Here is a 121,896-nt window from a genome sequence, read left to right as displayed (position 1 = left end):
TGTTCATGCTGTGCATTGGCCAAGATGACATTGTGCCCAAAGCCACTGCAAAAGAAGGTTCTATAGTGACCAACGCTTTGAGTTTCATGGACTCCAGGACACTGGGCTGTCTGAACTTGATGAGACGTGTCATTCAGCTAGTGTGTAGCATATGGAGATGCAATCAATGAGGCCCTGAAAGTCATGCCAAGGAGCCTGAACTTGATCTTGATCTTGAACTCCTTCTAGGGTTCAAAAGGGGAGTCAAAGAGTTTTTTTGTTTTATTTGTTATTTATTTGTTTTTGTCTTTTTGAGACAGAGTCTCACCAGGCAGCCTAGGCTGTCCTTGAGCTCAATCCTCGGGCCTCAGCCTCCCACTGAAATTATAGTTGCGAGCCACCTCAATGGGCTTATCAGAGGTTCTAAATCGGAAGAGAGACCAGCTCAGGTTTCTCAAGGTTAATTTGGCAGTACCTGTGAGGGAGGAAACTGAGCAAAAGAAGAGCTGTGTCATGATAAGTAGTTCTGGGAAGGGGTCAGGGGTGTGGCTCAAATGGTAGGGCACTGGCCTGGCAAGCTATAGGCCCTTAATTCAAACCTCAGTATCATCAAAAAAAAAAAGGTCTGGTGAAAACTGATAGAAGTTGGAACAAAAGGAATGTAAGTGAGAGACAGATCGTTCAGAGGACTCGAGAATTGGAGGACCCAAGAACTGACAGTCTGAGTTATGAAAGCAGCACACGCCACCGACTGAGGAAGAGCCCATCTGTGCGCACGCGTGCACGTGCATGACTCATCTGGCCTCAGGACTTCCCCATGTGTTCTCAGCCTAAGATTTATGCACCCCAGTTCTTCAGGGGAATCACCTCTCTTCCATTGGAGCCCCTCACTTCCTATAATCCTTGTGGCTTCCTTGAACCTTGTAGTTTCCTCAGACTTACAGTTCTCAAACCGGAAAAAAAAAAAAGTATTTGCTATGATTTGAATTTGAATGTGTGTGAGTCCCTCCAAAATGTGTATGTTGGAACTTAAACCCCAAGGAGATGGCAGTGAGAGATGAGGCCTGAGCTGGAGCTGTAACTTGGTGGTAGAGGGCAGCTTAGTAACGAGCAAGGTCCTGGGTTCTATCCCCAGCACAAAAAAAAAAGTGAAGCCTTTGGAAGGTAAGCCATAAGGGCTCTACCCCATGAATGGGATTAGTGCTCCATAAAAGGGCTTCCTGGATCTAGTCTGTGTCCCTTTTGCCCTTCTGCCATGAGAATGCAGTGAGAAGATGCATTCTTGTAAGGAGAGAGGTACCACGTATGCTTTGATCTTGGACTTCCCAATCCCCAGAACTATAAGAAATTAATTTCTATTGTATATAAAAAGGGCTGGCAGATTGGCTCAAGTGGTAGAGCACCTGCCTAGCAAGTGTGAGGCCCTGAGTTCAAATCCCATATCATAAAAAAAAAAATGAGGACTCTACTGTATATAAATTACCCGGCTAAGATTTTTTTCATAGTACTGGGATTTGAACTCAGGAATTACACCTGGGGCCACCTCAAGGATCTGCTCCATGCACTCTGATGCAGCAGTCCTTAGCCTGCTCCAGCTGTAGCTCAGGTGGGTCCAGGTGCAGCTCAGTCTGCCACTCCAGAGAGCACAGGTGGTTAGCCTTGGTGGCATCCACACAGTGTGAGCTCCGTGTGTGCAGAATGTGTGAGTTGTGGGGGCATAGCTACGCACCCCTGCCTAGACTTCAAAGGATACCCTGGAGAGCCCTGGGGCCCAGGCAGAGAACTGCAGGGGCTGGCCACTGCAGAGTTGCAACTAGGGCAATGCCCAGTGCAGGTGTAGGTGTGGGGCTATCAAGGAAAACCCCTACAAAGGCAATGCCCAGTGGAGCTATGGGGGTAGGATGGACCTTGAGACTTCAGCCTGGGAGAGCTGCTGGCATGTGACTCCAACATCAAGACCTGTTTGTTACGTGGGCCTTGCCCAGCAAGGCCATTGGGCCCAACCTCCACCCCAGTGTGTCTGGAAAATGGGACATAGAAAATCAAAGATTATTCTGGAGCCTTAGAATTTGATGTTTGCTCTGTTGGATTTTGCATTTGGTTGGCATCTGTCCACCCCACCCCCCCACCCCACCCCGTGCTGTGCATTGAATCCATAGCCTTGTGTATACTAGGACAGAGCTCTAATACTCAAGCCATACCCTCAAACATGATTTGTTTGTTTTTTGGGACTTTTGTTATTGTTGTTTTGTTTTTAATAAATTTCTATTTTTTTGTTTTATTTTCTTTTGGGTTTTTGGCAGCACTGGAGTTTGAACTCAGGGCCTCATGCTTGTTAGGCAAGTGCTCTATCACTTGAGCCATGCCCCCAGCCCTGTTTTTCGGGTCTTGCTATGGAATCCAGGCTGGCCTCGGTCTCCTGAGTGCTGGGATGACATGCATGAACTATCACACCTGACTTTATTCTTTTTCTTTTACTCATTTTTTTTTTTTTTTGGTGCTGGGATTAAACACAGGGTGTTGTTCATGCTAAGCAAGTACTCTACCACTGAGTTTCTCCACCCCTTTATTCTTTTTATTTACACATTTCTGTAGTGTTTGAATTTTTTAAAATTTGTAATTTCAGAACAAAACAAAAGAGTGTGGAGAGGTGTAAATACAAGCTTCTCTATAGCGCACCAATGAAATCAGTCTGAACTATCTTTTTTTTTTTTGTGGTACAAAGATATGAACTCTGCTTTACCCTTGCCTAGACTACACTTGAGCCACACCCCCACTCTAAATTATCTGATCCTAACTGAAAATTTTAAAAAGACTAAGATCTTTTAATTGTCATAGTCACCTTGTCATGGTGCCGCTGTCTGGCAGTAGAGATTGTAGATAATCTGTTTGCAAAAGCCTTCCCCAGGGCAGTGGCTCTAGAAGTGACCTTGCAGGTTGAGCAGGGTTTCCTGGCACAAGAAGATTCTGAAAGGTTTTCCCATAAGCAAATACAGTTCCTCTATTCTGTTATGTTGCTAATATTTTTAAGTTTTGTTTGTTTGTTTCTTTTTTCTTTGTGGTACTGTGGTTTGAACTCAGAGCCTACACCTTGAGCCACTCCACCAGCCTTTTTGTGATGAGCTTTTTTTGACATAGTGTCTTGCAAACTATTTGCCCCAGGCTGGTTTCGAACCACACTCTTCCTGATCTCTGCCTCCTGAGTAGTTAGAATTACAGGTGTGAGCCACCAGCACCTGGCTGTTTGTTTCTTACTTCAGACAGGATCTTGCCAAATAGTCTAGGCTAGACTTGAACTTGCTATTTAGCCCAGACTGGCCTGGAGCTTCCCTTCCTCCTGCCTTGGCTTCCTGAGTGCTGGATTTTTTTTTTTTCTTTTTTTGGCAGGCCTGGGGTTTTGAACTCAGAGCCGCACTCTTGCTAGGCAGGCACTCTACCATTTGACCCACTCCCCCTGCCCTCTGAGTGCTGGGATGAGAGGCGTGCACCTTTACACCTGGCTTTATTTTTTGTTGTTTATTTATTCATTTATTCATATGTGCATACATTGTTTGGGCCATTTCTCCCCCCGCCCCCCCATCCCCTCCCTCTCCCCTCCACTCCCCTCCACCTGGCTTTAAGTGGTTATTTTTTAAATAGTAAAGTTACAATACTCATTGTAAGAAAAAAATTCAGGTCAGATGATAAAGAAATGTATAAACCTCAGTCTGTAGAAATAACTGTTTGTAGAGTTTGCATCTTATTTCAGACCTTTAAAATACTCACACATACAATTTCATTTAATTTTTGAGATTTAATTCACATATCATAGGTCCCCATTTTGAAATATACAATTCAGTGGTTTTTAATATATTCATAAAATTCTACAATAATCACCATTATCTAAATTCAGAATATTTTATCATCCCCAAAAGAAACCCTCTACCCATTAGCAATCATTCCGCATTCACCCATCCTTGGTAACCACTAATCTTCCTTCTGTCTGTATAGATTTACCTATTCTGGACATTTCACTTAAATGAAGTGATACAATATGTGATTTTTTGTGCTTGACTTCTTTCACTTAGTCTGTTTTCAAGGTTTATCCATATTGTAGTGTACACCGGTACTTCTATTTTATCAGCAAATTTGTAGAGATTCACCATTTCTCCAATATTTGTCTGGTACGAATAAGGCTGCTATGAGGGTTCCTGTACAACTTCCTGTACTAATATACACTTTCAACTCTTTGTGATACATACCTAGGAGAGGAATTGCTGGGTCAAGTGGCAACTATGTTTTTTTTTTTTTGGTGGTACTTGGATTTGAACTCAGAGCCTTGCACTTGCTAGGCAGGTGCTCTACTACTTGAACCACCCCTCCAGCTCTGTTTAACTTTTTTTTGAAGCACGACCAAAATGTTTCCGATAGCAGTTGTGCTATTTTACATTCTCAGAGGCATTGTACCAGGGCTCCAATTTCTCAACAACCTCATGCTTCTCTCTCCCTCTTGCTTTTTTTAAATTCTAGCCATCCTGGCAGGTGTGAAGTGGTGTCTCATTGTGGCTCTAATTTGCATTTTTTTTTAGTGACTAATGATATTGAGCATCTTTTCGTGTGTTTGCTGGCCTTTTACATATCATCTTTAAAGAAATGTCTCCCCAAACCCTTTGCTCATTTGAAAAACAGGTTATTTAAACAATAAATAATAAGGGCGGGGGAGTGTGTAGTTCAGTGGCAGAGCACTTGCCTACCAAATACGAGGTCTCGGTTTAATCCCCAGCACTGCAAGGTAAAAATAAATACATAAATAAATAAAAAAAAATTAAAAACAAAAAGAAAATAAATAAAATCAAATAGAATTTAAAATAGGCTGTCTTTTTATTGTCAAGTTAAAGGTTCTTCTATATTCTGGACGCAAGTGCCTTACCATATATGTGACTTGCAAATATTTTCTCCCATTCTATGGATTCTATAGGTTTTTAGAACCAAAGTTAATTATGAAATTCACTGTCCTGTAACTAGCAGTGTATCATGGGCATCATCGGATGTCAAGAGAAGGCTAGGTCGTTTTTCCCTGTCTTCTTTTTTCCACCCTCATTCTTTTTTGTGGCTACATAACATCTTATCACGGTTGTACCAGTTTCTTTGACCAGCCTTCTACTGGGCTTTGAAGAGTCATCCTTTGGCGAATTGGTGAGAGACCATACTGCAGCTGCTCTGGGGCCAAAGCAGTCATCTAACTACCATGCTGTCTGCTCTTAGATGTAAAAATGCAAGTAGGCAGAGGAAATGTCTCTGACCTACTTACTTCCTTTCTGAACTAGTGGTTTCACAACCCCTACAGACACCTCCCACCCCCACCCAGTGTCACCAGCCTGGTGCCTCTGTGAGACAGTCCCATTGCAAGAGGCCCCTGGGCATTGCCATTTTCCTCTTTCCCCTGTCTAGGTTGCCAGCAAATCTCAAAAGCCCTCTGAGAGACTGAGCCGTGGTTCCCAGGTCCCTCCAGCTCCGGAAAGATGAATTCCTATGTCACCATGATGAAGCTGCTGCTGTCTGGGCCCTTGCTGTTCGGTAGGAAATCAGGGGAGGAAGGGGAAGGGACATGTGTCTGGGCTTTGTAGAGAAAACTTGGACTGCTCTAAAGATGCAGCTGGCATAGCAGGACCCAGGAATCCTGAGGGGAGGAGGAAGAAAACAGAGAGAAAGAAGCCAGCTCCCAAAGCATTGGTAGTGTGGACACAAAGACAGAGAGGGGACACAAAGGCAGACATGAAGCCAGATATGGTGATGCAAGTCCTTTCCCCTTTTCGGGTCTCCCTCCCTTCAAATGAGCAAATAAAGGTGCTCACATCCCTGACAGCCCAGGATGCCAAGAGTCAGAGGCCTGGAAAGACAGCAGGACCAGGAAGGGCAGTTTGACATTTTCAGATGATGCCCAGGCTGCCTGAGATAGGGGATGGAATGGGGGGATCTGAGATCTAAAGGTTCAGGGAGCGTTGCGTCCTTGGTGGCGAGGGGTGATGGAGCTCGAGATGAGTGGGGCGCAACCTCATGGGGAGAGAAAGGGAAACTTGAGCCCCTGGGGCTGATCATTTGCCTTCCCAGGGGCCTGGGCCCCCTGACCACGGGAGAAGTGGGTGTGTGAGATGGTGCAACCTACCTTGGGGCGTCCCCATCTGGGCTCATGCCTGAGAACCTGGTCACCCGGGATCTCAGGGCCCCTTCCGTCAGCTCCTCTCTCACGGCCTCCACCTTCTCATCCTGCCTTCTTTGCCGATAGCAAAAGAAAAGTACGTCCTCTTCTTTGGGAAGACCCGCCAGTGCCTGGGGTGGCAGGGAGAGCCACTTCCTAACCCCCAAGGTCAAGGCCCTCGAGGGGAAGTCCAGCCCCTGTCCAGGGCGCAGGGTGTGGGCGGCCTGCTGGGCGTCTGCGGGTTCTGGGAATCAGGCACGCGGGCAGGGGCCAATCAGAGCCCGCACTCTCGGTGCGAGGGGGACATAGGGGTCACGTGCTGCGGGGTCCTGACCGGAAGCAGCTGACCTCCCTCGCCTCTCTCAGCGCTCGCCTGTGGCTACAACCTGGATGTGCGGCACGTGCAGAGTTTCTCCTTCCCACACGCCGGGAGGCACTTTGGGTACCGTGTCCTACAGGTCGGAAACGGGTGAGCTGTCACCTCCTCAAGTCCTCACTGCCCTTCAGAGCGCGGGATGAAGGCCCCATGGTCCCCCAGGTGCATCCAGAGGCACATCAACCATCCCCTGCAGTCCAGTGAGCAACACATGGCAAACATTCTCTAGACACAGGAGCAAAATTGTCAAATAATAAGTGTCCAACTGGAGAAGCAATCCAGCCCCTGAAACACTCCACATCACGTTCTCAGTTTGTTTTTTTCTTTTTCAGATAGGGTCTTCCTATGTAGACCAGGCTGTTCTCAAACTTGCAGTCCTCCTGCCTCATCCTCCCTAGTGCTGTTATTACAGTTCTGCATCACCACACCCACCTTTGTCCTAGGGTCTTGACTCTACATGAGTTCTGTGAAGCAGGGATTTTTGCCTCTTCCCTCTTCCTAGTCCCACCCCAGCCACAAATAGCTTTTGAATTAATGACCGAATGAATGACTCATTCTGGCAGATCATTCTCTGGGCCTCAAGTTTTCTAGGCTGCAAATGGAAAGAACTTTCTAGAATTCTATCATACAGGTATTTCTGTGGGATTCAGTAGGGAAGAGCTCCCCCGAAGAGCAGTGGTTGTATTGCTTTGAGATATTTGATGGGGGCCTGAGACCCTTAATAGGCAGGAGTAGGCTGGAAAAGACCCGTGCGGCTCCATCTCACAGGTGAGGTTTCTTATTAGGGTTATTGTAGGAGCTCCAGGTGAAGGGAACAGTACTGGAAACCTCTATCAGTGCCAGCCAGGCCTGGGACACTGCCTACCCGTCAGCCTGAGTGGTGAGTATATAGTGAGGGAGCTGGGAGGAGACCAGCATACATACCTGGATTGCCAGAATTCTTCAAACCAATCTTCTGGTGCCTACAGGTTCCAACTATACCTCAAAGTACTTGGGAATGACCTTGGTGACAGACCCCACAGGTGGAAACCTTCTGGTAAGGATTTTGTGTCGTGGTGATGCCAGGTACCTGTGAAACTCAATACTAAGAAGAGAGATTGAAAAAAGGTAGGGGGAAGGGCTGGGGATGTAGCTCAAGTGACAGGCACTTGCCTAGCACGTGTAATGCCCCAGGTTTGATCCCCAGCACCACAAGAAAGAAAACTTCTTGTCTGAAAAGACAGAAAAAGAAATAGATAAAAGATTTCATAGATGCAAGGCACCAGTGGCACATATCTGTAAACGCAGTTGCTTGGGAGGCTGAGATTGGGAGGATCATGGTTGAGGCCAGCCTGGGCAAATAGTTCACAAAATCCTTATCTCCAAAATAATGAGCAAAATGGACTGGAGACGTGGTTCAAGTGGTAGAGTGCCTGCTTTGCAAGCCAGAAGCCCTGAGTTCAAACCCTAGATCCTTCAACCGCCCCACCCCCCACAAAGATCCCATAGAAGGTTAAAGGCATCAGAGATTCAGATTCAATCAGTGTTTAATGAGAACCAACTATGAACCAGGTATTTTCAAGACACTACTTACTTCAGGGTTGTTTTTTGTTTTTTGTTTTTTTTCTTTTCCAAATATAAAATACAGCCAGGCACCAGTGGCTCACACCTGTAATCCTAGCTATTCAGGAGGCAGAGATCAAGAGCATCACGGTTCAAAGCCAGTGCAGGCAAATAGTTCACAAGACCCTGTCTCAAAAGAAATCACAAAAAATGGCTAGTGGAGTGACTCAAGGCATAGGCCCTGAGTTCAAGCCCCAGTATGGCAAAAAAAAGAAAAAGAAAAAAAAAATACCTATCATCATTAAAAAACAATATGATTTTTGGTGATATACTTACTTTTAATGTTCTGATAGTTATCTATTTATATTTAGGTTTTGTTTTGTTTTGAGATAGGGTCTCAATACATAACCCAGACTGGCCAGGAACTCACCATGGATTTAGACCATGCTGGACTTGAACTGTGATCATCCTGACTCTGCCTCCTGAGTGCTGGAATTACAGAAGTGACCCACCATGCCTGGGCTTATCCAGTGTTTAATTGCAGCTTAACTTTTTTTTTTTTTTTTTGCTATATGGGGCTTGAACTCAGGTCTACACCTTGTGCCACTCCACCAGCCCTATTTTTGTGAAGGTTTTTTTTTGAGATAGGGTCTCATGAACTATTTGCCTGGGCTGGCTTTGAACTGCGATCCTTCTGATTTCTGCCTCCTGAGTAGCTGGGATTACAGGCATGAACCACCAGACCTGGCATTAACTTATATACCAGGCCTTGTGCTAGATACTGATGGAGGGAGAGATTCAAGATTAAAAAAAAATGACCTGTCTAGAAACTGCAGGCTGGAGGCATGACTCAAGTGGTAGAGGACTCGCCTAGCAGGAGGTCCTGAGTACCACCAAACCCTGGTACCACCACAAAAAAAAAAAAAAAAAAAGAAAGGCAAGGGGCTGGAGGCATGACTCAATGGTAAAGAACCTGCCTATAAATTGTAGCCTGGCAGCAAAGATAGCTATAAATGAAAGATTATGCTTCTCATAATCTAGGAAGTGTGAGTTTTGAATTTGGTTTATACAGAATGTGTGATCAGGAATGAAGAAGATGGACCTGGAAACGTAGGCCAGTGCCCAATTGTAAACTGTACAAATGAGGAATGAAGGCATTGAGATTTTATTCCATAGATAGGAAGCGTTCATGGCATAGCACATTGGTGGTAGGGATGAGAAGATGGATATGGGAGATCCAGTAGGGGCAGAATTGCCTTGCTTTGGTAAACATCTAGATGTAGGGAGTAAGGGAGGGGACAGGATTCTGAAGGGTCCTTTTGCTTTGCTAATGATGCCCAAAAGATACATAACAAGGGGAAACCCCAACCCTTTTTCCTTTGCTTTCTTCAGGCCTGTGACCCTGGGCTGTCTCGGACGTGTGACCAGAATACCTATCTGAGTGGCCTGTGTTACCTCTTCCCCCAGAACCTGGGGGAACCTGTGCTGCAGGGACGTCCTGGCTATCAGGGTATGGAACTGGGGGACCAGTGGTAACAGTATCTCTAAGTAGCTTCCCCTCTATGAGAACCAGCGGGTGGGCCAAACACTGCAGACATGTCACCAGGTCCCTTTGCATCTGGCCTCTGCAGAATGTATAAAGGGCAATGTGGACCTGGTGTTTCTGTTTGATGGCTCACTAAGCTTGCAGCAAAAGGAATTTGAGAAAATCCTGGACTTCATGAAGGATGTGATGAGGAAACTCAGCAACTCCTCCTATCAGGTGACTATGCTAGTTAATGTCCCTGGTAACAGATGGTCGGTGATTACCTGAACTGGCTTAAGCCATTAAAGGAAAACCTAGCACAGCATATGTCTTTAAAACTTATGGGCAGCTATAACTAGACCTCAGACCCGGACAAAACTTGGACCAGACGAAGGGTTCTAGAGTTTTCTCTAATTTTCATTTCTGCTTTTTTCTTGTGCTTTTGCTTTCCTCTTCCCTTTCTCACTCCTTTTGTAGGCTGCTCCCTTAGCTCCTTTGGATCACATAGGCCTGTGAGAAGCTCCTAAGTTCAAGTGTCAAAGTTCCACAGGAGAGCTTAGCCTCCTCTCAACCAACTCCTCCCTCTGCTCACTCCAGATTTTCAGAGCAGAGACCATTCCTGGCCCAACCAACTGTGTCCAGTTTAACAAGGTCACTGGGAGCCATCCCTACTGGTAAAGGAGGCAGGCCCAGAGACCAGGAGCTTAGCACACAGCACTGAATCAGGAAGCAGAGGTTTCTTTAATTTTTGTTTCATTTCCCAAAGAATGGTTTGAGGCAAGGATGTGGAGTTGGCTTGCTGAGGTCCTGCATAAGACGTGGAGATTAGGAGGGGACGAGCAGGAAGGGACATGTGACTACATAGCTTTTCTTTCTTCCTCTCCTAGTTTGCAGCTGTGCAGTTTTCCTCCTACTACAAGACGGAATTTACTTTCTTGGATTACATTAGACTAAAGGACCCTAATGTTCTGCTAGCCAACATAACCCACATGCGCCTGTTAACCAACACCTTCGGTGCCATCAACTATGTTGCGTGAGTTCCCTTGTAGGGAGAGATCATGCCCATTCACTTGGTCTGAATGAGCTAGTTTCTTCCAGTTGCATGGTGTAGGAACTCAGTAGATTGGTATTGTGAGGGGTGGTTTATTGCATAAATTCAACTGGAGATCAGGGTGTGATGATACATGCCTATAATCCCAGCACTCAGGAGGCTGAAGCAGGAGGATCGAGAGTTCAAAACCAGCTTGGGCAATATAGTGAGACCCTGTTAAAAACAAAAACAAAAATCCCTGAAAACCTACCTTGAACCAGGCACAGTGATACATGCTTGTCGTTCCAGCTACTCTGGAGAGTGAAGCAGGAGGATCACTTGAGCCCATGAGTTTGAGATCAGCCAGGGCAGCAGAGCAAGATCTCATCTCAAAAGCAAAAGAAAAATAAAAACCTCCCTTGAAACATTAGAATGGTCAGGGAACTGAGACTGATTTGGGGAACAAGGGAATTTATGTCTCCCATCTCATCTCCTGTCCCCCTGGGACATGTATTCAATTTGTGTGACATAGCAAGAAGAACTTCCTGCATTATTTGACTTGTCTTTCTCAGTTTCTCTTCTTTGCCAAGCATGTGTGGTTGAATTTAAGGTAAGCAGCACACAGTGTTTCTCTCAAAATTCTCCACATGTGTTTTTCCTGCTATTTCTTCTGGCGCTCACTTGATCTGCCGTATCTACTTCATTCTCTCTGTAGACATCTGTGATGGGTCAAGCCACATCTGTTTGACAACTGGCAATTTTAGTTCCTCAACTCAGATGAACAACCTAAGTTCCACTTTCTAGGAGAGAAAATCTGATTGGATAAACTTGGGTTGGATGTCCAAGGTCCAACCCAGCTATGACCTGGATCTATTTTATGGTGCAGTTCCATGGCATCGGTGTGGATGAGGGCCTCTCACCTCTGTGGGAAGGGGTTTTAGAAAAAGCTCTTTTCAGCTGGGCACAGTGCTTATGCCTGTAATCCCAGCTACTCGGAAATTGGAGATAGGAGAAGAGCCAACCTGGGGAAAAAGTTAGGGAAATCCTGTCTCAAACAAGCCAGGCATGATGGTTCATGTCTATAATCCCAGCTTCATGGGAGGCAGAGGTAGGTAGGAGGATTAGGGTCCAAGGCTGACCCCAGACAAAGCTTGAAGCCCTGTCTGAAAAATAATTAAAGCAAAGGGATTGAGACCATGGTTCAAGTTGTAGAGCACCTGCCTAGCAGTGGGAGATCCTGAGTTTAAACCCCAGTACTGCTAAAAAGAAAAAAGAAAAGAAAAAAGAATGAAAAAGCTCTAAGTTCTTAGAGGAAGATGTCACCACAGGGTGAGAAGACACTCTGAAAGGTGTCAGTTGTGGAAGCAAAAAGAAGCATTCACAGAAACACTTCTGACCACCTGACTTTGTACGGGACATGTTCTAAATCAGGAATCAAGTCACCTTCTTTCTTTTTTTTTTTTTTTTTGGCAGTCCTGGGGTTTGAATTCAGGGCCTCACGCATGCTAGGCAGATGCTCTACCACTTGAGCCACTCTACCAGCCCTACCTTTTTTCTGTACAAGGCCAGATAGTAAATGTTTTCAGCATTTCCAGCCAAGTATGGCTTCTGTATTTGATTTTATAATCCTTAAAAAATATAAAAACCATTCTTAGGAGCTACCAGGGTGGCTCAAGTGGTAGAGTGCCTGGCTAGCAAGTGCAAGGCCATGAGTTCAAACCCCAGGACTGCCAAAACCATTTTCAGCTCATAAATCTTACAAAAATAAACTGCAGGCTGGGTTTAGCTGGTGAATTGTTGTTTACTGTGTTCTAGGCACTGGGGAAGATAGCAGTGGATGAAACAAAGATCTCTGTCCTCTTGGGGGAGAAATGTAATAACAGAATAAATAAGTTAGATAATAGAGTAGAAGACACAAGTTTTTTGGTATTACTGGGGTTTGAACTCATAGCCTAGTGCTTATTAGAGGTGTTTTACCACTTGAGCCACTCAGCCAGCCCTTTTTTGTGAAGGTTGTTTTTTGTTTTGTTTTGTTTTGTTTCGAGATAGGGTCTCATGAACTATTTGCCTGGGCTGGCTTTGAACCATTATCCTTTGCCTCTTGAGTAGCTAGGATTACAGGCATGAGCCACCAGTGCCCAGCTAAATGTGCTTTGTGTTAGTCAGCTTTCTGTTACTGACAAATACCTGAGATAATCAACTTACAAAGAAAAAAGGTTTATTTGAGCTCACAGTTTTGGTGACTTTTTTTGGTGGCACTGGGCATTAAACCCAAGGTCTTCACACATGCTAGCCAAGCACTGTACCACTGAGCTACACTCCCCACCCTGATCTCACCACGGTTTTAGAGGGTTCAGTCCGTGATTGTGCACACTGTTGCTTTTGGCCTGTGGTGGCTCACCATGGCAGGAGTGCATGCAGAGCAAAACTACTGACCTCCTGGCAGCTGGGAAGCAAAGGGAGAGGAAGGTGCCAGGGTCCCACTGTTCCCTTCAAGGGCATGTCCCAATGACCTAAAGACATCCCTCTAGGCCTCACCTGTTAAAGTTTCTCCCACCACCCAATAATGCCACACTGAGCTGGAGGTAGAGAGCCTGCCTAGCAAATGTGAAGCCCTGAGTTCAAATCCCAATATAGCCCAAAAGTTTTCAAAAGATCAAAATAAAGTATGTCCCAATAACACTACACTGGATACTAAGCCTTTGACACAGGAACCTTTTGAAGACACTTTGAGAACCAGTCTGTGGCATGCTTGAAATGTTCAGGAAGAACCAGGATCCTTCCAGGAGCGGGGAACTAGGTGAGGTTGGAGACGTGATGGAAGCTGAGCTGAGCAAGGGGCTTGGAGACTATAGCAGGGACTTGACTTTGCCTTTCATTCTCTCATTCTTAATGGGAAGTCATTGGATGTTAAGCAGAATGGTGATGCTCTGATTTATGTTTTCCAAAAAAAAAAAAAAATCCCTCTGGCTATTATAAAAAGAAATTTAAATTTAAAATAACATCCCTCAGGCTGCAGGGCTGATAGTAGACCATGAAAAGGGTAAGAGTAGATTCCAAGTGGCCAGCTAGGAGGCTATTGCCAACTCCAGATGAGGGATGATGGTGGTTTAAGCCAAGTAGAAATCGATGACAGGTCCATATCCTTGTGGATGGAGTTAGAGAAACCTTTTATGTCCACGCTAGAACCATAGGTTATGACAGCAGGCATCATGAGCCAATGGTTCAGACAGCTGCCATTCCAGCGAGCACTGTGGGTTACGGTGGGTAACCTGACTTGCTCAGAAGGTGGGGTGGACAGGGTAGGAACATTGAGCCTTGGTCTCTCCAGTATTCATCTCTTGCTTCTTTCTTTTCTCTCATGTGTGCTGAGTTCCTGCCCTGTGTTGAGAGCCAAAGATAGCAGTGAATGAAACACGGGTTTTTTGTTTTGTTTTGTTTTGCAGTACTGGGGTTTGAACTCAGGGCCTTCACTTTGAGTCTCTCCACCAGCCCTATTTTGTGATAGGGTTTTTCAAGATAGGGTCTTGAGGAACTGTTTGCACAGGCTGGCTTCGAACCACGGTCCTCCTGATCTCTGCCTCCTCGTAGCTAGGATTACAGGCGTGAGCCAGCAAAACATGGTCTTTTCCTTGAACTCAATCGACACCAATACAGGCCACTTAGATTCACCAGGTTAATTGCTGCAGCTGAACTCTATAAGCAGTGGGGGCAGAGTGGGGGGGGGTCTTTCTACTGAAAACACTTGCTCTGGAAGAGTGACTCCCGGTTTTCCTTGGTTGTGGAGCCCTTCTTTCCCACTGAAACCTCACCTAGACACACATTTCTAGCGAGTTAAAGGGTGGTTGCTGTGTGGGTAGATGGAGCCCGCAGTCACCCTTCACTAAACCTCACTTCACTGCCCATGAGCTAGAGTCCCCTCTGGGCTGCCCAGGACACAGTGTGAAGACCAGTGGTCCAGAGGGAGGGGACAAGAGCCTCAGGATGGAGACAGGCGGTCAGAGGAGCATGCCAAAGGCTTGGAATTCCTGCCTGGGGGTTGTCAGAAGAACTTTTGCATAATCAGCAGGGTGGTGTTTTAATGAGCAAGCAGGGTGTAGGGGACCTCAGGCCCTGGTTTGGGGTGTGTCTTTTACATCCCTCCTTTCCTGGACATAGGACTCAGGTGTTCCGGAAAGAGCTGGGAGCCCGGCCAGATGCCACCAAAGTGCTCATTATCATCACCGACGGGGAGGCCACTGACACTGGCAACATTGACGCAGCTCAAGACATCATCCGTTACATCATTGGGGTATGACCGCCGGCCCCTGCTGCTGCTTATGTCTCAGCTTTCCTATTTCCAAGCCCCAGTCCCCTTTTGCCTTGGGTTGAGGTCTTGTGACAAACTGATGTGAGACTGGGAGAGGCCAGCTCTGCACTCTTTTCTTCCTCACAGATCGGAAAGTTTTTAAGTACCACACAAAGTCAGGAGACACTCCATAAATTTGCCTCAAAACCCACAGAGGAGTTTGTAAAGATTCTGGACACATTTGAGAAGCTCAAAGATCTATTCACAGAACTGCAAAAGAAGATCTATGTCATTGAGGGTGAGTGCCAGACCCTGGGAGAGAGTTTCAGAGTTTGTATTAAAAAACTCCCCAGGGACCTGGGGGCGTAGCACCATGGTAGAGTGCGGGCCTAGCATGCGTGAGGCCCTGGGTTTCATCCCAGCACTGAAAGAAAACAAAACAAATCTCACCAGCTAGAGGTACACTGAATTATACCAAGCACAGGGTATCTGACACTGTGCTAAGTACTCACCTAAGACAAAAAAATCACCTCAAGGAGGAATTTAGGAGCAGGAGATGCAGGTGCGGATTGTAATGTTGCGTTTCTGTCTGAAATTCCAGTTTCCTCTTGATGCTCAGCTTGATCCAGGATGGGGCCCAAACTGTCCTGTGTGTTGTGGGTGTCTTCTGAGCCCTGGAGGATAACTGTGAATTTCTTTCTTCTTCTTAGTCCTCATTTTCACCTGTCTTAGGCCTCACATTACTTCAGACGGGCAAGCTGGCAGTAGCTGTGTGGAGCCCACATGAGCTCTTCCTCAGCCTAGAAGAAAAGGTTTTTTGTTTGTTTGTTTATTTGTTTTGGTAATACTCAAGTTTGACTCAGGGCTTTGCATTTGCACTCTACCACTTGAGCCACGCCTCCAGTCCTTTTTGCCCTGGTTATTTTGGAGATGGGGGTCTCGCTTTTTGCCCAAGCTGGCTTCAGCTTTGATCCTCCTATTTTACTCTTCCTGTTGTCACTAGGATGACAGGCACAAGCCACTATGCTCAGATTTTCTACATTGACATGAGGTCTTACAAATTTTTTTTTTTCCTGGACTGGAACTCCGATCCTTCTAATCTTGTTCTCCCACATAGTTAGAATTACAGATATGAGCCACTGGTGCCTGGACAATAGGTTTTTATTGCACTCACCAGATGGAGGACTGGTGATGGGGGCATTTTTCCAGGCAACCTTGTCTGCTGCAAGATACATGATTCCAGAGAAGTCCCTTCTGCCAGGTGCAGCCTTGGCATTCAGCTCAGCTGAAGATGCAGTGTGATACGTGGGATGGAACCCAGCAGACCTGTTCAGGAATCCACTCCATCTCTTGCTTATTGTGTGACCTCAGCCAGATCACTCCCTTCTTTGAGGCTCATGGTTCTTTTCTATTCATACCAGCTTCTCAGGGATGTGAGCTTTAGCTGCTATGTTAGTTCCCAAGGGCTGCTGTAACCAAGTACCAAAGATTGTATGGCTTAAAGCAACAGACATTCGTCACCTTGATGTTCTGGTGGCTAGAAGTCCAAAATCAAGGGGTTTGTAGGGTCGTGATCTTTGTAATGGTTCTAGAAGAGAGCCCTTCCGTGTCTTTTTTGCCTCTGGTGTTTTTGGTTTTGTTTTGTTTTGTTTTTTCAGCAGTACTGGGGTTCGAACTCCTGCTTCTGGTGTTTACTGGCCCTCCTTGGCATTCCTCCTCTTGGAGGTGCATCATGCCAGTCACTTGGCCATCTCCCTGTGTCTCTTCATGTGCCCTTTCCTCTGTGTGTATCTGTCTCTGTTTCCCCTTTTACAAAAACACCAGTTGTACTGATCAGGGCTCGGCCTAATGACCTCATTTGAACTTGATTATATTACCACTGTAAAGACTATTTCTAAATCTGTCCCAAGCTGAAGTGTGAGGTCTGTCATGGCAGGTCTGGTTATTCACCATTTGTATCTCTGATATCAGATACTCCACTATTCTAAATATTTATTCAATGAGTAGACAAATGACCATATTTGCTATGTTTCTTGAAAACTTATGTGAAAGAAGCACGTTATCTTTATTATTTAAACCATTTATCTTGGCATCTTTGAAAGGTTGGTGGTATTAGTTCCATTTTTTTGAAATTTTCTTTTTTGGTGGTACTGGAATTTGAACTCAGGACTTCCCCCTTGCTAGGCATGCACTCTACCACTTGAGCCATGCCTGCAGTCTTTATTGTCATTTTTTTATTCATGCTTTCAACAACCACGTCCCAGTCTCTGTGAAGAAAATACTCAGGGATATTGAGAGTACAGCTCATACTCACATTGGATAAAGAAAGGTGGTAAACAAGAAAACAAACATGATCATTAAAGATTGTGACAGCCAGGCACTGGTGCCTATAATCCTAGCTACTCAGGAGGCAGCGATCAAGAGGATCGCAGTTTGAAGCCAGCCTTGGGCAAATTGCTGGGGAGACCCTGTCTCGAAAAAAAACAGCACAAAAAAGGACTGGCAGAGTGTCTCAAGTGGTAGAACACCTGCCTAGCAAGCGTGAGGCCCTGAGTTCAAACCCCAGTGCCGAAAAAAAAAAAAAAGATTGTCACAAATGCTATGAAGAGAATGAATGAAACAATGAGATTGGGGTAAATAGAGGAAGCAGAGCGCTGCTTGCCACTTTGGATAGGCTTTTGGAGGCAGACATTCCTGACTTTTTGTTGAGGGTAGGGTGCAGGGGATCAAACCTAAGGCCTCACATTTGCTGGGCAGGCCAATAAGATAAAATACACCCTGAAATGACTTTTGAGCTGAGACATGAAACATGAGAATCAAGCAACAGGTGAGGAATGTTGACAAAGAACATTCCATTCAAGGGGCTGGCAGAGTGGCTGAAGGTCTAGATGCCCTGAGCTCAAACCCCAGTCCCACCAAAAAAAAAAGGGGTAAGTGCAAAGGCAAGGAGATTGACAAGGGTATGTTAGAACAGAAAAAAGTGGATGCACTGTGTATAGTAGCTCACATCTGTAATCCCAGCTACACAGGAAGCAGAGATTGGGAAGATTGAGGTTCAAGGCCAGTTGAGGCAAAAAAAAGTTAGTGAGACCCCATCTTAATCAATAAACCGAGTGTGGTGGCACGTCTGTGATCCTACCTACAAATGAGGCCTTAGGTAGGAGCATCAAGGAGGCTGGCCCCAGGCAGAAATGCAAGACCCTACCTGAAAAATTGTTAAAAGAAAATGGACTGTGGGTGTGGCTTAAGTGGTAGAGTGCCTGCCTAGCAAGCATAAGGCCTTGTGTTCAAACCTCAGTATCCTCTGCCCCCCCACAAAAAGTGGATGTGAGAGGAGAGAAATGAGGAGATTGGGACCTTCCAGACTCTCCAAAGAATTTGTATTTTAGTATTAGAAGCAGTGGGAAGTAATGACAAGACTTTTATTATTTTATTTTATTATTTTTTGTTTGTTTTTTCTTTTTTGTGACAAGTCCTTTAAGAGAAGGAAAGGTATGGCCTGATAAACGTCTTTTAAAAAATAGGTACTCTGACTTGCTCTATGGAAAGAAAGCATGGTAAGAATAGAGTAAGAGATCAAATTAGTAAGCTATTGCTTAATCAGGCAAGAGATGAGGATGGTCTGGCCCCAAGTGAGGCAGCACAGATTATTCAGAGAAGGGGACAGATGTCTTGAAGATGAACCATCACAATTTGGTGGCATGCTGGAGATATGACAGGGTTCTTTCCCAGATTCTTAGCAGCTTCCTTACGTGGGAATGCCATCCATGGAAGTGGGGAGCCTGAGTCAAAGCGGCAATTGAGGGCTATATCTCAGGACTGCTAAGGTGGAGGTACAAGGACTCCTGTAGTTGGACAAGGGACAGCCCACTCAGCATTAGGCCACACCTCTCATCTTTCCAACTGTAATGCCCACCTTCCTGCTTTTACTGTGTTCCAATCAAATGCTGTGTTTCCTTCCCAGAGCCCCACGAGGGTCACCGTTCTGTTGCTCTGTGGATCTCAGCCTGTTCTCCCCTCCTTTGTCCTCCAGGCACCAGCAAACAGGACCTGACGTCCTTCAACATGGAGCTTTCGTCTAGTGGGATCAGTGCAGACCTCAGCAAGGTGCGTGGTGGCCTGAAGTGATGAGCTGAGGTATGTTGTGGGGATGTAGCTGGCTCAGAAGGGTTCCAACCCTTATCTCCTTCCCTGGGCAGGGCCATGTGGTCATAGGCGCAGTTGGAGCCAAGGACTGGGCCGGGGGCTTTCTGGACCTGAAGGCAGACCTGCAGGATGAGATCTTTGTTGGCAATGAACCCCTGACAGCAGAGGCAAGAGCAGGCTATTTGGGTGAGTACTTTTCTTTTTTTTGCTGGGTTCTTTTGGTTGAAGGGGCCAGGAAGTAGCCTGGCTCTCAAAATAAAAAAGCAATTAATCAACCAACATAAACAAACTCAGGGTTTAAATATGGTTCAAACATTCTTAATTTTTCCTTAATAACTGCTCATCTGTGTATTTTTCATTTCTCTATTTTCTGATGCTATGGCATCTTGGGGCCCTGCTAATCCTGGAGAGATGGCCCCTCCCAGAACAAGCTAATTCCCCAGAGATAGTGCAAAGCTTACCTGGGCTAGAAGGAAAGAAGGAAAGAAGGGAAGAAAGGAAGGAGAAAAGAAAGATTCATAGAGGAAATGAAGAGTCTGGTCAACCTACAATTGCTATTGCATATATCTGCCACACGGTGGCACTGTTGAACACTATTTCTGCACAGTTTTGTGGAGCTGGTCCACCCAAGGTGATGCATTGTCAGGCAGTGGTGGGGCCTCACGCTGTGCTCTGAGGTTACAGCTCTCAGTTCAGTTCATACGGTCAGTGTGCCCCAAGGCATGAGCTGCTCCAAGAGCCCTGGGCTAGAGCTGCTTTCAGTTATGAGCTTCTCAGGGAACCACCTTCTTCTTCCACCCCCCTCCATAACTACTGCGTAGGAGTGGCCACTCCTCTGTTAAATTCTCAGAATACAAAGGTCTTATTGACCTTTTCCTCAGAAAAATTGGTGCTACTTCTCTTGTATCTGTACTTCTAAAGGACCTAAAACATAGTGATTTTCTTTTCTGCTTTGGACATTTTTTTATTGAGCAAGTACTGTGCTATACATACACCTGGTATACAATAATCCCAGCACTAGAGAAGGAGAGGCAGGAGGATTGAGAGTTCAAATCCAGCCTGAGCCACACAGCAAGATCCTGTCTCAAAAAACAAAAAGAGGCTGGGCATAGTGGCTCATGCCTATAATCCCAGCAACTCAGAAGGCTGAAATTGGGAGGATTTGAGGAAACCTGGGCAAAAAGTTAGCAAGACCCCCCCCTCAACAAAAAAGCTGGGTGTGGTGACACATATGTGTCATCCCAGCTAAGTAGGATGATTGAGTCCAGGCCATCTTAGACACTATCTGAAAAATAACTAATGCAAAAAGGGCTAGGGAGTGGCTCAAATGATAGAGAGCCTGCCTAGCAAGCATAAGGCCCTGAGTTCAAACCCCAGTATACAAAAAAAAAAAAAAAAAAGGGAGAGGGAGAAAAAGGAAAAAAGAATAAAGGCTTTACATGTATTAACATATACCTCATTTTATCCTTACAACGATCCAGTGAGAATGTATTTTTGATATCTCCATTTTGCAGAGATAGTGAAACGAAGACAATGAATGCATTCGAGCTTAAATAACTTGCCCACGGTTACAGAATTACTAGGGGAGCCCAGGTAGTCTGTTCCATAATCCACTGTGTTTACACTGTACCTTCAGGGTGATTTTTTTCTGTTCTTAAGCATAATGTACAGTGCCTAGCAGCTTTGCTCACTGAAGAGGTAGCACCCCCGAACACACGCATGCACACACACGTACAGATATGTATGTGCGAATACAACCTGAGCATCTGCTACGCTACAGGCCCTCAGCTCTCAGTTCAGCTGTTATTCACGTGCTGCTGAGCGTTTTACGTCCACGGTTTTATTCACTCTTCAGAACCACCCGATGAGGTTGGTACATTCCCGTTTTTTTAGATTAGACAACTGAGGCTCAGGAGCATGGCATATTTTACTGTAGAGCATGCAGATAGGGAATCATAGCACTTGGATTTAATTAGCTTTGATTTCCAAGAGCAAGTTCTTTATCTTTGTGCTTCAAGATGTACTGTAAGTCTTTGGTATTGGCAGATATATGATTCCAAGGAGACTTCTGTTGAGGAAAAACTGCGAATGTCAGGATGCAGAGTCCGTACTTTTCTGCAGATGCTTGACTCGTTTTTCCCACAACACTGCCCAACATCCACTAAAGATGTGCGCCTTTCAACAAACCTAACGTTTTCACTTTATCACTCAAATTGAGCACATTAACTTTTACCTTGTTTTTTTTCCATACCGTTTGCTTTTGGGGACTCAGATTTTAAAGGCAGGAATATTAAGAGCAGGGAAACACTTAACAGATCACACAATGATTTAAACACAACTGAGATAACAAGGAACTAAAAGTTTCTCCACGTCAACTGAACTGTGTAATATGCATACAAAAATTTTAAACTTCTGTTTCTGAAATTTTTATTTATTTATTTTTTTACCACACTGGGCCAAAACCATGTGTAATAAGCCCATGAGCAAGGCAGGCTACTGTACTGAACAGGGCTGTGGCTCTGTCTCTTTGCTCCTCCTCTCATGGACTATAGAGCCTCACACAGCTCTGCTTTCCTTACTTTCGGTTGGTCTATGCAGAGAGCAGAGGAGGGTCATCAGTTGTGTTTGGAGTCAGAGGTTTTCCTTTTGAATGGCTCCTAGCTGCAGCCCAGTCTTGGGGTTGTTTCCTGCAACCTGAAGATAGCCTAAAAGTGACATCTCTAAGCATGGAAGTTTTTCAAGTTTCCTGTCCTTTTTGGGGGATGGGGTGGGACTGGGGTTTGAACTCTCAGGGCTTCACACTTGCAAAGCAGACTCTCTATGCTGGAGCCACACCTCTAGTCTATTTGTTCTGGTTATTTTGGAGATAGGAGCCTCTCGAACTCTTTGCCTGGGCTGCCCTTGAACCACAGTCCTCCTGATCTCTGCCTCCCAAGTAGCTAGAATGACAGGTGTGAGCCACTGGCACTTAGGGTCTCGATGTGTACCCCAGGCTGGCCTCAAACTTGAGGTTCTCCTGTCTCAGCCTCCTGAGTGCTGGAATTGCAGGTGTGCTGCTCCCACTCCCAGCTTCTGATTTATTTTTAATATTCATATCAATTTTATGTTCTTATTAACAGATCCAATTTTATGTTATTACAGAAAAAGAGAGGGGTGACCCAAACAATGTATACACATGTGAGTAAATGTAAAAATGATAAAAAAAAAAAAAAGGAATGCCATCTCTGTTACCAGTCCTCAGGTGAATTAAGCCTCAGAAGTGTGCCATGTTCAACCTGTGGCAGTTGGCTGCTTCTCCCTGGGTGTGCGTGCGTGTTGTCCACAGTTTGAGAAGGGCAGCCTTGGGCTAGGATGGCAGGACTCGGGCTGCTCGGAGCACATGGTAGCTTTCTCAAGAAATCTCTAACTGTTCCTATGCCTCTTTGCAACGAGCTTGATTTCCCAGAGCCTTTCCCTTTAGGTCTTTCCTTCTCCCAGCATCCTTTCTGTTTCTAGCTCCAAGCCCTTCACTCTCTCTCCTCAGGCTACACGGTGATCTGGCTGTCCTCGCAGGGGCCCACGTCCTTGTTGGCAGCTGGAGCCCCCCGATACCAGCATGTAGGGCAAGTACTGCTGTTCCAAGAGCCAAAGGACAGAGGTCACTGGAGCCAGGTCCAGAAAATAGATGGAACCCAGGTGAGCGTGGCCCAAGGGGCACCTGTAGGTCAGGGGCAAGTGAGACAGTATTCCCCATTTCCTTTGAACACTTGTTCCCTTGTTGTGTGGCACACTTGTTACTCACCAAACCCTCTGAGATAGGCCTGAATTTCCAAGAGTCCATCCTGTTCTCAACTCACATAGGTTCCAAGGGTGGTCCAGGACCTGAACCTGTTTTTGAGGGACTACAAGATGGACATGGTGCAGTTGAGGGATAGGAGGTAACCTGTCACTTCCTGTTGCCCTCTGGGCTCTTCTCCAAACATCTTCCTCTCCCTACAGATTGGCTCTTATTTTGGTGGAGAGCTGTGTGGCATTGATGTGGACCAAGATGGGGAGACAGAGTTGCTACTGATTGGAGCCCCCCTGTTCTATGGGGAGCAGAGAGGAGGCCGGGCATTCATCTACCAGAGGAAAACGGTGGGAGCAGAGCCCTGAGTGAGGTGGAAAGGGAGAAGCAGAGATGCACAGGCCTGCTCAGGCCTCATTTCTTCTGAAGAGCTTTTCCTGTCTGAGCACATGAAAATCAAACCTTTCAAACAACAGACAGACAATAACTAACACTTCTTGGGGCAGATGTGTGCAAGGCCTAGTGGCAGACATGTATGACCTCATTTTAGCCTTTGATCACTTTCTGAAATCCAACAAGCAGTATTTTTCAAATGGGATCACCCAGCTATCAAGGTTGTGTGACATGCCAGGTGCCAGTGACCCACACCTGTAATCCTAGCTACTCAGGAGGCAGAAATCAGGAGGATCACAGTTCAAAGCCAGCCTGGGCTGGGTTTGTGAGACCCTATCTCGAAAAAAAAGAAAAAAGAAAAGAAGTGGGGTGGAGTGGCTCAAAGTGTAGACCCTGAGTTCAAACTTCAGTACTGCAAAGAAAACTTTCTAGAGCCACAAGGTCAGACAGACAGTACAAAATGTGACTGCACTTGGACCCGTGTTGGTCTGATAGCACCATTGTCACTCTGTAAGGGACAGCATCCTACATTTCTTTAGCACTGTCACTGAAGTACCTTCATAATGCTGAGTCTGGTGAAGACTGCTGTGATGGAGATTCAACCTGTCTCCTTGCTTCTTCCCAGCTGGGGTTTGAGATGGTCTCAGAACTACAGGGAGATCCTGGCCACCCCCTTGGACAGTTTGGAGCGGCCATTACTGCCCTGGCAGACATCAATGGGGATGGACTGATGGACGTGGCAGTGGGAGCCCCTCTGGAGGCTCAGGGGGCGGTATACATCTTCAGTGGACAGAGTGGTGGGCTCAGCCCCCGGCCAAGTCAGGTGAGGTGTCACACCTGCCCATTAAACTCCATTCCAGGCACCTGGAATTCTCCAAGCCCAACCCCCAGCCCCTGGCCTGACTTCCACCCTCCACCTGCCCTCTCCCCAGCTTAGCGTGAATTTCTCTCTTGCTCCCAGAGGATAGAAGGGTCCCAGGTGTTCTCAGGGATTCGGTGGTTCGGACGCTCAATCCATGGGGTGAAGGACCTTGGAGGGGACGGCCTGGCAGATGTGGCTGTGGGGGCTGAGGGCCAGGTGCTTGTGCTGAGGTAAGATGGGATTTCTGAGTCCCTCTGATAATCTTGGCTCTGCCTTTGAGTAGTGAACCGCGCACTGTGCTAAATGCTTCACAGCTCTGCCTGTGTGGTGTCCACCCGGCCCTGGGAGACACATTCTCTATCATGGAGGCTTCATGTCTTAGTCCTGGTTCAATGAAGGCCACTGGTGTAGCTGACGCTAAAACCTCCTAAACAAGCAGCAACATGTGATATTACACCTGGTGACTCAGGTTCTCCGGACCTAAGTTCCTCATGTTTGAAGTACTGGTGACATTTCCTGCCTTACCCCCTATCTTAGAGTTGTTGGAAGCATCGAGTGGAACATAGTACAGGGAATAGATTTTGGTTTTTGTTTTCTGGTTATGCTGGGGTTTGAACTCAGGACCTTGCACTTGCAGGGTAAGTGCAGCAATAGCTATTTATTGATGACCTGTTGTGCCTTTTAAATTTTTGGTAGTGCCAAGGGTGGAACCCGGGACCCTATGCATGCACTGAACCACTGAGCTACATCCCCAGCCCTTAAACGTGAATTAAGAAATATCAAGGTCGTTGTTTCTGCTTATTCTCTTACTTTTTTTATTCTCCTGTGGAATGTAGATGGAACCCAGGGCCTCATACATACGAGGCAACTGCTCTGCCACTGAGCTATGCCCTGGTTCCTGATCACCTCTACCTTGAATATACAACCAGGCATTGGGTCTAGAGTATGTGAAGATACAAATAAAAATATTTAAACAGCCAGGTGCCAGTGGCCCACGCCTGTAATGTTAGCTACTCAGGAGGCAGAGATCAGGAGGATTGCAGTTCAAAGCCAACCTGGGCAAATAGTTCATGAGACCCAATTTTTAAAAAACCCATCATGAAAAAGGGCTGGTGGAGTGGCTCAAGTTGTAGGCCCTGAGTTCAAGCCCCAGTACTGAAAAATAAAATTAAACAAATAAATAGGTCATTACGAATTGTAATATGTGCTCTGAAGGAGCAGGAAATGAGTATGGTCTCATTTCCTGTCTCTCTCAACCACAGAGGAGATAGAGACACAGGGAAAACAGAGAGACATGTGCAGGGGTGGCCTACTGAAGATTTGGTGGCCAAGAAAGTCCTCTCTGAGTTGGTGATATTTGAACTGGGAAGTGAATGATGAGAAAGAGCTAGGCTTGCAGAAATCTATTTTAAGAACATTTTTTTTTTTCTGGTTTTGGGGCTTGAACTCAGGGCTTACACCTTGAGCCACTCTACCAGCCCTATTTTTGTGAAGGGTTTTTTGAGATAGGGTCTCACAAACTTTTTGCCCAGGTTGGCTTTGAACCCTGGTCCTCCTGATCTCTGCCTCCTGAGTAGCTGGGATTACAGGTGTGAGCCACTGGTGCCAGGCCTAAGAGCTTTCTTTGTAGAAAGCCCAGGATATGCCAACACCATACATTTGACATGAGAGAAGGCTGAAATACCCAAGATGCATTTGCTTATAGCAGTCCTGTGCAGAAATGGTATTGATAGCCTGGTTGGGGGTGGGGCTTAGGAAATAGAACTAGAGAGACAGGATGTATGGCATGAATAATGAAAAGGCTGAATTTTATTTATTTGTGGTACTGGGGTTTGAATTCAGGGCTTTACATTTACTAGGCAGGGGCTCTACCACTTGAGCAATTCTGCCAACCCATTTTTGTGTCGGGTATTTTCAAAATGGGGTCTTTGAACTATTTGCCTGGGCTGGCTTGAACCAAAATCCTCCTGATCTCTGCCTCCCGAGTAGCTGGGATTGCAGGTGTGAGCCACGGCACTGGCTCTGAACTTTACCCTAGCTATCGTATGGTATCATTGGATGGCTATAAGCATGGAAGTCTCTCAACATGATTCCTTTCATTTTATTTTTATTTTTTATTTTTGCGGTGCTGGGGATCAAGCACAGGGCTTCACGCATGCTGGGGAACACTCTACCACTGAGCTACAGTCCCATTCCATTTTCCTTTTTTAAAACTCACTTTTTGCGGCAGTACTTGGGTTTGAACTCAGGGCCTTGTGCTTGCTAAGCAAGTGCTGTACCACTGGAGCCATGCTGAAAAATTGCTTTAGCTATTTTTCAGATAGGGTCTCATGTTTTTATGCCAGGCTGGATCTTGATCACCCCCTTCTCTGTCTCCCAAATAGCCGGGATTAGAGGTGTGAACTACCTTGTCCACCAAGCTCACTCTTCTTTATGGAAAGTGAGTCAAAAGGCTGCCAGTAGTGAACTAGGGAGCCCTAATCAGTTGTCATCATTGTTGAGAGGAGACAGTGATGGGAGGTCAGCTTTTAGGAAGGAGAGTCCTGTGGACTGTGCTGCATGGAGCCTCTGGGGTATGCAGTTGAAATCCAGGAAGAGACTTGGTGGTTTTCTGCCCTACAGCTCCCGTCCTGTGGTAGATGTTGTCACTGAGATGTCCTTCTCCCCAGCTGAGATCCCAGTGCATGAGGTGGAGTGCTCCTACTCAGCCAGTCACAAGACAAAGGAAGGCGTTAACCTTACTGTCTGTTTTCAGATCAAGCCTCTCATCCCTCATTTCCAAGGTCAGTGCTGTCCACCTGTTCTCCAGAGCCACTGCCCGCTCCAAACTCCAGGATCCCCCACCATTCAACTCTGCCTTTCACCCCACCCAGGTCGCCTGCTGGCCAACCTTACCTACACTCTGCAGCTGGATGGCCATCGGACCAGGAGCCGGGGACTGTTCCCAGGAGGAAGACACGAGCTCAGTGGGATCACACCTGTCACCCCAGTCAAGACCTGCATGAAGTTCTGGTTTAACTTTCCGGTAAGGGAGCAAGTGCTGGGGTTCCTGGAAGGGGTGAGTGAACAGACCTCAATGAGAGGCAGCTCAGGGTGCAGGCTCAGCTCTGTCACCATCCATCTGGGTGACGACTACATTGATCTCTCTATACTGTACTGCCATTTCTTCTGCTGTACAATAGTGGGGATAGCACCCTTTTTCTTACTTTCTTCTAATCCTTTCTATAGTCACACAGACATTTTTAACATAATTGTGGGGCTAGCGGCATGGCTCAAGTGGTAGAGCACTTGCCTAGCAAGTGTGAGACCCTGAGTTCAAGCCCAGTACAACCAAAAAAGAAAAAAAAGAAAAACCATGCTGATGATTATAACATACTTACCATTTCCCCTACTCCCTCCTCACATCATATATTAACGCGTGACGCATCTACTCCGATTTTGTAGTTGTTGTTTTTGTTTTTTGGTTGAACTGGGGTTTGAACTCAGGGCTTTGTACTTGAAAGCAGGCACTCTATCTCTTGAGCCACAACTCCAGTCCATTTTGCTCTTAATTATTTTGGAGATGGGGTCTTGAGAACTCTTTGGCCAAGCTGACCTTGAACCATGATCCTCTGATCTCAGCCTCCCAAGTAGCTAGAATTACTGGCATGTGCTCACCTTCATAGCTTTGTTTTTTGGGTTTTTTGTTTGTTTGTTTGTTTTCAGTACTGGAGTTTAAACTCAGGGCCTACACCTTGAGCCACTCTTTTTTTGTGTGTGTGTTGGGTTTTTTTGAGATAGGGTCTTGTGAACTATTTGCCTGGGCTGGCTTTGAACCATGATCCTCCTGATCTCTGCCTCCTAAGTAACTAGGATCTCAGGCATGAGTCACCGGTACCTGGCTTCATAGTTGTTTTTAATGGTTGCAGGAGATTCAGTCATCATGACATAGCATTATTTACCAGTTGCACATGGTAATTTATAATTAACATCCATTCCAGATCATTTTTAGTATTAGTTTGAGCAACTACTAATTCTTTTTCTTTTTCTTTTCTTTTTTTTGGCAGCACTGGGGTTTGAACTCATGGCCTCACCCTTGCTAGGCAGGGGCTCTACCACTTGAGCCACTCCTCCAGCCCTTGAACAACTACTTGAAAGATGCACTTTGCTTATAGCAGTCCTATGCAGAAAAGGGATTGATACAAATTATTATGGCTTCTTAAATATTTCATAAAAGGGTGAAGACAACCAAGCACTGGTGGGTCATGTCTGTAATCCTAGCTACTCAGGAGGCAGAGATCGGGAGGATCATGGTTCGAAGCCAGCCCAGGGAAATAGTTCATGAAACCCTATCTCCAAAAAACCCATCACAAAAAAGGTTGAGATGGGTCAAGTGGGTCAAGGATGGAGTGGGTCAAGACATAGGCCTTGAGTTCAAGCCCCAGTACCACACAAAAAAAAAATTGAATGTGGAAATGGTAATAACCACTTCTGAGTTAGGATCAGTATAAAGTTTAGGTGAAATACGATTCAAGTGCCTATAGTGTGCCAGTCAGGCACTGGTGATAAGGAAAGACGAAAGACTAAACCCATCCCTATTCTCAAGGATGAAGTCTTCTAGAACGAGGATAGTCTAGTTATTCTGGAATATTCTTGTGCAAACTTTAATAATGGCTGCCTAGTGTGGTATATTTCATTAGGACTCTGGTAAACAGTGCTAGGATTGAGTAGTAATGTCTGCATGGAATTGGGGCTTATGCTGCGAAGCACCTCAAAGTACATTATAAACTCCTGATATGTAGTAAATGTATTTTCACTACTGACAAGTAGCGAAAAAATGTTCACTTCTAGTAAGGTCTTAGCTAACTACTGTTATTTCATCATCAGTAAGTAAGATACAGATAAGGGAAGAGAGACATTGGCTAGAAGGTGGGGTCATGGAGCTACCCCTCGTGTCGCTGGGAGCCAAGCTGTGCTCTTGGCTCGCAAGAGGAGTGAGGGCTGCCCAGCAGATATCATGTGGCCTGTGCTTTGGACCGTGGTGCATACCTATGCGCTCTGTGTCACATTTCCTGTAGCCTTCGTGGTCAGGGCTGTGGTTACCACTTGGAATGGTTCACCAGGGAGAAGGATCCCCAGCCTGTGCAGGAGGAAAAGAGCATCTCAGAGCATCAGGAGAATAGTGAACTGGATGAGATGCTAGGCAGAGAACACACCCAGGTGGTGAACCCTAAGGACACCGGGACAAGCTGAAATTTGCCCCTGAAGCCGTCCTGAACAGAAACCGGTGGGAGAAGAATTAATGGAGGACACAGGCCCTATGGTCCACAGGACTGTGACTGCCCCTGCACCATGGCATCCCAGCCCCAGAACATATATCTGATTTGCTTTGCTGCTTATTCTGGCCCCTTCTGCACCACACAACCACAGAGGTACTGGCTGCTCCTTTATGGTCAGGCGGACAGCAGCAACTGAGGGCCATCAGAAGAAGGTTGCTTCTGTCATGTGAGGGCCACAGTTGCTCAGACTTCCAGCTTGTGTGGGTGCACTGCCAGGAGGAGTGTTATGAAATGAACGCTGGCCCTCAGTCTCCCTTGGGGAAGCAGTGCAGCCTCCAGTGGGAATGGCTGGATCTGGGTGTTTCCTTTAGGAAGGAATTTATGTGTCTAGATGCAGTGTGCACTGGGAAAAATTCAAACATCACCCTGGCTGCCCTTTCCTTCATCCTCATTCTTCCTGAAATTCTGTTGTCAGCCCAGGGATGGGATTCCCTGTTGTCAGAAGCTCAAGCTGTTTACCTTGGGGCAGGGAGGAATTTACTTGAAAACAGTCACCATCTTCTATCCTTATCATACAGTGAAAACTATGATTAAAGTGACTCTGAGAATCACAAAAAAAAGTGCAGACAAGGCATGTCCTGAGTCAGGATTGTGATACAGGTTAGACATGACATAGGTTGTGTTCTTCTCACCCTCAGGTCTGCATTCAAGACCTCATCTCCCCCATCAATGTCTCCCTGAATTTCTCTCTTTTGGAGGAAGAAGGGACACCGAGGGACACAAGAGTGGTAAGAAGAGATTGGCTGAGAAATTGGGCAATAGGAATGACTGTGTTATACAGGAGGCTGAATGTAAGCAACAGAAACTGAATATGACTGACTTAAGCAGGAAGTTTGTATTTAAAATTAATTTGGAAGGACATTGGGAAGAAGGGGAGCCAGGAGGTGGCTCTGGTGGCTCTCAGGAAGAGGTGATAATGGGTGGACTCTCCAGGTCCCTTCAGCAAACCTGCTCCAGTTCCCTGCCAGGCATCACCTCCAAACCATACCAGGTTCTAACACTGCTCAGTACACAAATTCCAGAGAGAGAACTTCAGAAATGCAAGGCCTGTCCTTTATTGAGGGAAGGAGAGGGGACCTTCATTAGCCTTCTTGCCCATGGATATTCAGCTGGGGGCAGGTGGTACCCTTAAAGCCACATTGGGGTGCTGTAGAAGTAGGGAGACATGCCCTCATGCACTGCCAAAAGCCTGATGTCCTTTTCTGAAATCCTGGACAAAGCCCTTTTCTGGGCACTGGCTCTGCTGAGGTCCTGTCCTGGCATGGCTCACAGTTCCTGTTGGAGAAGTCATGGTTACAGTGTGCTACAGTGATGCTGTGGTACTTAGACACAGGGTAGCAGCGACTTATGCCAGAAATCTGAGAGGATAAGGAAACCATTCATAGACTTAAATCTCCAGGTGGAGAAGGGAAAGTATCCATTTGGAAAGATGGCAAAATGTGAGCCCAGACATAAAGATGCCAGAGATCATGGTACGGGGCGACGGGAGCTCGAAGTGAGGGGAAGATGGGACCAGGGTGGACTAAGGAGTTTGGCCTCTTTCCTGAGGGAAATGAGGAGCCAGGAGCTGGTGGCTCATGCCTGTAATCCTAGATACTCAGGAGGCAGAGATCAGGAGGATCACAGTTCAAAGCCAAATAGTTCGAGAGACCCTATCTTGAAAAACCCATCACAAAAAAGGTCTGGTGAAGTGGCTCAAGGTGGAGGCTCTGATTTCAAACACCAGTACCACAAAAAAAAAAAAAAGATTTTAATGTGAAGGAAGGAATATTACCAAACTCATTGTGCTTTTTTGATTGCAAGTCTTAGACTCTTAGCTTAGACCTCACTTAAGCAAAAAGGGAATTGACTGATTCTAAGATTGAGGGAGGGTCCTGGCTTCCCATGTATCTGTAACCAAGAGCCTAGACAAGGATATCAGGAATCTGTCTTTCTTCATATCATAACTTATTATCCTTGTGTTACTGTTATTGTCAGACTTTACCTTCACTCCTAGGCAATTCCAAGTAGAAAAGAAAGACCTTCTTGTTGTGGCCTGCGCCATATTCACACCCCTAAACCAATGCTTGGATCACATATGAACCCAGAATATGGATATATGGCCAAAACTAAGGCCCTGGTGGGGGGCGTAGGGGAGCAGCATACCAGGAGAGTTAGGAGAGGGGAGGAGACATTTCTGTTGTCACACAGATGTGTTAGGAAGCTAACCCAGCAGCATGTGGAGGCTGGATTGCAAGAATCTGAGCCTGGATGCAAGGAGGCCACTGGGGTGGTCTTTCCTACTAGGGAACAAAAAGACCTGAACCAAGGCAGTGTCTGTGGAGAGGAGATACAGTAAAGAGAGGCTGAAGAGACAGAATCATCAGGAGGTTGAGGTGTAGGGAGAAAGGCAGAAGATGGCACCCTTTTCTGACTTGGATATGGGTGGATTTGGAGTCTCCCTTTCCCCATCTCCACACACAACAGGGACAGTAGAGGGGTCATAGGTCTGTTGGAAGGGTAGCTAAGGAGCTCAACCTTGGACTTGGTTGGATTTGAAGCATTGGCGCCCAAATCATCCAAGAAGTAACATTATGTCTAGGCAAGGCAAAGTACTAGTTAGGTTAACTAAGCAGCAAACAACAGAGACTGACATTTTTTTTTCTTTTTTGGCAATGCTGGAGTTTGAACTCAGGGCCTTGTGCTTAGTAGGCAAGCACGCTACCACTTGAGCCACACCACCACCCCAGAGAGTCATATTTAAATTGGCTTTTGAAAAGTCTCTTCCTCCTATAAAAGGTTAGTGGAAGCTGATATGGTAGTTCTGTGCCTCAAAGTTGGCTGTTGGCAGATATGTTAGCGTGAAAAAAGGCATGGAAGGATAGGCGAGAGAAGCCCCAGTACGTTGGCACAGGCTTTACTGGGGAGAAGAAGCCTGCAAAGAGGGTCTCCAGCAAGAGAACTGGGGTAGATACAGGAGGTTTGTGGAGAAGCCCCGAGAAGGTCACTGAATAGGAAAAATCCTCATTTGGCCTTCTGACCCTTCTGAGATAATGGTTGAGGGGGTGAGGAGTTTCTAGTAACTGGCTAAAGGTGGATGTTTGTTAGGACCTGATGAATAAGCTGCCAGTGAGGGGTAGGGAGTCTGGTTCTAACATGGCTGCCCTGTGTTCACCCTGACACAAAAGGCTTTTGACTTTACAGGCCACATGTTTTCTATTGCCGTTTCTCAACTTTGCCTCTCCAGCATTAAAGCAGCCATAACTGTAGGTGGACAGGAGGCTGTGCCTGTATCGCAGTAGCACTGTGTTTACTAAACAGGTGGGGCTGGCCTTCCTGCCAGTTGCCTATCCTGCTCTAAATCTGCAATTGTGGCTTCCTTCTGTGTTACTTCTTCACCTCTGTGTGCCTTCTGGTGCTTAAATTAAAGATGGTTGCTCAGGCTCTAGCCATCATGTGTGCACCTTGTCAAGGAGGACAGAAGAAGCACACACATCTTCCTTTGAAGATTATTTCTTAAAAATCCATATAACAGTTTCACTTGCATTTTATTGGTCAAAACCTAGTCACGTGATCACACCCAGCTGCTAGAGACTGAGCGAAGTCATTTTCTGTCCATATGGCTCTACCACTGAACAAAAAGTTTTAAAGACAAGAGGGGAATCAGGATTCTGTGTGGTCAACCAGCAGTCTTTGCCATAGGCACTAATTATATGCCAAACCATACTGTGTGGAAATTCAGGGGAAAAGAGATCCAATGTCACAAAGTCAAAAAGACTTCCTGGTGTTAGACTCAATGAGGCACAAAATAGATAGACTGGAAGACAGCTCAACACCAGCACAGGGTTTACTTGGAAAGAAGCCCTGTGGAGTGGGTCCCCAACAAGAGAGCTGGAGCTCATAGCTGCTTACAGACTGGGGGTAGATATAGGAGGTGGGTGGAGAAGTCCCAGGTAGGTCACTTGGCAGGAGAATCCTCAATGGCCCTCTGACCCTCCTGAGATAATAGCTTAAGGGTGGGTCATTTCTTCTAGGCCAGGTAGGGAGTTTCTAGTAAATGGCTAAAGGTGGATGTTTATTTTTCTTTAGGGCCAAGTGGAGAGTTTCCAGTGAGCCACCTTCAAGGGGGAGGGGGTGGGGCTCCAGATCTAACATGGCTTCCCTTTTGTTCACCCTAACACCTGGAAGGTATCATTGGTTTTGTCTTACAAAAGGGGAGGAAGGGTACGCTAGTAAGGTCAAGGGAAATGGGGAGGTAGACCTTGCTTCTGGCAGGAAGATGGCCAAGCAAGATCAAGGCCTTGCTCAATGGTCCATGGTCTGATGGGTGATAAGAGAGCTGAGCTGAGGGTGGGGAGTTGCAGTCAACAGAGACCCCCAGGACTCTAGCCCTTCAAGGAAGAGTCTATGGACAGGTTGGCATGTGGCCTAAAGGATGTACAGCTGATATTCCATAAAAACCTTCCATGGCCCCAGTACCCTTAGAACAAAGTCCTCAATCCCTAACATGACCTACAAGGCTCAGTAAAATCCAGACTCTGCTGTCTCCCTCACCTTCTAAAGCATTGCGTTCCAGCCAGTCCGAGTGGCTTCTGACTCCTTTCAGGAGGCACAGTCTGTCTTTCCTCAGGGGCTTGGAATATGCTGTTCTTTCTTCCTCTCCATTCTCTTCACTTGGCTCCTTCCTATACATCCTTTAGTGTATTAGTCAATGTCCATCACTGTAACAAACAACTGAGGAAATCAGCTTATAAAGAGAAAAGGGGCTGGGTGCCAGGGACTCACACTTGTAATCCTAGCTACTCAAGAGGCAGAGATCAGGAGGATCACAGTTCAAAGCCAGTCTGGGCACAGTTCTGTGAGATCCTGTCTCAAAAAAACCCATCACAAAAAAAGGGCTGGTGAAGTGTTTCAAGGTGTAGGCCCTGAGTTCAAATCCCAGTACTGTAAAAAAAAAAAAAAAGGAAGGAAGGAAGGAAGGAAAGTGTTATCTTGGCTCACAGTTGCAGAGGTTCCAGTCCATGATCAGTTGGCCCTGTTGCTTTGGGCCTGTGGTGAGACCCATCATGGTGGGTAATGCATGGTAGAGCAACCTGCTCACTTCATGGCAGTTAGGAAGCAAAAAAAGAAGAAGGGGTTGGGGTCACATTATCTTCTTCAAGGCCACACCCCCAGTGACCTAACTTCCTCCCACTAGGCCCCACCTCTAAAAGGTTCCACCACCTCCCAGTTGAACCATAGGTAGGGGGACCAAGCCTTTAATACACAGGTCTTTGGGGAACATTTCAGATCCAAACTATAGCAGTTAGATTTCAGTTGGGATGTCATTCCTTCAGGAAGCTTCCTTAACCCCCTCCCCCAAGTCTAATATAGGAGTCCGTTCTCCATGATCTAAAGATACCCTATATTTGTCTAGTCATAACACTTAATGCACTGTTGGAAATGCCTGGTGGTTGCTCCTTCCAGATCAGGAGGGGACGAAGGTTTGTTTTGTTCTCTGGTGTGTCACCCGGTGCCTAGCACGAGGGGCCTGACTAAACATGGGAGCATGGGAATTGCTGGAAAAAAGTTTTACTTGAACTTCTAAGAACTCTGGAAGTGGGCCTAGCCAGGTGCCAGTGGCTCATGCCTGTAATCCTAGCTACTTGGGAGACAGAGGTCAGGAGGATCAGGCTTCAAATCCAGCCCAGGAAAATAGTTCACAAGACCCAATCTCGAAAATACCAACACAACAAAGGACTGGCAGAGTGGCTCCAGGGATACAGCACCTTCCTAGCAAGCATGAGGCTCTGAGTTCAAAACCCCAGTCCCACCCAAAAATAAAACAAAACAGAAGTAGGCCTAGAAGGACAAGGGGTCAACAAAGGAGAAGCACAGAAAGGGTTGTTGGGAAGCAGGTGAGTCTAGAGGCTGTACAGCCAGAAACTTCTGCTGGAGGAATGTAGGAGGCCCAAGTCTTGGTCAGTGGAAGGGAGTGGGGCACCCTGAGCCTCTGCCTCCCATTGGGAAGCTGCCGCTAGACAGCTGTGCACATGGCCCTGGGCACAGGCAGGAGAGCAGGGTCAACCCTGTGAAGGCACTTGGCTCCTGGGGGTAAGACCACAGTCATTCCAAGTGAGTCCTGATGTCCACCTGCCCCCTCCCCCTTCCTGGGATCTGCTGCTTCAGCTGAGCTCTCCTGTCTCTGTTCTTCCATGCTCAGCAGGTCAAGGACATGCCACCCATTCTGAGACCCTCACTACACTCAGAGACCAAGGAGGTAAGGGGGAGGAGGGGCAGACACAGGACTGGAGCCCAGCCCCTGCTAGGTCTGGAGCCTGAACCTCTCAGTCCTTTCTTCTTGCTCTTCTAGATTCCCTTTGAGAAGAACTGTGGAGAGGACAAGAAGTGTGAGGCAAACCTGGGGCTGTCTACCCCTACCAGGTCTGTAAAGCTTCAACCCCCAGGTCCTCTCTTAATGCCACTGTTTTCCTGAGGCAGCTGGAAAGAATGCTGGACTAGAGTCAAAAGACCCCCTTGCCAGGCTCTGGTGATTCACACCTGTAATCCTAGCAACTCAGGAGCCAGAGATCAGGAGGATCGTGGTTCGAAGCCAGCCCGGGGAAATAGTGCGAGAGACCCTATCTCAAAAAACCCTTTACAAAAATAAAGCTGGTGGAGTGGCTCAAGGTGAAGGCCCTGAGTTCAAGCCCCAGTACCACAAAAAAAAAAAACAACAACCCTCTACCCACTGGATGTGTCAGCTGGGGATACCGTCTCCCTTTCTGGGCCTTCTCTGAGAAATCTGAGTCCTTCGTGGAACTCCTGTATACAGGACTGACCGCCTACCTATAGGACCTTGTTTTTGTAGCCTGCAAGATCCCACAGTTCTGAGGTCCCCACTTCGATTCTTCTTCCTTCATCTTGGCCACCATAACACTTCCCTGTCCCCCCACCATCACCTCCAGATCCACAGTCCTGCCTCTGAAGCCCTCTGCCAGCCTTGATGTGGAGTGGACACTGAGTAACTCAGGAGAGGATGCTTACTGGGTCCAGCTGAACCTACAGTTCTCACAGGGACTGTCCTTCCGAAAGGTGGAGATGCTCAAGGTGAGACCCAGACAGCTCTTGAGGGCAGAGGTCCGAGGGCCTCATCTGATCAGATGAGCTAAGGTGCACAGTTTATCTTCTTTGAGCCTCGGATTCCACAACCAAAAAGTGAAGCCAGGGACACCCACGGTTATTGAGAGCTTTGTATGAAAAGGGATGGGGATGTGTACACTTGGTGACATGGACTTACCTCCTTTAGAGAGGTGAACAAAGTCTGTGAACAATATCTTGGAATGCTTTTTAAAAATTTTTTGTGAGTAAAGTGAAAGAGTTTATTGAGATAGAAAAGCAGCAAAGAGTACAGCTCACAGAGCTGGCAGGGGTCCCAAGAGACAGTGCTTCCTGGAATGATTTAAATATCAGTTTTATTTATTTATTTAATTTTTTTGAGAGAGAAAGAGAGAGTCTTGATATATAGCCCAAAGTGGGCTTGAACTCAAGATCTTCCTGCCTCATCCTCCTGAGTGCTGGGATTACAAATGTGTGCCACTATACCTGGTCTCCTTTTCATCTTTGGTGTTTCTCTGTTATACTTCCCTGTCTGTGGTTTCATATTTGTATAATATGCTTATCTATACACGTACATATATTACATCATGTATTTATTTGAATTAATTGGTATTTTGCTCTCCGTATAGTTATTTTCCTCCGTATTTTTTATTGTGATAAAATACATGTAATATAAACTTCACCATTTTAGCTATTCCCAGGCACACACTTCATTGGCATTGAGTATTTCTAGTATTGTGTAAGTAACACACTGTCTGTTTCCAGAGTTCTTCATCATCTCCAACCTGTTAACATTACTCCTCACCCCACTTCTCTGCTCCCACATAACCTGTCATCTGCTTGCTGCTTCTGTGAATTTACATGTTCTAGAGAGTTCATATAAATGAGAGAATGATACAGTATTTGCCCTTTTGTGTCTGGCTTATTTCACATAGCACAGTGCTTTTTCATTTGGTTTTTTTGGTGGGAATGGGGTTTGAACTCAGAGCTTCACTCTTGCAAACCAGGCCCTGTACTGCTTGAGCCACACCTCCAGTCCATTTTGCTCTGATTATTTTGGAGATGGGGTTTTATAAGCTGTTTGCCTTGTCTGGCCTCAAACCAAGATCCTCCCAATCTCTGCCTCCCAAGTAGCTAGGATTACAGGCAGAAACCACTGGCACCTGGCTAGCATAATATTTTTGGCTTTTTGTTTGTTCAGTTTGGGTTTTTTTTTTTTTTTGAGACAGGGTCTCCTTACGTTGCTTAGACTGCCCTGAGCTCAAGTGATCCCTTGGCTTCAGCCTCCCAAGTAGCTAGGACTGCTACCATGTGTCAATGCACCCAGCTGTGCCTCTGATTCTCTGGTCCTGCCTCTGAGAATGTGCCATAACAGGGATAGAGGCCTGCAGGGGCACACCCCGAGGTTCATGGCTGCTGGGAAACTCTGAGCCTTGTCCACCAACAAGCCCCTGTTCTCTCTCCTCACTACCAGCCACACAGCCAGATGCCTGTGAGCTGTGAGGAACTTCCTGAGGACAAGGGACTCCCCACCAGGACTCTCTTGTGCAATGTGAGCTCTCCCATCTTCAAAGCAGGCAGCTCGGTGAGTGTTGTCCATCCCTCTGGACCAAGCAGGGACCACAGCTGGTAAGGGGAGGGAGCTGTCAGCTCTGGGGAAGGAGCAGGTAATTGGCCAGGAAGGGCCCACCCCACCCCAGGAGATGCGTGCAGAGCTGCTCTGTGTCATGGCTGAAAGCCTAGACTTTGGAATTGGGTTATTCATTCTGTGCTCTTGCACAGACCACATGATTTAACCATTTAAAGACTCAATTCTCATCTGTACGATGAGGGTGAAGCACCAGCCCCCGTGCTTGATCTGTATTGAGCACTTGCTGCATAGTCACTGCAGTTCTGGTGACTCGGCTGGGGCTGTGAGGCCCTCAGACTGTGCCAAAGGCCCTGTGTCTTCCTTCCCTTTTCCTGCCCTGCCAGGTTGGTGTTCACGTGATGTTTAATACCCTGCTGAACAGTTCCTGGGAGGACTTTGTCGATCTGAACGCCTCTGTACACTGGTGAGCAGGCCCTGGGAAGACCCTGCTGCACCCCTGTGCTTGGTCTTGACTGCCATGCAACCTGGCCGTGTCCTTCTCCTAACACTGCCCTCCCCGCCACGCAGTGAGAACGAGGACTCAAGCCTGCTGGAAGACAACTCGGCCACTGCCCGCATCGCCGTGCAGTACCCCATCAACATCCTCCTTGAGGAGTGAGTCCTGAGCTACAGCCACCCTCCTCTCACCCAGCCTTCCCACCCAGGGCTTGGCCTTATTGCTCAGAGCTCCCCCGCACCTGTCGCCTTCCTTTTCTAGAGCTTCCTGGGGACAGTTAGAACTGATCCCGGCCACAACTCCAGAGGTCTTCAATGCTCCAAAGAAGGAGGCCGTTTAAGAGCTCTGAGTCAGCTCAGCATTTACCTTGTCAGCCTGTGCCAGCACACCGCGTGCTTGCTGGCTCTCCCTGCAGCTTTCCATTCCTCTGAGGCAGCTGTGCCTCTCCTTGTCTTATTAATGACCACACACAGGCTCAGAGGAGGCAGGTGCTTGCCCAAGGTCGTACAGCTTGGAAGGACTAAAGCCAGGGTCTGAATTGAAGTCTGTCTGACTCCAAAGCTGCCACTAAGCTCTCAACTGTTTTCAGTTGTGCTAGATTCAGCCCCTTTCTGGGGCTGGCAGTGCTGGGAGTCAGGAGAAAGGTAACACCCCCCACACTACTCCCTCATCCCCCTTACCAGTCCCTGGGAGCTTACATTATGGTCAGAAAGAGCACACACAGAGCCAGTGAATGCTCTGGTGTGAAGGACTTCCGGGGATCTCTAGTTGGATGTTTTAGTTTATTGCAAAGGAAACTAGAAAAGTAGACTGACTTTCTCAAGTTGGCTCAGTGAGATAAGGCCAGAGACAGTATCCGAACTCAAGTCTCCGGTGCTTCTGAACTTAAATGCCAACCAAGCAAAATGATATTGACATGAAATTAGAGCCCAGAAAGATCAGAGTAGGTTTGGAGAGATTATGAAAGGGTTCATGGAGAAGGTGGGCTTGGACTGAGGTCTGGAGGATGGAGTACTACGTAAAGGCCAGGAAGGAGGCAGCCAGTAGGGCATAGGTGGGGCAAAGAGGCAGGAAGCAGGGAGCAGGTGTGAGGACAGGGAATGTACAGGCTACACTGAGGGCAGGGGTGTGTGGGGGAGCAGGGGAAGGCAGCCTAAACATGGAACTTGGATCTGACTCATTCGGGCAGCAGGGAGCCAGGTATGGCTGTGAGCAAGTGATCGGCAGGATGAGAATTGTGTCAGTAAGGTCAGCGGGCGTGTATACTTCAAGGACAGGGTGAGGAAGCTGACACGGTTATCTAGGGAATGAGCAGGGCCCAGAGGATGGTGTAGACACTGGTGAGGTGAGGGGAGGGGGGCAGAGCCCCTCCCCCAGGCTCCATTCTGCCCTTCCACTACCCTTAGTTTCTAAAGGACAAAGTGAAGGGGGGAGGGGGGAAAGTGGCCCAAATAATGTATACACATGTGAGTAAATGTAAAAACGATTTAAAAAAAAAAAAAAAAAGGACTAAGTGAAATGGTGCCTATGCACTCCTCTCTCTCCACAGCCAGGAAAATTCCACACTCTACATCAGCTTCAACCCCAGAGGTCCCAAGATCCACCAAGTCCAGCACATGTACCAGGTATGTGGGGAAGAGTCTTTTTTTTTTTTGTCCTCACTCAGGGCCTCTAGCTTACGAGGTAGTCACTCGACCACTTGAGCCACACCTTCAGCGCTTTTGGCTTGAGTTCTTTTTTAGATAGGATCTCAAGCTTTTTGCCCAGGGCCAGCCTCAGGCCATGACCCTCCTGCCCATATCTCTCAAGTGTCTGGGATTATAGAAATGAGCCTCTATATCCAGCCAGGAAGAGTCCTGATTTAAGGCCACATTTTTACTCAGGCCTACCTGGGATGGAGGATGCATGAGCCCATTAGATAAATAATTATGCACATAATTTTTGCATCTGCCCATGGTAAATATTATTCATTCCCTCATTCAAAAACCTTTGTTGGCTTGGGGGTGTAGCTCAGTGGTTAGAGCACATACTTAGCATGTATAAAGCACTGCGTTCAATCGCTAACACCAAACAAAACAAAACAAAGCAAAAAACAAAAACACAGGTGTCACTCAAGTGGTAGAGCACCTGCCTAGCAATCACAAGAACCCGAGTCCAAACCCCAGTACTGGGGAGTCGCAGATGACATAAGGCCTTATTCCTTGCCTCAGGAGGCTCCCACTCTAGTAGTTGCACACAGCAGCCCCTTTGCCATCCTGCCAGGGATGGACACTGCTGTGGGACCCAGGCAGAGAGCCGTGCTGTCTATGGGGAGTCATCCAGACCTTCAGAGGTGATGTTGAGGCAGAACTTTGCACAATGCGTGAGGGTTGTCCTGTGGAACACACACCAGAAGGTCATGAAGATAGGGCCCAGTGTGGTCAGTCACTACCTATCAGTCCCTTGGAACTCGGCCAGTGAGGATTGCAGGGCACAAAGGGTGGGTGGCCGTCTGGATGGCTGCCATTCAGGCTCTGCAGTCTCTGACCTCTGCACCAGGTGAGGATCCAGCCTTCTGTCCATGACCACAACGTGCCTACCCTGGAGGCCTTGATTGGGGTGCCACAGCCACTCAGCCATGGGCCTATCACGCACACATGGAGGGTGCAGTTGGTGAGTGCCACCCAGAGCAGGGAGAGAAGGCCTGGGAATGGAGAGTTGGTCCAGGATGCAGCTCTTCGAGTTGAAAGTGGGAAGGGAGTGAGGATGGACAGACCTGAATTCCACAGATTCAGTGAAATATGAAAGTATGAATTGACCAAGGGCCAACAAGGGAGGAAAACTGGGACACCCTGGTCTTATCCAGGGTGGGAAGAAGCCCTGTGGTCACCTGGAGAATGTCTCTATCACCCGCTCATTCCTAGGAGCCTCCTGTCACCTGCCAACATGAGGACCTGAAGAGGTCACCCAGTGCAGCTGAGGTATGGACATACAAGCTGAGAACTGCCCTGGGGGCAGGCAGCATGTGGGGCGGGGAGGCAGGGAGAAAAGAAGAAATGAGGTAGGGTAGACAGGCCTCTGACTGCTATGCTTCTCACCCTGTCAGCCTTGTCTCCCTGGATCCCAGTTCCGCTGCCCAGTTGCCTTCAGGCAGGAGATCATCGTCCAGGTGTTTGGGACCGTGGAGCTGGTGGGGGAGATTGAGGTAACGTCTGCTGTATCTGACGATGGGAAGTGGTTGGGAGGCCCAGGTTCCTCTGGTGGAGTGGGTGGATCCCCCCCCCATGGGCTCTCTCCAGTTTTCTTTTCTATCTTGATGAAATCTCCCAGGTTTACACTATTGTAGAACCATGGTTTGATTGAAATGTGAAGGGTTGTTTTTGTGGGCCAGATAGATTTTGGGTTGGTTGTTTTTGAGACATAGTCTTATTATGTAATCCGGGCTGGCCTCAAACTTGAATTCGTGATCCACCAGCCTCCGCCTCCTGAGTGCTGGGATTACAGGCATGTACCACCATGACCAACTCCTATGGATAGTTCTTATATGTTCCTTATAGGAAAACCTCCCTACCAACAATAACGAGTGCCATAATAGAGAGCTGAGTTAAGGCAGGTCACCCCCCGGACTCAGGCCCCCGCACACATTCTACTTGGGGTGGGGCAGAATTCTGAGGGTCTTCATCCTGTCCTCCTGGTTCTGATGCCACCCTTCCCTGCCCACAGGCTTCCTCCATGTTCAGCCTCTGCAGCTCGCTGTCTATCTCCTTCAACAGCAGCAAGCATTTCCACCTGTATGGTAGCAACGCCTCCCTGGCCCAGGTAGCCATCTTCCCCAGGGACAGAGGGGAAGAGCTGCGTGGAAGCCTGGAGACAAGAACCAGGTGCACAGGGACATTTGGGGTAGGAGGGCTCTTCCCTGGACTCACCTGGCCCTGCTCCCTCAGGTCCTCATGAAAGTGGATGTGGTGTACGAGAAGGAGATGCTGTATCTCTATGTGCTGAGTGGCATCGGGGGACTGCTGCTGCTGCTGGTGATTTTCCTCGCACTGTACAAGGTGGGAGCTTCCAGGAGTCCCGGCACTGCCAAGACAACCCACATAGGGCAGGACCAGGGAGGAAAAAACTGAGGCCAGGAAGCAATGAGAGCCAGAATGGGCCTTGGCCTACCCTCCTTCTACAGATAAGGTCAATAAGACCCAAAGGCCAGTGAGTGTCTACCATTACTCAGTCCAGCTATGGCAGAGCCAGGATTAGGTACTGAGAGAGGAAGGGGTGGGAATTGTCCATTCCTCCTGGTGCAGGCACAGTACCTGCCAGCCCTGGAATACAAAGGTAGTGCATAGCACAAGCGTGCCCCCTTCCTGGGTAGAGTCCATAGTCTAAAGGGGAAGACAGACAGGAACAAGTATGATGAGGGCTGTACTGAGGGCCTGTGTGCTCTGGAGCCTGTAACAGAAGGACCTAACTCAGGCCTAACTCTGAGGCCTAGGAGGCCTCACAGAAGAGGTGGCATTTGAGCTAGGATTTGAAGGATGAGTAGAAATTAGAGATGAAGAGTAGTAGAGAGCAGATGTTCCATGTAAAAAAAACCTCAAATATTAATGAGATATTGGTGGCTGTAATCCCAGCTACTTGGGAGGCTGAGATCAGGAGGGTCATGTTTAAGGATAACCCTGGCAAATAGTTCGTGAGACCCCCACCTCTCAAATAACCAACCAGAGCAAAATGGACTGGAGGTGTGGCTCAAGCAATAGAGCGTCTGCTCTGCAAGTGTGAAGCCTTGAGTTCAAACTCTAGTCCCACACACAAAAAAAACCTCAGAAATTACAGAAAAGAGAAATCACAGTTTCTATTGCACCTTCAGGGTTGTCATTAACACCCCTTTTGTTCTTATTCCTCCAAGTTCTAATTTTGTTAACGTGTGTATATGTGAGAGAGAGAAAAAGAGAGTTTGTGTGTGTGTTTGTGTGACATAAATGACAGCCAGATGTGGTGGGGTACACAGCAAGATCCTGTCTCAACGGAAAAAGGAAGAGGAGGTGGGGGAAGAGGAGGAGGAGGAGGAGGAGGAGGTGGGGAAGGGAGAGGAGGGGACAAATGGGATAATACTCTGTAGACCACTTGGGAGTTTATGCTTTCCACTTGATGTTGTATCTCAGTGTCTTTCTGCGTGGCCATCATCAGTGCTGCCTCCTGTGGGGGGTTTTGGTTTTTTGTTTATTTGGGGTTTTTTTTGTTTTGTTTTGTTTTAGAGGTTTTTCTTGGTGGTTCTGGGGTTTGAACTCAGGGCCTCACAATTGCTAGGCAGGCAGTCTACCACTTGAGCCACTCCACCAGCCCTTTTTTGTGTTGAGTAGTTTTGAAATAGGGACTCTCAAACTATTTGCCCAGGCAGGCTGGCCTTGAACCGTGATCTTCCTGAGAAGCTAGGATTACAGGCATGAGCCACCGGTACCTGGCTGCCTCCTGTTTTTGAACTTAGCTAGTTTTCTGCTGTCTGGAAGTCCCATCTTTTATTTAACAAGTTGATAAACATGTAGATTGTTTCCCCTTCACATCTATTTTAAATAATGTGACAAAAAAAAGGCTGTTTGTTTGACATAGGTTCTCACTAAGTAACCCAGATTAGCTTTGAACTCAGGATCCTCCTGCCTCAGCCTCCTGAGTGCTGGGGTTACAGGCGTGCACCACCAAGTTTGACTGGTATGTGATATGTTGATGGACCTAAAGAATGAACTACTAACCAGGCACCAGTGGCTCTTGCCTGTCATCCTAGCTACCTAGGAGGCAGAGATCCAGGAGGATTGCAGTTCAGAGCCAGTTAGACACATAGTTTGAGAGACCCTATTTCGAAAACCCCAACACAAAAAGGGGCTGGTGGAGGGCTCAAGGTGTAGGTCCTAAGTTTAAACCCCAATAGTGGGTGGGGAGGGGGAGGACACAAAAAAGGGCTGGTGAAGTGGCTCAAGTGGTAGAGTGCCTGCCTAGCAATTGTGAGGCCCTGAATTCAAATCTCAGTACTACCCAAGAATGAACTACTAAACTTAGAGCTTTTTAAAATAGTCCCAAGATTAAAATATACATGTATATGTACGTGTGTGTGTGTGTGTATATATATATATATATATATATATATATTTCCAAGAATCAAATGTGCACATCCTCCCCTGTTTCCCCATTCCCAGAGCAGACACCATGTGACTGTAACACCCATGACTTTTTAACACCGAGTGTCTTGACATTTTGCTGGCTGACTACTTTGCAGCAAGCGCTCTGTGGACTTGTACTCACTCAGTGTTTGTCTTCCTGCAGGTGGGCTTTTTCAAGCGAAACCTGAAGGAGAAGATGGAGGCTGATGAAGGTGTGCCGAATGGAATCCCTGGAGAAGACTGTGGGCCTCTGGCAACATTTGGGAAGGAGGCCATGGATCTGGACTGTCTAGAGCCCCTCCATGGGAATGAGGCCCAGGATGGATGCAACAAGGACTGAGGCCCAGGCCTGAGGCACAGAGGCTGCAGAATTGGACTTGAGACCTCTGGGGCCAGTCAGCCTCAGCCTGCATTTTTTACTGTGTGTCCTCAGGCAAGTGGTCAGTCTCTCTCAGCCTCAGTTTCCCTGTCTTGAGCATTGAGCTCATTCCTGCCAACCTCCCCTGCAGGTGTATATGAAAATCTGCTGAGGGATGAGCCAAAAGGTTACAGAGGTGAGGCCTTGTAATTACCAAATGGCCCTGGCTTCCACAGCCTGCCTTGGTTTTCTGCCCAACAGAGAACATCTGATCTACGTTTGGAGAAGCCATGATCTCAAGACCCAGTGACTCTCTGGCCCTCACATCTGCCCTTGGAGGTACAAATGCCTCAGACTCCCAGGTCTGTCCCCACACCATCTCCTGCCTGGAATCCACCCCCCATTCTTCCAGAGAGAGAGCAAATCCAACATGCCACTGCATGGCTACTACAAATGCCTTCCTCTTTGGTCAAAGACCAAATTCCTTAATAAGTTTTCCAAGGCTCTGCAAAATTGGGTCACCGTAGCTTTCCCCAGCCTCTCCTGGAGATATGCTACCTGTCCTATGGGGGTCCAGTTACTCCAGCCCCTCTCTGGAGCCGTGCTCTTTCCTGTCTCTCTGCATTTGCCTAGCCATCTCCTCTGCCCAGAACATTCCTGTCCCCTCACTCTCTTTTTATTTTTATTTTTTATTATTCATATGTGCATACAAGGCTTGGGTCATTTTTCCCCCCTGCCCCCATCCTGCCTCACTCTCATTCAGCCTTCAGATCTCAGTGCACACATCATTTCCTCAGGGCAGTCAGATTCCTACATTGTCCACACTTACACCAGCCTGCATTCATCCCTCATCCCCCACCCCCAGGCTGCATATGTTCACTGTTTAATGATTGACTTCATCTCTGCCTTGCCAACACTGGACTCCAGGAGGGTAGGTTGTATATACTTGTCCTGTTCACCCTGGGATCCCTGGTGACATCACATAGTGGTGCACAATTTAATTGAATTGAGGACGGAGCCCGTGGGAGGATGCAGAAAAGGTTTGGATGGGCCCCTGGCACCCCGATCCTCCAAGGCTCAGCCTTCCCAGCCTCTCTTGAGACCTTCACACCTTGTTAAGTATCCCTGGGAGACTGAGCTCAAGGTGGGGACAAGTCTGTTCATGTGGAACCCCAACACCACGCATAGGGCCTGTACATATTTATCCAGTAAGTGCGAAATTCTGTCCAATTTTGTGAAGTTTTTGTGCTGGTGCAACACCCAGCCTAGTTCGATGAAATAAAATTTCCCTCCCTACCTTTTCACTAAGCGGGACCAAAATAATCCCCTTTATTTCTTCCTCTTTTTTTTAATTGCCATGATGACCCTCATATCCTCACACTACAGGCTCATTCAAAACAGAAACAGAGAAAGACACCAAATAGGAGAACAGGTTAGGGACATTTAACAGTTCATCAGTATGGGAGTGTAATGTACAGCATGCCTGTAATCCCAGCATTTGGGAGGTTGAGACAGGAGGATCATGAGTTCAGACCAGTTTGGGGTGCATAAGGGGATCCTGTCTCAAAAAAGATGGGAGTCTAAGGAGCTGAGGATATGACTTAGTAGTACAGCGCTTTCCTATCATGCACAAAGCCCTGGATTTGATCCCTGGCACTGGGGGAAAAAAAAAAAGATGGCAGTATGGACCCTTCTCAATCTTTTATTTAAAGCATGGATGGAAGGGGCGTGGCCTTCAGCCCCCCCCCCATAGAAAAAAAGAGGGGGGACCAGACACGGATGTCTACTAGGACCGCCCCCCAGGTAATATTTAGTGATTAAGTTCAGCCCCAAGCCCGGGACTGGAAAGAGAAACTACTGAAGCCGACTCCATAAGACAGGAGGTGAGAGGCAACCTGTTAGTCCCTCAGGCCCCCTCTGCCTAGAGGGGAGTATGTGAACATTCCTGAGCCTGCCATGCATGACCCAAGACAGTCATTCAAAGCCCGCCAGCCTCCCTGGTGCACCAGCCATTCTGGTTCAGCACCAAGGAACCCTGGGGCTGACTTGTAAGCAAGACAGGAAGGCTGGGCACTGGTGGCTCACGCTTGTAATCCTAGCTACTTGAGAGGTTGAGATCGGGAGGATCACAGCTCCAGGCGAGCCCAGGCAAATAGTTTGTCCATCTCTAAAATAACCAGAGGAAAATAAAGGGTATTGCTTAAGTAGTGAAGCAACTGCTTTGCAAGTGTGAAGCCCTGAGTTCAAACCCCAGTCCCACCAAAAAAAAAGAGGAGGGAAGAAGTGAGTCCATTTTCCCAGAGGAGAGGCAACATTTAACTGTCAGGAATGTTGCAGGACTACTGTCAGCACATGAATGATCTTTAGGTATCATGAAATGTTTCTAATTCACTCAGGGTTCTCATTTTTAGATTTGGAGGGTTTTGTCATTTTTCCGACAAGGTCTGACAATGTAGCCCAGGTTAGCCTCTTTTTTTTTTTTTTTTTTTTGGCAGCACTGGGACTTGAACTCAAGGCCTCACACTTGCTAGGCAGGTGCTCTTACCACTTGAGCCACTTTGCCAACCCTTTTTTGTGATTTTTTTTTTTTGAGATTGGACCTCAAGAACTGTTTGCCTGGTGCCACTTCGAACTGTGATCCTCCTGATCTCTGCCTCCTGAATAGCTAGGATTACAGGTACCAGTCACTGGCACCTGGCTGGCCTCAAATTCTTAAACTCAAGTGATCTACCTGTCTTAGCCTCTTGCACAACTGAGGGTCTTGCTATGTAGCCCGGGCTAGCCTTGAACTCCTGCCTCTGCCTCCCAAGTGCTGAGACTACAGGCATGCACCACCACTCCAGCCTTGTTGCTTTTGAAATGAGGGTCTCACTATGATGCCTAGGAAGGCCTCCAAGTCCTTCAAATGATCCTCCTGCCTCAGTGTCCCAAGTAGCTGAGGCCACAGGTGCACACCACCACACCTGGCTTCCACCTCTTTTCTGTCCATTAATATCTTCCTTACCTTAAAGTACTTCTAAATGTTCCTCATCTCCACATTGCTTCCACCTTCTGGGGTCCATCACACTGACACTAGGCATCTCCTCTCCGGACTTCAAGGGCCTTACCATGCCACCTGACCCCTCCTTGTGACTGACACAAAGGTGGGGCATTCAGTAAGTGTCTTCATTCAGTAGCCTTCAAATGTTTTGATCTCAGGATTCCTTTGTTCTCTTAAAAATATATCCAGGATCTTCAAAGAGCTGTGTGTGTGTGTGTGTGTGTGTGTGTGTGTGTGTGGTGGTACTGGGATTTGAATTCGGGGCTTTAAGGTGCTCTACCACTTAAGCCATGCCCCCAGCCCTTTTTGCGTTAGGTAGTTTTCAAATAGGGTCTCACATTTATACCCCAATGGACCCGGACTGCAGTCCTCCTGAGTAGTTGGGATGACAGGTGAGTGCCACCATACCCAGCTTTTTTATTGGTTGAGGTGGGCTCTCATGAACTTTTTCCAAGTTGGCCTTGAACTGTAATCCTCCTGATCTTGGCTTTCCAAGTAGGTAGGATTACAGGTGTGAGCCTCACACCTGGCTTTCAAAGAGCCTGTTTTCATGTGGGTTGTATTTATTGATACTTATCAGGTCAGGTTAGAATTCAAAAACAAATTTAAACATAAGAGCAACCAAGCCTGTGTTCCACGGGCCATCAGAGTAATACGTGTTATTGCATGTCATTAGTGTTTAGAAGACTGTACTTGGGCTGGCTGAATGGCTCAAGTGGCAGAGTGCCTACCTAGCAAGCACGAAACCCTGAGTTCAAACTTGAGTACTGCAAAAAAGAAAAAAAAGTATACGGAGCCCAGTGCTGGTGGCTCACGCCTGTAATCCTAGCTACTCAGGAGGCTTAAGGTTCAAAGCTGCCTAGGCAAATAGTTCCCAAGACCCTATCTTGAAAAAACCCACCACAAAAAAGGGCTGGTGGAGCGGCTTAAGTGTAGGCCTTGAGTTCCAAACCCCTATACCAAAAAAAAAAAAAAATCTGCATCAGCCAGGCACAGTAGTGCACTTCTGTAGTCCCATCCTCTTGAAGCTGAGGAAGCATCATTTGAACCCAGGAGTTCAGAGCCAGCCAGGGCAACACAACGAACGCCATCCTCTCAAAGGTACATGAAGTTCATAAAGATTTTTAAAAGACAGATTTCACTTGAAAAGTAACATTCTGCTTTTGACATGTTTAAAGTTTAGAAACCAAACTGATTTGAACCACGTCCATTCCAGAGCTTGCAGATCATGACAAGCTGGATGAAAATCTGCTCAAGCCATCGTTTGCCCTTTACAAGTTACAAGGCCCTGAGGACAGGTGTGAGGAAACCATCAGAAGCCAGAGACCCAGGACACTCAAAACGTGCCACGCTCATAGGGGAGGTGGAGCCAGGCAGACATGTCAATGTTGCATCTGCTATTAGTCACAGAGAGAGTGACTTTGGGCAAGTCACTTAGCTCTGTAAACTCCATTTTCCTTATCTGTGAAATGGGATACATAAATGTGAGGAGCACTGTCAGGCCCTTAGTAGACATCATCTCAAGGTGTGCCCAGCAGCACATCCCCAAGGTGATTCCCCAAGGTGTGACCTGTTCTCAGCAAAGGGCACAACTGGCCATACTCCAGAATCCTCCAGACTCACTGAAGGCACTAACTCCCCATCCTTTCCCAAGGGGCCCAGTGGTAGGAAGGTTGGGACTGATAGGAAAGGAAAGGAGAAAGGTGGGTTGGGACAGAGTGGTCCCACCAATCGGTACAGGGGTCCCAAAACGGAGTTTTTTCCTGGCAAATTAGGCCCAGCCTGATGGGAGGGCCATAGGGGCTGCATAGTCCTCACACCTGGGTGGGGTTGCAACTGTACACATCGGCACTGGTCTCAGACCCCAGAGAAAGGGTCTGCACCAAGAGGGGCTGAGGCTCTAGTGGGGGAAGTTATGGGTAGAATGAGGAGCCAGGGAGGGCTGAAAAAAGGCTGGGCTGGAATATCAGAACCCACGTGATTTCTGGTCCAAGGACCCTCTGTTTAGGAAGACAGAGCCGCACTGTAAGTTGAGGGCTTTCTTACCCCTCCACGCTAGGCCCCCAGAGTTTCTGCAGCACGCAAAGCATGGGACATGAACTTAGGCAGATGTGGGCAAATCATGTCTCCTGAACAGGGAAGACAGATTCTGAAGAAAGCCTGAATGTAAAAGCCCTTCCCAGATAAGGCCCTTTACTGGCTGGGAATAGTTTTGACTAGCATCCCCCACTGCCCAGGGCACTGTCCACACACACATCTTAAGGACAAGTCTCTTTCACCACATAAGGTTTTTATTGAATTCAAACTCAGGGGCTCCAAAGCCTGAGAAGACGAGGCAGGCTGGGGTTTGCACTGAGGCCCAGGTCCTACCCCAGGGCCCGGCTCCCCACCCTGCCAACACTCTTACCCCCTTCCTGTCTTAACGAGGGTCTCAGCAGCTACCAATCTATGCTACCCCACTCTAAGTGACCCTCCCCTTCCCTCCCCCCTCCCCATCTAGCACTTTGCCAAACCAGACACCCACTAAGGGGCATGCTGCTGCCCAGTCAGCTCTCTGCTGGCCTCCCTCCAACCCTCTTCATAGCCCATTTCCCATTCGTCTCCAGGGCATGGAACTTCCTGCACCCTGGCCCTCTTCTAGAATGCTCAACTCCTCCATTCTCCTCTAGCTTTCTCATGGCCCTCCCTAACTCCCAGTGCTCCTCTCCTTCTCCCACCCTATCCCCCCATGGGGCCGGGGTCAGCGCCGGCCGGCGGCGTGGGTCCGCTGGTGGCGGATGAGGTCGGAGCTCTGCGAAAAGGCCTTGCCGCAGTCATCACACTTGTAGGGCCGCTCCCCGCTGTGGACGCGGTGGTGCTGCAGCAGCGTGGATGAGCGGCAGAAGCCCTTGCCGCACACAGCGCACCGGTAGGGCCGCTCGCCCGTGTGGGAGCGCTGGTGCTGGATAAGTGTGGACGAGCGGTTGAAGGTCTTGCCACAGTCGGGGCAGCTGTAGGTGCGGCCTGGCAGGTGGGTGCGGGCGTGGATGGCCAGCACGGAGCTCTGGCCGAAGCGCTTACCGCACTCCGGGCACTTGAAGGGCTTCTCCCGGGCGTGGCTGCGGGCGTGGGGGATGAGTGCGGACCGCTGGGAGAAGCTCTTGCCACAGATGCCACAGCTGAAGGGCCGCTGCCCAGTGTGCACCCTCTGGTGGCTTCGCAGAGATGAGTTCTGGCTATAGCACTTGCCACACTCAGGGCAGCTGTAGGGCCGCTCATGGCTGTGGGTGCGCTGGTGCCGCAGGAGGTAGGAGCTGTCACCGAAGGCCTTGCCACAGTGCGGGCATTTGTAGGGCTTCTGGCCAGAATGGGTGCGCTGGTGGCGAAGCAGGTAAGAGCTGTCAGCGAAGGCCTTGCCACAGCGGGGACACTTGTAGGGCCGCTCGCCTGTGTGGGTGCGCTGGTGTTTGATGAGGTCGGAGCTCTGGGAGAAGGCCTTGCTGCAGACCTCACATTTATAGGGCTTCTCACCCGTGTGGATGCGCTGGTGCTGGATGAGGGTGGAGCCCCGCCCGAAGCTCTTCCCACAGATACCACAGATGTTAGGCCGAGGGCCCTGCCCACCCCTGGCCCGGCCACCCCTGCGACCTGGACCCCGAAGGCTCCCTGTCAGACCCAGAGGATTCTGAAGCATCTCAAACTGGGGTGTCGAAAGCAGGGCCCCTGTAGGCATCTCAAAAGGTGGCCCTAGGGGCAGGGCTCCTGTGGGCTGCTCCCCAAACCCCTGAGTGAAGGAGTCCAGGGGGTGAACTCCTAGGGGGATGCTCAAGGAACTCTTTTCCTCCGGGTTCAGAAGCATCTCAGCACCTCCCTGGAATTTGGAACTCTGAGCTTCAAATTCAGGGCTTTGGGTTTTGAACTCGGGATTCTGAGGTTCATCTTCAGGGTTCTGGGGTTCATACCCCGGACTCTGGGGTTCATACCTGGAGCTTTGAGACTCAAATTCTGGGCTCTCGGATTCATATCCAGGACTTTTAGGTTCATACCCAGGGCTCCTGGGTTGGTACCCAGGGCTCTTGGGATCATAGCCAGGGCTTTGGGGTTCATACCTAGGGCTCTGGGATTCAAACTCCGGGCTCTGAGGATCCGATTCAGGGCTTCTGGGTGCAAACTCAGGACTTGGGGGCACAAACCCAGGGCTTTGGGACTCAAACCCTGGGCTTTCAGGCTCAAACCTGGGACTTTGGGATTCAAACTCTGGGCTTTGTGGCTCAAACCCAGGGCTTTGGGGTTCAAGCCCAAAAGGTATCTCTTCAACTTCATAGTCCCCACTGCCTTCTTGCTGAGAAATTTCCTCTTCCTCATTCTCACTGGTGTTGCCTGCAGGATCAGAGAATTACAGAAAACCCACATTTTGTGGGAGCCTGGAAGGTCATTTGAGCTCTTAGTTGCCGCAAATCTCTCCCGGCTCCCCACACAGGATCGCTGGCCTTTGAGTAGGTGCTGAAATCCCCACCTCCTCTCATCAGACCCGGGACTTCCAATCCTCACCCCCAGCCCCCAAGTCCGAAGTGTCCAAGCCCCCAGCCCGCTTTCTCTCCCATAGACCACTTTCTCCCGCTCCCCATGTACATTCTTCGGAGGAGCAGTCCCTCCCTCACCTTTAAGGGACCCTTCGGGGCTCCCCATTTCGTCAGGACTTTGCACATCCCGGGACTCGAGGCCCCACGGCGACGCCTCCCGCTCCATCCCAGCCAGCTCCCAGTGCAGCGGCGGTGGCGATGGCGGACGATCCTCCGACCCGGCCTGAGTGTCCCGAGACCGGAGCCCTCGCCACTCGCCTCCTCAGTGCCTCCCGGGGACCCGGTTGCCCAGCCCCGGCCCCCGAGGCCGGACGTCTTGACCCTGGGCCTCTCCGGCCCGCCGGCCCCTCCCCTCCCCACGGCCCCGCCCCCCTCCCAAGGTCTCTGCTTGTCCTGTGGCCTGCAAAGGCCCCCACGCGTCGTGGCCTCAGAGATGAGGGGTTTCACGACTCGCCCTGCCGCTCTCGGCCACCGCTCCCAGCCCGAGACCCCGCCGTCTCGCCCCCGAGCCCCGGGCTGGGCCGCGGCTCGCCGACCCCCTCCCCCTCACAGGAAGTGTCCGTCCGAGGCCAGTTCCCCCCGCTGGCTAGCGCCGCGGCCTCTCTAGGAGCGGCTGGTGGTGGAAACTCGTTGGCATTAACCCTGGACTGGATGGCCCCGGCGTTGGGGTGAGGAAAACCCGGCGCCCCGGAGCCGGCGGGAGGGCCTGGGGGGCAATTAGTGTGCCTATGTTCTGGGTCTCCGCCTGTCCAGGGGCCTGTCTGTCGCTCTCTTGGGCCCTGTGTCCGTCAGTGCTTGTGGCCAAGGGCGAGGCGACAAGCGAGACCAAGGTCAGCGAGAAGGAGCGACGCTTCCCGGCGCCAGCGGGGGCGGTGTCTAGCTCCCCTCCCCTCGGGGTCAACTCCGGCCGAGACTCGGGAACCTAAGCGAACTCCTCTTTGGCTTCATCAAGGCTGGGGAGCCTGAAACCCCATCACTGAACTCCATTCCCCTGACACCCGCGCGCCAACCCCACTCCTCCTCGCCCCCTCCCCTCCCTGCGCCTCCCAATCTACCCCTCCCCCTCCGGGTGGGCTATAGATTGTTGCCAAGGAGATAGCCCCGCCTCCGGTTTCCAGAGGCTCCGCCCCTAATTCCCAGAAAGATCAGAGATTGGCCAACGGGGCTCGTGCTCTCTACGCGCAGACTCCACAAACAGCCAGGCGTTAGTGGTCGCCAGGAAACGCGAAGCACCTTTCTGATTGGTTAAAGGCACTCCGGCTGGTTCCAACTCTATCCGCCAGAAGTGCCTGGGGGAGTGAGTGGGAGGGACGTGGTCTGCGTCTCTCCTGGAGTTCGGCCTCGACTTTCAAAACTTTTTCTGAGCCCACTTGACCTCCATTGTGTTTTCTTGAAGAATGAAGGCCAAGGGATCTAAGGGTACACACCCTTCCTACCCCGCTCTCCCCTACACGCCTTCCTCCGCACTTTTCTTCTTCCCGCTGCTCTGGTTGCTGAAGGAGCCAATCCAAAGATCCTCCTGCTGAGAAAACCTCTTTTCTACTAGCTTGCTTCTCCCCACCACCTCCCATCCCCTCCTTCCCGAAAACCTGAGTTAACTCAGTGTCTTGGAGCCTTAAGTTCCTGTTCCCTGAATTTTCTCACTGGGAAGCAGGATTGCTTGCATATGAAGGTGACAGAAGAGTTCCAGAGGGAAACTGGACAGACACAAAAGCACCTGCCCTTTAAGACATGTAAGGACGCTGTAGTCCTGTTTGGCTTGAATGAAGGCTTGTAAGAGGAAGGGAACCTGAGAACTTAACACTGCCCTCGCTACAGCTTTGAATGCAGGAGAAAGTGACCCTGCAAAGACAACTTCATATCATCCAGTCTTGTCCTTTTCCTACCCTTCCTGCTGAAACAAGTTTGGTAGCATTCTTGACAGTTACTGAGCCACAATCTCCTGTGTGAGTGACACAGCAGCCATAAATTGAGTGTCTTCCAGTTGCTGAACCAAACAAATGAAAGGAAGAAGCTGGTTGGGAGAAAAGATGGCATCGTCCACTTTCCTGAAAAGAGATGAGAACAATAATTTGGAGGATGCCAGATGGTAAAAGGCTGGAAAGAAATTACCTCAATAAAGGCTTACAGACTGGTGAAGTGGTTCAAGTGGCAGAGCACCTGCCTAGCAAGCATGAGGCCCTGAGTTCAAACCCCGTTACGGCCAAAACATTTAAAACATAATAAATAAATAAATGGCTTACAGTCAGGCATGGTGGCAATCAGGAGGCTGAGACAAGGGAATCACCAGTTCAAGGCCAACATGGGACCATAGTGAAGTCCTATGAGTCACTATCCCTAACAAGGTCATAGTGAAACTCTATCTTAACTGCCTTAAAAAAAAAAATTAGAGTGTCCATTTGTCCTAAAACCTTTGCTAAGAATGGCTTACACTCAAGAGGCTCTGAGTGGTAAACTCTAAAGCAGGGTTTACCTTCTTGGGGTCCTAAACATCTTTTTGTATCTTAATCCTAGAAACGCAAACATACCAAAGCCCTGAGTTCAAGCCCCAGTACTGAAAAAAAAAAGTGTTCAGTGTGGTGACTCACCCCTGTAATCCCAGTTACTCAGGAGGCAGATATCAGGAAGACTATGGTCTGAGTCCAGCCCAGGCAAAAAGTTAATGAGACCCCCATCTCAACAAAAGGCTGAGCTTGGTGGTATAAATCTAGAACCCCAGCCATGTGGGAAGCATAAGGAGGATGGGATCCAGGCTGGCCCAGGCAAAAAACTTGAGACCCTACCTGGAAAATATCTAAAGCAAAAAGGACTGGGCACATGGCTAGCGTGGTAGAGTACCTGCCTACCAAGCACAAAGTCCCAAGTTCAAACCACAGTACTGCCAAAAAAAAGGCTCACAAGGTCTATTACTAGAGAGAATGAGAAAGAGCTGGTTATTGGGCACCTTCTGGTTATACCTAAAGTCTCCTTTATGTGACAAGTTTCTCTAACCTCCCACTTGCTTATCCATCAGAAAACTCACACAGGGGAGCTGCCATACCTTAAAAACTATGTGGCAGGTCCAGCCACAGCTCTGACACAGTCCACTGCCTGTACTTTTCCTGTCATGAACCACATGTCCCAAGTGTGGCTGAAGTTGGGCCAGGACTTTAGCTGCTATGGCACCAGCATTTCCTTATGGAATTTCAGCCTCCCTAATACCTAGAGAGAGAGTGGCTGCCTTCCATACAGCCTCCTACAGCCCCAGAGTCCTGACTATCCAAGATATCTTAACAAGCAGCCAGCCTCTACACACACTCAGGGCTCCAAGAAAATGGCAGAGTCTTCTCTTAGTAGGGTCACAACTTGACACAGCATCAACTAATCCAAGACAGCGTAAACTCAGGAGTAGTCTGCTGGACTCATCCCGCTTCTGTGTCCTTGGTGAGGCAGGGTCCTGTGCATTCCTGAGCTGAATGGCTACAGCAGCATCCCTTGGTGTGCAGCAGCCTAAGAGTAGAACCACTCAGTGTGCAGCCAAGACTGGCTTATGGCCTGGCCAATTTAGGTGACACTGCAGGGCCCATGCTACAGAGGTTCTGTGTATAAGGAAAGGACAAATCCAAAGGACATCCGAAGGACAAGTCCTGTAAAAGGCCTCTGTCAGACTCTGGAAGAGATGCCCAGTATTATCAATATGATTTCAGGTTCCCAGGGAAAGACCAGCCAAGGTACAGGCTCCTTTGAGAAGAACAAGAGAAATGGGAGTCTTTGTGTACGGGTAGGTCACTCCCTGGCCTGATATCACCACCATTGTAGCTGCAAAACTAAGCGTACCTAGAAAATGACATTTTGGTAAAAGTGATTCTCAAACTTAACAGGTATAAAATGGGGATTTCCATTCAATAGGGTAAGGAAGAGCCCATAGAGCTAGGTACTTAAATTTTAAAAAGACACTTTTTAAAAGACGCGTGCCAGTGCAAGTGGCTCATGCCAGCAATCCTAGCTACTTGGGAGGCTGAGATCAGGAGGATCTCAGTTTGAGGCCAGCCTGGGCAAAGAGTTGGAGAAACCCAACTTTAAAAAAAAAAAGTAAAATGGACTGGAGATGTGGCTCAAGCAATAGAATACCTGTTTGGTTTTTTTTTTTTTTTGCATAAAGTCCTGAGTTCAAACTCCAGTCCAAAAAAAATAAAATAAAAAGACACCCCTTGTGATGAGGTCTTACCTTGAAAACATAATCACTGCTCCCTATCTATAGGTACTACGTCCACTGATTCAACCAACCATGGACCAAAAATACTGGAAAGGCTGGGGGTGTAGCTCAGTGGCACAAAACACTTGCATAGCATGCATAAAGCCATAGGTTTGATTCCCAGCACCCCCCCAAAAAAACCCCTGCAAATTGCACCTGTACTAAACAAGTAGAGACATTTTTTTGTCATTGTTCCCCAAACGATACAATATAACAACATAGCACTTACTTTAGGTATTATAAGTGGTCTAGAGATAATTTATTAAAGTATGTGGGAGGAGACATGTAGGATAGAAACACTAGACCATTCTCTAGAAGGAATTTGAGCTTCTGAGGATTTTGATGTCCACAGCGTCCTGGAACCAGTCCCCTCCTAAAGCAGGGTTTACCTTCTTGGGGTCCTAAATATCTTTTTGTGTCCTAATTCTAGAAAGGCAAACATACCAAGGAATTTTAGAGGGGTTTTGGAGTGTAAATTGACCCCTACCATTTTATCACTTTTTTTACATACTTTATTTATTTAATGATACTGAGGCTTGAACTCAGGGCCAGTGCTTGCTAGGCAAGTGCTCTACTACTCATGCCCCAGCCCTACATACCCTTAGTTTAAGTGACCTGGTCAAACTAGGATGGGTGTTGTGGTCATGGACCTTACTTCTCCAGCTGGCCATTTGGATGGAGCTTATTCTAGCTGATAAAGACAAAAGCATTTCTTCTCATGCACCAGTGAAGCCTTGGGGAAAAACCCTTACCCTGGCTTAAATCACCTCAGGGGCTGAGCCTCAAAGACTTGTGGCAGCAGAAAGTGAAGCCCTATGTTTGGTACAAGTATTCATGCCAAGAAGTGAACAGCTGGGAATAGAGTGAGAATGGGTTGAGGCTTAAGGGGTTCATGATCAAAGATTGAACAAATGGTAGAGTTGGATGAGAGTAGAAGCAGAGGAGTTGGGTCTGGTTTCTGAGCCCTGAGCAAGCTTTGCAAACTTCAAAGCACTCTGAGATCTTTAGGCAGTAATTATGGTGCCCTTAATTGGCAAGTTGAGGGCAAGGGCCACTTTGGGCTGGGACTGAGCTGAGAACTGGTGCTGCAAGCTGACTTCCCCCAGGCAGCACTGAGTGTTGGGGGAGTGACTGGGACTGTCCACCAGGAATTAAAAGCTGGTGCAAGGCACCTCTTCTCACTCCACACCCCCTTGTGACAAGGAAGCACACAAGCCAGTCCTACACAGAAGAGCTTAGGGTTAGGGAGACCTTGGTGTAAGGCTAGATGTATGGAGTTAGTTAATTACTTCACTTGAGCAGTGTCTTGTTCCTCTTTATAAATTTTTCCAGGGGCTGGGGATGTAGCTCAGTGGTAGAGCACTTGCCTAGTATGTGTAAGGCCCTGGGTTCCACTCCAGCATTGCAAACAAACTAAAATGGTTTCTAGGTTGAGAAACCTGACATCTTCCTCCCAAAGGAAAGCCAGACACAGGGCTGGGATGGGTGAACAGCCAAGTGTGCACAGGCCAGCAAATGACACAGCCCTTGTCACTACTCTGAAGTGTAGTCTCAACTGACCCAGGCAGGACAGGAAGGGTCTACCATGACTGGCTACTCTCATCACCTGCTTAAGAAGCTAAACTAACCAAAAAGGAATTTGTGGTAGACGGATTCTGTGCAGATCTTGGGAGCAGATGGTATGTTCCCTTTTGGCTGCAAATCTAACCCCAAACATTTCTGGCCTGCAACCCTTTGTTCATGATTGTGGGTGCCAAGAGACTAAAGATGCCAAGTTTTGTTTGCCCTGCAACTCTCATCTCAGGTTGGCTTTTCCCTGGCCTGGTCTGTCATGTGACTGACCCAGTGTAGGTCAGTGCCTGGTGTTTCAGATACCCCTAGTACCCTGGTTAAGAGGCTGGAAAGGGCCTGGTGCCGATGGCTCATGCCTGTAATCCTAGCTACTCAGGAGACAGAGATCAGGAGGGTTCAAAGCCAGCCTGAGCAAATAGTTCCATGAGACCCTATCTCAAAAAAACCCATCACAAAAATAGGGCTGGTGGAGTGGCTCAAGGTGAAGGCCCTGGGTTCAAGCCCCAGTGCAGCAAAAAAAAAAAAAGGCTGGAAAGGAACTCAAGTGATATAGTAAAGATAGCAGCAGAGCAGCAGACAGATGTGCGTACCTGTGGTCTGTTACTTGGGGGGCAGAGGCAGGAGGGTCACTTGAGTCTAGGAGTTTGAGGCCAACCCTGACAGACCCAGTCTCTTTTTAAAAAAAAAAAAAAAAAAAAAAAGCAGGAGGCTGAGAGTCTAAGTGTGTGTGACTTTTTTTTTTTTGGTGGTGTACTGTGGATTGAACTCAGGACCTCAGCTTGCTAAAGCAGGCTCTCTACCACATAAACCATACCCCCAACCCTTTTTGCTTTATTTTAGGAACAAGGTTTCCCAGTTTATGCCCAGGCAAGTATGGACCTCAATCCTATTTATGCTTCCCAGGTGGCTGGGATGACAGATACATACCACCACACCCAGCTATTGGTTGAGTTAGCTAACTTTCTGCCTGGCTGGCCTCAAACTGTGATCCTCCAGATCTCTGCCTCCCAAATAGCTGGAATTACAAAAGTGAGCCATCACATTCAGTAGTGTGTGACTTTTGGCAGGTTACCTAGGCTTTCCTAGTCTGTGGCCCTAACTGCAAAAGGATGGAAAAGCTAAGATTTTCTCTAGTTCAAAAATATAGGTGCCCCCCCTAGTTGAGTTTAAGGTGGCTAAGCAAGCCCAAGTCCCAGGGCAGACCCCAGAGGAATGAAGGGAGCTCTTAGGGCATTCCCTTCAAAACCAAGAGCTGCTACCAGCTGAGAATAGTGCTACTACACAGAAGCACCACTTGGTGAGATCAAAGACTCAGTCCTGAAGGCCTCTTCCTGAGTGGGCTGTCCTCTACAAGCAAGTTGCTTCCTTTCCTAGTTACAATGGTGAAAGGAACTCATGGACAAGACAGTACTTTGTAAATCATAAAACCTGATGCAAGCAAAGAGCTGAAATAAAGCTTGTTTTTACTTCCCTCCTGCCATCCTCTAATGTATAAGCCATTGGGGAAAACCTAAACACCAAAGACCAAAATTTATGAGCTCAAATGACTCCAGGAGCCCAGCAAACAAGTAAATGTGTGGAAAAGAACAGATTAAAGGCCTGTTCTGTCAGAGACATGTGTTCAAGAAATACTTCACTTGGTGCACACCTGAAATACCAACACTCAGGTGGTTGAGCAGGATTCTAAGTTCAAGGCCAAATTGAGCTGCATAGGGAGATCTTGCCTTAGAAAACAATTAAACAAAAAAACACTTTGCTTTCTGCTTTGCTCTCCTTTAAAACACCTGAAACACTGAATATTAGCTGTGAGGAATAGGAAGTGAGGCTTCATCAGAAGCTGGTATACAGTTGGGGCTGGGATGAATGGGGACCTAACTCCATAGCTTGGTGGTTGCTGCTTGGCTCCCACCAGCTGTGGTTTTTATAGGAACTCAGGTCAAGTTGCCAATCTTTGGATTTTTCAAGAGAAGCCAAAAACCTGGATTCTTGTGTGAAATACTTATTTTTACATCTTGACCATTAATTTATTGCTGGAAAGCTGCCTGGGTCAATGTTAAGGTGAGTACAGGCCCAATTCACACAGGGCCATCAGTCTGAATTTCTGCATTAGAGGGAACAAGTCAAACAAGTTTCTCTGCAACCTCAATTCTCTGCACACTTCTGAGCCAGAGAAACTGCCCTGCTGCCCATGTGGAAGTCTAGCAGGTTTCTTTCCTAAGCCCTGCCTTGCAACGGGAGCTCCTAGAGCCTGGGGCAGTCAGGAGCACCGTTTCTACAGATGATGTGATAAGGGATTATAAAGTTGTCCTCAGTCCCAAGGACCAGTTCTTGCTAGAAATTCTGTAACTTCCGTAGAGGCTGCCACAGAGATTCATGTCCGCAAGTGTATCTGAGGCCTCAGGTAATGTCTAGATCTTCACCCTTTGCCTTTAAGACCACCCCCCACATTCCTGGAATATCTCTGGATAGTGCTGGAAGCCCACAGGTGGGTCCAGGTCCCCTCTGCCAGGAGCCAGGGACCCAGGAAACCCACTGGACCCCCGGCCCCCACGGCTCCCAGCACCAGGACGATGGACCCACTGGTGCTTGGCCATAGCTGACTTCTGACCGAAGCATCTGCCACACTGTGGACAGGGATAGGGGCGCTCGCCACTGTGGGTCCGCCTGTGGGCTGCCATTTCCGAACTCTGCCGGAAGCAGCGCCCGCAATCTGGGCACGGGTAGGGCTTTTCACCCGTGTGGGTGCGCACATGGCGCCGAAGGTCTGAGGCATGGGCAAAGGCACGGCCGCAGTCCTTGCAAGGGAAGGGAGTGGAGCCGCTGTGTACCCGCTGGTGCTGGTGGAGCGCAGAGCTCTGGCTGAAGCAGCGGCCACAGTCCGCGCAGCAGTAGGGCTTCTCACCGGTGTGGACCCGCAAGTGCGTGGTGAGGGCAGAGCGCTGAGTGAAGGCCCGGCCACAGTCAGGACAGCGGTGAGGCCGCTCCCCGCGGTGGATGGCCCGGTGCTTACTCAGGGAGGAGGCCCGGCCGAAGCCCTTGTCACAGTCTGGGCAATGGAAGGGCTTCTCGCCCGTGTGGGTGTAGAGGTGTTCCACCAGTGTGGAGCGCCAGGCGAAACTCTTCCCGCAAACGTAGCAGCCATGACGCCGGTCTGCGCGAGGGACAGAAGGATGGGCACGAAGTGGGGGGCGACCCCGGTGAGGTGCCTTGGATAGCGACTCCAAGCTCTGAGGGAGCCCAGCAGACAGGAGATGGGGAGCCTGATGGCCAGGAGGCTCAGCATCTGTAGAAAGTGTCTTCCACAGTGCTTCAGCCGCTTCTCTTCCTCTGCTCTTCTCCTTGTTTCTGGAACCTGTTGGGAGACAAGGGGAGGGCTTAGACTCTGACTCAGCATTGTCTTTGAACCTCACACTCAGGAGGTGACAAACAGCCGCCTCTGGATCCAGCTGCCTCAGGGACTCAGTATATTAGGCAAGGGATCCTGGAGTGACTGCAGAGACAGAAAGGGAGGGAAGAACCTTCTGCCTAGGGGCTGGGGAAATGTCACTGGGGAGGGATTGTGTGTGTGTAGGGGGGAGTGACAACTGAGCTGGATCATGCAGGATGAGTGGAAGGGGCATAAAGGCATGATTGTGGTCAACTTTGACAAGTTCAATGGGGCAGGCACTTAGCAAAGGTTGACAGGAAGAACTGAAGGAAAAAAACCTGGAAGTTGAGAGAAGGAAACTACAGCAAGGGAGGTGGCAGAACAGAGTGATGATATGGGGTACAAGCAACAGAGCTTAGTAACCCATAGGGGTGAGGAGCTCAGAGCGGACCACAGGCAAGCCCCACATCCCAGCCCCTCTCCTAAACTGAATCCAGGCACAATGGCCTTCGCTGGCAGGGGCCAGGCACAATGGCCTTCGCTGGGAAAGCAATTCAGGGAGAAAGGTGGAGTGGGCAGACAGCACCACATCTCCATGAACTTAAGTACCCAATACTTCACCTGAGTCCACTTGCGCCCGACACCTGGCCACCTCTGGATCCTGAGCATCCGGACCCCACAGTTCGGCCTCTTCCTCCACCCAGGAGATGAGCGCTGGCTTGGTGCCTCCGCCTCCTGGGGGTAAGAACGCAAAGCCCACGCTGCGAGGAGGCCGCCCCATGCGGTCCCGACTGCCCGGATCTAGGGCCTCCCACTCCACGTGCAGGACCCAGGGTGAGCGGGAAAGTGGGCCCAGGCGTGCAGGAGGGGCCTCACCGAGCGCGCCCAGGAGGCCGTAGGTCTCGCGCATCACGTCCCGGTACAGAGCCCTCTGCGCGGGCCGCAGACTCCCCCACTCCTCCGGGGAGAAGTACACGGCCACGTCCGCGAAGCTCACGGGCCCGGGCTTCCTGCACGCCGGCCCTGCCCCGCTTGGCTCCCGGGCGGGGAGCAGGGCCAGAGGCGGCGCCATGGGAACCGCTAGCCTCGGCGACAGGATGGCCACCTCCCCTTGCCAGGCGGAGGCGTGGCTCTGCGGAGCGTCTCCCGCTCGAGAACGTCTCCCAACCCGCGCCGGGGGATCGGGCATTAGAGCCGAGAAGGGGCAGAAATCGGTCTCTTGAGGGTCCACGACAGTGGATGAAAATTGAAAGGTGAGGGGGGGCGGGGTACATGACCAGAACCGGAAGATGTGATTATAAAAATGGCGGCAATGCGCCCTCTCGAACTTTGCCCCCACGCAGTCGTGCCCCAAGCGTCGCCACCCGTTGTTTTCTGGGTCGCTTTGTCTTCCAGCCCTCATCCAAAATGGCCGCGACGGCTACAGGTGCCAGTCTGAGAACCCGCCGTGCTGCCACTGGCCTGGGTAGGCCTGAAACAGAGCTGCATCCCCACTGGGGTTAAGGTACTGGAGAGACTCTAGGAAGGCCGGAGCTGGAGGGAGCTAGTCTTTGGCTCTCCATGAGTTTAGGCGTTTAGCTTTCGTCTTCTGGATCGTTTATAATTCAGGACCAGCCCATTACTCTCTTGATATGTACCAAGTTTTTGGATTTTTTTCTGAGACAGGGCCTCTTTATGTAGCCCAAGCTGACCTCAAATTCGGGGTGCTCCAACCCGAGCCTCCTAAGTGCTGGCATGTACCACCACTCCCCTCTTCCTCATTATCATAAACATTGAATGACACTAGGGCTGAAGCCGTAGAGCACCTGCTTTCGCAAGCATGAAGCCCTGATTTCAATCCCAGTCCCATCAAAAAAAATTGGGGGGTGTATGACGTACCAGCCATGTGTTGAGGGCAAAATATGCAGAGTAGATAAGAGAACCTTTTCATTGGAAGCTTGTTAGAAAGTAGGATAAGGTCTGAGAAAGGAGAGAAGGACCCTATTTTTCCTACAAGCTGATCCTCCTCCCACCAGTAGTTGAAGCCTGGCTCCAGAACACCCCATCACAGATCCTCCTGCCTGTAAGGAAATATAGGCCCCAAAGTGACCACGTGGAGAGGAGTGATCTGGCCAAGAGATTCTTTATTACCGCATAGGAGAGGGAGAGAGCAGAGAGCCAAGAGAGAGAGAGGGAGAGGGGGAGGGGAAGGGAGAGGGAGGCTTAAATACCCCTCAGTGAGACTCAGCATGATCTGATTGGTTAGGATCTTATGGTTCATGCTGATTGGAGGTTGGGGCAGAAGGAGGATTCAAGCTAGACTTGAGGCAGGACCATGACCCTGGGAAACGGAAGCTTAAAGGTGCAGTAAAAACTGAAACCCATTGGCGCCATTGTTGCCAACACTGCCTCCCTGCCCGGCCTGGATGTCCCACTCGCATGTTGGTTTCATCATGGCTCAAACTGAACTCTGAACTCTTGGTGGTAGAGTAGTTGCCTATCATGTCCAAGACCCTGGGTTTGATCTCCAGCACCACCAAAACCAAAACAACGAATGTCACCATTTCTACTCCAGTCAGACTCTTACACTTTGTGTTCCCACATGCTCAAACGTGTCTTGCTCTAGAGAGACTTGGTTCTTTTCTTTGGGAAGGCTAACTCAATCCCCTGGGACCCAAGGCCTAAACTCCTGGGATTCCAATGTCAGGTCTGTCCACTCACCCCTAGAGGCAGAGTAAGCACTTAGCCTGTCTTCAGCCATCTTTGGGGTACAGACATGAGCTATAGGTTTAAACAGACAAAGGCAGGGGACAAAGGTATGCATAAACAGTTCTAGTCGTAAGTGTGATCTGGTTGGTCATTATCTCAATTCTTGTTCTTGGAGAGGTTCCACAGTTGTTATATAGAGACTAGTCCATCCTCAGGAGGGTCTACTGGGGGTAGTTTTGGTCCCTTGTCATGAAGATGTTATCATCTGTCATTCATGGAAACCACTGTGATTGCAAGGTGACTCAAAGAGAATGGCTTAGAGCAAAAACAGATGAAAAAAATGGAGACATGCCGTGCTTCTTCCTTCTTTTAGTTAATACATGGACCTGAGTAAGGAGTCAGTGCTTTTCAATAAAAGCAGTTTAAGCACCTCTCACAACATTACTTCACACACTTCCTGAGAAGGGCTTCACCTCTTCAGTAGATCTGGTATCTTGTATCTAGTCTGGAGCTTCTGTCTCTGCCTTTTTTATTTATTTTTGTGTGTGGCAGTGCTAGAGTTTGAACTCAGGGCCTCACACTTCTTAGGCAGGCACTCAACACTTGAACCACTCCACCAGCTGTGTTTTGTGTTGGGTGTTTCTAAGGTAGGGTTTTAGGAACTATTTCTTTGGGCTTACCTTGAACTGTAATCCTCCTGATCTCTGCCTCCTGAGTAACTAGTATTATGGGCAGGATCCTGACACTCTGCAGCTGGTGGATGCTTCTCTCCACACCTGTGGAAGCTGAGGAAGTAAAGAGTTGATCACAGCAGAGGAGAAAAGAAAACAAAAAGTTTGAAAAGAGTCAGTGTAGCCAAGGAGAAAGGCTTGGCAGAGTGGTAGTGGCTAGAAGGGATAAGGATGCAAAGTTGCCCTAAGGGTTGACCTCAGCCCTAGCTCTTCCATTCTCTTAGGCCCTTGAGGATCACAAGAGAACAATGGCAGCCAGTTGGACACACATTTATAATCCCAACATTCAGGAGGCTGAGGCTGGAGGATCAAGTTTGAGATAAGCCTGGGCTACACAGCAGGACCCTGCCTGAAAAAGAAAGAAAACCGGTTGCTGGTAGCTGAAGCCTGTAATCCTAGTTCCTTGGGAGGCTGAGAGCTGAAGGATCACAGTTCAAGATAAATCCAGGGAAAAAGCAATACTGCATCTCCAAAATAATCAGAGCAAATTGGGCTTGTGATAGAGTGCCTGCTTTGCAAACGTAAAGCTCTAAATTCAAACCGCAGTCCTACCCCGCAGAAAAGCAATGACATCTTGTCAACTCTCAGTGCCCATCACTCACAGGACTGGAAGAGCTCTGGGTAGTACTGGAAGCTCTATGGGGGGGTCTGGACTCTCTGTATCTGGGATAGAACCAGATACAGAGTTCACATTCCTGGGGTTGGCCCCTGATACCAGGGCGGAGGGTTTCTTTGTGAGCCTCTGACTGAAGCACAACTCACAGCAGGGACAGGCACAGGAGCCCTTGCCTTTCTGGTCCACCGGCAGTATTGTTATGTGCTGGTGTGAAGTGTTGTGGGCTGGTGTCAAGGGTCCTTGCCTTCACCGGCCAGGGAACTGACTCATGAGGCAGCTGATTGATTTGTGAGTCAAAGCCGGTATATGAAGTAGGATTTATTAGAGAGAAAGGAAAGGCCACAGCTAGAGCAGTGTGGCAGAGCCCAGAAACCGGTGTGTCCCTGCTCAGGTGAAGGCTGGGGTTTTTATGGATGTTTTAACTCTGGGTTTAGGTCAGGATTAGGTGGGCTCTTTTCATTGGCCATGGATTTGCAGACTTTCTTAGATGAACTGGTTTGTTTGCCTCTTATTGTGTGTGGGGTGTAGCAATCTTGAGATCATTTTGCTTAATAGATCTGTGGCAGAACTATCAGACCCTGTATCTCCTCTCAGGATGCAGAAATGCAGATTTATAACTCCTTCTCAGGATGCAGGAATCATATTGCTCTCCATGGGGGGATGGGATACTCACCTGCCCTTTAGGTCTCCAGACCCAACAATTTGGTGACTTCTTCCACCTACCTTATTCTTTTTTTTTTTTCCACCTTATTCTTTATTAACTTTTTTTTTTTTTTTTTTTTTTGGTGTGGGAATGGAACTGAAAGCTTTGTGCTTAAATATCTTTCCTGACATCTATGATAGCTCCACACATGTGCTAGCTCCTAGGTTAAAGACATTGGGCTGAATCCCTCTCATCACATTAGGGTTCCGGGTCATTTTACTGAAGAGAAAGCCTGGGTGTTACCCAAGGTCACACAACTCATGAATAGTCACAGGTCTTCAGAGTCCTTAAATGAGAGCTTTTCCTGCCTCCTGCAGGCCTATTCAAGAAAGCGCACTGTGAACACTTGCATTGTGCTGACCTCTGCTGACCGTTGTATAAAACATTAGATGAATTTCTAGATGATTTATTTTATCACTCCACTTAGGATTTCCTAAGTGCCTTAGAATTTCCCAATGGCAAGTTCTCCAAACAGAAAACTATACAAGAGCTGCAGTGGATTCTGTGATATGACTAAACAGATTAATAGTATTAATTTGTTTAATCACTTACTATGTGCCAGACCACTCTAAGGGCTCCAACACTGCAGAACTAGGTCCTTTCATGGATCAGGAAGCTAAGGCCCAGAGAGGTTGTCTTGCCTCAGGCCACAAAGGCAGTAAGTGGAGAAGTCAGGATTCAAACCCAGACAGTCTGACTCCACAGCTCATGCTGGGACGCCTCAAATTAGTGAAGGCAAAATTTCAACAACCAGTGCTATTGAAATACGGGGGAATACAAGAAGCAGGGACCTAGGGAATCAGAGAATATGCTGCTGGCCACTTACACAGTCCCACAGTCATATAAATACAAAAACTGAAAATGAAGGCTAGGATGTGTATTAAAAAGCAAATAAGAGTATGGTGCCAGTGGCTCATGCCTGTAATCCTGGTTACTTGGGAAGCTGAGATTGGGAAGATGGCAGTTTGAGACTAGCCCAGGGCTGAAGATGTGGTTCAAATGGAGAGCATCTGCCTAGCAAGCAGGATGCTGTGAGTTCATAAACCCCAGTACCACACACATACACACACACAAATAAATTTATGTTTTGAAAAAAAAAGGAAATAAATTTATGTTTTGAGGTCATGTAATAAGAAAATCATTTCTAGCTGGTGGGATGGCTCAAGTGATAGAGCACCTGCCTAGCAACTGTGAGGCGTGAGGCCCTGAGTTCAAACCCCAGTTCTGCTAAAACAAAACAAAAAACAAGAAAATCATTTCCATTGTTTAGGAGGTATGTGAAATTTTCCAGGAAGAAGGGTGACAGAGGCTTCACAAAAGGTTCCCTGTGGTCATTGTCTCTGGTAGGGTCTTCTTGTTCAGGCCCTTGAAGATTTAAGCCTGGGGTCCCCTGCTGGTCTCTGGCCCCCAGCTTTCTTAGGCTATGTTCTGTCAGATGGTGTTTTCATGAGATGCCCTGTGGGGGAAAACAAGCATTCTATTGAAGGTGCAGGGCCATGCTTCCCAGACCCTGTTTAAATCATCAATTTTGAGAGCTTCAGTCTGGTACATTTCTTAATGCCAATCAGATCAGCTTTCCACTCTTCACCCCTGTAGTCACAGGAAGGGCACACAGGATCTGGCTTCACAGAGAGAGAAGGTCAAGGGCTGGGGGAGGAAGGAATAGGGAGTCAGTGTTTCCTAGGTGCAGAATTTCAGCTGGGGCCAGGTGTGGTGGCTCACACCTGTAATCCTAGCCACTCAGGAGGCAGAGATCAGGAGGATCATGGCTCGAAGCCAGCATAGGCAAATAGTTTGTGAGATCCTACTTCGAAAAAAACACATCACAAGAAAGGGCAGGTGGAGTGGCTCAAGGTGTAGGTCCTGAGTTCAAAACCCAGCACTGGAAAAAAAAAAGAATTTCAGTTGGGGAAGATGAAAGGGTTCTGGAGCCTCATGGTGGTGATGGTTGCACAACAATGTGAATGTAGTCACATGTCACATAGCAATGTCCTGGTCAATGAAAGACGGCAAATACAATAGTGACCTAAGGATTATATTGCTTAGTGATGTCATATACTGTACGTCCACTGTGTGTGATGGCCGCATGACAACAAAGTCACCCAAGGAAGCATTTCTCAGACCACACTCTAGATGTCCATTAATGAATGACTGTATTAAAGCCACTGAACTGTATGTTTAAAAATACTTCAGGTGGGCCAGGCATGATGGCTTATATCTGTAATCCTAGCTACTCAGGAGGCAGAGATCAAGAGGATCATGGTTCAAAGCCAGTTGGGGCTAATAGTTTATGAGACCCTATTTTGAAAAAACCCGTCACGAAGAAGGGGGGCTGGTGGAATGACTCAAGGCATAGTCCCTGAATTCAAACTCCAGTACCACCAAAAAAAAAAAAAAAAAAAAAGCTGGAAGCCAAGCATAGGTGTAATTCTAAATCATGGTTTCTGGCTAACCCAGGCAAAAAAGGTCAAAATACCTCATCTCAACCAATAGCTGGGCAGGAGCCCGTCATGCCAGCTATACAGGAACTGTAATAGGCTGGCCAGGACATAAATTTAAGACCCTATTGGAAAAATATCTAAAGCAAAAAGAGCTGGGGTGTGGCTCAAGTGATAGAGCACCTGCCTGGCAAGTGTAAGGCTGAGAATTCAATCTCTAGTTCCAGTACTACCAAATTTTAAAAAACTAAAATTTCAGTGGGTGTGGCTCAGGGACAGAGCACACCTAGCATGCACAAGGCCCTGGTTTTCATCTCAGGACGGTGGGGGAAGCCAAATGTAGTGGTACACATGTGTAATCCTGACATTTGGGAGACTGAGGCAGAAGGACCTCGAGTTTGAGGCCAGTCTGGGTTACATACTGAGTTCCAGACCAGCCTGGAACTAGCAAGATCCTGTCAAAAAAAATGCAAAAAAAAAAAAAAACTTTAAATGTTAAATTTTATGTGTGTAAATACACACACATATTTACTACAAAACAAAAACAACCAGTAGATTTCAATACATTTAGAATCAAATACCAAATCTCACATCATGGCCAGCAAGAGCCAGGTCTCTGACCTCGACCTTCCCTCTCCAAGCCTGTCTGCAAACCTCTGCTCATTTCCTGGGTCCAGCCCAAGTGTCCATTCTGTACCTTGCCCAAACTTACCCTAACTCAGAGCCTCCTATCCTCCAACTCCATCTCACCTGCCATGGCTCCTCATCTGTGCATATGTGCACACACACGATGCCTGGGGTGGAGCCCACCGCTTTGGTGTGCTACGCAAGCGCTCCATCACTGAGCTGCCTTCTAGCCCTCTCATTGTTTGGATCTCAACTCAAATGTCTCCTCCTTGAGAGCTTGTTTGGAGATTCTAGTAGGGGAGTGCAGCTACTCATACACCCTTGACCAAAGGCTGGTTCATAGAAACGGGGAAAGTTGTCCCTCCAGCTTTTGGAGGGACACACATAGAGGGGAAAGGGAAGAAGGGGACACCCATCTAGCAAGCCAGATCAGCCAGATTAACCCTGGTGATCAGTGGGAGACAGATGTTGCAGCCAGCTCATCCTCACATGTCTCTTAGGAAGGCCTAGCGTCCATCCTCAACAGGCCCCTTCTGTGTAGACCTTGGCACCAGCTCCTCTGTAGTACTTATTTGCAATCACAGTGCCTTGATTTATTTATGCTCTGGTTTATGGCTTGTTTATCCCTCTCCTACTAGAAAGTAACTTCCGAGAGGGTTCCTGTGTTCATTTTCTCTGCTCTATCCTGACTCAGAATAACAACTGGTATGGGATAAATGCTAAGGTGATATTTAAATGGGTAATTGAGAGAGACAAACAGCCTTCACATGACACTTTGTGCTTGAGCCACTGTGCCTGGTTGGATTCCTCTCTCCCTGACTACAGCTTTGCCTTCCCTTTGTATTCACCCCTCCCCAAGACTGGCCACACCTTGACCTTCATGCCCTCCTACTCCTGATCGCCCTTTGCCCAGCTCTTGGGCTCCTTTACTCCAACAGTCCATGCCTGAAACCTCTGGGTCTTACTTGCTCACAGTTCATATTGTGTCACTGAGCCATGCAGATTTACATAGGGCAAAGCCCCTTCTAAGTAGCTTCATTCCCAATTCCAAGGTCACCACCCTGATCCCAGCTCTTAACAACCTCCACTTGGGAATAAATGCCCAACAAGTTGGGTGAGTGATTCAAGTGGCACAGTACCTGCCTAACAAGTGTGAGGCCCTAAGTTCAACCCCCAGTACCACCAAAAAAAAAGTCACAATGTGAAATCTTCCCCTTTCTTCAAGGCTAATTTGAAGACTAGGAATCCTTCCTTTATTCATAAGATCCTTCCAGGTCTCCACTAGGTTTTCTTATACTATTTTGTGTAGTATTACAATAAAGACAATAACCGTTGTTTATTAAACGCTAACATGAAGCTGGGCATGGAGAATAGTAGCTGCAATCCCAGCTACTCAGAAGGCTGATGGGAAGTTGACTTGAGTCCAGGAGTTCCAGATCAACCTGGGCAATGTAGTGAGACCCCTGTCTTCAAAGAAACAAAAGGAGGGTAGCTAGGTGTATAGTTCAGTGGTAGAGCACTAGCCTAGTGTGTTCAAGGCCTAGGTTTCCCTAGCACCATAAAAAACAAATAAACCAACAAAAAACAAATTCAAGTCAAGTGTGGTGGTACATGTAAGGAACTGCTTAACAAAGACCATGCCACGTGTAGAAAGAGAATTTATTGGAAGCACAGACTGCTAGGCTGACTCTTGGGTTCAGAGTGTAGCAGTTTGGCTGGGATGGGTAGTGGGCTTTATAGGAGGGGCCACACCGCAGGGGAGGAAGGGTGTTCTTCCCAGAAAACAGCTGGGCCCCTGGTCCCCTTTTATCTGTGATCACCAGATGGAATGGGTTGACATGCATAGCTAGTTGAGAAATGTGAAGTTCCTGTAGTTTTGCAAGCAGGGAAGCAAGCAGGGGAGTTTGCAAGCAGTCATAAATCAGGGGGCCTGGTTCTACTCACAGCCCCGGGACCCCTCGCCTGCCCCATTAGTGCCAGGGATCTAACATTCCAGCCTTTTGTTGGTAATACAGGCATCGATTTATCCAGCTGCTTCCTGCTGGATGGGGGCGTCCTAAGGGGGGGTGGGTTGGCTGGAATGTATGAGGTCCCCAGGGACCGAGGCAGGCAACCTCCCTTGTATCTCATTTGAAGATATGGCCAGTTGTTGGTAGGTCGGAGGGGTCATAGTAGCATCTGGTGAAAAGTCTGTCTGCTGAGCTCCCCAAATGATCCTGGAGGCATCTAGGGTTAAAGAACATTTTCCTGATTTAGGGGTTTGTATTTCCATAGCATCATTACATGTGCAGTCATTTTTCCTTCTATAGTAGCCTCTATGATGGTCCTGATAGATCGCAGAACCAGGGGAAATAGGCGGGGAAGTATTAAGCATGCTCCCAGAATTAGGCCCACTGCCCCTACCAATGTTTTAAATCCACCTGTGGCAGAAAACCATCCTCCAAACAAGTTATTGGGATCCCATCCTTTCCAAGTCTGGACAGGGACATGGGCAAGCTTTGTCATTCTATCTGTGATCTCCTCTGTGGCTTTTCCTTCATCATCAATCTGCAGGCAGCAGTTGCTCAGATTAAATTTTCCACAAACTCCTCCCTCAGAAGCTAACAAATAGTCTAAGACCAAGCGGTTTTGATAGACAGCATTGCACATCTTAGTGCTTTGTTTTACCAGAAAATTGAGGGCTCTGGCAGTTTCATTAGTTATAATTTTGACAGCAGCCTGCAGCCTGATGATGTGGTTGAGCATGTATATAGGGTTACAGTAGCCCCAGGACCCGTCCTCTGCCCAGGTGGCAGGACCATAGTACTGGATGATTCGCTCAGGAGGCCATTTGTCATCCTTCCAAGTGCCTATTTATGAGGCTCCCCATTTTTTTCTATTTAATCTTTGTTCATATATGGGCACTCCCAGGTTTTCACCTTGTCTGAGGGGAAGCAAGAAAAAGGATGGTCTGATTGATCCCAGCACACAAGACCCAAACCAGCTTCTAGGAAGCACCGTGTAATCTTGCCTCTCACAGATCCAATACAGCCCCCTGGGAGCCTGCCAATCTATATCTGCAGTAAGATTGTCCCACACTTTTTTGAGATTAGACAAGTTGGCCAGTGGGTGGGGCTGGGGCTCCGTATGGTTTGGAGTACCCCACAACTGAGTCTCTTGGGCTGTGTCATTGTAAAACTTTTGTCCTAGACAAGTTAGGTCCCCCACCAAGATGGAGAATTTTTTTCCTTGGCGGGAGATACAATAATTTCCGATAATGGAAGTTTTAAGGAGCCAGATGCCTGCCTGTCCTGTGTCGTGGGAAGGCACTGGCATTGAAAGGCACTTGTGGGTCTAACTCCCTTGTCTCCCAAGGCCAGTGGTTTCCCATGTTGGTTCCCCCGCAAACAGCATGAAGTGACATTTAGTGTCTGGGCTATAGACTCAGCCAGTGTGAGGAACAAGTTCTTAGTTTTAACAGCAATGGAGAATTCATCTGTCATTTCCTCATAAAAGGAGTAAAAGACTTGGTATAAGGAACTCTCATGGGTAACAGTTATTAACTTAAGGTGTAACAGACTGCCAGGGTCAAGGCCTTTGCCATCTATCCTTATGCAAATTATCTGTCCCTGTGTCCAATCAGATGGCTTAAGTACAGTAAAATTTACAGGGTTACAGGTGCCTTGATTGCAGTTAGAGGTAGTAGTGCCCTTTTGAAGAAGGGCTGTGTGGTTAGCCCCGTGCCATGTGGCCCATGAAACACGACTCCAATAAGGAAAAAAATGATAACCCTCATCATCACATGGCCAAGCGTTGTCTCCCTGGCACATATATTTTTCATTTGATGCAGAGGCTCTTTCTCAAGCCAGCCCCCACAGCCACAGGCTGTACCTCCACATAGCCTGTACCCTTTGTCTATGGCTGCACATGCATCAAACAACAATGACACTGGTTTATCAGGATCGAACACCTGGGTTCAAGTAACAATGTCCCCAGAGAAGTGGCCACTCCTAAGTTCTAACCAGTACTCTTGAGGGCGATAAATGGGGTTGAAGCAGGTATATTGATTATCATGGGAGCACACTTGATAGATGGTGTGATTGTGAGTGCATGACCCGAGGACAGAGCCTGCACAGGAATAGTAAGCATGGAACAGTAAAGTCTTAGTAACAATACGTCCTGCCCACACAATGTGCATGCATGGGTCACAGGAGGAGGATTTCTGGGCTGCAAAGGCAAAGAGCCAGATGAGGACTAAGAAATTATGTAGGAGTGGAAGAGGGAGAGAGTTTGCGGGAGAGGCATAGCCATGTGGGGCCCAGTGGTATGCAAGAGTACTCATCCTTTACTGTAGCAGAAGAGTCTGAGGTTGGTGGGCAATGTTTTATCCTTGAGAGGTGCTGCCACTGGGGGATCCCATTGAGCTTGACAGTGGTGGGTGTTGTGAGGATGACCAGATGAGGTCCAGTCCACCGAGGTCCCAATGGAGAGGGTTGAAGATACTTTAGGAGAACAAGATCCCCTGGTTTAACAGAGATGGTTATAGGGCCCTCTGAGGGGTGGGGCAGGATCTGGTCCGAATGTTCTTTGAGAAGTTCCCTTAGAAGGTTAAGATAAGGCAGATTGTTAGCCAAAGGAGCAGGGTCTGTTGGAGGCAAGTTTCCTAAGAGAAATGGGCAGCCATACATTATTTCAAAGGGGCTCAAGAAGGAAGGGCTTCGGGGGGTGGCCCTGATGCAGGCCAAAGCTAAGGGCAAGAGCTGAGTCCAGGGTAAGTGGAGCTCAATGGAGAGCTTTTTTAGATGGTTTTTTATTATTCTGTTTATTCTCTCCACTTTTCCTGATGATTGAGGGTGGTAAGGGATATGTAGGTTCCAAGCCACTCCCAGGGCAGAGGAGACTGTTTGGGTCACCTTTGAGTGATAAAGCTGGACCATTATCAGATTTTAAAGTCCAAGGCAATCCAAAGTGGGGGATAATGTCATTGATTAAGTGGGTAGATACTATGTCTTCTGACTCGCCTGTAGTGGGAAAAGCCTCAACCCATCCAGAAAAGGTGTCAACCAGGATTAATAAATGTTTAAGTTTTTTATGAGCTGGCATATGGGTAAAATAACCTGCCAATCTTCTCCTGGTATGGAGCCCTGGAGCTGGTGAGTAGAGAAGGAAGGGGGTGGTATCAGGCCACCCTAGGGGGAAACCTGGGCACAGGTAGGGCACTCTTGGGTAATCTTTTTTATGAGAGATGGGAGAGAAGGATGAAAGAACAAGGGTTGAGGAAAGCCGAGAAGGGGCTTAGCGCTAATATGAAAGGTTTTGTGAGTGGCCCTTAGAACCCTCTCTGCTTGTGTGTTGGGGAGAACATGTTTTCCATTTAAAAGGAACCATCCCTGTGAACCTGGTGTGGCTCCTAGATTAATAAGTCTGTCTTGCTCTTCTGATGTATAGGTAGGGTCTATTTTAGGGGTAGTTCTGAAAAGTGCCCTGGGGGGAGTCTGAGTATTAGCCCTTTTGGCCTCTTTGTCAGCAAAGGCGTTGCCTTGGGCAGTCTGTAGTTTCTGGTTGGTGTCCCTTGCAATGGACTACTGCCACTTTTGTGGGAAGGTAAGAGGCCTTGAGCAGTTTAAGAATTAGAGACCCGTTGGTGATGGGTGTGCCCTTTGTGGTGAGAAAGCCCCTTTCCTCCCAGAGAGCAGCATGATGGTGTATAACGTGGTAAGCATATTTAGAGTCAGTAAAGATGTTGGCTGTCTTACCCTCAGCTAAGGTGAGGGCTCTGGTTAGGGCGATCAGTTCTGCCTTTTGAGAGGTGGTACCCCATGGGAGAGGACTGGACTCAATAACATTTGTGAGGGACACTGTAGCATAGCCTGTTTGTCTCTTGCCCTCTGAGCTAGTAAGTTCTGCCTTTTGAGAAGTGGTGCCCCAAGAGAGAGGGCTAGATCCAATAGCTTTTGTAAGGGACACTACAGCACATCTCTTCCCCTCTGAATCTAGTGAGGAGCTGCCATCTATGAACCAGGAGACTTCAGGATCAGGTAGGGGTGAGCAGGGTAGATGAGGCTGAAAGTATGTAAGAGGTTCTAGAGTTTCTAAGCAGGAATTGTTCTAAGGGTGTGCCATCAGAAAGCAAGGTGGCAGGATTAAGGGGAGGGCAGGATAAGGAAGGAATGTGTAAAGGGAAAACCCAGCATATAGCATGAGAATGGGTCAGTAACTTTTGGCTGGTGGAGGAGACCATCCACCCCCACCACGAAGATCTGTAAAAGATAAAGCTTACCCGGAAAGTCAGGTAGCACCGAGCAGGTGGCCCTCTTGTAAGGAAATCAACCTACCTGCTACTTGGACGGTTACCCTGGACTCCTCCGAAGTGATCTTGAGGGGGGGCCAAGGTTCCAGGGCCACGTCAGTCTTCTGCCGCCAGGCCCAAGAGGTCCATAAGGCCTTTAGTCTGGTGGGAATGGGGATGGGAGGCTGACCTACCTTGTAGAGGCAAAGAGGGGCAGTCGACACTCCAGTGTCCATTCTGGCCACATTGTGGACAGGGTCCTGGTGGAGGGCAAGGTGAAGGGCAGTTTTTTGCCCAATGTCCCGTCTGGTTGCATTTGAAGCAGGCCCCTGGAGGCGTGTGTTGTTCGACCCTTTTTGACCATGGAGGAGGTGGCCTCAGGGTAGCCGCCAAGAGCTGGCCCCTACAGTGGTCTCGGGCCTCCTCTTCGTTGTTAAATATCTTAATGCCATTTTTACATGATCTCCTTGCGGGGTTTGAGGGCCATCCTCTGCCTGTTTCTTTTTTCTTTTTCTTTTTGTTTTTTTTTTTTAGTATCAGGGGAGGATTGGGAAATAAAGTGGGAGTTGAGAATAAGCATTCCTGCCCTTCAGGAAGGGTCAAGCTTAGTATAGCGGGTTAAGGTTTTTGTCAGGTGTCCCAAAAACTCAACAGGGTTTTCAGTTGGGCACTGGATAACTTCTCTAAGCTTATCAAAATTAACTGCCCTGTGAGAAGCAGATTGTAGCCCCACAAGGAGGCAGGTGAGCATATAATTTTGGGCACCCAGCATGGTGGGTCAGAGCAGTGGGTGGATGAGGTAGAAGAAGAAGCTGGGGTGGAGGGTCTGTGAGAGGAGGAGCTGGGAGGTGGGTGGACTGAGTCAGTGAGGTCACAAGTAAAGGAGGAATCTTCTGAAGGGTGGGTCAGTGGGAGGGAGAGATACAGACTTTGAGGACAGTTTGTCATGGGCGAGAAGGATTTGGAAGGTGTGGCAAGATTTAATAAGGGAGGGTAAAGATCAAAGATAGAAAAAAGCTTGGACATATGGAATTTCAGACCACTTGCCGTTGCAGTGGCAGAAATTGTCAAGATCTATAAGTGTGTGAAAATCAAAAGTACGGTGTTTCGGCCATTGGGATTGATTGTCTAGCTTGTACTGAGGCCATCCGATGTTGCAGTAATAAGTCATTTAGGTTTTATATCTTATTGGAGACCAAGGCTCCTGAAGGAGCGAAGAAGGTATCCCAAGGGCATGGGCGCATCTAATTTTAGAGTGTGTGGTCCGCATGGTGTGGCCAGGAAAGAGAAAGGAGAGAGAGTTAAGGTTTTAAGAAGAAAAAAAGCCTCAGTGCACTGAAGTCTGGCTCCACCCACGTAGCATGGGTGATCACCAGATGGAATGGGTGGACATGCATAACCCCAGGACCCCTCGCCCACCCCATGGATACCAGGGACCTAACAGTACATACCTGTAATCCTATCACTTGGGAGGCTGAGGTGGGAGAACTAGCAGTTCCAGGCCAGCCTGGAACACTGTCTCAAAACAAAACAAAACAAAAAATCCCACTAATATGGAAGACTCTGATCTACAGTATTTCTGTCTCTCTCTCTCCTGGTGCTGGTGATTGAAAACAGGACCTCCAGCATGCTAAGCATTCATTCTATCACTGAACTAGATCCCCAGCCCCTTCTTTACACTTTCTAAAGTGTAAAATATGGACAGTAATTTATTCGTTCAACAAATGTTTATTGCACGTTTGTCATGTCATACATATTATCTTGTTTCATTTCAAACCACAACAACCTTTGAGGTAGATATGTTATAATTTTTTACAGATGAGGGAACTGAGGCTCAGGGAGGGCCGTGATTTACCAGCAGTGCCTTGGGGAAGACTCCTCTAGGGCCACAAGCATCTGTGCTCTCCCCACCCACTCTACCTGCCCAGCTTCCTACTGGTGACAACTAGCCAGGGCCCCTTCTCAGTAGTTCCCTCTGAAGTAGACAAGGGGAGGAAAGAATGTTTTCCTGAGATGACAAAAGCTCCCAGCTGCATATGCTACTGGGGCAACACTAAGAAAAGCCATCTCTTTTTATTTTTTCTGGTTGTGCTGGGGATAGAACCTAGGGCATTGCACATGTGAGGCAAGCCTTCTACCACTGAGCTACATGCCCAGCTCTTGGCTTTTGGGGATAGGATCTTACTATGTAGCCCAGGCTGGCCTGGAACGCCCAGTCCTCCTGTCTCAGCCTCCTGCCCTGCTGAGATCACAGGTGTGCACTGCCACATCTGACTTATTTTTTTTTTAAGCAAAAGGCTTGGGAGTGGAAGGGCGTCAAGTTTAATCTGTTTGAATTTTTACAGGCACTTTTCTTTTTACAAGTTTGGAAACTTGAGGAACCCTTAAGGGATGCCCAAGGGATGAACTTCAGTTCCCAAGTCCCTGACTCAGGAGCCACCCTCGGGGCTCAGTGTGTCCTGGATGCCAAGGTCAAGCTCAGCTCCAGCCTGTGGTCCATTCAGCCGCACTCCTCGAAGATGTCCGGATAATGCCTGAAGAGCACAGGCGGGTCCCGGTCCCCACGGACAGGGGCCCGAGGCACCGCCCGGATGCCAGGCCTGCGGCCCCGCCGGCCCCCGGAGCAGGAGCGGTGGATCCACTGGTGCGCCTCTACCGCGAACTTCCTCTTGAAACGCATGCCGCACTCGGGGCAGGGGAAGGGCCGCTCGCCCGAGTGCATGCGCCGGTGGCTGACCAGCAGCGACGGGTAGGTGAAGCGGCGGCCGCAGTCCGCACACACATGGCGCCGCTGGGCAGCCTGAGCGTCCACGCCGGGCACAGGAAGCTGCGCACTGGTGCTCTGGTTGCGGGCCACTTTCCCAGGCTGTGTTCTCCCTGAAGACTTCCTGACAGTGGCAGTGGAGGCAGGCCTGGGTTTAACCGGATCTTCAGGCTGCTCCTTTCTAGGAGTCTGTCCAGGTGTTTGGGCCTCTAGCCAGTCTTCGTGTTCTTCCTTCTCGTTTGGGACATCTGAGAATAAGGAAGAAGCTACATTTTAAAACACTTTGCGTAGGCTATCTCAGGCTATAGGGTGCTTTCACTTACGGTGGTGCCAGCAAAGGACCACCCAGTGCTAAGCACGCAGCCTTTGACGGCAGGTAAACAGTTCAAGTGTTCTCCATCATGGGTCAAATGAGAAAAATGACTCACAGGGTTATTGGGAGGATTAAATAAAAATAAGTCGATGCATGTTAAGCACTTTGTAAATGCTCAATTAACAGTTGTTACTACTGTGATTGCTCTTTTTTTTTTTTTTTTTTTTTTCCTGCAGGTAAGGCTGTTTTACAGATAAGGAAATGCTCCGCTGGGGGAGGGTGTAGTAAAAGACCTAAGTAGTCATCTGGGCTTTTTTTTCTGTCTGCCACTTTGCCTGGCTTGAGCAACGTGAAAGGCAGACCTAAGCCACTTCCATTCTTAGGGGCATTTTAGTGGTTCTTGAAAGAGCAATAGTGAGTAATGTTTTCTACCAGAGACATCTCGAAACCTAAGTCTTGGCCTTGAACCCCTGATCTACTCTGATCTCAAGATGACTAATGTCCCAAGTTCTGGTCAGCTTTCTTTCCTCCCCTATTGGCTCTTTTAATTTCTTTAGGGATGCTGGAAGTGGGGACTTTGTTAGACAGGAAACCAAGTTGGGTGGGGGGGGAACCTGGGACAACCCTCACCTCTCAGAGCTCCTCCCAGGCTCTCCCCCTCCTCAGGATCCTGTGCGGCGGGGCTCCAAGCCTCACTCTCCTGTTCCATCCAAGAGATGAGGGCTGGTTTGGGGCCCGGGAGTCCTGGGAGAGAACAGGGATCACAGTGCTAGCCTAAGAGGCTGTCCCGGGAAGATGACATCCCCCTGCCAGGGCGAGGGCACCTCCTCAGAACGCATGCTCAACCTGAACAGGGTCTGCAACGCTCTCGCCTGAAGGAAGTAGATGCGGGACGGAAAGACTCCCGAGGGGGACCTGAGGCCCTAGGCATGGGAGGCGGCTGGTGCTGTTGGTGGAATAGTGTGGGATTAGGGCTCGCGATCCACTCGGTCCTCTATCATCTGCCCTGCGAACTCGGGTGAAGGAGGAGGGGGCTCTGACCCGGGGCCTCACCGAGCGCGCCCAGGAGGCCGTAGGTCTCGCGCATCACGTCCCGGTACAGAGCCCTCTGCGCGGGCCGCAGACTCCCCCACTCCTCCGGGGAGAAGTACACGGCCACGTCCGCGAAGCTCACGGGCCCGGGTTTCCTGCAATCAGGCTGGGTCTCCCCGGATCTCAGCGCCAGGAACGGGGCTGGAGGCGGCGCCATCGGGGCTCCCAGCCCCGAGCAGCGGCCGCCTTGTCCCTGGGGCCACCGTCTCCCTGCTCTTGGCCTCGGCTTTCGTCGTCCACGACAAGGGCTGCCCGAGGTCTCGGCCCCGCCCAACCTCGGTGTCCGAACGCTGCAGGGAAGGGGAACCGAAGTACAGGGGCTGGCAGCTGGGGGAATTCGAAAAAGCCGATAGGGACAAATAAAACTCCTTGGTGTTTATTCACTTCATGGCCGCTTGGACAGAGACACCCGGGTTAAAGGACCCGGAAAGTGCCTTCAGAAAATATGGCGACAACCTGGCTTCAACTGCCATTAGTTGTATTTAAGGGCGCCAGTTCTTAAGCACGTCAAATATGGCGCCTGTCTGGGTTCCCTTGCCTCAGCGTTCCGTATGCCCTTAACTACAATGGCTGCTTTAGGAGTACTTGGGTTTTGGTTTTATTTTTGGTGGAACGGAACTGTCTGGGAAGTCGCGGAAAACCTTCTTGCCTTCAAGAAAGATGGACGCGCCCGTAGCTTCGCAGACCTCTCTTCGACCTCGATTTATAGCGGCCGATGAGTGGCTGTAACCACAGGAAAAAGTTGTGCCGTGATTGGCTCCGGGCTGGTGGGGCATTTGAAAGATTCGCGGTCTTGAGTCCTCTGTTGACCGACTGGTGCACCGGGAGGATTGACATCTACGGTACCCGGGATTGTGTTCTCGACCGCCTCCCACCATTCTTCCCGGTGACGGGTTCTGGAATTCGGTCCCAGCCGGGAAGACTCACACACTATGACACACCTGGGTACAGCTGCTGAAGGAGAATCCAGGTGTAGAGCTGCGCAGCCGAAGCTCCCCTCGCTCAGTCCCCTGACTGAAGCTGCAGGCTAAGTGAGGATGGAAATTTTAATTGCACTCTAATTTTTGCCAAATGCATTAACGCATATTAAAAAGCAAGACGTCTTATAATGAAAAGGTCCAATACCCTGTACTCTCCCTTTTTATTATTGAGTTATAGTGTACATACAAACACACGGGTTTTGTTTGTTTGTTGTACTGGGGTTTTAACTTAGCTCTTTGCTGAGGCACACCTTCAGCCCATTTGGCTTTTTTTTGGGGGGGGGTGAGGGCGGGACTAGGGTTTGAATTTAGGGCCTTCAGCTTGCTAGGCAGATGCTCTACCTCTTGAGCCACATCCCCAGCTCTAATTTCAAGTCCTGCTATTCAGGGGACTTTCTACCTTCACAATGTGCAGCTACTACCACTATTTTCATCCCATTAGGAAAACCCCTACCCATTAAGCAACACTCACATTCTCCCCTTCCTCCAGCCCTTGAAAAATGACAAATCTGTTTTCTGTCTCTCTGGACTTCCCTTTCCTGGGTATCTCATATAAATTGAATCATACAGCAGGTGGCCTTTTAGGGATTCCTGCTGTTACTTGGCATACTGTTCTTGATTTTCAACAATGTAGCATTATCAATAAAATACCTCATTCTTTTTAATAGCTGAGTAATATATCACTGTGTGTATATACCACATTTCCTTTGATTCATCAGTTGACGGACATCTGGGTTGTTTCTACCTGTTGCAATATGAAGTGTCTCCCAAAAGGCTCATGTGTTGCAGGCTTGGTCCCAAATCAGTGGCGCTATTGAAAGTGACTGGATCATTAGGACTCTGACCTAATTAGTGGACTAATCCATTTATGGCTCACAATCTGATGACATTAGTGAGTGGTGGTGGAAACTAGGAGGTGGGGCCTAGAAGGGGCAAGCCTGATACTGCAGCCTCACACTCTCTTCCTCTGCTTCTGGGCCCCTACGGGGTGAGCAGCCTCCTCTGCCACCATGATGTTCTGCCTTGCCTCAGGTCCAAAGTGATGGAGCCAGCCCACCATGGGCTGAAACCTCTGAAACCGTGAGCCAAAATAAATCTTTCCTCCTTTAAGTTGACTTTCTTGGGTATTTTATCACAGCAAAAAACCTAATATACCATGTTTTGGCTATTATGATTAGTGCTGCTTTGAACATTTTGTGTGCAATTTTTTTCTTGTTTAACAGCTTTGCTTTTTTGTTTTTTGGTAGTACTGGAGTTTGAACTCAGGGCTTCATACTGGCTGGACAGGCGCTATACTGCTTAGGCCAGGTCCCAACCCAGTTTAACACCTTTATTTATTTATCACTTATTTTGGTGATACTGGGGTTTGAATTTAGGACCTCCACACTTACTATGCAGGCACTCTCCCACTTGAGCCACTCCTCCAGCCTTTTTTTGTGTTGGGTATTTGAGATATGGTCTTGCAAACTGTTTTCCTGGGCTGGCCTCAAATCTCCATTCTCCTGATGTCTGCCTCCCAAGTAGCTAAGATTACAGGCGTGAGCCACTGATGTCCAGTTTAACAACTCTTTTGAGATACAATTGACTTCCTATACATATCTCCCATTTAAAGTGTAGAGCTTAGTGGGTTTAGTTTATTACACTATTTTTCAAATTGTGATAAAATACATACTTAAGAATCTTGCCATCTTAACCACATTTAAGTTTACAATTCAGTGGCATTTATTACTTTCACAATGTTGTGCAATCATCACTATAAATTTCCAAAATGTTTTCATGAGCTTCTCCACACACCCACAGTTCCTGGAAACCTCTAATCCATTTGATTATTCTAGATATCTCATAAAAATGATATCATATGGTGATTTCCTCTGCATCTAGCTTATGTCACATAACATGTTTTCAAGTGTCATCACTAATGTACCATATATTTGAATTTCACTTCTCTTTTTTAAAAAATTATGGTAAGTCGGGTGCTAGTGGCTCACACCTATAATTCTAGCTGTTTAGGAGCTGAGATCAGGAGGATGGTGATTTGAGGCCAGCCCATGCAAATAGGTCGTGAAACCCCCATATCCAAAATAACCAGAGAAAAATGAACTAGAGGAGTGGCTGAAGTGGTAAGAGTACTTGCTTTGCAAGAGTGAAGGTCTGAGTTCAAACTCCAGTCCCACTGAAAACATAAAATGAAAATTATGGTAATATATACATAACAAAACTTACCACTGAGGCTGGGGATGCAGCTCAGTGGTTAAGTATTTGCCTAGCATGCATAAGGTCCTGGGTTTGATCCCTGGTACTAAAAAAAAAAAACAAAAAACAAAAACTAACTTAACCACTGTATTTTTTGCAGTGCTGGGCACTCTACCACTTGAGTCACACCCCCAACCCTTTTTGCTTTAGTTATTTTTTTAGATAGGGTCTCATACTTTTCTGCCCAGCCCAGGCTTGGGCTGTGATCTTCCTACATGTGTTTCCCCCATAGGTAGAATTACAGGCATGTGTCACCATACCAGGCTTAGCTATTTTAAAATGTATAGTTCAAGGCATTAAGTACATTCACACTGTTGTGCAACCATCACCACCATCCTTCTCTAGAACTTTTTCATCTCCCCAAACCAAGTCAAAATACTTTTAACTGTTGTTTTGCTGCATTGATTTTTTTTTAATTATAAATTTGATTTTTTTTTTTTTTTTTTGGCAGTACTGGAGTTTGAACTGAGGGCCTTACGTGCTAGGCAGGTACTGTACCCAATTGTACCACACCTCAGCCTGCCTTAGTTATTGCCCAGTTATTTCCAAAAACTGCTAGTTTTTGCCCAGGGCCGGCCTTGGATCTTGATCCTCCTATCTATGGCTACCTGGTAGCCAGGATCACAGATGTGTCACCATATCTGGCTAGTCTCGGGGTTTTTTTTCTGGTGGTTCTGGAGTTTGAAGTCAGTGCCTCCCACTTACTAAGCAGGCACTCTGCCACTTGAGTCACACCCTCTGCATTTTTTTGGCCTTAGTTATTTTTCAGAGAAAGTCTCACTTTTTCCCTGTCTGGCCTTGGACTGCAATCCTCCTACCTATGCCTTTCTCAAAGCTGGGCTTAAAGAGGCATACCACCACTGCTGGCTTGTTGTGTTGAGACAGGGTCTTGCTAACTTTTTGCCTGGGCTGGCTTTGAACCTTGATCCTTTCCCTACCTCCTGAGTAGTTAGGATTATGGGTGTATACAAGGAGGCCTGGCCCTGTTTTTTGAGACAGAATCTCATTATGTATTCCAGGCTGACCTCAAATTTATAATCCTTCTGCCTCAGCTTCTTGATTGCTAAAATTATCATGCTACTCGTGCTAATCTTGGCATGAGTCTCCTTTTAAACAGAGAATCAATGGGAACTAATTAGATGCTATATAGCACTTTAGCTGGACCAAAAAATACTTTAGATTCATTAGGTACCAGGTTATAAATCCCATCTCTGCAGAAAGAATGGAGACTTAAGATGGAGTTAATTAACTTGACCATTACCTAATGAGACTGAAGCAAAATTTCAAGTAAGACTAAAACTGTTCCATCATAGCTGACATCAGGTTGTTTTTTTCCCTGGTATTCACTATAAAAATACAAAGACGCTCTTGCTTTCAAATTGGTTTGTTGCTCATTGAATTGTAGATGTTTTGGCCAATACATTTTTGGGGGAAGGGTGGAGGCTCTGGGGATTGAACACAGGGCCTGAAGCATGCTAGGCACATGGTCTACCTTATTCAAGACTCTTGGCTCTGTGGTGTAAGTGTGGAGGAGTGAGATATGATGGCCTCTGCAAGTAACTTTGCAGTACATTAAAGTAGGATGGCTAACACGAATGGACAGAGGGATGGAAAGATGGTTGACGTGCAAAGCAAACATGAAAATGTTAATCGCAGATCTAGGTGATGGGCATGCTTACTGTAAAATTCTCTCAACTCTTGAATGTTTGAAAACTTGCATGCTTTAAAATGTTGTTAGGAGGAGCCTAGCCATTTGCTCTTCAAAGTATAAAAACATACTAGGTCTTTATACCTACCTTATTTTCTCTCAGGTAACCCTGTGAAGTTGCCATTAGCCTCATTTTACAAATGAAATAGCTAAAGCTCAGAAATGTTCAATGACAGACTTATTGCCATACAGTTGTGGAAACTAAATTGGGCCTGGAATCAAGGTCTGCCAGTTGAGGAGAGGCAATGTGGTGAAGTAAAATGTAACACTCAGTTCCCAATGGTAATCACCTTTGGGACTCTGGGGTTCAGAGAAGCAGTGTTTGTTCAGACAGATTTGGGCCACCTAGCACCAGTTCTAGCATGCAGTCATGCTAGGTACCCACCCACCTGTTTATTCCTTCAAAAGTCCAGATGTAAATGGGTCCAAAAGGCAGCTTAATTGTGGACACATATGGACATTACAGTAAAAATTAGACTGGAGAGACTATGCCTTGATTTATACTCTAATCACAAATACTTTACTCTTTCTTAAAAAAAAAAATTCCCAGCATTGTATTTCCAGTTATTGTAGCCCAAGAACCCATCTTTACTCAAAAGATGTGAAATCCAGGGAACATGCAAATATCTAGGGAAGAAAAGGACATTATAATCACTAATTCAAACAATGAAGAGAGAACTCAGTCCTGAAGTGCATTAACTTTCACATTTTTGTGCACTCTTGCAGAGTGAGCATGGGGTAGGAGAGTTACTCACCTGAGGCCATCGTCCTTTATGGCCACCCCTAGGTCAAGACCAAAGACCACCAACAATGGCTTGATAAGACATGTCTCTGTGGCAAATGGTTGACCTGCACTGGCTAATCGACAGAATCCTAGGACACTGCCCCTGTGGGGACAGACTTACAATGTGTCCTCTGTTCTGACCCATCTAGGATGGATGTGGGCTCCTTTCATAGGCTATGGCATCTAAGTGACCCTATCTCTGAGGAGTGAGAAAGAAAGCAGAGCACTCAAAGGCAAAGAATAATCCAGAAAGAAAAGCCAATTAGGTGAATGGTTTGCAATGAATTAACCCTAATTGGGCCTTAAAATAAGGGCTCTGTGAGCAGGAGCCCCCCCAAAATGGATTCAGCCCTCAGGCAACTTTGTAGTTTTCAGAACTTTTTTTAAAATTTTTTTTAAGCACTGGGGTTTGAATTCAGGACCTCACATTTGCTAGGCAGGCACTCTTACCACTCCACCAGCCCCAGGGCCCTCCTCTAAGCCCACCCTTTGACCTATTCTCCAACCCTGCCATAGGAAAACTTGAACACACACTGACCGCCTCAAACACCTCCAGATGACCCGAGTCCTCCTTAGACGGCACACCTGAGAACACTCAAGGCTGCCAAAAGAATTTATAGTTTATCCCAACCAACACTGTGGAAGACAGTGATGGGTTTTTTTGAGATAGGGGCTTGTGAACTATTTGCCCAGGCTGGCTTCGAACTGTGATTCTTCTGATCTCTGCCTCCTGAGCGGCTAGGTTAGAGGCGTGAGCCACCAGTGCCCAGAAAAACCTGCCTTTATCTATAAATATATTTAAAGAAAGGTTTTCGGAGAACAAGAGGGTGGAACAGGTTCTGCCCGGAGGCAGGAGGTGGGGGTGGCCTCAATAATGTATACTCATTAAGTAAATGTAAAAAGCGATAAAATTTAAAAAATAAAAAGGGTTTTATCCCTAATGCTTAGTACCCTTACTGTTTACAAATATTCTTATATTGATAATACAGCTTTGCAGCTAGTTAGCAGTTGAACTCCTATCTAGCCCAGACCTTCTCTGTGCCCCACTTCGCTTCTTTCTATCACAGAACTTTCTTTCCGTTAAATGTTTCCTTCCTTATCCCTCCATTAATAGACCTGCCTCTTCCTTTTTAGGAAAAACTCATCAACCTGTTACTCACACTCCTGAAATATATCTGGAAAGTACCAAAAGTGAACTGGAGGGTCCTGGTCTCCCCAAACAGTGATGTGCTCTGAAAGCCCCAAGGTAGCCTGCGGCTTCGTTGGCCTCTGGCAGCAGTAGCAATGGACTCACTGATGCTCCAGTGCATACTTGCCTTGAAGCCTTTGCCACACTGTCTGCACCAGAAAATCCAGCAGTAGGAGTGGACGTGCTAATGACTAAGCAGCAGTGGGGAGAAGGTGAAGCAAGGGACACAGTTTGCGCAGGGGCAGGGCTTCTCACCTGCATGGGTTCAGAAGGTAGAGGTAGGGGAAGCGACTCTTGCAGTTGGGACATGGGTAGGGCTTCTCCCCAGTGTGAGCACACTTGTGGATCACCAGAGAGCTCCTCTGGCAGAAGCGACACCCACAGTTCGGGCATGGATAGGGCTTTTTCCTGGTGTGGAAGAACCAATGCTGGAGCAGGTACTTGGGCTGAGAGAAATAGGCCTGGCATTGGCCACAGGGGAAAGGCCGCTTCCCAGTGTGGACCTGCTGGTGGCTGGCTAGAAGGGAAGGGTGGCTGAAGCTGCCACTGCAGTCAGGGCAAGAGTAGGGTGGTCTGTGGGCTGGAATGTCTCTGAGCCAAAGCTTGATGGGACTCTGCCTAGGCATCCAGCAGAGCTCTGGGTGGGCACCTATGGCGGGACAGGAGCCAGGTGGCATGCTGGTTGACTACTACTCCCTGAGAGACATTTCATCTTCCATCTCTTTTTGTTTTGGATTCTTCTTCAACCCTTCTTTCTCCTCATTTCCATCCTTGGATCCTGAGACAGGGAAAGATAAAACCTGAAACAGCAGAATGTTCTAGACCATGTCCTGGAAGATAGCATAAGTGGGCGAGTGTATGGCCCCCTGGGAGCATGGCTCAACAGGGCCTCACAAAGCCCTGAAAACTAGCGTGGAGTAAAGGCAAATTCCATATCTGGAAGTTAACACAGGACAGCTCTCAACACTGGAGATAATGAGAAGAGTCCACAATATTTAACACCTGTTGTGTCAGGCATTGAAGACAGGGATGGTCGCAGCCCTGTGGAGCTTCCAGTCATGAACCTTTTCAGATCCATGGGAAGACCTGGGAACTAACACTTATTGTGACAGGATGGCTCCAGAAAAAAGCATATTGCCTTCATTTTAACATTTCTACCACACTGTGATACACACAATTAATATACCTAAGTATAGCATTTGTCTTCATTTTATCTCACACTCCTTGACTTCCTGGAAAGCTAGAACTCTATTTTGCATAAAACTGGGGTTTTCCAATATGATTGCTTGTGTCTCTAAGTCTCAATTAAGCTGTTCTAACGGGCTTTTTTTTGTTGTTGTTGCAATACTAGGGCTTGAACTCAGGGTCTACATCTTGAGCCACTCCACCAGTCCTTTTTTTGTGATTTTTTTTGGCAAGAGGGTCTCTGTCTTCTGAGTGGCTAGGATTACAGGCGTGACCACTGGCGCTCGGCTATGGGGTCGTTTTGCAATGAGCTAAGAAACGTTCTGGTCAGGTGCAGGGAGACAGGAGGGACTTTGGTGGGGGAGGTGTGCACTGAGGATCCGAGTTGCAGGCACGAGTTGGTTTTGAAAGGAAGTACTGCTACCTTTCCCTTGCCTGTGCCAACGGCTGTTGGGCTCTCACCCTCTGGATCCCAGGCTTCCGGGATTCAAGCTTTCTTCACCTCTCTTTCCACCCAAGAGATAAAATTGGGGATGGGCCCTGACAATCCTGTCAAGGAGAAACACTGAGCTCGACTGGTACTGGATTTGTTCTTCCTGGGCAGTTGCTTTACCACTTGAGCCACACCCCAGCCCATATTTTCCCAATTTCTTTTTTTTTTTTTTTGCAGCACTGGGGTTTGAACTCAGGGCCTACACCTTGAGTCACTCCATCAGCCCTTTTTTTGTGATGGGTTTTTTTCAAGATAGGGTCTCTTGAACTATTTGCCTGGGCTGGCTTTGAACCTCAATCCTCCTGATCTCTGCCTCCTGAGTAGATAGAATTACAGGTGTGAGCCACCAGCACCCCGCTCCAGCTCTGCTGGAATATTGAGAAACACTAAAACAATGCAAACATGGCTATCTTTGATAAAAGAGCCAGAGAAAAACAGCACGTATGGCTGGCTGCCCAGCCCAATGACCTTCCCAATAATGTCCAGTACCTGCCCATCCCCCTCCAACCTCCCTTTCCCACCACAGGATGCTTAAGCCCCCCGCCCCCCGCCTGTAAGAGAGGCTCTTGATAAAGAAACCCAGGGGAAAGATCTAAAGGCAAGTAAAACCCCCTCCCCCAGGCTGGCCCTGTTTCAGACCATTCCAAAAGAAACAGTGGATGTCCCTCCACAGATGTACTAGTGTGATGTGTTTCCATCTCCCAGCGAGAGGCTAACTGCCACGTCTGCTTTTGTCCTTCCCACTTGCTTGCTTCAGCATTCTGAGACATAAAAACCCAACAGCCCTGAGCTAAAGGGCCAGTGCCATCTTTGGAGAGATCCAGGTGCTGGCTTACTGGCGTAACAAATCTTCCTTTCCTCCAACCACCTGGGTTTGAGTCCTGTTCTCGTTCTTGCTGGTCCATTATTCTTCCTACAACACTCACCCATCTCAAGAGTGTTACTCTGATTGCCAAGGGTCTCTCTCAGGTCTCCTCTCCCTAATAAAGACCCGCTGCTTATAGAGGTTGCAGATTCTCTCTCTCTCTCTCTCTCTCTCTCTCTCCCCTTCTTCATTTTCCTTTCATTTGGTACTGAAACTGGGAGAGAGTTTCATTTTGGTTTTTTTTTGGGGGGGGAGGAATGCCCTTCTTGGGCTGAGGAGATTCCATGGCAATCTTCATATGGTCAATGGTGCACCCCCATGGGGTCTCCGATCTGGGGCTTACAGGGATGCACTAGGGCCAAGAGGTGCCTAAGTTCCTGAGAGGGACACGGCCGGTGCCCACCTCCATCCCCAAACCACCTGACCTCTCTCCAAATCTCTTTCTCTCCCTTCTTTCCCTCCTCAGTATCTTCTGTGTGACTCTATCACTATTGTACTTTCTGCTAAGCCTCCCCATCATACTGACCGTTCTTTTGGGCATAGGGTTGGGGCAACTGCCCCTTCTGATTGGACTTCAGCCCAAAAGTTACTGTTAGTTAGCTTTTTCTACCTAATAGCCACAGTGCTCTGGGGCCTGACCTTTGGTCATACATAAACCCCTAACTTCCTGTTCCTCTTCGACCTTCTGCAGGGCCCTTCTCAAGGCCACCCGCACACTCAACACCTGCTCTGATTTCTACAGGGATGGCAGTTAAGACCTGGCCTCTCCATCTGGCACTCTGTGGTGCCTTGGTGTGTCTGACTCCAGCCATTCTCAGCTTCCCTTTTCCTATCTCCCTCCCTCTTACTCTCCAGCAAGTCTGGCCCCTGGCTACATAGGTTAGAGAAGTCTACCTACTGCCCAAGGTGTTTTTCCAGTTTTGTAAGCTTTCTCCAGGGACGCCCTAAGAAAGCTTCCTAACCCCAGCATGGCAATACCCACTTTAAAAGACACCCCTGGGGTGTCTCCTACATAACCTCACAAAATTGGGCCTAAAGGGTGATTTAAAACAAACCTCATCCATTTTTCCACACATATTTGTCCACAATATAGATTAGATAACTTCAAAATGGCCTAAATTCGGCACTTCTGATCCCAGTATTCTCTGAGATCCTGACAATTTTATTGTGAGAAATGGCAAGTGGCAAGAGGCCCCCTGTCTTCAGGCTTTCTTTTATCTCAAGTCCTGGCCTTCCCTTTGTGCAAACTGCAGCCCCCTCCAAGTCCTTGTTGATTCTCACCCCTCCCCCTCAGCTCCTGCTCCCAATTCCCTCCCATCAACTTTTGATCCAGGTCCCACCGATGAATCCCCTCATTATCAGTCCCCCCTCTCCCAACCCAACTCCTCCAAGCCCCTCTCCTCTCTGTAAGACTCCCCCCTCCTTCACTAGAAAACCCTTCCTCAATTGCAGCCACTTCCCTTTGTCTCCTCCTCACACCCGATCCTGAACACATGCTCCCACACTCCTGCAACTATCCACATCTACACATCTCCCTCCAGCCGTCATTCTCCCCCTGTGACAGGTGCAGGAGTGGAAGAAACAGTCAGAGTCAAGTGTCCCTTTTTCTATGCTAGATATCTCCCAAATCAAACAATGATTGGGTTCCTTTTCAGGCAATCCAACAAGATACCGTAAGGAATTTCTCCATCTTACTCGGGCCTATGCCCTCACATGGTGTGACATTTGTAACATTATTAATGACACTTTCACAGAGGATGAAAAGGTAAGAATATGGAAGGCAGAAGAACAACATGCTGACAAACTCCATGAGCAGCAGCATCAATACTGCCATTAACCCTTTCATCCTGTGGTCCCTAACCCGTATACTCTTCTCTCCCAGATTCCTCCCCAAATGTCTTTCTTTTCAGTCCTGGATCTCAAGGATGCCTTCTTTATGATCCCCTTGCATCCCTCCTCCCAACCCTTATTTGGCTTCACATGGACAGATCCCATTACCCATCACACCCAACCATTAACCTGGACAGTTCTCCTCCAGGGATTCAGAGACTCCCTTCACCTTTTTGGCCAACCTCTACAGCAAGATCTCAGTTCCCTCAATCTTTTCCCAAGCCAAGCTCATCCAATATGTAGGTGACCTCCTTCTATGTATCCCTCAAAATCCTTATGTAAAACCCACACCATTATTCTTAATTTATTAACACACTGGGAATTTTGGGTATCAAAAAATAAGGTCCAACTTATCTCAACTTCAGTCTCATTCATGGGACTTTTATTAACTCCAGGATATCGTTGAATACCTCAAAACAGAAAATCCACCATATTCCAAATTCCTTCCCCTAAGACAAAAAGAGACATCCTTTCTGTTCTAGGACTCACTGGGTACTTTAGAATCTGGATTCCTAATTATTCAATAATAGCCAAACCACCATATAAGGCTACTAGAGGGGACCCAGATGAGCCTTTACCTTTCCCCAGGGCCCTTCTGACCCCCTTTAATCTTCTCAAACAAGCTTTATCAAGGGCACCTGCACTCTCCATCCCAAACCCTAACAAAATTATTCATCTATACCTACAATCAGACAAAGGCCAAGCTTTGGGCCTGATGGCCCAAAGTGCAGGAGATTCAATAGCTCCTATAGCCTACCTCTCAAAACAACTAGACCCCATTTACAGGGCTGGCCAGCCTGCCTAAAAGTATTGGCCACAGCAGCTCTCTTAATACCAGAAGCTCAAAGAATAACTTTCAACTTAGCTATGACAGTCTGGTCATCTCACAACATTCAAGACTTAATTAGCCACAAAGCTCTTAACTCCATCTCCCCATCTCATGTTCAGATCTTACACTCCTTTCTCTTACAACCTGATCTTTCAGACGATATCAGCAATTAACCCTGCTACCCTCTCACCCTCAAAACTCCCACCTAACCCATAGTCCCCAGGTCATGACTGTTTTGAGGTACTTGATGATTCACTTACAACCTTTCATCACATCCTAGACACCCCCATACCCGATGCCCCCACATGGTTTATAGACAGCAGCTCTACAAAGGCCTCCACTACCTCTCAGCTAGAGCAGAATATGCAAAAGTTGAGAGACACCACAGCTAAACAGGCAGCCCAACAAATGTCCCCCCGCCCCCCACAGGCCATTCTACCAATTCACTCTAGTTACACACCAAAAGAGATAAAACTATTAAAAACTCAGGCGCTAGCCTGCACAAAGGATACTGATTTCTTAATAATACCCTTGCTCTACCAGAACAACAAATTAAACCCATACTAACTGCCCTCCATCAAGTCTTCCACTCTAACCCTCTATCTTTACTCCACTTTATTAAAACTTATATTGCTCCTAATCCTAACTTCCACAAAACACTAAAGGAAATCTCATCCTCTTACAACATATGCTCCGAAACTAACCCCCTATCAAAAATCCCGCCCCCTTTCCCACCCATCAGGCAAGAGGTCACTTACACAAGTCAGACTGGCAAGTGGATTTTACTAATATGCCCCCATTAACGGCATCAGATATTTTCTAGTTTTCATTGACACCTTAACAGGATGGATCAAAGCTTTCCCCACTACTAACAAGAGAGCTAGAGCCCACTGCCTCTCACAACCTTGGGCTAGATATAGGGGGCTAATAAAAAAGTACTAAAAAGGTCATAAACAAATACTGTTGCTGGGCAACCAAGAAAAATAAGTTGTAGTTAGGTTACTGTCTGCCCAACTGTCCGTGGCACCCATCCGGGAAGAGAAAGGTTAATAACTGTCCCTTTGTTAGTCTTTGGGGTCTGGTGGGGAGTTTCCAGTAAGCCACCTACAAGGGGGAAGGGGGTCTGGTCCTAACATGGCTGTCCTCATTGTTAACCTCAACATTCCTGCCTTTTGATAGATAGGTAGATAGAAAAAGGATAATGAAATTTCATTTAGCTACTTCTCATCCCCTCCCCCCAGGGTGACTTCACTACAGGCACGTCAGACTTTTGTAATGGGAGACTCCACCCCAATGCCATGCTAGTCTTTACCATACCAGGACTCTACCCAAAACCCTTCTCCAAAAGTAACTGCAAACTGATATTCACACTCACGCCTGGCGGTTCCTCTATCCACCAACCCACTGACTTATCATGGAAGCCCTCATACCCACTAGTGCTTCTTCCCCTCTCTTACAACCTCTTTTAACAGTCTCCCTCTCCATTTCCTTTTGTTCATACAAAAGAGAACAAAATGCAGACGGGCTAGAACCCCTCCTCTCTTTCAAATTAATGGATGTCTTTCCCCCTCCCCAGGAATCTTCTTTCTGTGTGGGTCTCATGCATACACATGTCTACCTAGTAACCAGACCAGAGTTTGTACCCTTGTTTTTCTGATTCCCCGTCTCCTACTTATCAACTCAGAAATCATTCCTGTCCCAGTTGTCAGTTTTATACGTACAAAAAGAGATACCGGCCTCACCCCCTAGTAGTGAGACTGGGCCTCTTAACCGGGATTGGCTGGAATAGGGGTGTCAATCAGCCAATTCCAAAAACTATCCACAGCTCTAAAAGAAAGCCTTAATAACACTGCCTACAGATTTCTGCAATCCAAGATCAGAGCGACTCATTAGCAGCAGTGGTCCTACAAAACAGGAGAGGATTAAATCTCCTCACAGCTGAAAAAAGCAGGCTATGCCTCTTGTTAGGGGAGGATTGCTGTTTCTTTACCAATAAATCTGGCATAGTTAGAGATGGAATAAAACAATTTAGATAGGGCACAATAGCTAACATCCTCACAGTCTACTGATTTCCTTTCCTCCTCGTACCCATGGCTCATTCCGTTGGCTGTTCCTCTCATCCTTGTTTGTCTGGCTTTAATGTTTCTACCATGTTGTATTAATATCCTCCAAAGATTTTTACAGGAGCGTATTACTGCCATTTCTCGGGCTACCTCAGGGGAGCAGTTTAACACCATCATGCTTCTACAAACTCTCCAGGCTTGACAACCCCCCACATCGTCCCTGGCCAGGAAGTAGAAAGAAGACCGGCGATGCCCTTTATCAGATGTATATATGTGTGTATGTGTGTGTGTGTATAATATTTATTTTTATTATATATATATATAAAATAAGCAGCCTGGAATGCTGGAATATTGAGAAACACTAAAACAATGCAAACATGGCTATCTTTGATAAAAGAGCCAGAGAAAAACAGCACGCATGGCTGGCTGCCCAGCCCAATGACCTTCCCAATAATGTCCAGCACCTTCCTCCTCCCCCTTCGCAGTCATTTTTCTAATGCCCATCCCCCTCCAACCTCCCTTTCCCACCACAAGATGCTTTAAAGCCCAGCCTGTAAGAGAGGCTGCCCTTGCCCTCTCCGAGTGTTACTCTGATGCTGAGGGTCCCTCTCAGGTCTCCTCTCCCTAATAAAGACCTGCTGTTTATAGAGGTCACAGATTCTCTCTCTCTCTCTCTCTCTCTCTCTCTCTTTCCCTCTTTCTCTCTCTCTCTCTCTCTCTCTCTCTCTCCATTTTCCTTTCAGTCTCCAATTTCGTGATTGACTGTTCTTGGAATTTGGAAAAATAAATACTGGGAAGGAATTCTTGCACATCCACCATGGACACCATGGACACCCTGGAAGGAACCACAGGAGGCACCAAGAACCCCAGAGACTATAAGACATGAAAACTAAGTTACAAGAGCGTTTAAGTGGGAAAACTAAGGTATATAGGATGGATCAGTTACCTTCAAGGGCATGTTTAGTGGAATAGTAGGTCAGGCAGCAGCTGGCTTTGGAGTCAGACCTGACTTGGAATCCTGGCCCTCAGATTACCAGGTATGTGGTCTTGAGCAAGTTAGTTAATATCACTGAGCCTGTTTCCTCCTCTGTTAGAGGGAAACAGTACCTGCTGTTGGGTCTGGAATTTGAAGTTACCCTACTTACAAGTTAATAAATTAATGTTACTGGTTTTTTGTTTGTTTTTGAGGTACTGGGTTTTGAACTCAGGGCCTCTGCTTGTTAGGCAAGTGCACTACCGCTTGAGCTAAACCCCTGTCATGTTATTGTTTCAGATAGTGGCAAAAAAGCAAAGATTCCTGTCAGAGACAAAAACCTTCATTGTCCATGGCCTAGCAAGCAGCATGAGCATGTAAGCATTGGCTCCTTTTGCCTCTTAGTTCCCCAAAGACAACATGAAGGTGCCCAGATGGATGGTAGGCACAGTGAGTTGTGTATAGAGCAGAAACAATGGACTTGGGGCAGCCGTGATTTATAGTAAGCAAGTTTCTCTTTTTGCCAGTTAAAAACATTATCTCTCCCTCAAGTTTGCTTGCTGAAAACGCATAACTGAGAAATTATAGTGGGGAGGGGGGGAAGACATGGTAGGAAATGGAAACTTAAAGAACCTGAACGGAAAACGGTCAGTAGACCTGAGGATGAAGTAGCCAATGAAATTACAAGTAACCATATATGATTTAAACTTTGCTTCTCACTTCTGTAACCTGCTTACAAGAGTATATGAGGCAAGGCCCCTTTGTTCTTGGGGCTCAGCCTTTGGATGTGAATCTGCTGAGTCGCTGCTGGCATGCTAATAAACATTGCTTCCCAAAAAGCCTTGGTGTCTTGTTTCCCTGCTTGAATATCCTGCAACATTTCTCGGGGCTCCGTCCAGGATTTGGAGATGGTGTCTTTCACCTCCTTGTCACTGGTACTCAGCATCCCCAGCTTATAGGGAGAGCCATCCCCGCCATGTGCCAGTGGACCTATTGATCTGACAGAGGGAGTCGCTTCCCTAGGCACACTGGGAAGCGAGTCTTGGTTGCACAAAGGAACCTGGAGAAGGCTTGGGAACCAACTGGAAGCCCTGCCCATCAGACTGGTAAGAACCCAGGTTCAAATAATAAGCCTCCCTTTGGGATGCAGAAAGGGAGACTGATCGTCTCCCAGACACACCCAAGTAGCCCTATCTGGGGTGAAACCATATCTGTCAGGTTAAGGGAGTGGGGTGAAGTATGTGTGTGTGTGTGTGTGTGTGTGTGTGTGAGAGAGAGAGAGAGAGAGAGAGAGAGAGATGTAGCTTGGCTACAAAGCAGGTGAGGACCCTATGTAGGTGCAATTCCTGGCTGGGTGACCGCATCCAGGTCACTGAAAAGGGGTGGATACTGTTCTTCCCTGTGTGTTGGAGAAGAGGACCCCTTACAACTCTTCCAAAACCCCTACCCCTCCATGTCTGTCTTGACATCTTGTAACAGGAGAAAATGAGTGGCACCCTCCTTGGAGTATATGCTTAAAAATTTTTAAAAGGGATTGAATGGAGACTATGGACTCAAGTTAATTCCTAACAAGCTAAGGACCGTTTGAGAATTAGATTGGTCCACTTTTGGTGTAGGGAGTCCATAGACAAAACTATAGTCAATGAAGTTTGTAGGGTAATTGTAGAGAAGTCTGAACACCCAGATCGGTTTTCCTACATTGATTGCTGGCAAGATGCAATACTCAGCTGGCCCACATGGCTAAGCCCTTGTCTGGAAGAAACCTGTAGGATCATGGTAGCTAAGGGCAGCTGCAATTTCCAGGTGTAGGGAGAAATCAAAGAAGCCTGTACTGGCTGAGGAGCCTGAAAAAATGCCACCACCCTATCTGCTGCTTTATCTATTGCTGCCACCAGCACCCAGTTCCACACCCTCACCTTCAGGGTTGGAAAGGGACACTCAAGGAACAGTCACACCTGTAAAATCTGGCCTGGAGGTTTCTGGGGCCTCAACTTCCTGACCTCCCCTAGTCCTATGGCCCTCATACCCACTTCAAGTCTGCCAGTTCTCACCCCAAATCCCCCAGTCAGTAGGGGGCATCCAACTAATCCCCATGAGGACCCCTCCCCTCCTCAGACTCCCACCACCCTGCAGATGCCCCTGAGGGAGTTCTGACGCCCAGAGTATTATGACCAGCACAAATACATGGAGGGCGACCTCTATCAACCCTTTACCACCACAGACCTCCTAAACTGGAAACATTATATTCCCTCCTTCATGGAAAAACCTCAGGCATTGATTGATTTCATACAGTCCATCATCCAAACCCCTAAACACATGGGCAGACTGCCGACAGCTTCTTCTGACTACTCTATTCTGCACTGAAGAGTGATGCCATATAATGTTGGCAGCTCTAGAGTGGCTGAAAGATCATGCCCCCACAGGCACTTTAAATGCCCAAGCCTATTCTCAGGCTCAGTTCCCTGAGGAGGACCCCCACTGGGACCCTAATGAGGGGGTCCCTGCCAGGGATTGGAATGATGTCAGGAGGCATTATTGGGAGGCATGAAAGAAGGAGGGGAAAAGGTCATGGATGCACAAAACATCAGAAGCCCTCCAAGGACTAGACAAGAGTCCCAGCCAGTTTCATGTCCCAGTGTCTATGTGAGGCCTTCCATTTGTACACACCCTTTTTGACCCAGAAGCCACTGAAAGCCAGTGGATGATTAACGCAGCTTTTGTTGGCCAGGCCCAAGGGGACATAAGGCAAAAATTGCAGAAACTGGAGGAATTTGCTATAATGAATGCCAGCCAGCTCTTGGAGGTGGCCATGAAGGTTTTTGTCAATCAAGATCAGGAGGCAAAATGGGAGGCCAACGGAAAATGAAAACGAAAGTGGACCTCCTTGCTGCAGCCCTTGTTGAATGGTGAGGTGGGCCCCAATGGTCTGGTCCAAGCAGAGGCAGAGGCAACCACAGCAGACAGCGACCAATGCCCCCAGGACGCCTCTGCCCCAGGAAGGAACTAGGGTGAGATCAATGTGCCTGCTGTCACCAGGACCGGCACTGGAAGAATGAATGTCCCCAACAGGCCAGGGACTCCAAGGAGGCTTCCCAGACCAGGGGCAGAGGCTGAGTCAAGGGGAGCCAGCCCCTGGGAGGAAAACATTGTCGGTCTAGTAGGCCTGGAAGGCTATGAGGAGGAATAGGACAGACCAGGCTCCATTTTACTAGGCCCCCAGGAGCCTATGGTCCAAATGAGGATAAGGAGCCATCCCGTTGACCTCATGGTGGACACAGGCACAGAACACTCAAATGTGACCCAGCCAGTGGGCCTCCTCTCACAAAAGCATACAACTATTATCCAGCTACAGGGAACCAGGCCCACCGCCCTTCTTAGTATCCAGACAATGCAGCCTTGGGAGCCATGAAGTAAGGCATGAATTCCTCTATCTCCCTGATTGCCCTGTGGCTCTGATGGGCAAGGACCTATTATGCAAACTGAGAGCACAAATAACCTTTGATTCTGATGCCATGGCAGCCTTAAAACTGAGAGGAACTGAGGCAAAGACTCTCACTGTCTCGCAAGAAGAGGAACAGTGGCTCTGTGCCCCTGAGGGAAGCCTTCCTGAGATTCCTGAGCAAGTTTCCAGATGTATGGGCTGAAGATACCCTCCCCACACACCGGGCTGGCCCAAAACATGCCCCCAGTAGTGATGGAATTAAAGCTGGGAGCTATCCATCAGCCAAAAGCAGTACTTTATTCCCTGCAAGGCCCAGGTCAGAATTCAAAAACACCTTGACAGACTCCTAAAGTATGGGATCCTTCGACCATGCCAGTCATCCTAGAACACCCCCTTCTTACCTGTCCAAAATCTGGGGGCCAAAGATTTTAGGATGGTTCAGGACCTCCAGGTGGTATATTCAGCAACTGTCACTCTGTACCCCTTGGTCCTGAATCCCTACACACTCTCAGGCATTGTCCCAGCTGAGACAAAGTTTTCTATCTGCCTAGATCTTAAGGACACATTTTTCTGCATCCACCTAGCCCCATAGAGCCGGCCTATTTTTGCCTTCCAGTGGGAAAGTTACAATACTGGAAAAAAGGGGCAACTAACCTGGACTTGGCTGCAGCAAAGTTTCAAAAACTTTCCCACTATCTTCAGGAACTGCCTTGGCATCCAACCCCAAAGCTTTCTCAGCCTACCAGCATGGCTGCACACTCCTCCAGTACATGGATGACCTCCTGCTGGCCAGACCAACTCAGAAGGACTGTATGGAAGGGACTCTCCTCTCTTTTATGGGAGGCAGGGTAAAAGTTTCTTGGAAGAAAGCCCAAATTTGCCAATACACAGTCAAATACCTTGGCTTTCACTTATCAGGGGCAATGCAGGCTCGGCCCTGAGAGGAATCAAGCTGTCTGTTCCATTCCGGCCCCCAAGACCCTCCAGCAAATCAAGAGAGTTTTGGGGAGCCACAGGTTTCTGTTGAATCTGAATCCCTGACACCTCTCTCTTGGCTAAGCTCCTCTATTAAGCCACAACAAGGGGAGAGCAGGAACCCTTGGTATGGGGAGAGGAACAAGGGGAAGCCTTTAGAGAAATCAAGAGGGCACTCACAAATGTCCCTGCCCTAGGCCTGCCAGATGTGACAAAGCCCTTTTTTTTGTATGTCCATGAGTGAAAGTGGACAACTGTTGGGGTTATGATCCAGCTACTAGGCTCCTGGCATTGTCTGATGGCTTACTTGTCAAAACAACTCGATGCTATTTCCAAGGCTGGCTGCCTTGCCTGCATGCCCCTGACAGCCACTGCTGTCCTAATGGCAGAAGTAAACAAGCTCACCCTAGGGAAAGAACTCACTGTCCAGGTTCCCCACTCCATCTTGACTCTCACGGAGTATAAGGGAAATTATTGACTGACCAACTCTTGGATGGTCAAATACCAGAGTATACTATGTGAAAACTCACACATCCAGCTGGAGATTGTTAAGACTCTCAACCCAGCCATCCTATTGCCTGTTAACTCAGGCCTCCCAGAACATGAGGAGGCCTAAGCATGACATTTGTCATGACATGCTTAGAGGTCATGGATGAAGCTTTCTCAAGCTGGCCAGATCTAACCAACTAGCCCATTGGCCATCCAGACATTGAATATTTCACAGATGGCAGCAGCTTTGTCCAGTACAGCACGTGCTTTGCCAGATATGCGGTGGTAATTCTGGACTCAGTCATTGAAGTCCATCCACTGCCGGTTGGAACTTCTGCACAAAAGGCTGAACTTGTCACCCTTACACTGCAGGAGTGCGGGTAAACATCTACACTGATTCTAAATATGCCTTCACAACTATTTATGTCCGTGGGGCTTTATATAAAGAAAGAGGACTCATTAACTTGGGAGGAAAAAGTTTCAAGTATGGGCAAGAGATCCTTCAACTGCTAGAGGCTGTATGGGACCCTAAATGGGTGGCAGTTATACACTGCCAAGGGCACCAAAAAGGAAATGCAATAATTGCTTGAGGAAACTGAAGAGCTGACAGAGAGGCCAAACAGGCAGCCCTCTTGGGGGAACTGTCCCCAACTGTCCAGACAGCTGTCTTGTCCCCATGTCCCTTAGCTGAATGGGACCCATGGGACACACCACAAGAACAGGCCTGGTTCAGAACTGAGAAGGGAAGCTTTCTACCGGACAGATGGTAAAAGTTTGCTGATGGTTACATCGCCATCCCTGAGTCACTGGCTCCCACATTTGTCAAGCAATTCCATGAAGGAACCCATTCAGGGCGAACAACCCTTGAGACCACCCTAGCCCAGCACTTCTCCAGCATAAGTAAGGCAGTATGTGAAAGATGTAGCTTGTGTGCCAAAAACAATCCCCAGCAAGGGCCAAGGATGCCACCCCAGGTGCAGAGCACGGGTGGAGCTCCTCTTGAAAATTTGATCAGGGACTTCACTGAAATGCCACAAGCTCAAGGACGCAAGTATCTATTGGTGTTTGCCTGTACCTTTCCAGGATGGGTAGAAGCCTTCCCCATGTGGACTGAGAAGGCCCGGGAGGTGACCAGATGCCTGCTAAAGGAGATCAGCCCTTGGTTTGGGATACCTGTGTCTACTGTGCCAGCCTTTGTGGCCGAGGTGGTGCAGCTGGTAGCTAAGGGCTTAGGAATCACCTGGTAATGGCATACGGCCTACCGCTCCCAAAGTTCAGGAAAAGTGGAATGTATAAATAGGACCCTAAAATTATAGCTGGGAAAACTATGTCAAGAAAATTACAGCTGGGAAAACTATCTACAGTGGGATCAGTTACTACCTAAAGCATTACTAAGGATCAGGTCTAGTTCCATGAAGCGCACAGGGACTTAACCCTTTGTAGTCTTTTATGGACACCCACCCCCTTTAATCAAGGGTATAAGAAGGGAAATAGGTGATCTCACCTTGAGACCTTGGGTTGACTTTCTCAAAAATCAATGACTGGGTCCAGGAGAGAGTTCCCATTAGCCTGACAACCTCTACACACCCTTACAAGCCAGGGGATGCTATCTGGGTGAAAGAATGGAATGTACAACTGTTAAAACCCCATTGGAGGAGCCCTTTTATTGTTATTTTGTCTACCCTCACCACAGTTAAGTTAGCAGAAATCACTTCCTGGATCCACCACAGCCAAGTAAAACCAGCCTCTCTCAGTGGGAATGCATCCCTGTCCCAAACTCACTGTGCAAGATCACCCTCCAGAATGTCCATGTCCTTTCTTGGCAGGACCCTCCAGAGTGCCCAGTTACCTCCAGGCAGCTAGAAAATAACCTTGCTTTAGTCATTCCAGAAGCTGACTAATCTAAGCATGGTGGAAGAATGAGGAGAGGAATCGCCTGCCTCTCGTAAAGGATGGGTCTGTTCTATGTTATCCTCTAGTTAAACTTTGTTCAGGGATCCCCAAACCTCAAAACTGTGATTTATGCATACATACTACTTGGGAAGGAAATGTCACCAGGACTTTGCTTTTTCATACTTTCTGCTCCTGTGTAGACACTGTTATAAGGTCACACACCCACAACCATACCGTCTATTTGGTGTGTTCCCATGGTATCAGCATATCTGCTTCAACCCCACCCACTGCCCTTAGGAGCAATGGTTGGAGGTCCAAAGATTCGATGGTGCTATGGGGGGGGGGGTGGAATTAGGAACCTTATTAACCATACTCAGGTGTTCAACCCTAATAAGCCAGTGTCAGTGTTTTTTGATGTATGTGAGGCCATAGGCCAGGATGGGGGGGATGTGGAGGCCTAGCCTGGGAAAGAGCTTACATGTCAAATGATAAGTATATGTACCAGGATGGTGGGTCCTGTAGTGGTGCGGGCTGACATTATTGTGCTTACTGGAGTTGTGTTTCATGGGCTGATAAGAACTGCCCCTTGCCACCATTCTGCAGCCTGAGCTGCAGCTGGTCTCATCCCTTGCAGAACAAAGCCCCACTGTCCTTTATCTCCTACCACCTCCCTTTGCCCACCCCTAGCCCTTGCTTTCTCCCAAATGCTACTTAAGGCCAGACCCACTGAGAGAAGCAGCTGCACCATTTTTTCTCAGCCAGCCAGCCTGCTTATTAAACTTTTGGACATGAGATACCCCTCGTGAGCCTCCTTTGTGTGTGATGTGTGGTGTTTTCCTAACATGGGCTACCTGGCAGATGGCAAAACACTCAGCTCTTCTTTGCAAGGGGACAACTACCCTTGACTGATGTATATTGTGCTACCAAGCCTACTTTGGCCACAAGGCAGACATCCCCTATATAGGGGTGCCTAGCCGGGGGATTATCCCAGCCCGCCAAGGCCATGTAGGTGGGAGCTGCCTTCCTTAAGCTGGATAAACTTACTGGGATCTGATCTGCCTTGCCAGGACCCCTGACCCCAGACTAGTGCCGCCATCACCACACTCGCTCACAGGGACCCTCCTCAAGACCAGTGCGCTCCCATTACTCGCCCACCACTGGTTGATTTCCTTGGTCCTCCCTTGGTGAGTTCCCTGGTGCTGTGAGTCGTGGTTCTCTCTCTCTCGGTTGGTCAAAATCCTAGTACTAGGTTCTGGCTCATTCCCCCCAGGAACTGGGTTCCTAGGGCATGGACAATTCTCTCGGTGAAGACGTTCCCTTGAGATCCTCTGTTTCATCCAGGAAAGCAATATCTTGGGGACGCCCACCATATTCTTCCTCGGACCAGGTCTCACCATGGGGACTGGACCTTCCAAAATTCCCTCAGACACTCCTCTGGGCTGCCTACTGGCCAACTCAAGCCCTTATGGCTGATCTCAAAGCCCAAAAATCATTTTTCTTTCCAATCAGGCTTGGCCACAATACTAATTGAACAATGACTCAAAATGGCCACTTAATGGCACGCTTGACCCTAACATTCTCAGGGATCTCTATAACTTCTGCGAACACACTGGAAAGTGGAAGGAGATTCCCTATGTCCAGGCCTTCTCTTACCTCCGCTCTAAACCTTCTCTCTGTACCCCTTGTTCCCCTGCCCAGGTCCTTCTGGCTACAAAGACCCCAACTACTCTCCCTGACTCCAATGCTTTCCCTTCTTTCGATCCTGCTGATGAGCCTCTAACCTATCAGACACAGGCTGCCATTGTTCAATCATTGGCCTCTGCCCCTCCTTCCTCCGCTCCTTCCACTGCTTCCCCCACCCCTCCTTCCATCCCTTCCTCCGCTCCTCCCTCCACTTCCCCTTCCCCCTGCCCTCCTACCAACTCAGAATGACTGGATCCCCTGAGTCCCCCACATGCTCGCTCTCACGGACCCCCTAGCCAGCCAGTTTCCCTGTACCCCCTCCGACAGGTGACTGGCGCCAAGGGATATCATGCGAGTTCATGTTCCTTTTTCTCTCACAGACCTGTCTCAAATTGAAAAATGCCTTGGTTCCTTCACCACTAACCCTGACTCTTATATTAAAGAATTTCAATATTTGGCCCAATCTTATAGCCTCACCTGGCATGACATTTATACCATCCTCTCCTCAACCCTCCTCCCAGAGGAGAGACGAAGGGTCTGGAACACGGCTAAGACACAAGCAGATGAGATTCACCGCACCATCCCTGCCCACCCCATGGGAACATTGGTGGTTCCAGAGTCAGAACCTCATTGGGACTATCAAACTAATGACATAACTTCCAGAGACCAGATGGTCACCTGCCTAGTGGCAGGGTTAAAGAGGGCTGCCCAAAAGGTTGTTAATTTTGATAAACTCAGGGAAATTCAATAAGAGGAAAAAGAAAATCCAGCCAGTTTCTTGTCCCAACTCACAGAAGTGCTACAACACCACACAAAGTTTGACCCTGAAACTAAGGATGGGACAATTATCCTTATGACCCACTTTATCTCCTAGTCAGCCCCAGGTATAAGAAAAAAACTTAAAAGGCTGGAAAATGGTCCTCAGACTCCTCAGGCTGAAATTCTAAATGTGGCTTTCAAGGTCTATAATTACCAAGAAGAACAGCAAAGGGCTGATAAGGAGAGGAGAGATAAAACCAGATGTTGGCCCAAGCCCTTCGACAAAACTCCTCAGCTTCCAACTCACAAGGCCAGGGAAAATCCTGAACACCTCCCGGCCCATGTTTTCAGTGTGGTCTTGAGGGACACTGGGCACATGCATGTCCTAAACCATGCTGCCCACTGGGGCCATGTCCTAAATGGAAACAGGAGGACCACTGGGCAATGGACTGCCCCTCTACCCCTCAAGGCAGAGGGTCTAAGGCCCCCAACTGTCCCTCCTCCCTAACTGATCTTCTAGGACTGGCAACTGAGGCTGATGACTGACGGAGCCCAGGACTCCCAGGCCTGACAACCATAACTCCACGGGAGCCCAGGGTAATGACCCTTATCGAAGGTAGGCCTATCTCTCTCTTCGTAGACACCAGCACCACTTTTTCTGCCTTGCTGGAGTTCTGGGAACTTACCAAGCCTTCTTTAACCTCCATAGTTGGGGTGGAGGGAACTCCTACCCAGTCCTTAATGACTTTTCCTTTAACCTGCATACTGGGAGATACACTTTTTACTCACTCTTTCCTAGTCCTCCCTAATTGCCCCACCCCACTCTTGGGAAGGGACATTTTGTCAAAATTCCAGGCCACTCTCACCTTACACCCACTCCCTCTTAAGCCGCAACCCATTAACCCCTTGTCTCCATCTTCACAGCCCCTCCTTGCCATTATTGGTGCCCTGCTTCCACAAGCCCTTCCTGACCCCTTGCCCTTACCCGCTACACTGGTTGACCCCATTGTGTGGGACCTCCAAAACCCTGCAATCACTACACATCATGAACCAATTGTTATTACTCAAGGACCCCTCTGTTTTCCCAAACCAACTTCAATATCACATCTCTCTAATCCACCTACAGGGATTAAAGCCTACCATCACAGAGCTTCTTGCTAAGGGCCTGCTTCGCCCAACCCACTCCCCCTATAACACTCCTATTCTGCCTATTAAAAAGCCCAATGGGTTTTACCAGCTGGTGCAGGACCTCTGCTTAATCAATGCAGCAGTGACTCCTATACACCTGGTGGTACCCAACCCCTACACTCTCTTGTCTCTCATCCCAGGTACCACCACCCATTTAACAGTTCTGGACCTAAAAGATGTTTTCTTCACTATCCCTGTCCACCCACGGTCCCAAAACCTCTTTGCCTTCACCTGGACTGATCCAGATTCTCATACTTCCCAACAATTGACTTGGACTGTTCTACCTCAGGGGTTCCAGGACAGTCCCCACCTCTTTGGCCATGCTCTGGCTAGGGACCTCCTTACCTTCCATCTCTCCCCGAGTAAACTCCTCCAGTATGTAGATGATCCCCTGCTCTGCAGCCCCTCACTTGAGGACAGCCAACAACACACTGCCCTCCTACTTAATTTTCTGGGAAAAAAAGGGATACCGGGTGTCCCCTAACAAGGCTCAACTGTCTCTCATCCAGGTAACTTACCTGGGCCTATCTCCCCTAATCATAAGGCTATCACCATAGATCGTAAGGCCTTATTAGCCTCTCTCCCTGCCCCCACCACCAAGGCTGAAATTCTCTCCTTCCTCGGCCTGGCTGGCTATCTCAGAGCCTGGGTGCCCAACTTCAGTCTAATGGCCAAACCTCTATATGAGGCATCCAAGGGTCCCATTCAAGAGCCCCTGGACACCTCTCGGCCTATGTCAGGCCATTCCAAGTCTCTCTTACAAGCCCTGTTACAAGCCCTGGCGCTTCGCCTGCCGGACCTCACTTGTCCTTTTTTCCTTTATGCCTCTATAAGGCAAAGGTTTGCCCTAGGAGTTTTAGGACACAACATAGGGCCCTCCTTTGCTCCAGTAGCATACCTCTCCAAACAGTTAGACCCCATAACCAGGGGATGGGCCCCATGCCTTAGGGCCCTGGCAGCCGCCTCTCTCTTGATCCAGGAAAGCAAAAAACTTACCTTTGGGTCCCCCCTTACTGCTTACTCCCCCCATAGCCTCTTGGAACTCCTTCCATATAAGGGACTTCACTTCATGCCCCCCTCTCATATCTGTCCCTCCAGGTGGCCTTGGTTAAGGACCCCACACTATCTTTCGTTTCATGTTCTCTGCTTAACCCGGCTACTCTTCTTCCTCTCTCCTCAAGACCCCTGATTCATTCCTGCCCCAAAACCCTTGGAAAAGTTCCTCCCTTGCCCAGATCACATACAAGAGGGTGCTCTTCTCCAGGCTGACTCTACTTGGTTTATTGATGGCAGCTCCTTCATTCACGCTGGACAACAAAAGGCAGGATATGCTATTGTCTCTAATTCTCCTGTCATCGAGGCATGCCCTCTCCCTTTAGGCACAACTTCCCAAAAAGCTGAACTAATCACCCTGGCCAGAGCTCTAACCCTGGCAACCATGAGCCGCCTTCCTGACCATTATGGTCAGGATTAGCCTGACCTCCTCCATCGCTGCCACTGGGTTTGCAGGTGGAGCCCTGGGCCATACTGTCATCTCTGCAAAAGATTTCGAGGAGCACCTACAGGTCACTCTTGAATCAACCTGGGTTTCTCTAGGCTCCCTTCAACGACAACTTACCTCATTAGCTCAGGTTGCCTTACAAAACCGCAGGGCCCTAGATCTCGTAACCGCTGAGAAAGGAGGCACTTGCCTTTTCTTCCAAGAGGAATGTTTGTTACTACATTTATGAGTCAGGCCTAGTGGAACAAAATATTGATACCCTGTCTCGCTTAAGCAAAGAAATCCAACTTCGAAGGAGTAAAAACTTCCCTGTCCTAGACTGGACTCAATCCCCTCTGCTCTCTTGGCCACTGCCTTTCCTAGAGCCCCTTATTGTTGTCTTTATCCTCCTGAGCTTTCTCCCCTACATTATGAAAACATCACAAAATTTTTTACTAGATCACATATCTGCAGGCACCAACCAAAGATTCAATCAACTCCTTCTCTAAGGATATCAACCTCTCCAGGGCCACCAAGGGGACCCCCACGCTAACCCCTATGAAGACACCAAACCCTAAGGACCCCACCTGAGAACATGCGCTGCCCCCCGCCAGCCAGAAGCAGCCAGAGGATCAAACTGTGCCCCAATACTCAAACTTTTTCCTCTCCCTCTCTCTCTTTAAGAAACAAAAAATGGGGGAATGATAAGAACTGCCCCTTGCCACCATTCTGCAGCCTGAGCTGCAGCTGATCTCATCCCTTGCAGAACAAAGCCCCACTGTTCTTTATCTCCTGCCACCTCCCTTTGCCTGTCCCTAGCCCTTGCTTTCTCCCAAATGCTACTTAAGGCCAGATCCACTGAGAGAAGCTGCTGCGCCATTTTTTCTCAGCCAGCCAGCCTGCTTATTAAACTTTTGGACATGAGATACCTCTCGTGAGCCTCCTTTGTGTGCGATGTGCGGCGTTTTCCTAATATGGGCTACCTGGCAGATGGCAGAACACTCAGCTCTCCTTTGCAAGGGGACAACTACCCCTGACTGTACCCTTGGCACCTGTAACCCTGTAAATTTTACTGTACTAAAGCCCCAGATTGGGAACAGGGACATACAGTTGGTATAGTTGGTATAGAGATAAACAGAAGGGGGTATGACCCCTGTACCCTGCTACACTTCAAACTTATCACAATCACCCATGAGAGCTCCTCATACCAAGTCTTTCATTCTTTCTAAGAGATGTGGAGTGAGTTTCCTATCTCTATCAAGACCAAAAACCTGTTCCTCTCCGTAGCCAAGTCCATATTCCAGACACTAAATGTCACTTCGTGTCATGTTTGTGGGGGATCCAACCTGGGAGACCACTGGCCATGGGAAGAAAAGGAGCTGGACCCACAGGAGCCCTTTAATGAGACTGCCTTCCCCAATCACAGGAAAAGTGTCTGGCTCCTAAAAACTTCTATCATTGGGAATTATTGTATCTCCCACCCAAAAGGCCAGTTCTCCACCCCAGCAGGGGATTTAACTTGTTTAGGGCAGAAGTTTTACAATCATTGCCCAAGAGACCCAATGGTGGGGAACTCCAAACCACACAGAACCACAGCCCCGCCCGCTGGCCAACTTCTCTGCCCTCCAAAGAGCTTGGAACAATCTCACCACAAACACAGATTGGCAGGCACCCAGGGGATGATATTGGATCTGTGGGAAGAAAGCTTATACAGTGCTATCCAGGAGTTGATTCGGGTCCTGTGAACTGGGCACAATCTAGCCACCCTTTCTCTTGCTCCGCCTTGCCCAAGGTGAAAAATTGGGAATTGCCATATATGAGAAGAGCAAGCAGAAAGAGACAGGGTATCTGACAAATTGGAAACTGGAAGGATGATAAGCGGCCTCCCGAGCGAATCATTCAGTATTATGGTCCTGCCACTTGGGCAGAAGATGGATCTTGTGGTTATCGCACCCCAATTTATATGCTCAACTGCATTACTCAGCTAAATTATAACTAATGAAACTGCAAGGGCCTTGACATACTGGTCAAGCAGCATACAAAGGTACGCAATGCAATATACCAAAACCACCTAGCCTTACTTAGACTATTTGCCTCCGAGGGAGGTGTATGTGGAAAATTCAATCTAAGTGACTGCTGTTTTCAGATTGATTATGAAGGGAAGGTCATAGAAGAAATCACAGATAGAATGAGAAAGTTTGCCCATGTCTTTGTCCAGACTTGGAGAGGATGGGATCCCAATGACCTGTTTGGAGGTTGGTTCCCTGCCTTGGGCAGATTCAAGACCCTGATAGGTGCGGTGGCTCTTGTCTTGGGAACATATTTGATACTACCCTGCCTGGTTCCCTTGGTATTATAGTCTATCAGGACCATTATGGAGGCCCCTATAGAAAGAAAAACAGCCACTCATGTAATGATGCTGTGGAAATACAAACCCCTAAATCAGGATGATGCTCTTTGACCCTAGATGGGTCCGAGTATCAAAGGGGGGAATTATGTAGTGGGGAGGAGGGGAAGACATGGCAGGAATCTGAAACTTAAGGAAACTTAGCCTGAAAACGGTCAGTAGACCTGAGGATGAAGTAGCCAATGAAATTACGAGTACCCATACGTGGGTTAGACTTTGCTTCTTGCTTCTGTAACCTGCTTGCAAGGGGATATAAGGCAAGTCCCCTCTGTTCTTAGGGCTCAGTCTTTGGAAGTGAATCTGCTGAATCGCTGCTGGCATGATAATAAGCATTACTTCCCGAAAAGCTTTGGTATCCCATGTCCTTGCTTGAATATCCCACAACAAAATGTTCTTTGCTCATTTCCTTTTCTTTGTTTTTTGTTTTTTTGTTTTGTTTTTGTTTCTTTTTTTTTTTTTTTTTTTGGTGGCACTAGGGCTTGAACTCAGTGTCTCACACTTTCTTTTTTTGTTATGGTTCATTGAAGCAAAAGGATACAGGTTAAAATCAACAAAGGGAAAAGGGCATGGGTCAAAATCCAGGAAAAACCAGGCACAGACTTTGAGGTGTCCTTTTCCAGTGGAGTTGCCCAGGACTGTGCTCAGTTCTCCCAGGAATTACTTGTGACAACTTATGCAAATTGTTTCCAACCAGAGTTCTTTCTTTCTTTTGGCAATACTGGGGGTTGAACTAAAGGCCTTGCGCTTGCTGGGCAGGCACTCTACCACTAGAGCCATTCCCCCAGTCCTCCACCCAGGGAAGTTTACCCAAGCCTTGGTGTCCAGAGTTACTAAGGGTCAGTTACAGAGGTTTGATGTACCCATATGACCAACCTCAGCTCCTTAGAGCCCAGCTTCCCAGAACAAAAACGGGCATCACAAATCATATTAGATAAACTTACCTGGTCAGATTGGCATGGCATGACACAAGACCCCCCAACATACAGAAGCACTCTAATCAGATACAATATTCCAAGGGCTCAAGAGTTACTTCCCATGAGCAGGCAAGGGCCAATCCTGAAGATGACCATTTCTTTGGAAGGAGCAGGGTTTGAGCAGCTGAAGCCTGCTGTGATAAATCCTTTCCTGTGCACACCCGATCTCCAAGATCCACTGTGCCTGGAGAGTTGTAGTGACATTTTGGATCTAGAATTAAAGCCAGTTTAGATCCAATGCCCAGTAATCACTAAAAATTTTAGTTACTTCTCCATGCTCAGTCACCCTGGCGAATGGCTGCAGGCACATTTGGGAAAGGATAGGAAAATCTGCAATATATTTTCTGTTTTTGCCAAGGGGACCCAGCCCTTCTTCATTCCAGGGGCTCTAGGGCTAAGAATGTAGCCGAGAAGTACAGTGCCTGCTTAATGTGGCCAAAAAAAAAAGTGGAAGGGCTCTGTGAACTGGCTCAAGTGTGAGAACTTGCTAAGCATAGGGCTAACCTTTTTTGCCATATGCAGCAGGGTGTGTGGGAATGTAAGAGACACATGGAGGACTATCTCCTAGCATGTACTTCAGCACTGGAGATTGAACACAGCCTAGGCTGGCCTTAAACTTGAAATTCTAGTGCCTCAGCTTCCTGACTAATCTGGCTACCATGCCCAGCTCTTCAGAGTTCTTACGCAGACATTAGATTGGAATGTATATAAAGTACTTAACATGGCAGTGCTTCACACACCATAAAAAGTCAAGTGACTATTAATAATGCAGTTGGCTAAAGAATAACCAGAAGTGGAAACAGTAAAAGTACCCTACTTCATGAAATTTAGCTGAAGGCCGGGTGCTGGTGGCTCACACCTGTAGTCCTAGCTACTCAGGAGGCAGAGATCAGGAGGATCTTGGTTACAAGGCAGACCAAGGCAAATAATTTGCAAGACCCAATCTTAAAAATGTCCAGCACAAAAAGGGCTGGCAGAGTGGTTCAAGTGGTAGAGTGCCCGTCTAGCAAACATGAGACTCTGAGTTCAATCCCCAGTACCACCAAAAAAAGAAAGTTAGCTTAAAACAGGAGATTGAGACAGAGGCCAGAGGGAAATTTTTATAGTTTCAAAACCAGATCTTGGGCTCTGTGCAGTGCCTCATGCCTGTAATCTGGGTTATACTGGAGGCATAGGTAGGAAGATTGCAGTCTTCTAAGGTTGGCTCAGGGCAAAAAAGCACAAGACCTATCTGAAAAGAGTTGGAGGTTTGGCTCAGGTGGTAGTGTTTGCCTAGCAAGGGTGAGGCCAAGTTCAAACCCCAGTACCACCAAAACCAAAAAATGTATAGTGGGATCTTAGCATGTTTATAGGCTAGAGTGTGTGTTCAGGACAAGAGGACTCCGAGCCAATAAATCTAGGCAGGCATTCTTACTACTTGAGCCACTCCACAAGCTGCCAATAAATTGAAAAGGAGAGAGAAGGAATAACAGATGGAGGAAAGTCCCTCAGAAGGCAGAAGTGGATGAGATCCAGGTCCAACTATGTTGCTTATGAGGGATGGAAACTAATTATGGTGGTCACACTGTGACTCTGGAGTCAGGGTGGGGAGTGGAATGTGGAGCGTTCACGTTTTCATGGTGAACAGTAGGTCTCATTATTAAGGATATCTGAAAGACATAAATAATGGAGGAACCACTAAAGTTGGAGATTTGGAAAGGAATTATGGCCCCTCACAGCATCCATGAAGGCATATGGGAGATTAACCCAGATGGGGACTGGTATTAGTTAATTCTTTCACTTGCAAGTAGGAGATACTCAACATTTAATCAGAAAGAGGATTTTACTGGAAGGGCTGGGATTTCTCACTGAATGGACCTGGGACTGAAGTGTACTAGCAAGCCTAGGAAACTGTTGCTCATCTCTGTTCTCCAAAGACTCACATGATGGAAGTTGGCCACCAATGGCTCCCAAGTTTTAAGAATTATGGTTCAGGCCCAGAGGAACTTGTAAAATTCCTCCATGAGGAATTGCTTGGAAAAGCCTCAAGATAACAGATAGGGAGAACAGCTGCTCCCAACACAGGACTGGCAGAAAATAAGTCTTTGATAGCCCTGGTCTGAGGGGCTAGATCTCCATGCTAACAGTGAATTTCTCCTCAGTCGAGGAACTAGATTTACATGTTGTACGCAGTAATTCCACAAGGAACACAACTCACTCAGCAGACATTTTAATGACAATCTGGATGTCCCCTGTCTGGAGAGCAGCTCATCATCCAGGAGAAACATAAACAGGTACATTGCAACCTGATGAACACCTGAACAGCGGCAATTACCAAGTGCCAAGTTCCCCAGCTGCTCTCCAACTCAGGCTGAGATCAGGAGATCTGTAGTAACTGGAGTTGGGAGGATGACACATTCCCGCCGTTGGAATATCAGGTAAGTCATGTTTGGAAAATTCCAATTTGGTGTAGCTGCCGAAGGCAGAGGGGTAGGCCTTGTTAAAATCATAAAGCTTTACTGAGCACCCACCTACTTGGGTGGGTGCCATGGATATCAGAGTGAGATACTGCTGATGGCCCCTTTGGGGATTAGGAGGGAGGCAGGCATGGACACGGTTTTAATGAGATACCTCTTTGTATTCAATTACCTAACTTTCTACCCTCCTTGAATGACCTCACTTTATAAAAAAACGCTGACTGAAGCCTCATAGGAGGTTGTGTGTTCTTGTTTTGATGAGAATCAGGGAGAAGACCCAGTTCTCAAGGACTTCCCAGCCACTAGCCATTTGGAATGACTCCAAGTCCACCAAATGAAGCAGAATAAGCCAGTTTCACTTTTACCTCTTGTTTCTAGACCACAGTTCCCTACTTTTCCTAAGGATCAAACTTCTCCCACAGTTTACTGTGCTTATGTCTCATAGTCAACTTGAACCAATTTTCCAAGCACAGGGTCAAAAAGACTTAACTTTATCACATTTAAAAAGAAAGGTTAGGCTGGGCACTGGTGGCTCATGCCTATAATCCTAGCTACTCAGGAGGCAGAGGTCAGGAGGACTGTGGTTCAAAGCCAGCCTGGGCAAATAGTTCAAGAGACCCTATCTTGAAAAAACCCTTCACAAAAATAGGGCTGGTGGAGTGGCTCAAGGTGAAGGCCCTGAGTTCAAGCCTCAGTACTGCAAAAAAAAAGAAAAAGAAAAAAGGCTAGGGCATTTAGATGTCTGCAACGCAATAAACCCCTGGCACAGTACAGGTGCCCCCAAACCAGTGCAGCCTGGAGCTGCTAAAATGTGTAGTCCAAGGAGATGTAGAGTGGGTGCCGCCTTGTTTTTCCATGATCCTTTAAAAGGGCCTGTTTGAAGCCAGGTATCAGTGGCTCATGGCTATAATCCTAGCTACTCTGGAGGCAGAGATCAAGAGGATCTTGGTTCGAAGTCAGATGGGGTAAGCACAGGAAAGGATTATCACAGCAGGCTTCGGCTGTTCAAATGGTATAGGATCTGCCTAGCAAGCATGAGGCCCTGAGTTCAAGCCCCAGTACCGCTAAAAAAAATTATATATATATATAAATATATAAAATATATATTTATTATATATATAGTATATATATATATTTATATTTTATATATATATAAAATAAAAGGGTCTATTTGGAGAGAGACACATGGGGAAATTCAAACTTTGCCTCTTTGCAGTACTGGGGTTTGAACTCAGGACCCTGCACTTCCTAAGCAGTTACTCTACCAATTGAGCCATGCCTCCAGCCCTGAAACTGTCTTTAAAGAATGCCTGACCAGAGAGTTTGGTTAGCGGCACAGACCTGTAGTCCCAGCTACTCAGGAGGCTGAGGCAGGAGGATAGCCTGAGCCCATGAGGTTGGAGACCATCCTAGGCAATACAGTGAGACTCCATCTTGAAAAACAGATATAACAAAAACCTAATTTTAGTGCAATGTAACCTGGAAACTTAGGGGCAAAGTAGTTGTGATTAAGTCATCTGAAAGAGCTGCCATGTACATAAAGTATTAAACACATTTAGGCCATGTTTATAGAGAATGTGGAACTTAACCTCCTAAACATCAGCACTATCCCACAATGCAATGGCCTGCCTTGTGAGGTAGTGGGTTCCCTGTCAAGGGAGGTTTTCAAAGAAGCAGTAGATCACTGGCAGGAGTGTTGTAAAAGGGGGCTAACTAAACCAGGCTTTTTCAGACCGGTATGAGAGAGAGCCGCCTACAAATGAGATTTTCCTGACTGCATGCAAGGGGACAGATAATCCCCGTATGCACAAATTAGAAAAGCAGCCCCTAAATTAGATGGGAGAACTTTTAGCCCTGGTATCCACACACACAAATTATTTCAGAAATTTGAACCAAATGATCAGTCCCCTGTCATAAGGCGACTGTTCTAGACACGCTCTGTAAGGCAGCCGGTGTGTGGAATACACTGACGCTCAGGCGTGTGGAGCAGGAGGGCTGGGTTTTAGTTTTGACCCTGCCCTATGTGACTAGGGCTCCGCCTTCCCTTTCCTGGATCTCTCCAGGAAATGAAGTGAACATAGCCAGGCTTTCACATTCTAAAGGGTGCTGTTCCTCTGGCTGGGCCCTCCTATAGCAGCTCTAGGGCTACAGTTTTGGGTCTTAGGACTACACTTGTGGACGGCCAGAGACCACCTCTGGCGGAAGCATCGCCCACACTCAAGGCAGGGAAAAGGCTTCTCTCCGGTGTGCAGAAGCTGGTGCTGAGCCAAGTGGCTCCACTGGGCAAAGCGCTTGGAGCAAAGGTCACAGGCATAAGGCCGCTCGCCCGAGTGCACGCGCCGGTGACTGGCCAGCAGCGAGGGGTAGGCAAAGCGGCGGCCGCAGTCTTCACAGGCGTGCAGCTTCTCCTCCGTGTGCGTGCTGCGGTGTATGGCAAGGGAGCCGCTCCGCCTGAAGGCGCGGCCGCAGTCGGGGCAGGGGTAGGGCTTCTCCCCAGTGTGCAAGAGCTGGTGCTGCAGCAACGTGCTGCGCTGGGAGAAGCGGGCCTCACAGTGCTCGCAGGCGTAGGGCCGCTCTCCCGAGTGCACACGGCGGTGGCTGACGAGGCGGGAGGACGAGGAGAAGCGCCGCTCGCAGTCCGGACACGGGTAGGGCTTCTCGCCTGTGTGGATGCGCTGGTGGATGACCAGGGCTGTGCGCTGGCGAAAGCGGCGGTTGCATTCCAGGCAGGTGTAGGGCTTCTCTCCTGTGTGCGTGCGCTGGTGGATGGCCAGCAGGGACGGGTAGGCGAAGCGACGCCCGCAGCTAGGGCACTGGTGCGGCTTCTCGCCAGTGTGTGTGGTCCTGTGATTGGCCAAGGACCGGCTCCTGCGGAAGCAGCGGCCACAGTCAGGGCAGTGGTAAGGCTTCTCGCCTGTGTGGATGACCTGGTGCTGAGAGAGGTTCTTCCGCTGGGAGAAACGTTTGCCACACTGGTCACAAACATACGGGCACTCACCAGAGTGCGCCCGCCGATGACTAACCAACAGGGACGGGTAGGAAAAGCGGCGCCCACAGTCGGGACAAGGATAAGGCTTTTTCAGATTCTGGGCACACTTGTGGCTCTCCAGGGCCGGATGATCAGGAAAGGTGCAGCCACAGTCAGGGCAGATGGGGCCCCCAGACGTCTGCCTGGGGATCAGTCGGGGTTTGCTAGGCCTTCGCCCTCGCTTCCCTTTTCGGGGTGCCTCCTTAGGTGGGAATACTTCCTTTTCCCCATTCTTCTTTCTGGTTCTTGTTTCTACAGGGACACAGAAATAAATTAATTTAACGAATACTAGGCTCAGGCTGGAGATGTGGCTCAAGTGGCAGAGTGCCTGCTTTGCAAGCACGAAGCCCTGAGTTCAAACCCCAGTCCCAACAAAAAGCAAACACCAAGCTCCAATTGTTGCTTGTTACAATGTTACAGATTATAAAACCAATACAAAGGCCAGAGACAGCTAAGAGTGACGTACTATTAGAGAAATGTGGAGTGTACTTCAGGAGTCCCTAAACCTGCTAGGAGAGTTAGGGAAGATTTCTAGGTGATTAAACTGACTTTTAAAACTTGGTGGGTTTTTTTTTTTTTTTTTGGCAGTACTGGGTTTTGAACTCAGGGCCTTCCTTGTGCTTGCTAGGCAGGCACGATACCACTTGAACCACTTCACCACCCCTGTATCTCATGTTTATGAAAAGGCAGTAACAGAACACAAAGAAGCACAAAGAAATCTTACTCCCAACCCTTGTCCTCATCTACCTGTAGAAGCCATGTTAATTAGTTTCTTCCATGTTTTTTTTTTTTTTTCCTCTTGGTACTGGGGCCTGAACTCACTTTGAGCCACTCCACCAACCCTTTTTTGTGAAGGGTCTTTTCAAGATAGTGTCTCGCTAAATTATTTGCCCGGGCTGGCTTCAAACTTCAATCCTCCTTATCACTGCCTCCTGAGTAGCTAGCATTACAGGCACAAGTCACTGGTGCCCAGCTCTTCCATGGTCTTTGATGTAATAAAAATATACTTTCTTTCTTACGTAGATAATAATATATACACATTTTACATGTACTTTACTCCAACTTCATTTTTCTACTTTTTAATTTATTTTTTGTTAGTACTGGGATTTGAACTCAAGGGCTCCTGCTTGCTAGGCAGGCGCTTTACCACTTGAGCCATGCCCCTTGCCCTTCCTTACTTTATTTTTCAAGTAGGTCTCTTTTTGCCAGGGTGGCCTCAGACCGAAATCATCCTATTTTATGCTCCTATAGCTGTGATGAGAAACGTGTGCCACCATGCCTGGCTTATTAGTTGAGATGGGGCTCTTGCTAACTTTTTGCCTGGGCTGGCCTTGAACTCCATCTTCCCAATTTCCCAGTAACTGGAATTACAGACTTGAGACACCAACCACAGCCTCCACTTAATATAGTCTAAGGATCTTTTTATGTTAGCACATGTGCTTATTCTATTTTACAGTTGCGTAAGATTTCTTTCCAGGTGTGGTGGCTCAAACGTGTAATCTTAGCTACTCAGGAGGCAGAGATCAGGAGGCTGGAGGTACAAGGACTGCCTAGGCAAAAAGTTCAAGACCCTATCTCAACCAATAAAAGCTGGATGTGGTGCACCTGTCATCCCAGCTAAGCCAGAGGCTTATGTAGAAGAATGGAGATCCAAGCCTGCTGGGCATAAAATGAGACCCTATATAAAATATACCTACATCAAAAAGGGCCAAGGGCATGACTCAAGTGGTACAGCAAGCAAGAGGCCCAAAGTTCAACCCCCTAGTACTGCCAAAAAAATTCCATTGTAGATAAACCATAGTTTATTTAACTTAGCTGATTTTTTTTCCCCTGGTGCTGAGGATTGAACCCAGGACCTCACTGCATGCTAGGCAAGCACTCTACCATAGAACTACAACCCCAGCCTGACTTAACTGATTAGTTTTTTGGAGGGGGAGGTTAGAGGACAGCACTGACATTTGAACTCAGGGCCCTGAGCTTAACTGCTCTACCATTTTTTTTTTCCTGCGGTACTGGTGTTTGAACTCAGGACATCACACTTACTAGGCAGGTGGGCACTCTAGCAATTGAGCCACTCCATTTCTACCAGCTTTTTTTTTAGTTTTTGGTGGAACTGGAGTTTGAACACAGGGCTTCACACTTACAAAGTAGGCCATACCACCAATGTTTTTTGCTTTAGTTTGTTTTTCAGATAGGGTCTCACACTTTTTCCCAGCCAGACTCAGACCAGATCCTCCTACTTTCACTGCCCACATAGCTAGGATTACAGATCTGCTACCTGGAGGGTCTTTTTTTCCTATGCAACCACCAATTTCATTTCTTTTTTCTTCTCCTTCCCCCTTCCCTTTCTCCTTTTCTTTTCTTTTGAAACAGGGTCTCACTATGTAGCCTAGCTAATTTTTTAAAAAATGAATTAACATAGTGGAGTATTAGAAAGCCTGATATGGGAGCTGAGCATAGTGATGCACATCTGTAATTCCAGCACTTGGGAGGCTGAGGGCAGAAGGATCCAGAGTTGGAAGCCAGCATGGGCTACAAAGTGAGACCATGTCTCAAAAACTAAAAAGAATCAGCTAAGTTAGCATGAGGGATTATAGCTCAGTGGTTGAGCACTTGCCTAGCATGCACAAGGCCCTACATCCCCAGCACCACAAAGAGAAGTCCCAAAGTTCCATGTGTCAGTGTGCTTAGGCTGTAAGATTTTAGAAAAAATGTGTAAGGCAGAAGTAGAAACCAGTGAGGTTCAAGTGGTAGAGTGCTTGCCTAGCAAGCACAAAGACCTAAGTTCAAAACCTAGTACCACTGGAAAAAACAAAAATGAGAAACAAGTGAGCTAGCAGTGACTGGATCATAAGAATATCTAAGCTAATCGTTCTCAAACTTTACCATGATTAGAATCATTTGGAGGACTCACTGAAACAATTGCTGGGTTCTAATGCCAGTTTCAGATTCAGGTCTAGCATAGGGGCCAAGAATTTGCATTTCTAAGATGGTACCAAGTAATGCTGCTGCTGGTTTGGACCACCGTTTGAGAACCACTGCTGTAAACATTGTTAAGACCTTGACAATGCTGGTGCTGGAAATCCTAACTACTCAGGAAAAGCACAGGCAAATATTTTGCAAAACCCTATCTCAGAAAAACCCATTGCAGAAAAGGACTGGTGGAGTGGCTCAATGTGTAGGCCCTAAGTTCAAATCCCAATACCACACACACACAAAAAAGACTTGCAGCTATGTTTTATCTGATGGTTCACAAACCTAAACGCACATCGAAGCCAAAAAATACACATTCTTAGATATCCGCTAGAATGAGTCAGTACTTCTGAGATGTGGCCCCAGTTTCTGTACTTTTACCAAGTTCCCCAAATGATTTAGACATAAATGACAGCCATTTGACAATCTTGCCAAAAAAATCAACTGATTTGGGTTTTTTTTTTTTTCTTGGTGCACTAGGGTTTGAATTCAGGACCTCAACACTTCCTAGGCAAGCACTTTACCACTTGAGCCACTCCACCTGCCCTCAACTTGAGTTCTAAAGCAAGGAAATACCACAATTAGACCTGAACCTTAGTGACAGATATCCCTGACTTTAGAGAATCTTGCTGGTGAGAACTGCAACCCAGGCACTTTCATCTCCTCTTGTGCATGAATCTGGGGCCTTAACCAGAGCCTTGTTTGATCCTGAGGAAAAAGTATTTCTTTCACTACTTAGGGTCACACTACCGTAAGAACAGGAGGCTGCTACATCCAGTGTTCCCTCATGAACGCCCAAACTTCGAAATTCAGAAATTTAGGATCTCACAACCAGGGCCAAATTCAAAGGAGGCTGGGACAGGGATCCTGAGGTGGGGTGGAGGGGGTGGAGAGTAGCTCTTTTTAAAAGCTCATTGAGGCTGGCGGAGTAATTTAAGCTGTAGAGTGCCTGCCTAGGAAGCCGAGTTCAAACCCCAGTACCACAAAAAAAAAAAGAAAAGTTAATTGATTCATTTACACCATGGAGTACTGCAGTGGTTACTTTGCAAATTGACAGGGTAATTTTTTTTTTAAGTAAAATATAATTTTTCTTTCTTTTTTTTTTATTATTCATATGTGCATACAAGGCTTGGGTCATTTCACCCCCCTGCCCCCATCCCCTCCCTTACCACCCACTCCGCCCCCCTCCCTCTCCCCCCCCCCCGACCCCCTCAATACCCAGCAGAAACTATTTTGCCCTTATTTCTAATTTTGTTGTAGAGAGAGTATAAGCAATAATAGGAAGGAACAAGGGTTTTTGCTGGTTGAGATAAGGATAGCTATACAGGCAGTTGACTCACATTGATTTCTTGTGCGTGGGTGTTACCTTCTAGGTTAATTCTTTTTGATCTCACCTTTTCTCTAGTTCCTGACAGGGTAATTTTTGTTTGTGCGGTGGGTCAACCCCACACCATCAGAAAGAAGACCCTGAGACTGAAAACGAACACAGTACATGTAGACACACCACGGGGCATGTGTACCCCTGGCCAGACCAGACTCTGGCCCGAGTCACTCGTTAGAACGTTACAAGAGGGCTGCACGCTCTCCATGGGCATTTTTCACTCACTTCTCTGGACTGTTACCCCTCTCCGGTACTCCTGCGGATCTAGGGCAGCCGGTTCCCAATCCTCGGTATTTCGCTCCAACCAGGAGATGAGGGATGGCTTGGGACCTGCGCAACCTGGGGAAGGAGAACCGGTCAGAGGAAGAGCCTCTAGATCTTGGTGGGTGAACACTCACCCGACAGCTACTCCAGCCGCGCCCCTGCCCCTCCCCTAACTACCTGGTCGCAGGCCAGGGACCAGGCCTCCCTGCCCTCCTCCACCCCCGCCCTCAAGCGCCTTCATCCCCTCAGGCCCTGAGGAAGCGGATTGGGCCGCTCCTCACCGAGCGCGCCCAGGAGGCCGTAGGTCTCGCGCATCACGTCCCGGTACAGAGCCCTCTGCGCGGGCCGCAGACTCCCCCACTCCTCCGGGGAGAAGTACACGGCCACGTCCGCGAACTTCAAAGCCCTTGACCTCCTTCCCGGCCTCGGATTAAGTCGGGCCTCTCCTAGCCCCCGCGGAGAGAGCGGAGCAGAAGGAGGCGCCATTGGACCTGAGAAGCTTGCCCCACGGCCTTTCCCTTCCCGGCCTCGGACCCTGGGCGTGGGCGGACCCAGGGATTTAGGAGCCGTCGCCGGACCAGGGCTGAGCCTAGCAGGGAAGGCCGAAGGGAATCAGAATCGGCCGCCTGCGGGGCTAAGGGAAACCTCTCGCTGTTATTCAGGAAACTCCTGCCCGAACTTGGGTGAAAGGCACCGGAAGATGCCTTCGGGGAAAATGGCGGCTCTTCTACTGCACCGCCTTTGCCTGGAATACGGGCAGCTTCCAGCTATCGATTTTATTGACCGGAGCGCCATGCCGGCTTCCTAACCTCTTTGCCCTAAAGTGTAATGGCGCAGCGAGTTGGCTTCACGCCCCCTTTTTTCCCCCTTCTATTACACTCATTCATTGGGTGGAAGCTGAACATCGAACGTTCTGATTGGATGTTGGCTAAGGCGGCCTGTTTGAACGAAGCCAACGGATGCGTAAGGGCAAGAGGCTGGACCATTAGTGTTGCCGGACTGCAGTGAGTTCTGAATCGGGTTGCCTGTATCTGGGATCAGTAAGAGGCTCTCTCGCTGCTTTTCGCTGTTCTCTTGCAGACTTATAACCAGTTTTTAAGGCGAAAGGCCTCGGGATCCGGGAGTCCCAAACGGACTAGTTTCGACCACTCGTCCCATTTAAAGAGACGAGTAATGGTGAATAGCCCTGAAAGGAGATTTAATGGAAGGCAGCGGGCATTGGTA

At 48.0% G+C, this 121,896-nt stretch overlaps 5 protein-coding genes and 1 pseudogene across 9 annotated transcripts; 2 read left to right on the top strand and 4 right to left on the bottom strand.

Annotated features, from left to right (window-relative positions):
• Window positions 1-5,312: 5,312 nt before the first annotated feature.
• Itgal (integrin subunit alpha L) lies at window positions 5,313-48,294 on the top strand. Of its 3 annotated transcripts, none has more exons than XM_020158664.2 (31): window positions 5,313-5,535; window positions 6,524-6,626; window positions 7,319-7,413; window positions 7,502-7,569; window positions 9,468-9,585; window positions 9,707-9,837; window positions 10,488-10,633; window positions 14,789-14,921; window positions 15,066-15,216; window positions 18,952-19,025; window positions 19,118-19,250; window positions 22,588-22,739; window positions 23,043-23,180; window positions 23,849-24,046; window positions 24,185-24,315; window positions 26,708-26,868; window positions 26,959-27,110; window positions 30,042-30,131; window positions 35,588-35,641; window positions 35,735-35,805; window positions 36,330-36,471; window positions 37,955-38,065; window positions 38,455-38,534; window positions 38,639-38,725; window positions 40,117-40,192; window positions 41,106-41,219; window positions 41,471-41,527; window positions 41,653-41,751; window positions 42,270-42,365; window positions 42,491-42,601; window positions 44,859-48,294. In XM_020158664.2, exons 1-31 carry the CDS (start codon window positions 5,481-5,483, stop codon window positions 45,033-45,035), a joined length of 3,504 nt encoding a protein of 1,167 aa, XP_020014253.1. In that variant the 5' UTR covers window positions 5,313-5,480; the 3' UTR covers window positions 45,036-48,294. The 3 variants fall into 3 exon arrangements, with proteins under 3 accessions (XP_020014253.1, XP_020014248.1, XP_020014272.1); XM_020158659.2 differs by having other exon boundaries at window positions 5,314-5,535; window positions 35,585-35,641; XM_020158683.2 differs by having other exon boundaries at window positions 5,326-5,535; window positions 7,330-7,413; window positions 35,585-35,641.
• Window positions 28,961-30,027, top strand: LOC109683049 (small integral membrane protein 12-like; annotated as a pseudogene).
• A 2,072-nt stretch (window positions 48,295-50,366) lies between the features above and the next one.
• Window positions 50,367-63,117, bottom strand: Znf768 (zinc finger protein 768). The gene is made up of 6 exons (XM_074059282.1): window positions 62,705-63,117; window positions 62,450-62,563; window positions 60,896-61,813; window positions 53,110-53,361; window positions 52,734-52,913; window positions 50,367-52,452 (listed from the first exon to the last, which is right to left on the bottom strand). Exons 1-6 carry the CDS (start codon window positions 63,015-63,017, stop codon window positions 50,834-50,836), a joined length of 3,396 nt encoding a protein of 1,131 aa, XP_073915383.1. The 5' UTR covers window positions 63,018-63,117; the 3' UTR covers window positions 50,367-50,833.
• A 15,088-nt stretch (window positions 63,118-78,205) lies between these two features.
• On the bottom strand, window positions 78,206-80,606 carry Znf688 (zinc finger protein 688). Of its 3 annotated transcripts, none has more exons than XM_020158641.2 (3): window positions 80,030-80,601; window positions 79,607-79,720; window positions 78,206-78,911 (listed from the first exon to the last, which is right to left on the bottom strand). In XM_020158641.2, exons 1-3 carry the CDS (start codon window positions 80,223-80,225, stop codon window positions 78,400-78,402), a joined length of 822 nt encoding a protein of 273 aa, XP_020014230.1. In that variant the 5' UTR covers window positions 80,226-80,601; the 3' UTR covers window positions 78,206-78,399. The 3 variants fall into 3 exon arrangements, with proteins under 3 accessions (XP_020014230.1, XP_020014238.1, XP_073915744.1); XM_020158649.2 differs by lacking the exon at window positions 80,030-80,601 and adding an exon at window positions 79,823-80,022; XM_074059643.1 differs by lacking the exon at window positions 79,607-79,720 and having other exon boundaries at window positions 80,030-80,606.
• A 37-nt stretch (window positions 80,607-80,643) lies between these two features.
• LOC141418501 (uncharacterized) lies at window positions 80,644-107,235 on the bottom strand. Its single transcript, XM_074059281.1, is given in 4 exon segments — window positions 80,644-80,791; window positions 85,765-85,896; window positions 87,238-87,760; window positions 107,190-107,235. Coding segments are annotated over 4 exon segments (849 nt in total).
• A 5,528-nt stretch (window positions 107,236-112,763) lies between these two features.
• LOC109682516 (uncharacterized) lies at window positions 112,764-121,515 on the bottom strand. Its single transcript, XM_020157784.2, has 3 exons — window positions 120,954-121,515; window positions 120,634-120,747; window positions 112,764-116,306 (listed from the first exon to the last, which is right to left on the bottom strand). The coding sequence occupies exons 1-3, from the start codon at window positions 121,156-121,158 to the stop codon at window positions 115,123-115,125; spliced, it is 1,503 nt and encodes a 500-aa protein (XP_020013373.1). The 5' UTR covers window positions 121,159-121,515; the 3' UTR covers window positions 112,764-115,122.
• Between the last annotated feature and the right edge of the window lie 381 nt (window positions 121,516-121,896).

Source organism: Castor canadensis, chromosome 17 (genome assembly GCF_047511655.1).
Source record: "Castor canadensis chromosome 17, mCasCan1.hap1v2, whole genome shotgun sequence".
In the NCBI taxonomy this organism is placed as follows: domain Eukaryota; kingdom Metazoa; phylum Chordata; class Mammalia; order Rodentia; family Castoridae; genus Castor; species Castor canadensis.
The sequence above is the reverse complement of the archived record's forward strand: the minus strand, read 5'-3'. Positions and strand labels throughout refer to the sequence as shown.

What these genes read in the sequence shown, in the direction of transcription:
- Itgal (XM_020158659.2), top strand. Translation starts at nt 5,481, where the DNA reads ATGAATTCCTATGTCACCATGATGAAGCTGCTGCTGTCTGGGCCCTTG. An exon ending in CACCGAGGGACACAAGAGTG is followed by an intron (nt 30,132 to 35,584) that starts GTAAGAAGAGAT and finishes TTCCATGCTCAG; the next exon opens with CAGGTCAAGGACATGCCACC. An exon ending in AAGTCCAGCACATGTACCAG is followed by an intron (nt 40,193 to 41,105) that starts GTATGTGGGGAA and finishes CCTCTGCACCAG; the next exon opens with GTGAGGATCCAGCCTTCTGT.
- Znf768 (XM_074059282.1), bottom strand. Translation starts at nt 63,017, where the DNA reads ATGCCCGATCCCCCGGCGCGGGTTGGGAGACGTTCTCGAGCGGGAGAC. An exon ending in CGGTGGCCGAGAGCGGCAGG is followed by an intron (nt 52,914 to 53,109) that starts GCGAGTCGTGAA and finishes GGCACTGAGGAG; the next exon opens with GCGAGTGGCGAGGGCTCCGG. An exon ending in CCCCGAAGGGTCCCTTAAAG is followed by an intron (nt 52,453 to 52,733) that starts GTGAGGGAGGGA and finishes CTGATCCTGCAG; the next exon opens with GCAACACCAGTGAGAATGAG.
- Znf688 (XM_020158641.2), bottom strand. Translation starts at nt 80,225, where the DNA reads ATGGCGCCGCCTCCAGCCCCGTTCCTGGCGCTGAGATCCGGGGAGACC. An exon ending in CGGCCTCCTGGGCGCGCTCG is followed by an intron (nt 79,721 to 80,029) that starts GTGAGGCCCCGG and finishes GTTCTCTCCCAG; the next exon opens with GACTCCCGGGCCCCAAACCA. An exon ending in CCTGGGAGGAGCTCTGAGAG is followed by an intron (nt 78,912 to 79,606) that starts GTGAGGGTTGTC and finishes CCTTATTCTCAG; the next exon opens with ATGTCCCAAACGAGAAGGAA.
- LOC109682516 (XM_020157784.2), bottom strand. Translation starts at nt 121,158, where the DNA reads ATGGCGCCTCCTTCTGCTCCGCTCTCTCCGCGGGGGCTAGGAGAGGCC. An exon ending in CGGCCTCCTGGGCGCGCTCG is followed by an intron (nt 120,748 to 120,953) that starts GTGAGGAGCGGC and finishes CTCCTTCCCCAG; the next exon opens with GTTGCGCAGGTCCCAAGCCA. An exon ending in AGGGGTAACAGTCCAGAGAA is followed by an intron (nt 116,307 to 120,633) that starts GTGAGTGAAAAA and finishes GTGTCCCTGTAG; the next exon opens with AAACAAGAACCAGAAAGAAG.